Source organism: Chelon labrosus, assembly GCF_963514085.1.
Source record: "Chelon labrosus genome assembly, chromosome: 2".
Classification (NCBI taxonomy): domain Eukaryota; kingdom Metazoa; phylum Chordata; class Actinopteri; order Mugiliformes; family Mugilidae; genus Chelon; species Chelon labrosus.
The window spans coordinates 33,046,180-33,190,358 of NC_140338.1; the positions used below are offsets into that span (position 1 = coordinate 33,046,180).

Here is a 144,179-nt window from a genome sequence, read left to right on the forward strand (position 1 = left end):
ATAGCCAACTCTAGCTAGCCAGCTGAATTGACTGGCAAACGTTAGCTAAGGTAATCTAACGTTATGCTTTCTTCTTTACAATATGTACGACTACATCTAACAAATGTTAGTGGTAACTAATAAATAAGTCCTGATATAACGTTAGCTTGATCTAACAGTAGCTAACTGGCTAGCTACAACGTTAACGTTATTTCGCTGGCGTCAGCATTCCGATGCACCAACTTTAATCAAGTGTCACATTCAAATGTTCGTCAGCTAATAACCGTATTACTCACCTCTAAATTTCTGCTCTTCATCACTGGTCATACATAGTCCTGCTTCTGACAATTTAAGTATGAGCTCATCTGTTGATAACTTGTCCATGTTTCAACTGGCAAGCGCCGTTCTCCTCCTTCAACGGCAACCGGCTCCAGCTACTACGTGAATGAAAAAGTGATAATGTACACCTAGGAAAGACGTTCCGTCAAGTTGCCTGATGACAGTTCTAAATTATTGCGCTGGCTCAAACGCTAGATGGTAACCATGGCAACGGAGACTCAACGTTATTTCACAGTTTATTCATCGCAACAGCAAGACAGACAAAACATGAGTGATTTTATCATTTCTTTTAACTTATTTGGTGAGTTTGACAACTTTGAAGACTGGGATGCAGCAGAAGAAAAAGAGAGAATATGAAAAGAAAAAGGAGAAGCGACACAAGGAGGTGACACCGGAGGAATGGAACGAATTAGAGGACGACAAGGACAAGATGAACACAAAGAAAACCACGAAATGGGCAGTTAAAACATTAAGAGATTTCCTGGCTGACAAAAACATGGACATCAACTTCACGTAACGTAAGGCCAAGCCATCTCACTTCCCATCACTGATCAACTGCTGCGGTCCGGTCGCTATGGCCACGTTGCTGCGCAACGCCTGCATACGGGAGATATTAAATAGTGCGCTCGACTTGTAAAAATAATAATAATAAAAAAAATTCACGATTTTAACTCTAAAACACATTAAAGTATTATTAATTGATTAAATATTTCTTTCTTTCGTAAGTGACCATGGTATAAGCGGGTTAATGAATGGACTTCGCGTCGGACGATTCACGCCTCCGCGTCGTCCATTAATTTCTGTTAATGGACACCTCGTCGGGCATAGAGAGTCGAAGTCCCGCCCCTCTACTTCCGGGTTATGGGACCTATCTTTCGAAAAAATATGAACGGCAGTCTATGGTGAGATCATAATTATTTTTTGGTCCCGATCGAATTGTGGCATGAATTTCACATATGATGTGTGTGAATTTAAAAGATAATTTTTCACGTCAAGAGATAAATTATTTGACGTAAATAAGCTGAACAACATTAGGTTTTGTATGAGATCGCTTAGTGAACTACATCTCTCTAGAGATCCCTAGAGAACTATGGCTGTCTCCTTGTTGAGCTTTACCGTCTTCTTCCAGGACGAAGGCAGAAGCATCAAACGAGGTGAAAATCATTATAAATCGGGTCATGTCGAGAGCTGTAGTTACATGAAGGGAGTTTTGGTCGGTTCTGTACGCGCCAGCATGCGGGACTTGTAGTTCGTTTAATTACGTATTTGCCATAGCGTTTTACTTAACTATCTTGCGACAAACTGTGACATTCTTGACATGTAAAAACATTTTTTATTCTGAAAAACAACATACGTATAATCCAAGGCACAAGTCGATCGGGACCAGAAAATAATTTATCTTTCGCCATAGACTGCCGTTCATATTTTTTCGAAAGATAGGTCCCATAACCCGGAAGTAGAGGGGGCGGGACTTCGGCTCTCTATTATCCCTTACTTAACCCACACCCTCCAGCCAATCAGAATCGAGTATTCACCCAGACCATGGTATAAAGAGGTGTGGCCACTTACCTAGAACGTGTGACATACGAAGATGTCCAACGTGGCGCTAAACGTTCAACTTCTCACACAATAGAAGTTCGGGGTTTCTGTCATATGCTGCAAATCGAGTCGAGTCGAAAAATGTACACTATAAACTGTAAATAAATGGAAATAAACCGTTGTAACTCGGATATGTGTCTGAGGTAATAGTACACACCCCTCTGATTCCAAGCCCTCGATTTCATGGAAAAGGCATATCCCAGAGGATTGTGTACCCTTGAAAAAGGTACTTAAAAGCACCCCAGGTTATGTACCCTGTCACGAAAGGTACTTCTTAGTACCGCACAGGAAGTGTACCCTTTCACCGGAATAAAGTACTTATTTTGTACCCTACAGGCTGTGTACCCAAAAGGTACTTCTTAGTACCCCTTAGGAACACAATAGGACTTTTAATGGTACATCTCTGAATGTTGTACCTTAAAGAACTAGATTGTACCTTCACTATTACTTTATGTGTGAGAATGTACCTTTTCAAAGGGTACCTATATGTACTTTTAAGCATTCATAATTCATTGTGTACCCTTTTCTTTGGAAAGGTACTTATTTGTACTCAGCTAGAGACATGTTAGTAACTTTGATGGTAAAGTTGTGAAATTTGTACCTTGAAGTACTTGATTGTACCCTCACTGTACCTTTATTTCTGAGAGTGTAGGCTGTCCAGGCCAGCAGGGATGGCGTCCTTGATGTGCTTTAGGAGGATCCTCTCGAAGCACCATGCACTTTCTCCCAGCTGCCACTTGCCATTCTTTTTGTAGGTCAATTGATGTCATCCTACGATTGCTGAGTGACATTCGAATGAGTTGACGGTCATCCTGGTCAGTGGAGAGATTTTCAACCTCTACCCGTCTGTAGCATTGTTGTCCCAAATGTCTGCTGCTTGGCTTTGTTCTTATGAACCGCTGTCTTATAACTTTTAAGGATGGAAGCAACCTGATGTTCACTGTATCCCTCTACCAGTAAAGCCAGAATTGAACACTTCTTTTACTCACTCAGAACTTTTCTTTTCAACTCTTTTGGCATGGTTAAAAGTTATTTTTTGATTCCAGTTACTTTTGGGGTACTACCGTTTTTGCCATCAAGCTGGACAGGTTGCAAGAGGATAATTATGGCCACAGCAGTGATTTTTATACTTTACCATGTTAAATAATATTTGGTACCGGTGATCACCTAATCAGTACCTCATTAAATAGAATGCAGTGTGCTTGTGTTGGAATTCAACAGACACTGGAATTAAATGGCTGTCACACATGTAGACACGCTGATTTCAGAATAATTTGCAGTAGTCTCTTAATTGTTTCCAGAGCTGTATATCATAAAATATAATCAACAAATAATTTATGATGTATTGTAGCACTGGTGAAAATCAATTCGTATTATTTAAAATCCCCAGCAGCTGCAATGTTAAAGTGATATTAACAGTAGATCACTTTCTATATCACTCTTACTGTTGGTGGTCCAGATGAATTAGGTAAATTACATTAAAACATTAAAACAAGGCCAAATTGTACACCCCTCCACGGGCTGCAAAAGATCAGACACTAAAATGCAATCAGACAGATTTCTTAGTGTCTCTCGTCTCCGCTTTCCCAACAAGGTGAATGACCTTTGAAATCGGAGATTTATGAAGGGGAAACACGACTGAGTGACTTTCCTGGGTGGCATAATAAATTCATCATTGCACACCTTCAAGAACGCTACTTTCCATATGGCTGTACTGGCTAGACAGAAGAGACGTTCACTGACAGCTTAAGGGGCTCCCTTCTCTGAATAAATTATGGCTGATTCTAGTATGCTCACACATTTCATTGATCACTTTGACGTCCGCTTTTTCCCCCACAAATCCTCTCACCAAGGCTCTCTACTCTGGGGCCAGGAGTTCTCTGTAACAACTGGGTGCGAATTTTAAACCTAATCTGCTTTCAGGGCTGCTTAGTTTGAGCATTATTATTTGCACAATGGAGGATAACCTCCCTCCTCCTCCCTGAATATTAAATACAAGTATGAGTGGATCCTTGCTTGACATGACGTAAGGTCACAATGACGTATTTTGGAGGACATTTGGGTTTAAATGCTTGAAAGTCTTCACTCAAGTTGAACCACAGCAACTGAGCCCGACGTGCATGTCCATGGTCATCCAAAATAAGCATGCCTGTCGATTCACATCGTGTCCAAAGAATTCAAAGAAATCACTTTTTTCTTTCTGTATAAAAATGTTTAATGTAACCCAGTATGTACATATCAAATCTACAAAATATGCACAATGTTAAAATATTATCAGTGATTTACCCCTCGCTCAGTTTTAGCCCTTATTATATACAATCCCAGGCCATCATTAACCATTTTTTTTTAAATAGGATACACACAGGATATAGCTAACATACCACAATGCGGACCGACCAAACAATTTACACAGCATACCAATATCACCATCTAAAAAATAATCACAGCAAATGCATGTTAAAATATTAATCTGTATTTAATTACATCATAATAATATCTTTGCGAAGCAGTTACCAATGTAACATGAGGTTAAAATACAGTACAGTTTGAGACTTACAGCTTGGGGCTGGGGTCGCTTTCTGTTCCGGTTGTGACAGGAACTATTAACAGAGCATTGATTTACATCTTTGCCCAGTTGCCTCGTGAACTGAAACAACCCCAGCCCGGATGCAGTCGAGGTCAGCCATGTGTGCTCTTCTATGTTTGGTAATGAGAAAGAGGCTAAATTCAGAATGGCCCAGGAGTTAGTGTCGGCGAATGTTTTCATTAGCTTATCTGACACACCTTTAATAAATAAACTACTTTTTACTCTGCAGTTTTTTTTTTTCCTTTGCAGAGGCCCAGCAGGAGCAAAATGACAAGAATTTGACAAAGAAAATTTTCTGTTACATTCAACTCCTCATTTTGCTAACACAAAAGCAACAGTTGTTGGGGCCCGTGTTCTTTTCCAAGTGCTTGTAGCAACGTTTTGGCATCATTTTTAAAAGCTTAAAGTCTGAATGGCACTTCTGCTTCTTTTTCATCTGCACTTATTAATTTGTGTCACTCCTTGCACACATACAAAAGACAGTTCAAATAGTGCTGAACACAAATGAATCTTCCTCCGAGGAAGTGACAAATGCTGAAGGCAACACTGAAAAATAACCCATCATTCCTTCAAAAAGGTAAGTTCATAATAACTTCTGAAGGTGGTCCATAGCCTCTATACTCCCAGTTCTCTTTGTACAGTGAAATGTGGAGAATGTTTGATATCCTGTTGTTTATCTAAACTTTGTAGGGTCACAATCTTCTTGCAATGATGACAAAACATCAACTAAGCCTAAATTCCCATATGACCTCCTTCTTCATTCACACATACCAGGATATTGTGAACTTAAGCAGTTTACGTTGTAGGGTTTTACTGCTATCACCCTACAGAGGCAGCTGTGCAGAAATACTTTCACCAGGCTGATGTCTCCATGACTAGGCACCGTTGGATTGAGGAGGAAGAGGCAGAGAAGGTAAAGCCATGTGGACAAGGCTGAGGCTGTTTGTTCGTGTTGCGTTGGATCCAAGACTTCTCGTTTGTCGATGCAGTGATTTCAATAACAGTCCCACTGACTGACACTCGAGACAAACGCCCAGTAAAGATGGAGACAAAAAAACAGCAGGACGTTAGCTTGTATTTGTAAGCAGGGACAATGGTAAGGCTTAATACAGAAATGTAGCAGGTAGGTTGAAAATGGAGACAGAGAGGGCTGCTGCATGCCAGATATCCATGCTTGATAGCGCTGGATATAGGAATAAGTGTGTCTGTCAGAGGATTTTGATCAACCCAAGATGAGGCTCAGAATGTGAGGGCTGAGGTGACTCACCCAGCCAGGCGGCCAGGCATCTGTCAGTGGAGGAATAAAGGGGATAAAGTGTCTTGTCTGCCTCTAATAGGCAACTCAGGGTGGCGGGGGAAGTCGCACATCAAGCAGACTGTAGGCAAAAATGTTCCAGAAGACAGCACAGAGCACAAACAAAGTGTAGACACAGAAAAAGATCCAGAACAGGGACTGCTCCTGGAGTCGCTGCTCATAGTTCTGCAGGACCACCACACCCAGCGTCAGGCCGACTACCACACCTCCCAGATGTGCTACAAAGCTGGGATTGGGGCATGGAGGAAAGGCTGGAGGGTAGAACCTTAGCCACACCGCACGACCAAACTCTACACTCACTGTAAGCAGTAAGAAAGAGAGAGAAATATGGGATGTTAGCACCAGCATGTACTGTACATAGATCATTTATTCACCACATGAATAAATGCAATAAATAATAAGTAAGAAATGAACAAACATAATTAAAATAAGATTTCTTCCTAACATGTCCACAGCGCTTGATCTGTGCAAAAATGCATGCGTTGTCACTGTGTATTTAAGCAACCCACTACACAAAACTGGAGGCTGGGCCAAGCAGTACTTCCTCATTGTTTGTATCTGTAATCTAAGAGGTAAAGGGCATACAAGATCCATGGCGAGTTGAGATTCAACTGCAATCTCTCCCCACTTTTGTTACAAATCATCAGTTTAAAATTAAACCGAGGACGAGTGTAAGTGTATAGAACATTCACTGAGACTTACTGCAAACCAGTGCCATAGCCATCCGGAATAACTTGAACTGACACTTCATTCCTGACCAATTCTACAAAAAAAAGACAAAGAGAAGAGAAATGATGAGGAAAAACGTAACAAACTGTGCTTGAATGTCAAGTCATCCTCAGACACACACATCTGCTGACATGAAATGACAAGAGACTCTGCCCTTTGTCTCCATCCACGACAATTTTAAAAAGCCCCAGAGACACTCTGATCCCCAATCTGCTCTTGCTGTTTTAGATAATAAGATTTCAGCACAGAGAAAGACAACTCCTCCACCCCGACCTCAAGAATGTTGTGGAGGATCTAGAAGGGTACACGATGAGCCCCCCATTACACGTAACAAAAGTTCACCTTGAGTGACGTTATTCCAATGTGTGTTTGATGACCCACTGAGGAAGGAATGGAGTTAGACTAAACAGAGTAGGCATAGATATCAAAGGACGTGCATTCAGATGTAATGTATGCTGTCATATAAACATCTTCACATGGTGGTGAGGAATGTATGGCATCTGTAGATGGAGAAGCATCTGCTGGGGCCCAGAGCAGGCTGTTGTGATGTTGTGGCAATGCTCTGGATTGATGTGATAAATATCTACACATGCACATATGCAAACATAAAAACTTACCATCACTACATTAGCTAAATGTGCTGAGACCAGGGCATACACTCCACCAGAGGAACCGACCACTGGAGCTGTCATATCAGTGACGGACACTGCCAGAGAACCTGTAGGGATGATAAAGTCCACGAGTCAGTGAACAGTTTTCAGGTAAATTTATAAATGCATGAGGACATCCTTTTATTGTCGGAATTTCTATAAAAGCCACAAGAAACCGAGGGACGAAAGCATTTTGCTTTTAGCAATGACAGCAGCAGCAGTCGCCTAATTTCTTTTAGGATTAATCAAATATCAATCTAATAATCTAATCTAGCTATCATTCAGTGGAGAAAACATTTGACTTTGAATCTCCTAAGCTGATATATACACTGATCAGGCATAACATTATAACCACTTTCCGAATATTGTGTAGGTCTCCCTTGTGCCTCCAAAACAGTTGTGACTCATTAGAGAATGGACATGGGCCTTCTGAGGGTGTCCTGTGGTGTGTGGCAACAGAATGTTGTTAGTGGGGGCCTTTGGGTCCTAGGGTTGAGGGGAGGGGCCTCTGTGGATTTAGAGGCCAGGTCAACACCTTGTGCTGTTCTTTATGTTTTTTTAGTTGTTCCTAAACTGTTTTTGTGTGTCTGTGTCAGGCTGCATCCTGCTGGGGATGGCTGCTGCCATCAAGGGGTGTCATTGCTATGGGGTGGGGTGTCTGGTCTGTTCTAGGTGGGTGCTACATGTCTAAGTAAAATCCACATGAATGTCAGGTCCAAATGTTTCCCAGCAGAACATTGCATTGTCACAAGATGGTCAATGGTTACTTCTCCTGTCAGTGGTTTTAACGTTGTGGATGATTGGGGTAGCATGGTATATTCGCCATTCCTTTTTTCCATTTGGTGCTGAACAGACTACATACCCTGGGAATTATCAACGTTTTTTTGTTGCCTGCTTTTGAAAACTCTTGTCTTTAAGAGTGGTAACATGTCTGTGAAGATTCCCAGTCATCCAGGTCATGGTATATCCACTTGTTAAGTGGATATTTAAGATTGCAGATGAAACTAAAACCTGAAAGAGACTAAAATGCTCTGAAAGAAAGTCAGGTGATTTTTGTCTTTGCTGTGCACATTAGTAGTTGTATGATTTCAAAATACTCAATTTGAGTATGTTTAAATTGGAACATTGTCGCTGACGGATGAAGATCAAGTGATATTATCAGAAGCTCAAGATCTGCTATATAGCTCCAACTCCTCAAGAGGAAATTTGAACATTTTTCCCTCACAGGGTCATACAGTCCAGACACTGTGACTAACTGGCTCATTTGAGCTGTTTTTGTACAGACTGTGCACTGAATACATTTATTTTGAATGGCAGAAAGGCAGCTTTGTGACTCGTTATTTAATATGGATGCATTATAAATAGACCTTCATGAAGGGAGGATTGCTCATATTGTACCAGCACACACTGTGATTTTGTGCTCAACAATGCATTCACACAAACTGGGCTGCCACAAATGGGGAACTGTGCTCTTACCACCTTAGTACTAATTCAGTGTTGCATAAAAGATTCAGTACGGCATTGAAACGCTTAAATATTCACACACTTTTCTTTCCTCACTGCAGTCTCTGTGCAAGAGACAGAATTAAAAAAAGAGCGAAATGCAGAGACATGGCTAGTTGGACTATTAAATTACACAAATCCCCACCTTCTCTCGTTTGCAAATTTTCCTATCTTTCACTCACTAACTCTCTCTTCATGTTTCAATCTATATTTCACAGGACATCACAAAAGAGAGCACAAAGACTGTCTTTCTCTCACAATACAAATACTGGACTTATACAGCACATGTAGAATTTTAATACATATACAAAATATTATACTAAGCTGAACCATTACAAACCCTTCAAATTTAAATTCTCAAGCTCCATTTGACCAGCCTCGTAAATGTATACACTAGTGCAGTTGTGTGGTTTACATGTTACTTATGTTCACCTTTGTGTCTCCCTGACACACTACAGGGTCATTCTTTAGTATGTAACAGCAAAAGATAGAAATGGATCTGGAGTTCAAATTACCATAAGGAGGGGTGATAGGAAAAGCTGTGGCATCTCACTTATGATGCTATATATGGGAGGGGCACAGCATGAGGTAATTATATCATAAAAAAAGCATGAGAAGATATGTAGCCACACATATATGACCATCACTGCAAAAATGTATTAGAAAAGCAGAATTTCCAAAACATAGTGAGGCCAGTGCAAAGACACAGGCATCAAGAGAGTTCAGTGGCTTTTGGATCACATAAGAATATTTGATGTATGCATATGTTTTATACTGCATGTGTTGTGGTATGAATTACTTTCGATTCCAGGAAAAAAGGAATTTTGATCTTTTTTTTAGTGTTTATTTCTAAGCTGCCCTCATGTTAAAATTACATAATATTAAACAATAGGGTGACTAAAACATTGAATTACCTACATAACATGACAACACAGCAAATGCTAAAGAGAATCCCACTGTTTTAGATGAGGAATAGAGAGGCACAGAGGTGTAATATAGTTTTTATAGTTGGGGTCTGCAAGCTTTCAAAACTGCATTAAAACTAATTCCAAATTCAGGGTTAGCGCCAAGTGAGTTTAAAACCTTTAGCGTCAAGGCCTGTGACTGAACGGCTGGGACTAATATGTGACTGAAAGTGAAATGAAAGTAATTTTCAAAAGCTGCAGCTGACATTTAGCACCAGACAGAACTTTCTGCTTTTCCTAATGTCTGCCCTTCTCAGGTGTGTGAACTAAAATGACAGTAGAATGTAATGACAGTCTCGGAATCATCAGATCATTAAATACTGCACAGTAATTCAAAAATTCAAACACACACACGCACACATTCACACACACAAACACACTCCTCGGTTTCTGGCACACATACAGATGCAAAAATGACTTCTACAATTGCCAACTGACCCTCAAATTAGAAATAACACCTCGTACATTAGTGATATGAAGTGGCATTAAAATAAAATGATTCAGCATGAATTTTATAACAAACTGAATGGTAATTTAAATTCCGAACCTCTTTACATTTACAGTCTTTCCCTTCTCTCTATCTTTACGCACATATAGCGCCGTGGCTGTGTATGCACACTAAAACACAACCAGACAAGGACACGGTCTCTCATAGTGCGTCAGCAGGCCCCAGGAGGCCTGCAGATTTTCAAGTTGAAAATGGCACCTCATTTGTCTTGGCCCTTCTTCCAAACTGCAGGGAAGGAACCAGGGACACACATCAGAGCTAATAATGAGAAAAGGCAAGAGTTTGGCTCAAGCCGGCTGAATCTATCAAGTACTTACAGTGGTGATTTTATATGTGTGTGACCCTGTGTGCTCATGATATTCTGTCTCTCGTTTATTTACTTTGCTACCTGTCTGTTTTTCTTACTTAAGCATGTGTTCGTATACACTTACTCTTGGCCACACTTGTCTTACCTTTGCACAGTCTGCTGTCCTTATGTGGCAGTTAAAGAGTCCGAGTGTGCTGGCCCTAGAGGGTCACAGACCTTTCTCTGAGTCATTACTTGACCTCTGAACTATGCCTTGATCCCTGCATGTGCCAGCTGAGCCCCTTTGTGTTGCTTGCTATGTTTCTCCACACAATCAGCGTAATTTGTGTCATGACTGACAGTTTAAATCGTCCGGCACTTACTGAAAATTGTTTAAATGTCCTTAAATTAAATTTGGAAGAATTGCATAGTTATCTGAAGTTACATATATCCGCTAGAGACCATTTCGTTTGTATACATTTCAGTTTTAAATGCTCAAAACACACTTTTTATCATATGTCTGTGCCAAAGGTAAAACTGTGTCTTCACAACAATGCTGCCCACCCACTCAAAAGACACACTAAAGCCTGATTAAGAAATACACTGTATATTCAAGATGGAAACAAATATATATAAATATATATATTTTTTTTACCAAATCTCAAAATTACTTCTACTGTAGGAAAATCATCGTCATTTCAGAAATTTATCTACAGAAAAGTCCATTCTCACATGTATATATTTCTACTTCGCACTAACTGGTATGTCATCAAATCCATGTGTTAATGATAGCAGATGAGACAGACCTTTAGTGTCTGCACAAGCATTGTTCTGCAGTGGAGGGCAAACATTCAAGTGAAGTTATATATCAAATTTGATAATTTTGTAGATTAATATTTTACAGCTGGACACTAAATGCTGCTACAGACAATAGAGATAATATGACACAAAGAAGTAAACTTCACAGGAAAGACAATCTTTCTTAAACACCACAAAAAATAATCATGTATAAAACAGCACATATACCGCATGTGCAACGGCTGACTTGTTGCAAAATGGTGCAAAAAAACTGACTTTGCCTTGAGTCTTTCTACTGCCTGGAAAAAAAGAGAGGAATAAAAATAACAACAAAGACTCGTCAGACATAACAAATGAAAATATTGCAGCCAACCTAACCAGAGTGTGCCTACCCTCTTCCGTTGGTGGTCGATATCTAATTAAAACAGCAGACGTGTGTGTGTGTGTGTGTGTGTGTGTGCGTGTGCGTGTGCGTGTGCGTGCGTACATTTCCTCCTCATTTCATGCTACAGACCACCACAGCTGGTATCCCCAGGGTGTTTGTCAGTGACCCTTGCACAGACACACACAGATGGAGACTCAGAGATGTAGAGAGAGACATATTTCATGAATATTAAACAAAAAGAAATATTGACTACAAGCTGTAACACACGATATTCTCTGGTTTTTCTCCCTTCCTGCCACAAGGCATCATGACATCTAAGAAAACTCTCATCTTAAAAAGTAGTCCAATATCTTCATTTTAGTTTTCTTAGAAACATCATCCCGGTCACCATAAAACTAACACTGAGGTCTATCACAACAGCAGCGGACCTGATCACGCACACACTCACAAATGCACAGTGTGTCAGCTGGACAGGGTTGAGCACTGAAATTGCTCCAGTGCCTGAGGTTGATAGGTAGGCAGGAAGGGAGCGGTGACATTTTGTTCAAACCTGGGTCTGCTCTGGCTTTTTCATTTGTAGTTTCTCGCTAGGTTTCCTTTAATTCTCACACACCTCCTCTACTCATTTATCTCTGTGCGTCTCATATCCCAGTTCCCCTCTTCAGACCCTCTCAGTCTTATTAACACTTACGAATTCATCTCTCTTCTCTTTCTTCATATCCCCCCACCCCCATTTCATTATTACTGTGTGTGTTTTTTTCTGATTGAGCTCCATGTGAGGTAACTCTCTTTGCACTGTCCTATTGTAATAAATACAGAGAGGATGCGGGGGCTTTGATGGGACACTGACAACCCCCTACACCCCACCACGTCTGGTAGGAAGACAGAAACACAAGGCCATCTGTCTTGAACACACCACACACGACGACACACACACACACACACACAATTTGCTCATTGACCAGTATCCATCAACACAGTCAATGGAATCTGATCTGGTTGTTAAATGCATAAAAACAAACAACAAGCAGACGGGAAAACGGTTGTACAGCAAAACCCTGTGGTGTGTGTGTTGGTGAGGGGGGGGACATGCCTACCTGCCAGCACACCACACACATAGACCAGTCCGATCCTCAGGGCACCATGGACCATTTCTAGAGGGACTCCCACCAGCAGCTGCATGGCCATGTTCAGGCTCAAGTGTTCAATCCTGTAATACATACACACACATACATACAGTTAGAGACTGTTAGAGAAAGCCAGACTGTTGAAACTATATCAATATGTAAAGAAAGAGCTTAAAGCTGTGGTGTGGAACTTTTATATACTGTATAAATGAACAGCTTTTATATTCAAGTCTTGTCCACAATGGTTACTCAATGCTAATTAAGCTAATCCACGCCAGATGAATCTTCCTTCCTGCACTGTGGTTGTTCAAGGTTGTCAAAACTGTTGCTGGTTCATTCATTCAAATATATCAGCTAATGGAACTATGTACATGTCTGTAAGGTTTAAAAACATTTAGATGAAGAAACGAGTATGTACGTTCTCCACTGAGGTTGGTTTTTCCCAGTTTCTGATTATGAGAATTGGAAAGGCTCTGTGTTGCTAAGCTGTTACTGTTTGTTTAGTATGCAGCTATTGTACAGACCTGTTGCATCCATGCTGCAATAGGCCTACTGTCTTTTCTCTCACAATGAGCTCCTGTCCTCTTTTTTTTTTCTCTGACACAGAGCTCCCATCCTCTGATTTGTTTTCTCTCGCACTGAGCTCCAATCCTCTATTTTTTTTTTTTCCTCTGGCACCGAGCTCCTGTCCTCTAATTTCTTATATAATTTCTTCTCTATTAGCACTCATGAAATTCTGGGACTATTGTATAATATGTTAACTGCTATATGTTGTATTTGTATCACCATCAGATTCTACATGTACGCTTTAGTCAGATGTATGTATCTATGACAGATGTTTATCTTGTTCCTCCTGCTGTTCTCTTCTCTCTCTTTTCTGTCTCTACCCAGCTGGCCTTAGGCAGATGGGTCCCTTCATATGAGCTGGATTTGTCGCCTACATGCTTGCTCCGGTTGTTTTCCAGCCAGGTTTCAGACAGGATTTTGAGACAACTTGTACCATTATTGACTCTGTATAAATTAAACACACTATTATCCGTCATAACGTCTGCCCACAATTAATTTGCATTTCTCAGATCCTTTCTAAATCAATGATGTAGATATTGTGTTTTTTTTTTATGCAAACTTGCAACTTGAAAATAACCTGTTTCCCTTCCAGCAAAACACAGACATGGAGATGATAATAAACTCTGTAAAGGACACATGTTTCCATCTCCCCCTTTGGGTGTCAGATGATTGACAGGAAAGGCGCTCAATTCTGGCAGCAGACAATAATAAAACAGAAACTGTGACAAAAAATCAAACTGTTGGTTTATGTTTACTGGGATGGAAGACCTTGTTGAGCAGGAGCTTCTTTGGAGAAAGATGAGGATGAGGAAAAGGGGATAAGACAGACGATACATGAACAGATATCTTCCAAAATAAAGGAAAATGGTGGTCATCAACAGATAATCATCAGCATATGCCAGGGTAGTCAAACATTACATACTAACACAGACAGTGGCACATGGTATATGCATGAGTCCCACTATGCACATATCCAGCAGGCACAGATGGAAATGCACTCAAGTCACATGGAAACACAGCATGGGAAAATATGAACAAAAAGAACAATAAAAAGATAAAAGACTTTTTATAGCTGCTGCAAATGTACCCAAATCTGCTCACTGCTTGTGAGTGTGATGACTGTAAGAAAGGGTTAGCTTCACACACAAACACACATTTCCTGTCCTTAATGGCCAGAGAGTCCTTCTAGCCAAACCTCAGACAGCAGCTCATATACATTCAGGTGTCACAGCAGAATCTAGAAGGATAACAGATAGTATAATCCATCCTCTAAGCCTTTCCCTCTCCCTCTCTTTCCCTCTCAGTCATGACCACTGCCTTTCACTCTCTTAAATCCCCGTCTCTTTCTGTTTCCTGCGTCTTAATTATTTTGTGACCTCTGTTTAAAAATCAGGATGTGAAAGAAATGACAGAGGCAAAGAGAGAGGCAAAGTGAGCACTCTTTTGGGGGGATGGTCTCCTTTTTCGTATCCACCGTTTCACAGAATCAAATAAACATCCCCTACACAAACCAGCAGACCAGACGCACAACACAACACAAACCAGAAAATAACATGACAAGGTCAATAATCTATTTAGTTTGAAAAAAACAGCCACTTTAACAACAACGCTGACATAGAGGATCGTTCGAGTGATCAGAGAGACAATGGGGCATATTGATTAGCCGGGGGACGCTTGTCCAAATGCACAAGGGCAACTCTACTCCAGATAACGGCGGCTATCTATTTCTATACTGCTAATGAGGCTGTGAGGAATGGACTGCACTGTCAGGCAGATCTATGACAGACCATGAGAGGTCCTATTGTGTCAAGATGACCGTGGTCTTTGAGAGCACTCAACAAAAGCGCTGTTGAATGTTTTTCTGACTCACCAAACAACAGCCGAACTTTACTGTTAGTTGAGGTTCACTGGCACAATTCAAGAACTCAGCCATCTTTCTCAACAAGAAATATCAAGTATTACATTATAACCAAAAGTTCTTCAGGTGCTCGGGTTGTTTTGTAACTTTTGTTTCGTGACTGTTTCTATCCATCCTGATCACACCCAGAGAAAACCTCAACATCTTCAACTCTGGTACCTCCAGCTCTTCCTCTGGTCTATTCCTCAAAGCCACTGTCTCTAAACCATACAACATCACTGGTCTCACCACTGTCCTGTAAACCTTTCCTTTCAATCTTGCTGCTACTCTTTTATCACACCTTTCTCCACCCATTCCATCCTACCTGTCCACACCTGTTCACCTCTTTTCCACACTCCCCATTGCTCCGTACTGTTGACCCAAAGTACTTAAAGTCCTGCAACTTCTGTACCTCTGCTCCCTGTAACCTTACCGTTCCACTTGGGTCCCTCTCCTTCACACACAGGTTATATTGAAATAATCTTCCTTATTGTTGCAGAAGAAAGCCTGATTATGCCAACTGGACACATGAAGGACAAACTGAGTGGTTTATACTTGTAACACACTAATCTTCCCGAAGTTCCAAAGCTGCTACATTCATTCATTCATTCGTCTTCTGTAACCCCTTGTTCCTGTGAAGGGTGCTGGAGCGTATCCCAGCTGTCATCGGGCGAGAGGCGGGGTACACCCTGGACAGTTCGCCAGTCTATCACAGGGCTAACACAGAGAGACAGACAACCATTCACACTCACATTCACACCTACGGCCAATTTAGAATCACCAGTGAACCTAACCAGCATGTCTTTGGACAGTGGGAGGAAGCTGGAGTACCTGGAGAGAACCCACGCAGACACAAGGAGAACATGCAAACTCCACACAAAAAGGTCCAGTCGACCCATGGATTTGAACCCAGGACTTTCTCGCTGTGAGGCATCAGTGCTAACCACCCCGACACCCCCAAAGCTGCTACAGTGGTATTAGTCAGTGTCACTTTTAATGTGAGCAGTGAGTATTATGGAGCAATACACAACAAAGCACTGTCTGCACTAGTGGATACATGGATCCACTGGGTGGATGCACAGTGACATGAATGCAGTGAATATACCTCCAAGATGGTTCAAATTTGAATTTATATACTGTATGCAATATGTAAAAATAATTTTGGATAATATAATGTTCTTCAGATTCAATGTGAGCAAGCTATCAAAACTATCCTCTGTGGACAAATAGCTAATCATGACTGAGTTTAGAATCTGAAGGAATTGTAGTGATATAAATGTTTGTGATGTGCAGAACAAAAAGACCACCAGATCCTCTCCAAAAGCATGCTTTCAGGGTTGTGCTATACCTAATTGTTTGTATTTTGAACAATTTAATTTGCCGCACTGTCATCAAAAGCATTTCAACCACCTCTGCTGGGCACACATACCAAATGCTGAATGGCAAGCTGCCCAGTTGGCAGCAATGACCTCAGATCTACAGTGAATTAGATTAAATTTGAGACTGTTTCAACAAAAGCAAGCAGTCAGTCCCAGATCACGAGGTATACTACAACACAATGTAGGAGCATTCGCAGGGCTATACAGACACATGATAGATATTGCTACAAATAGCCAAACATATGCTCCTTTTCTTGATTAAATGAAGCTTAACTTAATGTTAATCTTCCAATCTTAACATTTTTTTTACTGAATTTCACAGGGAATACTTGTTATTTTGTGTGCCTGTGTTTGCATATACTTCCAGCCACTTCTCCTCAGGATTTAAATCTTTTCAGTTTGTTCCTGCGTGACCAGTTAACATCCTGCCTCGCTCCTTTTATCCCTCCATACTTTTCACCGTCAGTTATGTTACCAGAATCTCCAGGTACTCCTAAGTAAATTACCATTTTATTAGTTCTCTTTATAACCTGAGATTACATTTTCTCAGAGGGGTAATTAAACCGGTCATGAACCGATAATAACGGAGTCTCTCATGAGAGAGGAGAGGAGAGGAGAGGAGACAAGAGGAGACAAGAGGAGAGGAGAGCAGAGCAGATGAGAACTAGCCTGAAGAGGGTTTTATTGAATCATCTGAGACTGTGTAGCACCATTCAAGTTTATGTATATTTCATCAACAGCCCATTTATTATCACTAGTCTGTAAAATGAAACTTTAGGTATACACCTTTATACACCTTAGTTCCTTGCATCCGTATGTGAAACCCACTGTTAAACATGCTCGTCTTTTAACAGAAACACACAAACAAGAACATATTTCCCCCAAATTTGCCTTACTTCGCTGTCTCCCAGTATGTTTTAAGGCTGATTTGAAAACCTCTGTGTTTCACTCAGCATGGACTGGCCCTGAGATATTTTTTTAATTTCCTACATCCACACAGGCACAGACATTGCCTGCTTTTCAATCCTGTCTTAACATTAATTTTAATTCTTTGGAATTTAATTATGTTTGAGAGTTTATTTTATTGTGAGCTTTTAAATTAGTATTTTCAAATTCTTCTTTCTGTATGATACTTCTGAGGGCACGCTGTACAGCACTTCAGTTTCAGTTATTTTTAAATCTGCATCACAGATACGAGGCACCTTTAATTTGAGTTCATTGATATGCAGTTTCCCCCCAGTGGTGGTACACAGAGAATCCCTTGATTAAAAGATTAGAGCAAACAAATTGCAGCAGATAATTTTGTGTCATGTAAAATCTGCTTGTTGAAAGGTAATAAAAGCACTCAGGTTTTGTCCATAGGAACTGCAGCATAGCACAACACTTTACTAGAAATTTAAGAGCAGGTTGAACTCACCCAGTGTGCATGAAGATGTAGCTGAGGTACCTCCAGGCCTGCGCTCGTAGCTGGGGGTGGTAAGGGAGTGGGCTCTTTAAGAAGGACGGGCTGGATACCTGCAGGACCAGTCGCTCCAGCTGGAAGCCATAGTACATGAACACAGCTACCTGGCAGAGCACAGAAAAATCAGCTGATCATTTTAAGGCGAGATGGTTGAGTCTACACACCAACACCAATAACTAGAACAAAATGTTAATCAATCTTTAAATTTGATTCAACTTAGATGCATTTTCTTTATTTATCTTTGACAACTATTGTCAAACTGGGAAACAGCAATGCTGGCATTGACATGCTATCAACAGTTTTGTAGAGCAGGTAATGTTTCAAGTAATTTGTTTAAAGACTGATTTTAGTTATTCTTCCAGACCTAAAATGTAACTGGACATGGTGACTGCCAAGAACTGACATTTCAGTTTTGTACTGTGAATTATCTGCAGTAATGTTGTTAAAAGGAAATATGTTTGTTGTGTAAAAAAAAAAAAAAAAAGTATTTAAATAATTTCCATTGTCACAGAATGTTTGAAAAAAAATTTTTTTTTCCGAATATGCACAGTATTTTACATCCATCCATATTTAAATTTACAATGCAACATTTCTTGATGGGTTACTGTACCAGCTATTAGTGCAATAGAGTGAAACAGAAGGATTTTATAAGAACTGGCATCTCAGTGTCACCAATGATCATAATTAATAGTCAAGTCAGAATAAAGATGAATAAAGACCACCACAATTGGATTTTGCAGTCAAAAGCCAAATATTAGCAACTTATTAACACATAAATACATTCTGCATGTGTTTGCCCCTTGTGGTCACAGCAAAACAACGTGTTACAACAGGTGGGAGAAGATTAACAAAGTCAGCATTGATGCATCAGGCAGCACCTTTAAAATATGTGTCTGTCTTGGTCATCTTCTTCTATTGAATACATTTAGTACTGTCAAAAACGTTGGGGAGAAAACAACTTCTCTTCTGTTATATTTCCAGTAGACCCGATGCTTTCTGTATGTCAAGAGAGGCACATTCTGACTGATATTTTTGGGCACATATATGCATATGTTTTGCAAATCAAAACAGTGAAGTTGGAATTCAGAATGACTTGGGTTGAAGAAATTGGAAAATTAAATGTAGCCAGTGTCACACAGGAAAAATCACACCAGACAGTTATTATTATTACGTCACCTGCATGTAGACACGTGCATCTTTGTGTATCGACCTGCTCATGAAAACATATAACTCCTTAGCACCACTAATGGTCAAATCTCTATTAAAATGTACTTTTAATAAAAAGTTAGATTTACCTCAGCAATGGTTATAGCCAGGATGAACCAGGGAGGGGGACAGTAGGTGTAGCTGTCAAAGTACCACTTGCGGTCGACCTCTCGGGGGAGTGTTTCGTAGGCGACGTGGCGGACCAAACGTTGGGGGAGTCCTAAGCCTACTTCATCTCTGAGACTGCAGCCTTTCAGCTGCCTGCTCCCCTGCAGAATAGCTCTCCGGAAACTGTTGGAGCGTTTGTTGCTCATCTGGAGAAAGGAGGAAAGAAAAGAGAAAAGTGGAGGAGGGAGGAAGCAGTTAAGGAGACCAAGAAGGAAGAGAAAAGGACAAATCAGAGATTTTTACTGTGATACAACATTTAAAGTACAATATAACCATCATACCTGAAAATGAGTTGTTTACTATCCCATGCTACTTCAAGAGACTTTATTTTGTAGAGCATATTCATGAAGAAGTCAACACACTGTCTGGATAGAGGCCACACACACACATCCACACACACACACCACTCCCACCTCGCTGAGTGCCAGTATCATCACCTAGCAACCACGTTCTCTTCATTCCTCTTTGTCTGTGAAATCAAGCTCACTTCCTGCATACAGTATTTACTCCATGTCCGTCTTTGGACATTCAGAACCAATCAGTTAGAGTAAGAAGTTAGTAAGAAAGGTAAAAATCTGACAAAGTGACTTTTTTATTTCAAAGGTGTTATTATGATTTAATGTGATAATTTTCCTGGTAAATGTGTTGCACTTTTCAACACTTTACACACTCAGACACGACCCAACAGCTGGACTGATTAGTTCATTAATCGATTGGGGGAGCATTGATAGTTCCACCCACTCAAACGGGAGAAACTCCTTCTGGCATATTGAAATATTTAATTGAGTTTCAAGAAATACAATATTTGAGTTGTAGGATGTTGAGCAGACAAAACAAAAGATCTTTACTTGTATTTGCAACTTGTACTTGTATTATTTTAGCAGTTCCCTGGGCTTTTACATTTATTCATTATCCATAACCCCTTATCCTTACAGGGTCATTGACGGGTTGCAGCCTATCCCGGCTGTCATTGGGTGAGAGACGTACACCCTGGAAACGATGTCATTCTATCACAGGGCTAGCACAGAAAGACAAACAACCATTCACACTTACATCCACACCTATGGTAAATTTAGAATCACCCAATCCAGTCCTAACGAGCATGTGTTTGGAGAGTGGGAGGAAGTTTGAGTCCCCTGAGAAAACCAGTGCAGGTACAGGGAGAACATGCAAACTCCACACAGAAAGGCCTCAGCCGGATATTCCCCTGACCATTCTTTCTGTGAGGCAACAGTTCTACTCACTATATATTGATCAGCCACAACATTATAACCACTGACAGGAGAAGTAAATAACACTGACAATACAATGTTCTGCTGGGAAACCTTTGGACCTGGCATTTATATGGATGTTACATAGACATGTAGCACCCACCTAGACCAGACCAGGCACCCCCACCCCATAGCAATGACACTCCTTGATGGCAGCAGCCATCCCCAGCAGGATGCAGCCTGACACAGACACACACACAAAAAAGCAGTTTAGGAACAACTAAAAACATGAAGAACAGCACAAGGTGTTGACCTGGCCTCCAAATTCACTAGATCCCAAACTGATCAAATATCTGTGGGATGATCCACAGAGGCCCCTCCCCTCAACCCATAGGACTCAAAGGCCCCCACTAACAACATTCTGTTGGTCTTCTGTTCATTCATTCTGTCATTCTGTTCTCCGATGAGTCACAACTGCTTTGACAATTAGGAAGGTGGTCATAATATTATGCCTGATCGGTGTATACCTAATAGAGAATCTGACTGAATGCCAGAAACACGACCTTGACATTTAGACGCTGAAATGCATGTGTCTATTTCTGATCCTGAAGCTGAGAATGGCTCATCACAAGCTTTATCACATTCACATGCATCTCATTTTTTCCCCACAGTTTCTCTTCAGGGCACAACAACTCGGTACCAGTGAGGTGAGTGGAGTGAGAATAATAAGTAGGTGCTTCAGCTGCTAGCGTGTGAAGTGGTTCTGTACATTTTATACACACTTTGTGAATAAATAAACACATATGTGTACTGAAAGTAAATAAATGTGTCCAACTTCCACAAAATAAAAATGAAGGAAAGACGTAGGAGGAAAATAATAAAACTTACAGTATCTTCTTATCATTTTGTCTTAAGAGCAGTTGATACAGTCATTGCCATTTCTTTTCAACGAGGAAAAAAAGATTCTGGTTTATGGCAACTGAAAAGCCCTTTCTGCACTTTATTAGACTCACTGTGTGTTTTATAAGATCCTTCATGACAATGCAATGACTCCCGTGTCACTCCTCTCCCACAGTCCCTCATTCTATCTGTCTCCCTCTTTCTTCTGTCCTCCCCAGTCTCTTTCTAGCTCTGCGCTGTTTACGTGACACTCCATAACTCAATTCTATTAGTGTGTTTGTACCTGAACTGGAATAAGAAGCTCAGATGTGACACTTAGCAGATGTTATTTCAAGGCAAAAAGGACGAATGATACTGTATTCAGCAACAACGGAAATTGGCAACAAAAAAAAGCAACATAAATGTAATGTGCCTGGGCAGCAACTGGCAACGAAAAGGTGGATGGATATAAATAGACAGATGAAAAGCTACAATTGTAAAGTTCCTCAAAATGTTGGATGTGTAATAAGGAAGATTTGGTTTTAAGATAGCAGGCTGATCATCATGTAAATATCTCAAATATATCAATATTAATTTCTGTTTGATTGATTTGGAAAGATGTGTTGAAGAAAGAACAGCAAAAAGACATACATAAAATCAGAAGATAAAAAAAAAAAAATCACATACACTGTTGGCTGACAGTTCTGACACTGTTTAACAGGACTTTTATTGTCTCTGTGGGGAACACTGTTTGGACATAAACTTTAGAAAAAAAGGCCAATTATTTCGGGCTTTATATGAGGCAAACAGAACTGTGGGAAAATGATTACAGGTTACCATGGACACTTCTAGACCGCACACCACAGTGAGCGCGGGCACAGTCCTCCCCCAAGCAGCCATAAAGACAGTCAATTCTTTCTGTGAAGTGACTGCGATTCCTCTATTTTGTAAGACACAAAAGAAAGAATGACATTCTGTCTATTTACCCGCTGCCAGGAGAAGGGAGAAGGGAAAAGAAGAAGGGAGAAGAGAAGAGATGAGGGGGAAAAATGGGTGTTTGGGCAGCAAGAGACAAATTCAGTGTTTGGACAATAGAACAGAATTAGAGAGACACAAACAGACAGAGAGAGAAACAGAAAAAGAGGGCCACATAAGGACACACAGAAGTAGAGAAGGGCTGAAAAAAGGAAGTGAAAGGAAAGGTAGAAAAAGAGTGCCGTTTCATCACAGAAATACCATAGAAGTTAATATCTTAAATGCTACCCTATCAGCCAAGTTTATTTGTTTTGCCAGATTACTGTTTTCTGGGTTGGATTGTTTTTGGCAATACCCTTTGTGCTGGCATCCATGTGATGGTCTCCAAAAAAACTGATTCTTCAGGCAACAAAGGCTTAACGCCTGCTGCAGCACCATCCTGCAAGACACTGTGGTGCCCAGTCAAATATGTCAAACTTTCCTGAGACAGTAGTTTACTTTATAATTCCATATTTCAGCAAATGAAACAACTGAGCCAAAGATCTTAAATGGCTCGGATGTTAAAGCTCTGCGCACAAGAGCCTCTGAAAACTATTCCTTGTACAATAGTTGTCAAATTGAGAAAGAAACTGCAACCATCAAAGAGGGAAACTTTGGTTTTAAATATGCTGCAGCAGCTATCATTACACAGTGTGTCATTCATACTGCGGTGGAAAAATGTGTCTGTAGATATTTCTCAAACTATACCAGAGCCAGTTTCTGCCCAAGACAAATGTAAGAAAAGCAATGCTTCGGAGTGATTTATGAGACAGTAAAACAGAAGGAGACAAACAGAAGGAACAGAGAATATGGCACAGGCACAGGCAGAAACTGTGGGTGAAGCTGAGAGGTTGTGCAATAAGAAAGACAGAGCTAAAGGTAAAAAGTGAGAGAAGACAGAGGAGAAGATGAAGTAAAGAGAAGGGTGAGAAGTGATTTGAATGCTGACTATGACGAAGCAGTGAGCCGGCAATTACTGACAATCATATTGATGGAAGAGCTGAGATGCAAAGGAGAGATGGTGCGACAAATAAATCCCTCACAGTTTGTCTCTGTCTGTCCTGACCTCTGCCTCACCTTCGATTATTCGCCATCTTTCCTGCTAGAGACATAAGTAATTTACCAACAGTAACCAGGCGCTGCACAGTTAACTTGAAGGAATTACAACCTTCTCAACCTCTTGTTTCCATTTTGGCTTGACTTTGATCTTTATCGAAGCGACCACTGATGCCTTCCCATAGTAAGTCCTTTATGTCAAGTTTACATACCATACATTCCTTTAGAGACTTGTAGATTAGTTACCAGGAGTGGGCAGAATAACACTGAACATTTGACTATGAATACCTGATGTACACTCTGCTCATTGCTGCTCTCTGTGTGTGAATAGCTTTGTAAGATATTTAAAAAAACTGAGAAGAGCAGCAATCAATCAACTGACTGATTGGTTTATCAACAAGTCTCTCCTCTAGCTATTTTTGTGCACCTGTCTAAAATTGGGTCATGGTGGCAACAGCCTAAGCATGATATTTCAGATGTCCCTTTCCCTAACAAGATGATCTAGTTTGTCATGAGGGATGCCAAGGTGTTACAAGGCTAGACGAGATGTGTTATCCCCCCAGTGAATTCTGTGTCTGTCCCAGGTTCTCCTACCAGTTGACCATGCCCAGTAAACCCCCACCATGAACCCTAACCAGATGCCTGAACCACCGATACTGAACCCTTGACTCATGAAGATACTTAAATTGCTTTGCTAGGGGCAGCAACTCACCCCCAACTTAGAGTATGATATACTATTTTCTGGCAGACACCATGGTTTCAAACTTGCAGTTGCTAAGTATCATAGAAGCTGCTTCCCACTTGGTGTTTTCAGCACACATTTATTCATCCTAATATTACTGAAATCTGGTCAACATATTTCACAACAATTAATGGTGTACAAGAAAGCTTAATGTTTTGTCTTGCCAATATTTAAAGTCAGAATAATTCTGAGAGTTAAAACTGAGAAAACAAGTAAATATTCTTTTGCTCAGTAAATCATTTACTAATCACTTAATTTTATCAGAACTAATTGTTTAAGCAGCTACTCGTTTATACCAGATCAAATTACCACACTCATTAATAGTCAGTTCTTTTTTTTCTCTGTTGTTGCTGTGTTTGCAAATGAAAAATCCCCTGGGGGGGCAGACATAATAGGGACCAAGAAAAAAAGTGAATGTACATACAGATGCACCCCATTCCTCTCTGTCCCACTTCCAGTAGCAGCCTCTGACCCACAGCATTTCACGTGACATCAATGCACCAACCGCAAAAAGTCCTTTTGACATTTTTCCAAGCCTCCTACAGGCCTCATTCTTCACCCACTGTATCATACAATAAACAGCCCAAAAGAACAAGAGAGATGGGGAGAGATGGACGTACTTAGACTCACAGACAACAATGAATTCCCTACAGTCTCTACAGACATGCACGCCCCCACCCCATCCCTCAGCCGCCCTGTAGTTATTATTTAGCACAGAACTACTCCTACTCCAAGACCACTCTACACTGTCCCGGGTCAGCGGTTCAGCCTCCCAGGAGGAACAGCAGCGAGACAGTGGAAAACAGAAAATGAGAAAGTTTTGAGGCAGCGAACACAGACAGAGATGCTTGAGTGAGGCCTTGGACAATCAGAAGCAGCCTGCAGCTTGGAGGTGAAAGTGGAAGTGGGACAAGGTGAGCGCTAAGAGGAGAATTTATCACCAGACTGAGAGTCATTGCCTATTAGGGAGAATCTTCACCTCGTTGCAGAGGTGATCTTGGAATATGGCTTTTGGGGCTGAATGTAAAAAGGGAAAAAAATGTTTGGTGTGCAACAAAAAGAAGCTAAGATGATGAGGTGTCTAACAGGAGGGACACAGTTTTGCAAGCCACAAATACGCACGTATAGAAATCACAATCTAAATCTAAACAGGCTTCCCAGTAGACTATTGATTTGTGCCGAAAACAGACGTCAACAAGTATGCAAAGGTTCAAACATCTCACCAGGTTGACAAAATCTTGGTAGCAGATCTTTCCGTCAGCGTTGCCATTGGCGAGGGCCAATAGTACTTCCAGTTTGTGGGGGTCAAGCTCAGAGCCGTGTGTCGCCAGCAGGTCCCTGAACCGCTCCGTACTGATAAAGCCTGAATTATCTGGGTCATACTGCAAATTAACACACACAGAGACAATGCATAAACAGTATGTATATGAAACAACAAAATGAAATATAACAGAACAGACGCAGATATATCTCTTTATACAGGCAAAGCAAACGTGTAGTTTCTAATAGGAACATGATACAAATAAGCATTCATTCGTGAGAGCTTTGTATTACCCATTGCAGATCTTTCTATAAAGCCAAGTCAAAAGCACACTAAAACCATCAGCAGCAGTTTAGCCATAGTTTGAGTATCTTGTAAAGGAGCTTTAAATGCACCAAAAAGCATTGCTGGCACATAGCAGTAACTTTTAACAGCTCTGAATTTAACTTTGAAATGACACTGAGCACCACAATTAACCACCAGGCTGTTATTTTACTTTTTCTCCATCTGGGAAACAACAAAAGCCAGATATTCTGAAAAAAAAAACTAAGTACTGGAAATTGTAAATACCCTGATCACACTCATCTTTACTTGTGTTATATTAGCACATGGCTTCAAATCTGTAATGTAGAGTGAAATTGCTACATTCTGTGTTTGAGGTCAACTATATCCCAGAGAAAGGATATAAAAGAGGCTTGCTGATTGCTGAGTACTGAACACTGCTTCAAGTGGAAAAGACTCTTCTGCCTAGACTGCTAATAATCAAGCTGCTCTAGAGGCCCTGAAAACGGCAACATCTGTGACAATGTCTGTCTGTTCATTCAAGAACCCTGGAATATATCACAAATGAATGTTTCATTTGAATGTCAGGTTGCTTGTGAGTGCAGACAAAAGACAGCTGCTGCCTCTGTCTCAATGTGCCTCCATGTATGTATGTCAGTGTGTTTACATGTGACTGTGTCTCTTTGTTTCTCTAGATTTGCAAATGTGCGTGTGCACGTTCATGCATAAAGATGTGACAATATTAGCCGCCTGCCAAATTCCAACAACCCTGATCCAGAAATAGTTAAAGCCTCCTTGCAGGCGTGTGTTTATGTGAGTGTGTGTTTGCCATATGCCAGAGCTACCAGAAGCTGAGTACAGCCAGGCTGGCAGCAGGTGCTATATGCTTGACCACATAACAACAAGGAGAGGAGGTTTTGGCTCTCGCTCATGTTGTTTTTCTCGTCATCATGTCATTTGATAGCGATGAGGCAGGTTTTATTCCTACTTGTCAGTGCATTTTTCCATTAAAGTCATCTTTGAAATCTGACTTTAATGTATACTCACACCTGGCCTGACATTTGATTTTAGAAAGTTCATGTGGGAGCAGTTATTAAATGTATTTGGAGCAATATAAAATGCTCCCAAAGCATGGCAAGCAGAACTCTTTCCATCACCCTTCTGTCTTTGGTAGGGGAATCTAAGTATATTAAGACTTTAGGCTAATTCGGCTAATCCAAAAATGTGAGTGGAGCTGGGGTGGGCTGCTGAGATCTAGACATTAGTTCACAACTGAAAATGGCACACCTGCCACCTGGCCACTCTCGACATTATGAGTAACTTCAAGCCTCGATAGGTGTTTTATTGAAATTCCTCCCTCTACAGTCCTAAATAGTGGAGTTATAGTAGCTATGGAGACCAAAACGTCTTCATAGTGCCATGCTGTTAACATGTTTATTTCTGCTGTAAAATTGTGGATTGACTTTTTTAAACATGCCTGAGGCGACAGAGTGGTGTGGTGGTTAGCACTAATGCCTCACAGCAAGAAGGTTGTGATTATTGATTATAACTCATATGAAGTCCATAAAAGGAGTTAGTCTGTACTATTGCACAAGGACACTGGTTCCCATCAACACCTCTGTCGGCAGACAGAAAACCTCAGAGTGACTCAAAACCTCAGAGTGCAAGACATTATCAGAGGAAGGAAAGAAAGAATGTCTCTTTCCCCAAATGTGAATCAAAAAATCCTGTCACCTACCTTGATGACATTTGTAGCTGTATGCTTGAACATGTATTGGGTTTATTTTAAAAAGGAGGAAGTTCTCAGAAATTTGAGATAGGAGTTTGTTTTCAATGTTTTTGTTTAAGCCAAGTAGGTCCTAGAATACCCATCAAGCTGATGTTACATGATTTCATGTCATATAACAAATGAAAATCTGTCTGTACCCGGCTGGCAGATGGGTCCCTCCATATGAGCTAGGTTCTGCTCAAGGTTTTTTTCCTGTTAAAAGGGAGTTTTTCCTTGCCACCGTCGCCTTCAGGCTTGTTCTGGGGGTTTCAGGCCGGGTTTTTGTAAAGCGTCTTGAGACGATTTGTATTGTTATTGACGCTATATAAATAAAATTGAAAATTGAAATTGAAATTGAAAATGTTGCTAGATTTTTAATTTATCATTAGTGGTGAGGGAAAGGAAAGTAGCAAAGTGAAGTCATTCCATTAAATAATGACTTAAAAACTTTGTCAAGAGCATTTTTCCCCCAGTTTCTGTTGACTTATTGGTAGCCCATTTAGATTAGATTGCCTCTGGACTATGTACTAGGTAAGTTCTTATGTAGTCATCTACATAAGAACTTACCTAACATGCCAGGATTAGAGAAGAACAAGATCCAGGATTTTATGTATTCTGGTGAGTTTGTAATTAAAAGGGTAAAGCGGGATCATAAGAGCATCCTTACCAGAGTGAGCTATTCATTTATGACAACTGGTCTGAATGTATGCGACCTGCCACAAGGCAGCCAACAGAGGAAAGAGAAGAAAGTAAATATTGCAAGAGTATATCTTTAAAGTGACAGTATTTACATATTTACAGCGAGAGTACGCATCTTCCCAAAACTTCCAGTGCTGAGTCCAGCATACACACTGTTGCTTTCACTTGCACACACAAACTCAAAAAAAATCTCTCTCCATCTCACATACACTGTAATTTCTAAATTACCAATAAAAGAACCCACCTTCTCTAGCAGCAGATCAGCCAGTTTCTTTTGAGGACATCTTTTCATGATGAAGTGATGTCGGCCATAGCCAGTCTCACCACTCAGTGTGTGACAGTAGGCTCACTGTGTGCTCCTGTCATACTGTTTGTCCCAGACTGTGCAGGGTTATTTCCAACCAGGACTAAAGGATTACGATCCAATCCAAGACCCTCGCCGCACACCTCCCCCACCTTCCTCTCTCATTCCCCCTCCAAAACCCCAATCAGCCTCCCGTCACCCTCCTTACTCCTCCCCACACACCCGCTTACCCTACATTCATGCTCCTCTCCTTCACTTGCTCCTTTCACTTTCTCTCTGTAAAGCAAACATGCACACTCCCCCGGTAGAACAAATAAGTAGTGCAATAAATTTGCCTGTTATCTCTTTGTGTGTCAGTCACAGTCGCAGGCAGCCATACCTTATTTTCTTCAAACACACACACATAAACATTCCCCTTGCTCTGATTTTCAACACCACAGGCTTCATAGCTGAGTGAGCACTCTCTGAAGTCAACAGGCACACTCAACAATGGGCCCCTGACAACAATTTCATGCAAGGTTTACCAGTTCCTTAACTCCAATTAGTGACCATTTCCTTTTGGTGCACGTCCACGCAGAGAAGGACATTATATGACACAAGAAGAATTCACTCTCCACTAAACACTAAAAACTAAAGATGGCATGAGAAATGTGTGTTAGTACTGCAGCTTAATTTTTACCAGTTAAACATTTTGGTCAGAAAGTTGTAGAAAAATGTCTGTCATTATTTCTTTTACAAAAGATATATACTTAAGATCTACTCATATGTATTTGTATAGCTTCATTGGGTCATAACATAGAGTGAGCTGAACATAAAGATATAGTAAACAAGAAATGCGTTCTCTTTTTTGAGATTACATGTGCGTCAGAATGAGGAGAGGATTTCGTGTAATGCAATTCAAACAATGGTAAGTATTTAGCTTGTGCATAGTGAATGAGCTAGTTCTATTGCCATCATTTTCATGAGTATGTTATTGTCTGTGCTCCATAGGATGTGTCTTGCGAACACAAAAGGGAGTGCGATGTAAATCTCTGAGATTAAAATAAGCACACACACATGCATACAAATCCTAGTGCAGACATAATACCACCAACAACCAATGAGCTTTCATTAAAGGGCTTCTCAGCAGATCTTTTAGAGCAGAGGAGGAAAAACAGCAGAGGGAGGGAGAAGAGCGCGGGGGGGGGGGGGGGGGGGGGGCGTGAGCACTGGACACAATCCAAAGCCCTTTGTCTTTGGCCTCATTTTCATAAAACTGAATATTAAAGAAGTAGAGAGCAGCAGGCAATTTGTGAGGGTTTTTACAAAAATTCTAGACAAAAGAGAAAGGAGAAATGATGAAATAGAGCCCATGTTCATATCAGGTGACTGAAAAGAATAAACAACAGAAGACGCCTATGCTGTACTTTGGGGTGTGATTACAAGATATTGATCACAAGCCATTAACTTGTTTTCCAGATTCATATCCCTTCAATCTTAGGGCAAAGAAAAAGCCTTTACTGGCGGTCATTTGATCAGCTGCACTACTCATTGTCAGACCTGTCTGACCTCGTGGACTCTCAGTGACCTTTAACATTTGACCCAGACTGATACGGGTCATTGTCCAGGACCTGTGAGCTGCTGATGAGCTGTAAGTATAGGGTAAGAGGAAGAAGGAAGTGTGAAGGGTGAGACATCTGAGAAAATCAAAAGAGGCAGTAAGTGGGTCCTATCCTGGTGTGGTGGCCAAGCTCAAATCCTCTTACACCTACATTTATTATCAAACTGCTACGCAGTGAAGAAGTGATGTAGTGAATGGCGAAATGTAATAATTATGTGCAGTACTACTTACATTCATGTTCATTAGTTCTTATTTTTTTGTAAAACAGAGCTGACAAAATGTTTGTTTTGTCACTGTGCAGATTAGTAGATCAGTAGATACGCTGATAACAGTAACCTTGTGTCTAATTTGTGCTGCAACAGCAGAAACTACACCTCAAAAACATAGGCAATGACATCAGCAAGGTTTCAGACAGAATACCCCCTAAGTAACAGATCATACTGCACCACGTAATCTCAAAATGCTGGCTTGAATTGGCAAAAAAGACCTTTGCTGTGAGTCAACCTGCAACTCTCCAGTCCTTATTCCACTTCTCAGTGTAACAAAGCTCTAAGACATTTCACAGGGAAATAGTTCAGTCATGCAGTAACAGGCATGAAGCATTCATTCAGCAGCATGACATGTGTGACCTGTCTCATGGGGACACCATGACACGCAGGAGTCAGTGCTGCTGATATAGTCAGAGAAAAACAACTTAAGTTGTGCAGAATTGTAGGATACCAGAAAACAGAGAAAGATGTGTTAGTGGACAAGGACATGAAGCAATAAACATGCTGCTGCTGCTGCTTCTTCTGCTGCAGGGTCAATTAAGGTTTGTAATGTCACACTTTTTAATGAAAACATCCTCTAGACTGAGGAATCACCAAGGGTAATCAGCAAGCAACACAATAAGACGTGTAATAGTGTGTGAGTGCAATCATTTACTAGAGTGATTGTGAGGAAAAGATTCCAGAAATGATGACATAAGAAACACTTTGGCAGCATTGTTGTATATTTTGATATATGTACAACATCTGTATGATTGTTCTTTATACATTTACAATCTGTACATGCATCACTACAAAGGAATATGCCCATAAACTTATAGTATTACATAACTAAATTGCATGTCTGCAAAGCTGGTTCAACAGAAAACTATGGTTCTGCAACAATGTGCTGTATTTTCCACTATATAATGTTATTGTGGGTATTAAGTATAAAAACTTAATTACAATCTGTCTGTGTCATTATTGGTTTCTGCCAGTTAAATAACTGGTATGGCAATATCCACCCAGCCTGTGCAGCAGTATAATTACAATCTTATCTCAGAGTCAGACAGTGTGCAATGGTTAGTTGTTGCTATTTTAAGGATTATGCGGTAAAAAATAAATAAAACTAAAAACAGTCTCTATGTGCTCGATCTGCTGACCCATAGACAAAACAAGCCATTAGATTATCCAGTGGCTGATAAATATTGCAGGGCATCAAACATCTTATTAAAATTCCCAGTAATACAGCTACACTGTACGTCTGTGCCCTTACACTTGCTTTACATTAAAAGAGATGTCAAGACACTCCTGCCTCCTTTCCACATTTTCCCGCACATACAATTTATTCCCGTACAATCACAAGCATCTACTTTAAGGGTTTGCACTGTGGTATGAAGGCAGACCAGCCAAGATAGAATTAACTATAGCTGACACTATATCGGCTCATTTTAGTGAGCCGGCTCTCCTAATGGCTTTCCTTCTTCTCAAAACCCATAGGGTTTCCGTGTCTGTACGAGACTACATTTGGTAGGATCAAAAGTGGAAAGTGGGAAAAATTAGATAAAAAGTGGACTTGCTTCTAAAGGCATCATAGCGCATGAAGATTTCCAATCACCCTATCCACAAGATTTGTTTGTTTAGCGCACCGAAGGAAAACACTGGCAGGTAATTAGGACCATGCTGGTTAACCAATGATTCAGTCAACACTGATTATGGAGGAGCTGTGAGATCGAGGCATACACTTAGGAGGAGGGGGCGTCACGCACATACAGTGATCAATGGCTGTGTCTTATTTAAGTATCTCATAGCTATCACAGGCTGATGGTGAGTTGCATGCAAGCGATCAAGATCCTAAAGCCGAAGAAACTAAATGGACTTATTAATCATTCAATTATTCACATCAGTATCGTTGAAAGTGAAAATGCTGGAAGACCAACATCTCCATCCACTAATCAGCAGGGTCAACTCTCACTCTTCATGAGAGCACATATTGCTGGGGAATGAACAGCACATAATAGGGATTCAAATCACTAATTAGCACATAAAAAAAATCTGATTGGCCAACTTCTCAGATAGAAAGACAGTCTAGTGCATCGAAGGAAAACACTGGCAGGCAATTAGGAGCACGCTGGTTAACTTATTAATCAGTCAACACGGATTACTGAGGAGGTCAAGGCATATAGTTACAAGGAGGTGGGAGTCACACACGTCCGCATCTCAACGACTCTCGACTGTTATACCATTCCTTTGTAGCATAAACATGTCTTCTTATGAGCCTGTAGAAGGCTGCGGTAAATTATGCTAAATAATAAAATGGCATTTTTAGAACTTATATTATGACATGTCATAGAATAACAAGCCTGGCCATTACTAATAACAGTCATTATAATGTGACATTTTATTATTTACGTATTTGTTTTTCTTATTATAACATGTCAAAATGTCAACATTTCATTACTAATTAACAGGATCTCATTTTAAATAACACTATTACACAGTCATGGACCACAGGAATGATTTATTTGGTTGGGCATAATCTGTCAGTTTTTCTCACATATTGCGGCCACAGTCAGGTGAGGAAAAGGAATAGTGTAGGGTTGTAAACATACACTGCAGGGGTAAGTATGGCTAGTGGACTTGAATTATTCACATTCTCATCCAGACATTTACTGTCATTAATCTTTGTCGTGGCGCCTGCTCTCATGGTAGACAAGCAGCACCACTCCTTCCCTGTAATGTTTCTGCAGTTATGAAACAAGATTAAAAAAAATAAATAAAAAAATTCTGAATGAGTAGTTGGCTTCAATCATTTCTCACATTAGCTGGAAATTGGAGAGCCTCGCATTTTCAAGTATTAAAGTTCAGTCAGATGAACTGTTGGAGACAGGAATGAATGGACAGCAAATTTCAGTGTGCACCTTTAGTTTAGGAGACAACAGAAACCCAAACACACTCGCATGTAAAGTATGTACAAGCAATTCACGTACAGATAGACTCAAACACACCTATTTGTATATATTTCTGTCAAAAATACAATCTTTGAAAGTCATGACATTTTCTGTCTTCATGGGTTTGTTAAAACAAAAAATCCCCACAGACTGAACATTTCTACGAACATACTATATCAAACATTCACGCACAGCAACACACTGCGCAATTAGCAGTTCTAATACAAAAGCTAGCCTCGTTAAAGCTTATTAGCCTCCCTGATAATTACACTGAAGCACCAAGGAGGACAGGCGAAACCAGGGGCGTCTCATTCACTGGTTATCACTCACACACGTCACAACGGAAGAACACTCACACATACTCACTTTCTCATGTTAATCAGGCTTCTCAGGATGTGGCCAGGGGGATTCCTGTGTGATATCTTTCTTATCTCCATTGCTATCTATTGTCTGCTCTCTTTCTTCCTCGCATAAACATACTCTTTTGTCATATAATCTGACACAGCTGAAGGAGCACATTATCAGTGTTCTTGGGTACTGTGCGCTCCAAGATCCCCTGTGGTTTTGGGACTTACCACCAGTCCCACTGGCGTGGCCCAGACTTGGTCTCATATGGTTACTAGTTCAGGTTGAGTGGAGCCGACAGCTTGTCAGCGGGCGGCAGCTCTGAATGGGAAGGGTGGGGCATTGATGGAACGGTGAAAAGTCAAACACGCAGCCTGGTAGCTGACATTACCCAAAAGACCTGTCATTAAGGTGTGTCTGTGGTAGAAAGGGAGTGAGGCCATGTTCATGCAAAGTTGGATGAATGTCAAAATGCATCTTGCTGTCGGTCCAAATTAGACGGACTGCATTGACAGATTCACGGCTCCCAGAAGATGACAAACAAATACTTTTGATAATCCTCTTTTGGCAATCCTAGGAGATTGACAAAAGATTACTATTCATTCTCACGTGCACATTTGGGATTCCCAAATGCAATTATCAGAGTATGTATTGACACAGTTCGGTTTTGTCATTCACACCCCCTCAGGGTATATCAAGAAAACTTTGGTGATCCACTGATTGTTTTTATCCATTTGTGATTTATGGCCACAGAGTGCAGACTTAAAGTCTAATGACATTTCCGCCAGTCACATCAGTACTTCTTTAGTTTCGTGCTACCTAAATAGATATCTAGCATGCCCAAACACTAGGATAGAGAAAATTATAAAGAGCATGTTAGCATGGTGATGTTAAAACATTTCGCATCCCTGCTGCTAGGTTTATGGCTGCAGTTAGTTTTGTTTACACACACAATTTGCTTTTAGCAGGGATTTCCAGTGAAAACATCTTCCATACATGTTAAGGTTGCATTTATCTGAAATGAAACTATATTATACTTATTTAAGGGAAATAGAGAAAAAAATATGTTGAATTTAAAACGGAAGGAGATCTTTTGATAATAACATATAAGTGCTTTTTAGGATGCAAGTTATTTTCAAATGTATGCAGCATTTTCCTGTTTATCTACCTTTGTGTGTACATGATTTAAACTCTTTTAATATGCTGTAATTCTCTTTCTTACAAGAAAACTTGCATACCGAAAGAGATCTGAAGCCTTGCACACATACACAACTCTCACACAGAGTTTGTAAGAAAGTTCATGGAGGTCCTTCTGACATGAGCAGGTCTAATCTGTACCATGGTCTAGGGCTGAACTGACAGCCCCCGGCTCAGGCAGGCACTATGCTGACAGCGTACCAGTCAGTAGCTAGTTGGTTGTTTCATTGTTCTCCGACAGAGAAGAAAATTCTGTTATCCAGACAAAAGCAGTACTGTTGAGAGCAGAGGAGAGAGAGAAATGCAGCAGGAACTTAAACAAACTCAGGATTGATATTGTTATTCTCTGTGTATGTGGATGTATGTGACTTCAAATCCCAAAGGGAAATACTTTTGTCTACACAAGTTTCATTTTCACCAAAATGGACTTTGAATGCAAATAGCAAGGACCTGGGATAAATTCAGTTTCTGTTCCTCCCAGTTAGATCACCCTTTGGTGTCACTTGACAGCTGAGTGACACAGGTTGCATGTGATGAGTCACCACGGTTTCACACCATTAATTACTCAGACGTTGTCTCTCCTGTCGTGGAGGATTCTGCAGGAAAAGGTCAGCCGTCTGGCTCGCATAAAGACCAGCTCGCCATGCATGTCACAGCCCCCGTTGGCCCATCCAGAGCTCTGCCCACGTCACACTTCTGAGACATGACTAATGCCTCAACAAGACTTCTAATAGCCCCCAAAATGCCACAGCAGTGCATGTTAATGTGGCCATAAACAACACCTAAACTCAAAGGCTAAGGCCAAGGCCACAGATGAGTAAGGGAGAAGAGGAGTGATAGAGTTATAAACAAGGAAGAACAAGCTAGTGAGAAGACGAAAATACTGTAAGGATGACCAGTGGCTTAGCTGTAACACTATGTCTGCTTATAACAACATGACACAATACATAAAAAGCACAAGCTTTTGTCAGTAATAGAAATAATTTAGCTGGCTGGACAGAGATCCCTACTGCTGGCAAGTGGCAGGTAAAATTACTGCCTCTGATAGGATAACCCTCAGCTGGCCACAAACCAAGTCAATTAAGCAACAATCTGACAAAGCATACATCAGCAAGCTCAACAAGCTGAGAGAGGGCCTTGCTTGTCCCAGCACAGCTCTCTATTATAACACACTTTCATTAAACAGCAGCTCCTCCAACGCTTTTTCACCCACTCTGCTTTCTTCCCCTTGTTACTCATGTTTGAAAACGAGCAGTGTTTTCCCCTGGGAAACTCTGGTGAAACAAGGAGGGGGCAAGTGTTGTACAACCTGCACACTTGAACTTGTTATTTCCGTGACTTATTGTGCGAAAAGATGATTATTGTAGGACACATCCACTTTGCTTTGTAGTGTAAGAGACACAGGAACATAGAGAACAACAAGAGAGAAGGACTAATCACTGAGAGGTACATGTGGGTGGTTCAGGGTGTGCAGAATACTACATAATCTTAAAGCAATACTTCAAATTATTATTGATAATAATATTGTATTTGATTATATTTTCATTATCATTATTATCAGATGTAAATCCTCTCCTCTCAGACATCTTCGCATCACACACGTCTGTATCATATTTCCTGTTGTACATTCATCCACTATATTGGCGCTTTGTGTAATGTTGCCTCAACAAAACAGCAAAAGCACAATTACCACCTTGTGGTTGTATGCTTCTGCCTGCATTAAAAATGGATCGAATCATCAGAATATAAAGCTTTAAAAAGTACAGAATATCTTGATTAAGGTCAGGATGTGGTTTTAAATTTAAATATTTGTTTTTTTTGTAGTCATACTCCATTTTTGTCTGAACCACCACTGAGTTTAGAACATTGTCCTAATAATAACAGGATCATTTTATTATGAATTCCACATTTTTATTGATGTTTATTGATGATATTTTAACTTTAGCATAGAGGTCATGGTGGGTTTGCCCTGAAGTAAAGTTTTCATTAGATCAGACTCTCATCTCATTGTGTTCTAAAGGACTGCTCGATATCTATAGGTCATTTAGAGCCATCTATTCACCTTATTTTCATGTATTTTAAAAGTGAAAGTAAGTGAAAAGGAAAACAACTTCACAAGTGACAAAAGGAATCGCCTCCTTGCACTGAGGCTTGAGTTTTCTCAGCAGAGGAGCTGTTCCTACTCAGACACATCATCCCTTCGTGCAAGTCATACCAAGACGGCCTCAATATCAGTGACCTCAAAAATTGAAATTTCAAGTGCATGGCGTTACTTGTGGAGCTATATTCACACAGATTAAGCTTATCAGCTCATGCAGAAAGAGCTGGCTAGCAGTCCCCGTTGGCCACAGTATCTGCTCTGTCTTTTTGCTCATTTTCTTCATCCAGCTTTTCTTTCCTCTTGTCTTCCGTCCTCTTTCATTTCCCCCTCTCTCCTCTCTCCACTGAGCTCCTGTCCTCTGTGATGGGAAATGCACAGTCTCCCACAGGTAATTGCTTTTTCTTGCATGCAATCAAATGCACTCTCTCTGCTGCCCTTTCTGTTCTCTAGCTTCTTCACCATAAAACTCTGACTCTGCCTACACACAGCGCATATTCAAGGAACAAAATGAATCTATACAACAGAGAATTTGATTTATTTTAAAGTTTCTGCACACAACCTACCAATACAGCAGTGGTGGCAGAAATGATCTTATTCTCAAATCTTTCATGATAAAAACACTTACACAAAAATGTGTGTGTCAAAAGAAATGTCCATGAGTCGCCTAAATTGCTCATGCAGTCAATAAAACTGATTTGGACTTCCAACAGCCCTGAAATGGTTTTCTGTCACAGAGAGGGGTGTTGCATGGTGGCTGCAGGAATGACTGACGTTGCGTCTGTCTGGTCTAATCAAAGCAGCAGTGGGTCACCTGTCTCACTTGACCGATTAGAAGCCCTCATTCATCTTATATACGCATGCAGGCCCACACAAACACAGACGTCTGAGGCTGTCACAAATTAGCACAGGCCGTCGCTGTTCCCTTGCCAACTGGCTTGTAACCAGGCAACGCTGGTCAGTGTAAAGATGTCTTCACTGAGTATGTATATGTGCACATATGTGCATGCACTGATGGGGCTTCACATGTGGTGTGAGACACTAAGGCATTACTTTAAATCCATAGACATGTGATTCTCTGTAATGGACTGAAATGCAGAGATAGCACATGAGCATGCAGATACACAAGAATGCGCATACTTAGCCTGTGTATCAAGTTTGAAGTAGCTTGACAGTTCTTTAATCTACAGGAGCCATTTCACACTGAGTTTCTGTCTCTGTAAGTAATGCTCCAAGTTATCATCATGCTCTTGAGGCAGAATGGGGAAATCCTGTCTGAACATGTTGCCTTTAGCAAATTTGTCCCTCGAGGTATAATTACTGCACTGCTGCAAAAACCCACTTCAAGTAAACCCAAAATGACAATATTTAAGCCACACAAATGTAACCTTGGATCAGCTACTTATCATAAAAATTGGTGTCAGGATTATTTCAGTGCATCTCAGCATGGCAGGAAATCTGACCAAGATAACGATTGGTGCCTCATTGTCTCATAGGTAATATTAAAGCAGCACTGTCTACTTTAGTTCAAGTGTACTCTTATTGTTTCTTTGTGATCGACATATTTGGTTTGAATGGAGCTGATATGCCGTGCAACAGTGGGTCTGAGCAAACCTGATGAGATATTAGGTTCTGCTGAAGGTGTGAAATGTGCGACCTCACAGTTCTTTGAAACCAGCCTCCCCACTGCTGTAAGTAATACTGCCATCCTCTTTATTGTGTGAAAAAAAAAAAAAAAAAAAACCCTCACAGGCACCCTGCTTTAAGCAAATAACCTTATTAAGAAAACTCACTTGCATGCACTCGTAAGGCAGCTTGGAGGCCTTGGCATGTTTCTAGGCAACGCAGTATCAATACAGTTGATCAACCAGCAGCATGTTCTGTCTGTGTCCCATCAACATCTCTACTAATTCCCACCACATTACCGCAGCTCGCTTCGCAGACAGTTGAGATCTATCACCCAGCACCACACAAGAGGACTGCACTCAGTGTCCCTGAACATTCATTAACACGCACTCACACACACTTCATTACACAGAGCCTATTTCCTTCTCTACATACTCGGCCCCTGAAGTTTAAAACCACATTCCCCTCCAGGTTTTATGCTATTCCAGTCAGAGGGGCACTCAGGCCTCTGGGAGACAGGATGCAGTCGTAATATCATCAGGGCTTTTCTTTGACAGATGCTGTAGAATAAAGCATAGGAAGACTTACAATACAAGCTCTTGATGTTATGACATCTAAGCCCACCAGTACTAGTTGTCCTCACTCTGAATGGGCAAACACGTGTTCTTCTGTCTGCTCAGATTTGATTACAAAAGGTGACGTTACAAGATTCTGTTACTATTAATATAGGAGTAACCCTCACTACTGGAATTTGAAATTTGAAATATGTACAGCAATTTTGTTCGGCGCCATAACTCTTGTTACTCATCACCAGTGTATTAAATGCATAAATATTGCAGTCAGTATCAGCACATAATTACATATCACATTCTGAATTACTGCAGTGAGTAAAATATACTAGAAGATAATGCAGATTTTCACAACATAAATGTAGGGTGGCACATAAATTAAGACTCCGTGCATGATCATGCTCAATGTCCAATTTTCCTTGAGGTTATACAAACTATATAGACTATTTAAAGAGGCTTTTGTGTGTGGTGCAGTGAAGGCATCATGCCTGCAATAGAGAATTTTATGAAGAAACTAGTCAGCATAGGGTAATGCTAGCAAGAAAAAAAACAGCGAGCATCTCACACAACCTCCCCGGGTAATGTAGTTACAGTTGTCATTATGAATCGACTACTCTTAAGAACTATGATGGGAAAAGTCTGGGTGCTGCGTACCAGAGCGTACCAGCACACTTAAAGCACTGCTCCCCACAAGAAAACAAAAAGCTCTGTAGTGCAAGGTTTGTCAATGACAATAACTTGCATGTAGTCTTAATTTACAGTACTGCGGCACTCAACGTACATAGCTACGGCGTAGGACATTCCGCTATTGAAAGCCTTTATATTTATGCTCTGGTATGTTCGTATTGTTATATAATTACGCCACAGAAACACTAGATGATCACTGCAGAACAGACGTCTGAGGAGATGGATTGTATGAGCCTGATCATGTGAACAGCAGTTGCGGTTGAGGCAGCATATGTTCTCAAAACAAGGATTTGGGAGCAAAAAGAACACTGAAAACACCTTAAACAAAGCATCTCAAGAACGCTAGCTTCTTAGAAAGTCTTTTTTGGAGCTCAGCATCGAAGAGTGGACGGAAGGATGTCCTGTGAAAATTATCTGCAGTAGTGTAGGCATGGTTTCATTTAGTCTAACAGAGGGAAATATGGTGGAGGACTGACTGGTTGATAGTTGAATGAGAGGCAAGAGACAGACTAAATTAAAGGGAAAGCCATGCTGCCCTCAGGGTGTCACCAGAAAGGGATTGCAGCAGACAGCTGAATGGACCTCAGCAGGCTCTCTAGCGTGTGTTCAAATAAACACTTTACCCCCTGTCGCCGCTTTTAAAAGCATTCACACTTGAGGAAAGCATGTATGGAAACACAATAAAACACACAACAAGACTCAGGTACAAGACACGCACAAACACACACCAGAAAGGAAAAGGTTACACCACAGAAGCTATAAATGTCACTCACTGCAACACACAAACAGAAGAAGAGTTCATTTGCCAGGAGACATACAGAAGTCAAAATCCTTGTCAGACGCACACATACACAGACAAAACAATGATGGAGTATCTGTGTCACTTAGCCAGGGCATGGGCAGGTCAGCACAGAGACAAAGAAGGAGATGGGTGACCCCTTATCCCCAAACCTCCCCTTTACAACGAGGTGACAACCCCTCATTACAGCTGGGCCAAACCCTCTATCAAACATCCCGTCAGTGCTCCACGCATTCAGCGACTCTTCACGGAATAAGAAGGGGAACAATAAGAAGGGAGAAACATTTGTTTAATGAGCCATCCCCCAGTCTTTCTCTCCCATTCAGTCCCTTCTTATGCCCTCGGGTCAATTCCCCCAACAACACCATCAAATCCCTGCACCACTGATGGCAGCAGTTTCATTCACCACAGATTTATGATCTTTAATAGCTGGCAAATGGATCCGAGGCTGGGCTGCCCCAAGGGGCGGGCCCCAGACTTATTTTCTTCAAATCTTAAAAAGAAAAGGGAAGAAAAAAAGGGAGAGCCGTGCAAAGCTGGGGGAGAGGATGGGGGCGCTAAGCAGGCTCTCAGAAACATTTTCAAGGTTGCCATCTGGACCGGGTGAGACCTTTCAATATGTCTGTCAATCTTCATCCCCACCCCAACCAGAAGGATACTATAGAGGCAACAGACATATTATACTAGTGTGAGGGACTAAAGGTTCATTTAAAGTGCTGCGGGACACAGACGTACGTACGTAGCCTACGGTGCAAGACAATTATACTTGTGCCTCGTCAATTTGGCTCGCTGTAAAAACACCACCCAAACACTAGTCGGAGCTGTGTCTTGTTTTGCCAGTCGGGTTCACTTTTGTTTCTATTTCCTGCTTCACATTCAATAATGGCGACTGAAACTTTTGCCAAAATTTCACCGAAGACGAGTCACACAACTGCTTGTACCTTCGACGCTCCTCAGTCAATCTTTCTTCTGTGTGTTCCCTTTTAATTGAACCAAAACAATCAATTTGAAAATTGCGGAGATGGAGAAGCAGCTGGAAATAAATATGCAACTACCGAGCAGATCAATCAGAGCGAGGTCTGCGTTGCTGTGTATTGTTACATTTCTGGGGAAGTGCACATCAGGCTACTAGGTGGTTAGACGTCTGCGTTGAGTTGATGCAGAAGCTACGCGACTGATGTGCACCTCACCAGAAATGTAACTATGAGCGTCGGCTACGCAGACCACAAGAGCTGTGAATGGTCTGGTGGGTTGTAGTGTGTTTTCACTTTAGTATTTCCAGCTGCTTCTCCATCTCCGCAGTTTTCGAATTGATTGTTTTGGATCAATTAAGATGGAACACATCACATCAAGGAAAGGTTAAGTAAGGAGGTACGGAGATACAAACATTTGTATGACTTTCTGTGAAAGTTTCAGTTGTCATTGTCGAAAGTGAAGCAGGAAGTGGAAAGTGAAGCAGGAAGTAGAAACAAAGATTAACCCGACTGGCAAAAAAGACACAGCGCCAACTGGGTGGCGTTGTTACAGAGCGAGCCAGACCAACGGCGCACAACTATAAATGGCTCACAGGCTGCATGGGTACGTTGTGGCTCTAGGTCCTTACAGTTAGCGTCTGTGTAGGGTCTGGGCTGTTGCCGAGGCTACGGCATCAAATTGACGCAGAAGCACAAACCGCCTATAATGCAGTCTGTCACGACTGACATTTCACTTTCTGTGTTGTTTTGGGGCAATTTTGCAAGCAGGAGCAGTGTCTCCCATACATTAATAACACTACGGCAGCCCACCAGGGTCAAATTTTCTCCACCATGCTCTCATAATGAATCAGAAATATTTTTGCCCCTCCCCAAAGCCGCCTCCTCCCAGACACTCCACACACCGGTCGCTCACCTGCTCTGTTCTGAATTTAACAGACAACTTATTTAGCATGTGAAGCTATTTGTGCAAAAATTTGCATTACCGGCACTTTTTAAACCCGATGTTTGCACTGTTGATTTTTTAGACCACAGAAATTTAAAATTATCTAAAGAGTAGATCAAAACCCGGAGGAAACGACTCCAGACGTAACATGAAATAGCTTTACTTTATAAGCGCTAGCTAGCAAAGTTAAACTGAAAGTCAACTGTTTACAATAAATTATATTTATTACTTAATTTAATCTTACATACATTTGTCCATAGAATTCCATGTCTCAACAGCTTATGTTTAGTTTTCCTGTATATAAACTGCTGCTATTTATTGTCACTAAATCTAGTATTGTTATATATTATTAATATTCGTTATTACGGTAATTTAAAGACGAACTGATACAAAACACATGCTTTTATTTTATCTGCCATATACTGTATAGTTTATAATTGTATCATATAAAATAATAATAATAAAAAAAAAAAAAAAACGTCAGGGTCTCAATTTTGGGGGGAAATACTGAGGAGCTCTTATTAATCTACCACAATCAGGTGGTCAGCCAGTTAGCTGTCTCCTGATCATTGGCCGTGGTGGAAAGTCCCACTAGGACACCCCCTACTTCATAATCCTGTTCCCATAATCCTCAGAGGTCAGCCAGCAAGAAACAATCCCCAACTCCACTTTCCTTTTAAGATCAGGGAGGAGGGAAGTTCTTTCAAACTGCATTAGTTGGGGAGGAAAAACTTCCTGAAAAGGAAGTTCAGGGGGTAAAAGACTTGAGGCAGGCATACAGCAGCCAAAGGACTCAAAACTGTTGTCTTTGAAGGAATCGTTTCACATGTTGAGAAACATATTTGCTAAGCGCAAAGTCATAAGAGTGATCACCTCTTTCATGTAGATTTTGCATTGTTTGACAATTCTGGTTGACTCAGTAATAAAATTCAGTTCAGAGTTGGACCAATTTGTTCTTAATTTCCATATTACCATACCATTATTTAAAATATTAGCTAACAATAGTTGACTATAATGTAGTCTGAATGGAACTGATTTATTAGGTTTTCCTGTTCAGATTAATGCTTGGCTCAAAGGAGCATGCAGAATCACGAAAGCCATTATAGCTTGTTCACTCTGCCCATGGATTGTTCAGTTCAGTTTTATTTATATAGCGTCAATATCAATTCAAATTGTCTGCTTTACAGAACCCAGAGCATGAATATTACTTGATTTTTCTGGTATTGTTTATTTGTTAAGTCTGTAATTTTTTTCACATATGAAACTTTTTTATTTATTTATTTAAATTGAAATGCATCACATATGACAGCTAGCTAGAACAGAGACAGTGAATAAATAGTAGGCACCAATTACACTGGGAGCCAAGCTAGCAGGCACTGTGCTCACTACATCAATACATTCGTTTTGAGTTATTGGAGAAATTACCATATCCCTACCCTATTTCATTTACCATATATCTTTTTGCAGCTGATGGAGTTACGCCAGTTTATCAGGCTATATCTTGTATTATTTAAAGTATTCCATGAAAAACCACAGCCCAACATAGCTTTTTAAACACATTTAACAGTCAGGATTCAGTGTTTCCTGGCCATATGATTATATTTAACATATACTGTATGTAAAATTTTATATAGTAAAATATATATATTATATTTTATATAAGTTTATATAGAAATATGCTGAAGAAGTAAGACAGTTAGGCTCTTTTTCCATCCCTCTGTGTGTCATCCATCTAAGCAGAGCAATCATCACAACTCAGTCCTTGTTGAAGTGTGCTACTGACCTTGATTAAATAGGCTGAATTTTCATGCCAAACATGAGCATACACCAATTTCTCAAATATTAGAAACAGTAGTGAAATTTTTTTAAATAATTCTAATATGACAGTCCGGCACAACATCTTAGCTTCATAACTGTAATAATGTTCAGTTTACGTTGAAACAGTGTAAAAAAAGGTGGCAGTTTAAATCTATCATTTGGAGGATATAGTCTGTGGTGCAATCAAACTGGATTGGACTACACACTTAAGCGTTTCTGTTATTTAGCCTAGTCCACTAACTTGTCAATACAAATTATGACATGTTTTTTTCAACACAATACAATTCAATACTACAAACCACAGCTTTCAAAAACAGCTCTCTCAGTTGTATTAATGCTGAATACCATAACGTTCATGAAGCTACCATTGAGTGCAGGGCAGTTATATTAGAATGCATTCATTTTCACTAGCGTACCTGGCAAGTACGTGTATATATGTGATGGTGCCTACACATACCGTTTCACCAATATCCCATTAAAAAGTTCAAAGTATTTTGGAAAGTCTCTGCTCCAAAAGTGATGATTTAACAGGTATCCTTATTCCACCTGAAATGGAGCTCTAAGTTATCACAAGCTTGGCAGCTGTTCCCCAGAAGAAGATAAGTCTTATCATAATCACACCCTCAGTGCCAGGCCCAGGCATGCACCCTGATGAGACGCTGTATCTGCAAATGTGGCAGCCAAAAAGCAAGTGATAAAAATAACAATACCCCATCTGCCCCTGGAACTCAGAGAAGATTTCTATTAGACACAGCGACACCATCGGGGTGATAATGCTGTCACGGGACAGGACCATCTAAAGGCTTGCCATGGCTGTGATTTCACACTTAGCACTAACATGCAGTCTGGTTGATCTGATGCTAAGTGAGCAGCCAGAAATAATGGTGTGACTACACCCATAAGCATTACGGACACACAGCGATTTGATCACTAAAGCCGCATCTGGAGGTGACACATGAAAACATGAATTCCTTCCAGAGCTCACAAAGGATTTAGAAAGACTTACAGTCTGACAATATTCCACATTGGAAGATATAAAATGGAGATAGCTTAAGCTGGGCTAAGGCTACAGGAGTTTTTAAATCCTACCTGATTATGAAATCCAGCTGCATCACACACTCTAGAAGAAGTGTTACAGGCATTCTACTCTTTTATCTCATACTGCAAGATCTAATCAGTTACAATCGTGATATATTTTAGATTATTTTGCCAGATCTTGAAAACAAGGGCAACAGGACTTATAGAGTTTCTTGAAGACATTTCACCGCTCATCAAGTTAGCTTCTTCAGTTCTCGGAGAGAATTAGGGTAGAACTGTAGAAGCTACTTGGGTGAGTGGTAAAACTGAAAAATGCCCCCACTGAGAGAGACACCTTCAGAATTGTGTGCTGTGTCATCTTGAGTTGCCTATATTGAGATGTTCAATAAATGTTTCCATGTAAGACTTCAGAGCCTCTTGAGATTCATTCAGCAGTTCACCTGGTCACAAGACCTCCATGGCACACTATGCCAGTAATTATTTGATAGGGTAGCTCTGGATCAACCAAGACATTGACCACCAGATGTTACATACAGTAACCATACAGTTACACCATGAGAATGTCATTTACAAACTGAATTTCACCTAACCATTACATTAGGCATTGTTCAGCTATAGCAGCTACAACCAGTGGCTGGTTGTAGTTGTGTTACATAAACATGATTAAATGGAGTTTACTACACAGTGTTCAACAGATTTTAAAACTGGTGAATAAGAACACTGGTAGACATGGTATTAGCAGGCAATCTGAGCTGAGGTACTGAAATCTGTAATGGCAGAATAAAGTGTTAGATCAATACATCCCTATAACAAAGGGGAGGTTTCTGGCCTTTCGTATTTACTTCCAAGAGCTAACCATCAAATCCACACGTAACTCTAACTGTGGTACCATGGAATGAGCAGATGTCACACAATATTTTGGCTGAATATCAAAGAAATATGACAGCTCACTGCACAGTGACTTAGTATCTCTTCACTGCACAGCATCTGCACCAAAGACAGTGACATGTCCGTACTGCGTAAATATGACAGCTCAAGACAACTGTATGATGTTTTTGCGTTACACGTGAGTTAAATCATTACAAAATAATCATTTGTCTTTAAACAGTCAGTTAATCCATGAGAGAAGGTTGATTATCTTCTCCAACACTCAATCTTGTAGATAACACAATTTTATTATCACTGGGACCAGTGCCATTTGTGACTTGATGTTATTTCCTTACTTTGGTTTGGGCCTTCATCACAAAATCATCCACAAGACATCTGGCTGGGTTTTTTAAAAAAAATTTTTATACATTGAATGATTCCACGTTTCAAATGAGCAGTATGTGCTCTGCAGTGCATTTCATTTACCCGTTTATGAAAACACACCCGGACTCAGCGAAAACACACACACACAAAAATTAGTTAGGTAAACATCACAGCAGGGAGTTTAAGGGTCAAAAACGGCTCTAATTTCTATTGCACTACTTTTAGTGTTGTGTATTGTGGTTTTGTCCTTGTCACAGTTCGCAGCTTCAGCACTTTGGCCTGGCTGGCAGGCTGTGGGAGCAATGCCCTATGTAAGACGACACAGAGGGGACAGGACAGCAACAGGGATCTGTGCGAAAGCTGAGCACTGTCACTCACCTTGAGTATCTGCTGAGCCTGCTGGGCTGACCAGCAGAGGGTTGCCATGGCAATAACTAAACAGTCAGGGTAGCATATGTTATATAAAAAATTGCAAGACTGGAACTAAGTATTTAAATGATTTCATAATATTATTTTATATTAAGAGTTTTTGCATTTCACAACCCTGTTTCTTTCAGATTTCTCACTGGTCTCTTGGAATAATTGTTTGTTCATCAGGTTTGAAACCTTGTAAATGCTTATTTACAGTATCTTTAAGTCATTCACTGGCGGAGCAGTGGCCACAAAGCCCTATCCCTACTAACCCAGTTCATACGACATGTGACTGGACTGTACTTCAGCAAAGCGCAACCAGTGGGTTGAGAACATTCCGGCCTCCATGGTCCTCCCTTTTTTTTCCCTACATCCCTCTGTTTCAGGGTTTCAAACCAGAGTTGCAAGAGCGAGGACATTGCCAAAACTCAACTGACTTGAAAGCTAATAACTGTGTGGTCGAAGTAAGTGTTGTAAAGTCAGCTTTGAAAGAACAGTACGACACAAGTGCAAATATTAAATATAAATTATAGTATAATAATAATCTCATATGTTTGTGACTGCAGCATGTAGATTTCTGGGTACTAAATAAATGTATGCAAACATGGAATATTAAGAAACTGAATAAGCCCCCACTTTCTGCTAATTATGTTAAACTGTATCATTCGCACTGCCTTTTTTCAAGCACTCAGATATTTAAAGTGGGACAAACACAGCATTGGAGGGAAGCCACTTGTGTGCTTAATTTATTTGAGTAATCTTGAAGCACTTTTTGAAAAAAGAGGATGCAGGCTGAGTAGGGAGAACAACCACTATGAGGGATGTTACTGAGATTATTATATGCTATCACAGACCTAAAGCTGACTGCCCTGCTTTGTCCTTGTGGAAATTGTTTATGCTTGCAGGTAGTTATAGTAAATATTTGCGAATAAGAGAAAAGGCAAAGTGTTGTAAGTGCTCTCTTTAAAGCAACACTAAAGAGTTTTTAGTACCTTAAAATAATGTTTCAAAAATAGTTTCAGTGATTTATCACCTCAAAACCGGGTGAAAGCCAATTCTGTAATCGCTTTGCGGCCCTCTATTGGCTGTAACCGCACTATGTAACTTTGCTTCGTCGGGTAGCGTTTTTGTAGTTCTAAAAAGACTACAAATTTGACCTGCTTTACGGCAACGCGGCTACAAAATCCGGTAGGTTGAGGCTCAAATCAGTGAGAGAGTGAATCAGATCAGTGAGAGAACACTCAGCAGGTGTGTGGAAGATACCAGCTAGATAGTTTTTAAATTGTCGTCATGACAGAGCCTGCAAAGAAAAGGAGGAGTGTACTGTCCGATGAGGCGAAGAAAAGAAAACGAGAGCATGATAAAGAAAGAGCTAAAACGAGAGTGAATATCGGACCGGCTCATACTCGATGGTGACTTGGCTTTGCTGCTGCTGGACTTGTAAGTAATACCGGTAATATTTTTTTCAAACAGTGTGCATCGGTGTACAATACATTGTCAATTATTTTTTCGGCTCATCTTAGCTAAGGCGTTAGCTATTGTGCTAATATGTAACTATCGCTATGGCTCATGTTAGCTAAGGTGTTCGCTATTGTATGTAACTATCGCTAAGCTAAATATCGCTGTAACTATCACTGCAAGCTAAGACAATAACTGCCAAAATAACCCCAAATGTTTGATCGTTCCCAAAGTTGTTGATTCTTAGTTCACAACGGTCTCTGAAACTTTTTTCAACAACATTCACAAGATTTTCACAGACAATGCAAATGGCTATTACATGCTAAACTGTTAGGCAATACGTTTCTTTATTTTTCATCCTTATGTAAACCTATCTGGCTATTGCTAATCTGCCGTTTCAAATTTACAGTTTCACACAGAAATAAAAATAGCAAGCAATGTCATTATTTTGTTTTACTTCATTCTAATGTTGCAATACATCATACTTTCGTAAAATCATGCAACCTACTCTACCTTGTCACTGGACATCCTTCGATATCGTTGATTGTTTCCAAAGCCGGTTCTGCATAAACAAATAACGTGCCTGCGACAGTAGGATGCAGTCGGCTTACTTATTTACGACGGAAGTAATGGACAATTACACTTCCAACCAGTAGGGGGACGGAAGAGGAAAACTTCTTTAGTGCTGCTTTAAATGGGAAAAGAAAAAGAAAAACTAAGAATGATTTTTAGAAACTGAGAGAGGTGAATCCAGATAAAGCAGTAGTTGTGAACTGCAATATCTACAGGTTTAGTGTGGGTCTATTTAAAGCAGTAAAGATAATGAATAAAAGATGCCATTACATTTGAATTATGCGTGTCTAGCATTGTTTTGTCTACACCACAGTCTGCAATGACAGCAAACCCCTTGGGGAAATGAAGAGAGAGGGTGGAATAAACAAGAAGGAGCTGGTGAAGCAGTTTGTTAGAACAGCACTTCACGGACAGCTGAGCACATAGTCAGAAAAAGTGATCTGAAAGCCAGCAAACAATTTAATGTTCAAATCCAGAAAGCGTGGCTAGCGTTAAATATGTAGCACACAGGCACAAACATTTGTGCTGGTGGTTGTCAGCTTTTGACTTTTGACAGCTTGTGTTTGTGGTGGTCGTTGATGCGCCATCTGTCTCACTGAGGACTAAACTGTTCTCCTCGAGGAGGAACAGAGGGGAATGAAAGCATTCACATTCACACTCACACTCATACCTACGTCTAATTTAGAATCACCAGTGAACCTAACCAGCATGTCTTTAGACAGTGGGAGGAAGCTGGAGAACCTGGAGAGAACCCACACAGACCCAGGGAGAACATGGAAACTCCACACAGAAAGGCCCAGTTGTAGTTACAGAGCTGCCCCAGTCGGCCTGGATTCGAACCCGGAAAATTCCGTAATAGGAAGTGCTTGACTGGAGAGGCAGAAATCAGTTAACAAGCACACACGCACGCAGACAGGTGCACGCAGAAAACACAGGGTTTTTGTACCAGTGTCAACACTGCACCTGCAAGGCTTCCCTCTCGACCTGTACAGCCTATGACATAGGAATGCGTCCTAAAATATACGGTAAGCGCTTCCTGGGATCTAAGTCTTAACATTGACATTTTCATGGTTTCAGGTCCCTAAAAGCCTTCACTAGAAAACAGAAGAACAGGCTTACAAGTCTGTCATACATTTATACGCACATGATCACGGACACAGGCTCTAGTTGTTGATGTGATGGGTCATGAGTAGCTCTGTCAGCAGCTCTGTAACTACAACCTGTGGGAACACTACAGTTTCAACGAAAAGGAATGAATGGATCCCTAGAGGATCAGAGTGACAACTCTGAAACAGGAAGCTTGAGTCTGTTAAACAGTGTTGCTTCACCGGGACAGCTCCCTAACATTTCGACTGCGGTTTAAGACCCAGCCAGATGAAGTGGCAATTTTGTGACAACTTCACTACTTTTGCTGTGTTAACGTGTTAGTCCAGATCAGCATTAACATGTTAAAAAAACAAAGTTACACAATGGCAGACCAGACCAGCAACTTCCATATTGTACGAGGTGAAATGACTGCTTTTGTTAATGGAGCCTGGTGGCTTTGAAGAGAGATATACAGTATAATGGCTTCAGTTCTCCAACATGGTTGTCTGACTGCAAGGTAAAGCGGTGAGAGTATTCTAAATATAGCACACATTTAAACTGATTTCAACTTCCATGACGTTACTCCAATCTGCTTCTCCAAATTGGGGGACATGCCAACCACCATCTGCTGTAGGTAATACACTGATAATGTATAAATACCTCATACAACCTTACTTCAAAGAAGCCAAGCTATTCCTTCAACAATTTTAAAGCATTTCCCATGCTTTTTTCATACTGTATGTAATCAGTATTTGCAGATTTGGCTAGCTTAGTAAGGACATAGCTTAAGAAATACTGCTCGTGGACCCTTCAGCTGTAGCTTGACAAGGACAAAAACAGTCAGACATCAGTCAGTTTGTATAGCTGGAGTAACTGAAACAGGATTTTCTGGACAAAAGTAAATTATTATACACATACTGAGCTTCTAATGACAGTTAGCTGCAGCAAAAACATCACTGTATCAAAACCTAATTAGATGTATTTATATTAGAGCCCTTCAGTTTTTGTTGCGTTACTATAAAATTGATGAGCTAGTGCAGTAGCGGCAGTGGTGGCAGCTGAGAACTGTGAACAGGGCTAATGAAAAGGGATTAGATGAAAGCACTGATGTGCAAACTGAGACAGAAGCCTCGTCACATCTGCAGAGTCATCCCCTTAAATCTGATGGCGAATCAGACCTCGGAACAAAGTGATGAGAGACAGAGACGAAGGGAGACAGCTGCAATAAGAGAGACGAAAGAGAAGACAGAAAGCTGACAAATCAGTGATCATTTGAGAAGGGGCCCAAACAAAGTTCACACTGACTCTGGTCCTAAAAGACACCATGCATAACCCAGCCTCCACCACTGCTCTCCCTTGATGTCTAGTAATGGGTTTACATTTTTAGATGTGCTGTGTGCAAACACACCTCATGTTCACACATATCAGAAGGTGGTTGCCACACTACTGAACCATTCAACTATCACATTAGAATTTCATGCTGCTAATGCACACTACAGCCAGGTATGGATGAAGTGGCACATCTTCTTTCTCACATTTACAGATCAACACACACAGCAGTTATTTTTAGCTCTGCATAAAAGCAGCGACTGTTTTCACACTCTGCCAACTGGAACTGTGCCGTTCATTAAGGAAATCTATTTAGAGCTGAACAGCGGAGAGGGAGGGGAGTGGGGAAAGATGAGCTATGATTAAATCTTTCAATGAAAATGTTTGAGGAGCTGCCTGTTACTTTATCACCACGCTGCCAGAGCGCTTTCCAATAAAATAAGGCGGAGCAGATTTTGCTGCCTGTAACTACTTTTATGACACTAAATCATATCAAATCAACAACGCAGATCAGTATTACCGCAAAGTGTTTGTTCTTGAGTTATCTCCAAGACTCAGCTGGTGTCAGTCACTGGTGGAGTGTTGATGAGGGGGTCAGCAAACTGTGACCCCTCCATCTGTGTACATGTCAGAGGCAATTAGACTGATAAGCACATCAGTTTACTATAGATAATGTGGTTAAAAGAGGAAAAAGAATATATACGAGAAAGAAACCAAAGCAACCAGGGCCAGCTGAAAAAAAATAACATACCTTCTTTAATAGTAGAAAAATAGAAACTGATCACAAGATTGTTATTGTGAAATTCTGTCCTTTATGCAGGTTCCCTTTTTTGAAGCGACACACCTGAAATTAAGCCTAATAAACAAGACATCTTCTTGTAATCAAACACACTACCTCCCTACCACAAGCTGCGCTGCATGCCCGCTGTTCATGATGTCATTGTTTAAACCCCCTTCTGTTTTCAGTGTAGGTAAAACTGACAGGGTGTAGCAAGATATCCTATCCCTGCATGCATCACTAAACGCAGCTGACGCTTCCGAGTTGGCTTATCCATTAAGTACCAGTTACCAGAGTGGTGGACCATTCATTTCAAGTGCGCTTTGAACAAAGGAGTGACACTGAGGCAATGCCAGCTGCACTGTATGATGAAGCAAGACGATACCCCCAAAGAAAAACAACTTAAATAATAAATATTGGGGTGATGCTCATTAATCGTGTATCGCAATACAATGCTTTTCCTACAATGTTATAAACTAAGTAAGTTCCCCTGGGTAAATTTTCCTAAAAAACCTACAGGACATTTATTTGAGTGGCATAGCAGTTAGAGCAGTTATAGAACCATAATTTTGTTTAATGCCACGAACCAAGAAATGAAAAGGGAAACACTTTCATGGAAAGTATGCAGTCATGTGAAAGTGTTTAATCACTAAGCTCCTGCAGGCGTGTGCCTGGGGGATTTCAACTTGGCATTTAGAGCAGGCTGTCAACACAAAGACAACTGTGGACACACTTACGGATTATAAACACACACGCATACAGAAGCAGAAAGCCCAGAATCTAAACTATGTTACTGCTCACTGACAGTTTACAAAAGTGACAAAAAGTCCTGTTGCAAGGCTGCAAGAAAAAATTATTTCTATTTGACAAAAACACAATATATGGGATGTGTATATCTCTATGTCTCTGGTGCTTGGTCTACTGTAAGTTGAGCCAAGTTTCCAATCTGTAGTGGGACGGGACATTTCCAGTCCCCTGAAATGAACATAAACGTCTTCATAAATGTCTTGGTCATAAACCAACTTATACAAAAATCACTCTCTGGGTCTTGTTGTAAAGCAAGATAATAAGAGGCAAAGAAATCTTCAGTAACATTTCTAATTTGGTTCTCTCATTTAAAGCTCTACAAAATGACGTGCCTTCCCTAGGAGTGAAAAACAATTGTGTTTGCTCCATTTTGCTGTGTGATCTAATCATGCTTTAATATGGTTTATGTGGTAAATCCTGGATGAAACTGTGGTCCATCTTTAAATCCCCAAAATCCTCGCAAAACAACATGAAGGGGCACTTTGGTGAGTGTGCAAATCAGCCTGCACATAATCCAAAAAAACTGTTTTCTTCTTTTGGGTGAACAAATATTGTGTGCAATCAGGCTACAGTGAAGTAGCAGTCTTTCCAGATTTGTGTGTCTAGAGGACAAATAGAGGCTGGGACACTTTGATTATGAGGGAGAGAGAGGGCAGTGCAGCTGCTGTCCCACCCCCACAGCATCTCCTCTGCTTCATTAGAAGTTGCCACTGTCTGCGCTCAGTCCTCGTGTTTGTTTCGGGCAATGGGCCACATGAATCAAAGCACTCGGAGGTTTGCTCTCTTACTTCCTGCATGCAGAGGAGGAAAGCACGTATACAGCAACAAAATCCTCTCCAGGGACAAAGGAGAGGAGTGAAGGGGAAAGCGAACAGAGCGACACAGCACTTTGATTCCGGTCCCTGATGGTGTGAAACCCAGAAATGATAGCTGTATGTACAGTCGCATGGCGGCCAGTAAAAATTATGTGATGACAAATGTTTTGTACACAGTGCAAGAAGAAGGAAAGTCCCAAAGAAGGAAAGAAAAAAGATATTGTCTCTGCTATGAAAGCAGGATGGTATAAGATGTCCTTAGCATTTGACCAGGCAGGCATCTTTGACTTTATCTCTATATTGTATTCAGCCGAATATTATGCTCAAATTGATAAGTTATATACACTAGCTAGAAAGCCAGATTGTGGTTTATGGGAAGATTGAAAGGGTATTGACTGAGGTGTGCTTGAAAAGCATTAGTCAGACCAAATAACATCCTCAGACCAAATAGAAAACGCGAACTGTATTTGTTCAGAATCACAACACTCAGTAGCATGAACCTGCCATTATAGAGAGGGGTGAAATGCGATGAACTGCACAAAATCCTCAACTGACCTGAAAGACAACAAGCGATTGCAGTGGTTGACTTTTTCAACTGTTCACACCTGGCCAACTGCTGCACCAAGTGGATGTGTTTGTTATATTTGTGATTTCCAGACATTTAGAGAAGACTGCCAGGGGATCTTGGCTGCATGATATACTGCTTTCTGCCCTTGTGTCACATCTCTTTCTGGACTTTCAACTATCAAATAAAGGCAAAATGTCCCAAAATCTGTTATTATAGAATTATATGCGGCGTTTTTTATGACTCTCCTCTCATATGTTGATTAAAAAAAATATTTGGGACTTACATGTAGTCTGCATCTTTAACTAGATCTTGCTCTTTGTTTTCTGGCAGCGTTTATCTTTTGTCTCTCAAGCAGCACTAACACAAGTTGCCAGGGTGGATTAAAAGAAAACTTCTTTTCCTGGTCTTCAGTGGCCCATCATTTCTCTTGTGGCTGCACAGAAGCCGGGGGTCTGCGAGGTCAGACCCTTGACAAATGGAGCAAGTCATTGTGAGGGATGAAGGAGGAAAGCAGAGTAAAAGAGTGAAAGGATATTTGTTGCGTGCAGAGAGGGCAGCGACCTTGCCATTTGGACAAACCCACGTTTTTTTCTGGCCGACGCCCACTTGAAGGAACTCAAAGCTTTTCCACACGCATAAAGACGATGGATTGAGAGGCCCACTTAATGCCCCGTCCATAGACTACGCTTCATCACTAATACACACACACACACCATAGTCCTATGGGACCTCTGTCTCCCCCTGAAAGCGTGAGCCTGACACGAGCCTCAGACTGAACCCTAAAAATCCCAGCTAACCCTACCACACACAATTCCCCATAGGAGAAAGTAGGGGGCCCCAGGCCAGGCAGGTGCTGCAGCAGACCCACAGTGCGAGCAGTGTGTGCATAAGTGTGTGTGTGATAGGAGGAGGCCCGTTTGCCGTCTGTCAGTCCAACCTGCTGCTTCTATGATCAGCCGGTCTCTGTTTCTCTTCTGGGGTTTTTTGGCTGTGTGTGTGTCTTTAGGGACACTTGCATGTGTTTCTTATAACACTAGTCTGACTCACAGATCAATGCACCCAGGGTTATGTATCATCCTAACAGCATTATTGGGGTCAGTGTCAGTGAACGACACACCCACAGCCCCCAGGGTCGTCCCACTGCTGCTCTCAGCACCACAGGAGTTTGGTATGACAGAGACGTAGCCTGGTTACATGTTATGCCATGGTTGTTACTCGGCACGCAAAGGATTTAAAACTGCACTTCGCAAGATTTTGGTCTAAAAATACATTTGTCCAATCAGCCAAAAGCTGGGGCTGCAGGAAAGAAGAATTTGCCATCTCCACTCCATCAGATGGTGAATTTACTCCATTTAGCCCATTGAGATCTTGGTGCCACATGTTAGCCTTAGAAAAATAATTTGCCAAAAAGTAAAAGACAATTTTGGATGTTTTAAGCAGATCACAAACCTGAGCCACATGTATGAAGTCAATTAACATTACGATATATTATGACTGGTACCAGAAATTATTTTATTTTTATCTCCTGGTACCAGTGTGGAAAATGTACTTGTGCAGATTTAAGTCACTTCTATTAGTGATTAAAGCCACTGTTACAGCATAATTATAACAGTCAATGTCATGATCCATGGGTTAAGGTGAACAAAATGAAGCAACTTTAAATATTCAGTTATTTTTTACATTAACTAGTAATTTTATCCTGTCTTCCTGTTCCCACTGATGATTATGTTGAAACACAGCAGCTGAAATACAAAATCTCTCCAATGTGTCATGACCTTAAGATATCTGTGTTGCTTCCAGTTGATAATACCGATTAAGTCGGGGCCTTCACACACAGATGAGCACCTTGGAGGACAACACGGCGCCACAATGAGTGAAACATGCATTTGGAAAAAAAGATTCAAGCCACAGCGGCTTGGGATACATACCTTGTCAAACAGAGACTTCCATTGCTGAGACAGAGAAAGACAGAAAAAAGAGTATGTGAAGGAGAGTGACAGGAAGGGATGAGAGGAAAATTAAAACTCAGAAATAGGTGCCAGAGTGGAGCACCTGTTTGGAAATGATGAATCTTTACTAATGGGGCATTCCTCTCTGTGCACATCTGCATTAATTATAGACTTGCAATTGCATGCTGTTATTATCTGATCATTATGGTCAGGGAGCTGAAGCTACATAATAATAAGGCACTAAAGAGTGGATCATTAAGCGTGTGTGAGCAGGGGAGGGCCTCTTTGAAAAACAATGTGCTGTGTGTTGTTGGTGATCATCCTCTCCTCTCATTGTTCTCCAGTGTTTTAAATTCCATCTGGTGTCCCTGAGTTTTGCTTTGACATTTAGATAAATGACCTTCTATGATTAAATTTAGAGTCCTGCTATACTGCTTCATTAAATAAGGAATAAGAGAAACTGGAGGCTGATTCATGACTGTTAACATGCTGAAAGGTAACAGAGGTCATGTGTTCACTTGGGGTGGCCCTGTGTTGACTTACATCTTCTGGAGCAACGGGAAGGACGTCGGTACTTTCCAAAACCTCGATCTCTTCACCCTCAGCGTTGGCAGCCACCGCCGGGGAAATGTTTACCGGCGCCTCCCGGGTTCCACCCGTCATTCTTGGGCTACTCTTCTCCATGCACCCGCGGAGAGCAGCGACTAGATCCTTAGGAGTGACTCCACATAGTTTGCAATCCCATCTCCCTCCCCGTGTGACAAATTAAAGGCGTGCGTACTCCAGTGTTGTCCAGCGCGCTTCCACATGGGTTGGGACGGGCGAACAAATCTTCATCCGCAGAGGAAAAGTTGATGTCTAATAGTTTAGTAATAGCTGCGGGTTAAAGGGTCTCCCTGCGGCGTCATACCACAGCCCGTTTCACCACATCCTTAGTCAGCGATGACAGAGGGGTCTGGATTTGGCTCACCACGAAAGGAGGCAGCGACCCAACTTTGTAAAGCTGGAAACGCGTAATTGCAGAGCGGGTCTTTTCACTTTGAGATGCGACGCAGCACCATCACCAGCAGCAGCAGCAGGAGTACGCAGCAGGGCGCAGATACACCTGAAAGAAAGAAACACATAATCAGCAGCGACAACAGCATGAAATCAAGCCCCAGTCTCATGTGGCCGTAGAGAGACGATAAAACTTAAACAACGCGCGCACATGGCAGACTCAGAAAGAGAAGTTATGCCCATTTTTTTGGTGCGTCATGATACCTGGCACGCTGTGTGCTGCGCGATCGACGGCGCAGAGCGGGGACGGCCGTCTGGTTTCACCGCCGCTAGCGGGCAGGGAGCCTCGACATGAGGGGGGGAGGAACACACGCCTCTGCTGGGATGGTTGGTTCAGCTCCAGGAGACGCCACCACTCCGCTCCATCCGCATACGTCCTCCCAGGCAAGGAGAGAGATGGAGAGAGAGAGAGGGAGAGAGAGAGAGAGCAAGGTGGGGGCGGAGAGATGAGGGAATTGGCAGGGAGGGAGAGATTTGGCCGTCGGTGAGGAGGGATCACCAGCCACTGCTGCCCAGGGGTTTCGAGGAACTCCGGCTCATGGTCTGAGCAGCTGGCTGCCACTGGTTCACATGGTTTACGTAGATCTGTGTCTGTGAAACATGTTTATTCATTCTGTCGACTTTGAGAAAACATGTTCAACTATTCTTTAGTGCCATAGATGCTGTTTTGTTCAAGATTTGGTGCGTTTAGTTGAATATTTCTTTATTAAATTGTTAATATTTGCTGCAAGAACCTAAATCTCAGCTGGCCTCGTACAAATCTGCTCTCATGTCATCTTAAAATCAGTCTCCTCCACATAAACAGCATGCGTGGGCTCCTCATCTGTAAAGCAGACAGGAGGGAGTGTCCGTCCGACCGAGGATGTAAATTCCTAGAAGCTTTAGAGGATATAAACTGCCTCCTCCAGGTCTGCTGCTTCAATCACCCAATTGATGGTGGCCCCATTTGAGCGAAACACCCACCAATTACCAGAGGAGACATCAAACACATCTAATAGTTGGGTGGAATCCGTGTGAGAGGAGAAATTATGGGATGACAGTGTGGTCTGCTATGTGTAGGCTGATCAGTTTCCATCCAGTTAAACCCCCTCCGTTTATGATGCATTGTCATGGAAACGTAATGGCCAGTTGATATATGCTGAACCCTTGGGGCTTTTTCCTGACTCCTACACTGCAGTGTTGGATTAAAGGTAGAGCTGTTATCTTAATTTAAATAAATAAATTTTTAAAAAAGAAAGAAAAGAATAACCAACATATCAGCGACCAGAGGTCAACAAAGCAAATTCAGATATTTGCTGTGAAGTTTTGTGTTCTTATTGTGGAATCACCCATAAAGCACCTTTCCTTCTCACTGAACCATTAAAGAAAAGCACATTTAACTCACTCTGCAGAACTGAATTGCTGATTTGTTTAACTTTCCTCTAGAGAATACATGGATTTGAAGGCAGAAAATTGTTGGGATTTGCACAAGTTATTTGCATAAATCTCAGCTAGACTCTACTTCCTGTTAATCAGAAATTCAACAAAATCCTCTTAACTGCAATAATCAACTGTGTAAGGAAGAAAGGAAGAATACATAAATGCAAATGTTTTACCCAAGGCAACAGCAGCAAGAATCTCTGATGAAGTATAATATATGAAGTAAAGAAATTAAATGTGTCTTCTTCCTCCTTTCACCAAGGAGTGAGCGAAATCGTCTCATCATCACTGCCATTTCCATGGCGTCTAATTGGTCGACCCAAGCTTTGACGTGGTTTGCTTTCACAGGTCATGTGCAAACGACAGCTGAAGAACAGGGATATGAGAGCTCACAGAGGTGACGAGGGACGGTGGTGTGAACAAAAATGAGAGACTCACGACGTGCAGCAAGAAAAACACATGCTGCGTGGGAGAACTTGGCTCATGTATAAATTAACAGCTGGGAAGTATTGCTTCCTTTTCACAGGGGTGTAGCTCGGGGGTGTTTGAAGACACAGCTCTTACAGATCATTTGGATCACAGATGCAGAATTTGCTAAATGGTAGCAAGACTCCAATCAGACGAAGTCACGTCAATACCGGGCTATCTAGTAGCATATGTATAGCACTTCTCAGAAGGGGAAACAAGGCCAAATGTTTGGGGTGGGCTGAAAGTGGGGAAATGTCTTATTTACTGATGAATCCAAGTTTGAGATTGTATGTAAGGAGACCAGCAGGAGAGAGAATGATAACCACGGTCTATCAAACCCACTGTGAAACATGATGGTGGGAATATTTAAGTCTTCAGAGTAGGACACCTCCACCTAAATGTCGTGACCAGGTATTCATACATTAGAGACACCATCTGGTTTGTATCTTTGCAAAGGAGGCTTCATTCTGAAGCAGGAAAATAGGCCAAACATCCGTGCTAGACGTATCTGAAGACCAAAGGATTGCAGTCATAAATTCTCTTCCACAGTCACCAAACTTAAACCACACTAAAGATTTATAGCGGCACTTGAAGACAAGCATTCCTGACTCTTAGGAACATTATCACATCATGCTGGGTTCACATGTGTTAGCAGGTGTCACATAAACGTGATGCGGTGAGAGAGGACGACAAAATCCGGGGCACTGCAGATATGTATATATCCTCAGCTCATTGGGATTCAACTTTTTACTGAAATTACAGAGGTGATTTTCTCATGTGTAATTTCTTAAAAGGTATTAAATGCTAAGCAATTGTAAAAGTATCTTCAGTGGCTGTCTCAGACAATTCAGTCTGTCAGTCAACAGTTTGGCTTCAGAAGTCCAAATGTGCAGTTTTGAAGTCACTGTAAATTCTAACATGGTATTTAATCACATAAATGTAGTGGCTGTAACTTAATTTTGTCAACTTGTTGCTTTCTAAAAATAACTTTGCAGAGATTTGGGACAGAAAAATTGGACCAGCTCATTGTTTTTAAGTTCAGTCCCCTTAAAAACAGTAAATTTTTGGATAAAGTGCAACATTTTTTCAACATTCGGACATGCGCAGATAATTCCATTTCTACTTGACACATTTTAGCACATTAAAGCTTTGAGGAGAAATGACAAATGTGTTGAGACAGTGGCGATTATCTGAGCTTGTCAGATTATTAATGTACTTCGTGCAGTTTAAGTGATTATAGCACGTTTACTCAAGTAAAAATATGTATAAATGCAGCTGATTTATGGTAAACTATGGTTTTGATAGTTCAGAAAGTATCTTTACAAGGAAAACAACCCCATGATGTGTGACTCCATCAACAGACACTGAATAACATCAAAGAAACCTCAAGTGTTTCCACTAAAGACAGTCAACAGTATGTCTTCAGATGAATCAACCTTTTCTTTTCAGTCTTGCCAACAGCACTGGCAGTCGAGACACTCTGTTCCTTGAGATGGCAGGACGGATGAAAACTCAACAGTGCTTTCCAAAAGGCAGTTGCCCTTCAGCTCAGTGGGTGTGTGGGACTCCACAGAGTTGAGGCTGCATAGGTCTCATATCTGTCACCTGCCATTAGCCGTCCTGTGAGCAAGGGCAGCCACCTGACTAACAAGAAAGACTTGGACCCAGAAGTCTTCTCTGTTGGCATGGACAGACCAATAGGTGATGGGCTGGAAGAGAGGTCCTCATCTTTGTCTGTTGAAAGGATTTTGAAATAGTTCATCACTTTTGTGTACTTTCAATACCTGTTTACTTAGGTGCAATGTAAATGTAGCTGATGTCTCTGTAGTAAAGGTTTTAAACGCGTGTTTTATCTTCTAAAGTCTAAATTTACAAGGAAGCATTTCCATGATGAATAAGTGTATAGACCAAGGTCAATACTGCTGTCCTTGTCTATGTGTTCTCCACTGAGGAGAGATCCTCCCGTTTCTTTCTTTTGTGAGGGACTGGTGGTTGAGGTGAAGACAGTGTAGTAAGCTGAACGGAGTCTCACTAGAACAGCATCTCTTCAGGCTTTCTGCAAAGCTCACAACCCCTCTGCATGTCGTATTAATGCATCCCTCTAAGCTTTGTCAGCCATTTGTACATACAGTATCCTAGACTCTCCAGTCACACCACAAGGGGTTTTCCTGTCTACAGTGGCTTCCAATGTGCTGTAGAGCGTAGTATTATAAAAGCTTATACTGACTTATTACTGTGCAAAAGTTTTTCTGTGATTCAAGTTTTTTTGAGCATTTAAGCGCCTTGAATCAAAACCTTCAGTAGGTTATACAGTGTAGTTACTTACGTCACCATTGTTGTACTCCCTGTGGGTCCACTTTGAAAAGTGATGGAAGATGGTTGATGATTTGTTTTTTCCATCTTTTGCAGAAAAATCTCTATGAAATAGTTCACAAGCAAAAACTTCTTTGAGGACTCTCCCTCAGTAAGATCAGTATGTGACTGTTAGGTTCAGGTCCACTGGTTATTAAAGCAGGACATGGAATCCAGGAGCATTCTGTTTTTGTTTGATTCAACCATAAACATTTTCAAAACAAAATACTGAATTTTTGAACATAAACACTTGTATACTACAGATTGAAGTGACTGAATGAAATGACATTAACCACGGTTTAATAGTTTGAATCACACATGTATTGCCGTGTAAGCTCTCTGACAAACAATCCTGCAATGGTTGCCATGTTGTACAGTATCTGTCCAACAATAGGAGCTACTGGACAACCATTTTAGTGGCTAAGAGAACTGAGTGAGTAGCGACTGTGTTTTTAATTCCTCAGTTTATATGTTAAATGACCGAGTAAGCAAATGCTGGTCTTCAGTGATTTTCTATTGTCGGGGGAATTCTCTGATTAACATAGTGTTTAAGTGTTGATGTTCGAGAAAATGATGAGTAAAATGTTCAACAACAATTACTAAGTGATTGTTTATGTTCAAAAAAAGATGTTAGATGCTCTGAGTCTGATGGTTGGAGCGTTCATTGGCGTCCAGGCCATACTGATGATGTTGCTTTGTGAAAGAAAGAGAGAAATCTTTTAATTAAACCGTCTGATCTGGGTCATGTGTCGTTAGTGGCACTATAAAACTCTCCTCTGACATAGTTGATGTTCTGACTGTACTCACAAAACATGATCCTCATATTCATTCACTACACTTCCAGCCCATCACCACTGCTACAATATTGGAATTATGTCTAAAAATAAAACTGATTTAATTGATTGAATATGTGAGTGAGTAAAACTAAATCTGAGTTTGTGTTTAAAGGGTTATTTAAATGCAGTCTTTGTCAAGTAGAGGACACTAAATGGAATGAAGTTTCACACACTTAATAAATTAAAGTTAGTTTTACTATTCAAGTAGTAGTAGTAATTAAGAAGTACTTTTTTTTTTAAAGTACAGTCAACTTATTAACTTTTACAGTGTACAAGGCACTGATGCGTACATATTAGATATGGTTCAGCTTTTAAAACACTTAAGTGATTCATCTGAATTGGAGTGTTTAAAACCAGATTATCTTCTCTTCCACATTCATTTGGTGCCATGATGACCCAAATGAATATGCATGTAAAAAAGGAAAGAATTTTATAGTCAAACATCATGGCAGTTTCAAGTTCTACTTGTTGATTTTCTGTGTAAAGAAAACATTAATAGTGTCAAGATGTATAATTCATTCACTCATAATGTTTGACTTGGTGAAATATTTTCATTTGTTGACGTGTGTGATAAACCTAGTATTTGCTGTACTACAATGTGGACATTTTTGCCATAAATGTGTGATGTTCCTTAAAGTAATTCCTTATGCTTCCTTTATGCTAAACACCATTTGAATATAATGTCACCCTGGTCCTCCTCTCCTCACACACTGGTTCATTTTGGACACTGGATTACTATCTAAACACATCAACAGGCTTGAGTTAGTATCATATTTCACACACACACACATTGCATGTAGAGCAGTGGATCAAGCCAGGTGAGGATTTTTTAAGCAATGCTGCCCTCTTGTGTCATAACAAATCCAAATCATCCTCCTACCTTTAGTAATAAATGATTAACTAAGTACATGTATGTCTTGTCTAACAAGTGTTGGGACTGAAGGGTCACTTGTTCAAATCCCTCCTGCACGCATGACTGAAGTACCCTTAAGCAAACAAACCAACCCCTAAATCCCTGAGCCACACACTGCTCCAAGTGTGCTCACTACTCTGTGTTCAAGTCAATGGATGGTGTATACTTGGAAGAAAATAGATTTAATTAGACTTTTTTTTTTTTTTTTTTTTTAAATGCCATTTGTCCACTTATAATATTCACAAATACAACAATCAAAAATTAATTTGTTAGTAATAGAAACATCTGTTGGCAAACTGAAAAGAACAAATTCCATTAGACCACATGTTACAGACATATTTATTTATTGTAAACTTTTGGAAAGGCAGGGCTGAGTAAATACATGAACTAAACCTTGTGGCAAATAGTTGCAAAATAACAATTATCATTTGGGGCCACATTATTATTGCATCTTTTGTAACTCACTGGGGATCACAACATTGATCAAATGACCCCAACTACCCTCAGTTTAGCACTCGTGAAGAAACTTGGAGACTACAATTCAGGATCATTGGGACATAGCAAGTGGAGAAGTTGGCGTTGCAATTCGTTTTTTTACAGTTAGTCTTAAAACACAGAAATGTGATTAGAAATTCAAAAGCATGCAAACACAAAATGTGCGCAATGACTGTGTGGTGTGAGTTTATGGTATTTTAGCACAAACACGCATGAAAGTGACCAATGTGGGGAGACAGGAGAGAGCAGAAGACCCTTAGCGCCACGCATTCACTGATATAACAATCACCCGCTCAGATGTACAAACTTTAAAAAAAAAAAAAAAAAAAAAAAACATAAAATATGTGTCCAGGCATTTGAGTATGGAAAGAAAATGATATTTCGGACATGATCAAAGTCAACATTTGTGCAAGTTCATAACCAGGCTATTAAAGTAATACCTCTGTCATCAGTGTTTTTAAAGTGGATTAGACACGGCCCGTTGGACAAGAACAAACTAATGCACATTCTAAGTTATATACAGTATATACATACTGTTCAAAAGAGTTACTTCTATAGCATACCTTATACATCACAAACCCTAATATACTATATGTGACAACAGGTTGTTCCTCATATCAATCAGCAAGCAACCAAAAATAAGCTTTATACTGTATGTAACTTACTACAACTCAGCAGCAGCTTATCCTTAGTTCCCATATAAATATAAATATACTATCTTTGCTTGAAGCAGATGACAGATTAAGCAAATAAGCAATTTGGTACAAAATTAAATACTTCTATCCCCAACAAGAGAAACACTGTTGAATGAAAATGCAAAAACAGAAGCTTTGTTTGTGACCTTGCTCACATTTTCACCCCAAAATAAAATGCACTTTTTTTTTTTTTTTTGTACAGGGGCCCTCAAACTACAGAACCATGACTGAGTTTTTCAAAAGGAAAATAATTTACTAAATGCAAATGGGAAAAACCTTTTTGTTTTGACGGGTCAAAATAGCTCTATGATGTACCACGCGTAACGAAGGTTGGGCTGGGTGCTCGAGGATCACCGTGTCTTGAGGAGCACTCTGTACATGGCGAAGCCCAGCACAGCAAACACTGTGGCTCCTACACTCGCCCTCAGCCAGAAGGTTGAAGTCTTCAGGTCTGCTTGACTTATATGTCTGTTAAACAGAGAGAAGGAGGCCCAAGAAACATCAGTACTGAGACACAGTCAATGGAAAGCTGTTTAAGATTTAAGAGATGAAGTTAAAGATAACAAATACAGGCTTACTAAGTCAGAATTGACCGATTAGAGATCTCAGCCTCTTTCAAAAACTTGCACAATCTAAGTAAACATTTTCAACAAAATTATTTAATTTCTCTCTCTCTTACTATCTCTCAAGTTTGAAATTAAAGTGACAAATAGAAGTCTCACACATGACATTATTGTAAAGAAGGATGGGAACATGAAGAAAATTCAGATGAATGGATGGCAGAACAAAAAGGGAGCACTCTAACATGAAGACTGCAAAGCAGAAGCCAGTCAAACAGCTGAGGGACTTGCAGGACTGTAGTCATGGCAGGAGACGGTAGGACCAGAAATGAGTTATGACGAGACAGCTGAGGCACACCGGCATACGCTAGGGAGACAACACCAGGGAAGCTGATACCGACCAAATGAAAAGAAAACTGAGCTGAAACACGGAGAAAGCTTCTCACAGTCTTTCTACAGGACACAGGCAACATCAACATCATGAGAGGTGAAGAGAAATAAAGCCGGAAGAAAATGGTGATAACCAAAAGGACTGTTAAGTGAAACAATGTCAAATCAAGTGACAGACAAAATGAAAGGAGAAAGGTGCTAAGAGCAAGAAAGTAAGACAAAGATATGCTTCAACAAAAAACAAAAAAGGAAAAACAAGGAAAAGCTTTGGAAAGATGGCACCTCAGCGGAGAGAGGTCAAGACAATGCACTGGGATAAAGTTACTGATTGCAATATGAACTGCCATTATAAACTGCAGCAATACTAAAACACTGCTGTGCCAAATTAAAGCTGTTATCACCGAACTGAGAAATTATTTAAAAATTCTTTCCTCATCGGTTTGCAACAAATTTAATAGCGCCACAATTAGTCTAATCTTTTAGGTTTTTGTTGTGAACAGTCACTCCCACATTGCGGAATTTGCAGCAGCCTGCCAGTGCCGAGTCATTACAAGGACCAGTGCCAGACAACACAGCAGCAATGTCAGATGAAGATGAAGAGGAAACGAAGGAGAAAAGACCAGACGCTGTGATGACTGTAAGGTGTCACACATGTAAAGAGAAGTTTGTGAGAGACCTTCTGAGTACGACAGCGGCGAGTTTGGCCCTGACCGTCTGCAGCAGCTCAGAGTTGAGGAAGTTCTGACACAAGCAGAATGTGCACCGGTTACAAGTGCACATGCAGCGCAGCCGGGCGTGGCTGAGGAGAGACACAGGGAGGACACACCCACACACACACAATAAAACACACACCAACACACAGCGGGATTTGCATACATACAAATGGGAGACACACAAGATACGGGGAAGGGGGAAGAAAAAAAGTTAGAGGTGAAAAAGGCTGCCACTATAAACAGTGGTCCAATGCAGCTCATTGCAGGAGAGCCAGATCAATAAAGGAAAGTAGAAATCTTAAATTAACTTATACCCCAACAGAGAGAACAAAAGGTTAAAGCAAATGAGAAAGAATGTTTTTGTAATGTGGATTAAGAACTATATATAAACAATGTGGACTGTATAAAATGACTGAATAATATGTGGATTATTAAAACTAAAACACGTCCAGATGAAACGCTTCATTCTCTGAGTATATAGCCGATTGCCTGTAGATTTATGTCTCTGTGCCATTACATAACTGTAACTCTGTGCAGGGAGGAGCTTTGTGGCGACAGTGAAAGGCAGCCTCTGGGAGAGATGAGCATTACAGATCAGCAGGGAACCCGTGTATCCGCAGTGCAAAACACAGTGGCGTCAGACTAAAAGCAGCATGTTCAGAAACCAACAGAGTGCATTAATGCATGAAGAATGAAGTGCATGATGACATGCAGAGAGTAGGGGCATCCCCATGTGAGTACATTTGTCTTGAGAGACAGCTTTGTCTTTGAGATGAATCCCAGCTATGTAAAAAAACAAACAAACAAAAAAACCCCCACCAGATTACAGAGCAGGTAAAGAAACTGGCTTGCCTAACCTCAGCTTGACTTCTTTATGAAACAGCTAATAATATGTCGCTGATGTTAGCTTGGCTTTGTCACATAACCTTTTTGGATAAAAGGTGAGTAAAAGCTTCTTAATAGGGGGTGGGTGACAGTTTGTATGAACTATCACATCCTCACATCATTCCTTAGTTTGTAGCTTTAATAACAATAAAATGTTAAAAAAAGCAGATGGGATGGGAATATTTTTGGGAGATAGATTTTTCTTTCATTAAGAAAGTATAATACCCTAAATTGAGACACAAGAGAGCTTAGTGGGAATAACCTCAAGTTCAACTCTGAATACACTTGAATTAATTATAATTAGGGGTGGGACTCCATAAAAAAAAAATAAAAAATCTAATTATTTAGAGGCTTTGTAATTAATTAATTTTGATTAATCACATATAATCGCATAACAATATCTGCCCCAAAAAGCAACAGTTTTTAATTTAAATGGATTTTAGTTTGGGCTGCCTACACATCTTGTCCATACTCAGACCAGGACTGCTAGTGCTAACAGCTCCGCTGGTTTCCGTTTCTGTGCTCACTGCAACAAGCTTTGCATTTAGACGGCACGGTAGGTTTGAAGTGCTTCGGAGGTATGCAAACTTTTTTTTTTTTTTTTTTTTTTGCACATTTTGCACAAAGCCCTGCTTTCATCAAGGCTTCCATCAGGTAGTTGTTTTTCTTTTTTAAATAAAATTTGCCTTCCATCAGTCCTAGCAACGTGCTTTCAGCCGATTCCTCTATTTTGGTAGCCGTTAGCCAAGCTCTGACGTGTGCATCAGTGTAATCGGTGTACCAGGAAATCGTGCACTGACAAAAGTTACGCATTGTTTGGAATGCAAACTGCGATTAAATGCGTTAATTTCTTTTATAATTAATTATAATTAACACGTTTAAGTCCCACCCCTAATTATAATTAATAAAGTTTTTCAAATTATTATCTTCTACACTGATTCACCAAATGTGAAAATATTCACTGTACAGTTGTATTATAAATAGGTCAAGGTGGTTTATTAAATGTATTGTACATACGGGTACATGGCCATAGTGGTAAGTCTGGTGTAGATTTCTCTGCTGGGCGCTGCGGCCGTGTTACAGGTGTAGTACTGAGGAGGTGGCATCCTGTGCCTCCTGCAGAACTCCAGAGGGCTGCAGCCATACATCTGTTTGATCTCAGGCAGGTCTGACTTTGCTGCTATCATCATGCACGGGGTCTTGCTGTCCATGAAGTATTGCTGAGGGAGGAAAAAGTGAATGGTCAGGGTTCAGGCATTTATTTCTATGTAACGGGTAAACGTGTGAGTGAATAGTTTTACCTTGAAGACTTTAGCACAATATTCAAAGGAGTAAGGGTTGCTGATGTCGTAGACCAGGCAGACAATGTCACAGGCCAGATCAGCGTCAGACAGGAAGTCAAAGTCAGAGAATACTTCATGAAGCTGGAGAAGAGGCAAGGTTCAGTCATTTATAAATGCAGAAAGCCACAGCTCTAAATGTCTTCATTGTAATGCATTAAGACAGAGGAACACACTTGAGTTTCAACCTTGAGGCAATTATTCTCTTAAAAAGTGTCGAAACAAAGAGTGTAGTTGATGTCAGGGTTAAATAACACTGGGTTTAAACATAGCTAAAACACTGTTGTGGTTTATTTGCTAAATGCAGCAATACAGCAGAGCTAATATGGGGATAGTCAGCGTTCGCTTCACACCACACAAAATGCTTCAACTGTTGCATAAAATACATGCTAAGCCGACTGTGTTTGCACTTTTTCCAAATTAATTAGTGCAAGGCTTTTGTTAAGTAAGAAGAAATGCTTGCTTTACAAAAGCATTAGATAAACTATTCGATAAGAAGCTTATATAAACACCCAAGCAAGCACAGCCAACCTCAAGACAGACTGGCATCAATGGCTCACAGTTGGCAACCCCACATACAATGCGACGTGGTAAAAATACTAGGCGGATACCAAACATGTGGACGCTAGCACTTTTGTGTTTTTCAAACTCTGTACTTCAGCACATTCAATTTCCATTAAACTAATGCATACTACACCAAAAGTGCCAAATCTAGACTTACATTTCTGTTAGTTTGTGCCAATACTGAAAGAACTGTGGGGTCCTTTAAGCGCACAGTGCCCAAATTGCCAGTTCATATTATGAAAGTCCCCATAAATTCAAATTTGGTGCTCAAGTCTTTTACAGTGTACGATATGCCTTACACTATAGGCCACGTATCTGGCCAAACAATGACAAAAGTAATTTTGTTGGTATTCTTAGATGTATTTTGGAGTTTGTAATATTCTAGAAAACTATTTAAAAAGTGTTGATGACTTATTCTCCCAATGAATATTAATTTTGAGTCCAACTGACCCTTTATTGACGCATGCAGACCTTCAGATTGGTCTGCTATTGACAAACCACTTTGTTCCCATGTTACTGTTGCTAGGTTAGAGAAACAATAGCAATGCGGGGGCCATTCCATTGTTGGTACAGCAAAGGAAATATCCATACATAAAATAAGACTTTAACTGTTGTTATTATATTTAGCAATGGGAAAGTGTTATTTGCTAAATGTCCTAGAGATGTATGATACTCACAAGAAGGTATTTCTCCTGGCCATAAACGTAGGTTGTACTGATGGCATAGTATGATCTGTGCTCCTCTTTAATCATTTGTTGGCGCTGAGAAGACAGAAGTGAAAATGAAGTTGATGAAATTTTGATATGGTAAACTGTAACAGCATGCAGCAATGGGAAATAAATGTATACTTTTTATACAATTCATTTATTCGATGTACATGTGACAGAATCCCTCGCGAGTTGACCTGGAATCTTTTACTGGATCACCTCAAACATGTAATGTTATGTTTACTTTTTATGTCTGTGGGGGAGAACGTTTGGAAAATTTTCATCTGCATATGGGATAAAGGGAAATATGTATGTGAAGTAAGTATGAATTAATTAAATCACTGTATTTAAATCACCACTGCTTATTTTACTCTCCCGCTATGCTGTTGTGTGCTGTCACTGCTTCAAAAAAAGACCACACACACCGTAACATCTGTCTGCAGGCTCTGAGTCTAGTTTCTCCCCCAAAACGGATGTTCAGTATTGTCACACCCTACTCCCTACTGAATTAAGCCTGGTGTTTCCCTGGAAGAAACTATAACGTCAGAGCCTACACATGTTGGCTGACTGTACTGGTGTTTATTTCTTTCTTTCTTACCATGAGGTTTCTACCCAGGAAGGCTTGGAGGAAGCCAGTCTTGCCACTGCCAACATCTCCAAAGACGTTACAGCGGAAGACGCTGCGCTGGGTCTGCTTCTTCTGCAGGTCAATCTTCTTATCTCTGGTCACTGCAGGGGGAAACCACACATACACAGGTATCAGAGGATCAGTTTAGACTGCTGCATGTACACAGCACATGCCTGAAACCAACTGCTGCTCAAACTGTCCAACAGCTGATGTTCAAGTCAACAATGATCTTATCAAACTACTCGATATACTCAAGGCTCCAACCATTACCATACATCACAACATTACATATTCTATTCATTTTTCTCTACATATAACTGTAATAACTGTGATAATACAATCAACCTTATCGACTTTGTAAAAAGGAAGATGTGATGTTATAACTCACCTGTAATTCCTGCTGCTTGGGACTCCTGCTCAGCGATTATTGAGTAACCGAGATAGCCTAAATACTCCAGACATCGCTGGACATCCAGATATGTTGTCAACCTGAACAAAGATCAAGTTGAACTATTTATGTAACACAGTATAAGTTATGCTTCCTTCACTCTGGCCAAACACGAAATGAATACTATTAATAATAATAGAAAACAATAATGATAATATGACAAGTAAATCTAAAAATAATGACCTTGGTGGAATTCATATATGTGCACTTGGCCTCTCTTTATACCAGCACACCTGAGTTACTAAAGTGTTTCTGATGAAGTTGGCAGTGGCTGACAGGAGCGCTCTTAAGTTTCCAAATACGCTCCAAATATGACTGAGATTACAAATTGTTTTCTATCCAACCAGAAAGAGATCTCCATTAATTCAATTCATCCATGAATTGGATAGTTCTCAAATTAATCAAACTATACTCAAAATGTGGTCAAGAGGGTTTGGAGACTTTGTTCCACATACCTGTACCCAACATACAGTGCTGCTTATTATTTTTTTATTTTTTTCAGTATCTGCACCGCTAAGAATTTTCTACATTTCTGCATAAAAATGACTCAAAACATCAGTGGATTTTCTTCAAAGTAGACTAGGAGAAAGCAATCAAACACATGAAGCATAAATACTGTACTTCTGTGTTTGTTTATTCAGGAAAATTAATTATATGTACAGATTTGCAAAAGTAAGCAAACCCTTGTTTTCAGTATCTGGTGTGACCTCTTTGTGCAGCAATAACAGCAACTAAACGTCTCTAATAACTTCTGATCAGTCGTCTACAGCAGCCAGGAGGAATTTTAGCCCATTCCTCAGAACAGAACCACTTCAGTTCTAAGATGTTGGTTGGTTTCCTCACATGAACTGCTTGCTTCAGATCCTTCCACAACATTTCTATTGGATTAAGGTCAGGACTTTGACTTGACCATTCCAAAATGTTCATTTAATTCTTGAAGCATTCATTTGTAGAACGACTTGTGTGCTTGGACTTGTTGTCTTGTTGTATGACCCAGTTTCTTTAAAGATTCATGTCATGGACAGATGTCCTGACATTTTCTTTTAGAATTCATTGGCCCATCAATGATGACAAGTTGTCCAGGCCCAAAAAAGGACATTATCACCCCCATGTTGCTGGATGAGGATGGATAAGGTTCTGATGCTTTTCATCTCCAAACATGAGCCTCTCATCTAAACCAAATAATTCTACTTTATTCTCATCTGTCCACAAAACACTTTCCCAGTAGTCTTCTGGCTTGTTCACATGATATTGATCAAACTGCAGACGGGCAGAAATGTTCTTTTTGGAGAGCAGTGGCCTTGTCCTTGCCACTCTTCCATCACAACATGGTTGTTCACTGTTCTCCTGATGATGGATTCATGAACATTAACATTAGCCAATGTGAGAGAGGCCTTAAGTTGCTTAGAAGTTACCCAAGGTTCCTTCTTGAACTCTCAGATCAAATGAACTTGTAATCCTAGAGGTGCACTAACTTTTGCACTTCACATACGTAATATTGGCTCATTTTCCTAAATAAACAAATACCAAAGCATAGCATTTCTGTTTTACTTGTTTGACTGGGTTCTCTTTGTCTACTTTCAGGATTGAGAAAATCCATGTTTTGATAAATTTTTATGTGGAAATGTAGAAAATTCTAAGGTGTGCAAATACTTTGGTTTCAGGCTGATATACAGTCCTCCTTTAAAAAACAGAAGACCGCTGATTCAGTGCGGACCCAAACTACAAACTCTATACTACCACTAGAGCGCTCCAAAGGAAATAATTAGATATCGGCTTAATTTTAATGGCTACTTACGTCCACTGCGAGAGATACCCCTGGTAGGTGATCCAGCCCTGGTCATTAGTGCTGACTGTGTTATTGACATCTGGGCCCCATGGCATATAAGGGAAAACCTCAAACAAGTCCTTCAGCTCCTCTGGCGACAAGGCACAATCACGGTCCTGATAGACACAAAGGTTGATAGGGGTGTACAGAAAGAGCTACACAGTGATCCAGGAAGGAATTACTTCAAGTGGGATTTAAGGTGTAAATGTAAACTGAAAGAGCTGTTCTTGTTCATTAGATTTCAAAACAGGAACTCACAGTTTGCCATCTTGCAATATTATTTGAGAAATCAAACATGGTGGACATGGTTAACAGTCGGAGGCTAATGTCTATGACAGAAAGCAGATCTTGGCACAAGCTGTCACTTTCACTCTTTGAGGAGGGATTGACAGGAGAATTAGCTCCAAAGTCAGAGGCAAGAAGTTAAATTACGCCTCAGCAGGAGGTCAGCGTTGGCTGGTTATTTTGGTTTGTATAGTGCTGTGTACTGAGCTGCTTCGCTGTAAGAGTCTCTACAGGGCAGAGGCTAGAGCAAATAAAGAACCACAAGTGCAGGACTGTACCTTGTCATGTTTGTCAAAGACACTCTGCAGGAAGAGGTAGGCATTGTGGTTGAGCTCTGTAGTGCAGTTTGGAGGAATTTTCAACCTACAGAGAGCGAAATATTACAGACATGTTTACACATATAAGACAAGCGTGACTACAAAGACTCAACCTTCTTCACTACACTTCTATCTAGATAAGTTAAGTTAAGTGGTTAGTTGTTTGAATAGCAAATGAGACTCACGGAGGGAAGAGATAGTCCTGATTTAACTCCAGGTCATCATCATATCCGAACCTCCTTAGCACTGTCCAGGTTGTTTCGTGGCGACCTCGCTGAATGAACAGCGTGTGAAGGAACAAGAAGCCTGGAGAGCAGCATGACGGAAACACCGGACAGGGCACAGTCAAGAATAACGTGATAGAGGTTTTTTGCATACACAAACATGAAAAGGAGGTCGGTCCATTCGTTCCTACCTTTCAAAGTGAGGCCATTGTGACACACTCCATCAATCAAATTCTTCCTCACAACATTTTTTACGTCCTCTAATGCCTGAGGCTCTAGTGGTGTGTTAAAGCACGTACGCTATGGGCAGACAAAAACATAACTGTGAAAACTAGCACACTGTGCTAGTGAAAGAAAAGTGATTCACATCAAAAGTAATATCACAGAGAACAACAAAATTATTCTCAAATGTCAGCTAAAAGGGGAAGCTGATTCACCTGGAAGAAGTTCAGCTCATTATCATTGAGAATACCATCATTGTCAAGGTCCGACACTTTGAAGATTCGAGTTAGAGCTTTTATACAAAGTGGCTTCATCTGGATATAAGCAGAAAAAAAAACAAGTTAATTACACAAAATGAATTTTTAAAATGACTTAAACTGGAGTGATATATTCTGTTTTCATGCAAAATTGTGGTCTAACAACAGTTACAACATTCAAATTACATAATTATCTTTTATGCAAATTCAAACTAAAAAGAAACAAGCTAAGAGATGGGAGTTTTTTTTCTTACATCTTTTTTCTCTGGACAGTAGAGAGGACCTGTGGGGTGGAGAACAGCCTTTTGGGCATAGTAGAACAGCTCTGAGATGTTCTTCAGGTTCTTCGCTGAGCACTATAAAGAAAAGGAAAAATTAAACTTAAATACACAAACATAGGCCTTTAATACTTCAGTGTAGTTCTTCGACATATTGCATACATCATATTATATGCACCTCTGAAAATACAGTATAGTGCTGCTTGAAAGGTACAAGTATGAAAAAAACAAGTGCTGTGAGACTGATACCAACAGTGACCGGGCAATGAAGGGACATCTCTGTTTACCTACCAGTCTGTGTGTGTGTGTGTGTGTGCGTATGTGTGTGTCTGTGTCTGTATATACAGTAAACATGTGAGCAAGAGAGAGCTGCTTTAAGTACTTTCCAGACAGGGTATTAACACATAGGATCTGTCTTAGCAGTGTGTCTGGTCTAATTAACCAGTCAGAAAAAAAAAGCACAGGTGGTGTTAAACCGCAGCGCATGAGGACATGAACAGACCATCAACTCAGCACAAACAGAAGCAAGGCAGTGAAGGAGTAAATGTGGGAATAAATGGTGAGTTAGCTTGACGTGTACAGGAAAAGACCACGATCAATGCAAATGACAAAATTATCTAACGCCTGTAGACTTTCAGAGTTTAGGTCAAAGTTCAAAATTGCACTGTAAATGGCTTTGGGCCATCTCTAATCTGTAGTGAAAACAATGTAGCTCTATTTAATAAATGTCTATTAAGTGTCTTCTATTAATGAGGAAACTGTTAAAACCAGTGACTAAAAATGTCGGGATGTTGATAAGAAAATAAATAAGATAATTCCTCTTTGCTTATGCAAAACTGACAGTTATTGTTGAACTTGATGTGTTCCTTCCTCTCTTTACGTTTTGTTGAAGTACAAGTTTGAAGAATATATTGATTTCCTTTTGTGTTTACGTCCCTTTTGTCCTCTTGTTTCCTGGACATGACAGGAGTGGCTGTGAGTGAATAGCACTGCTACTACATTAAACTTAAATAAATAAGTATTTAAAATGAGGGAATCAATAGCTGGTAACAATACTGAAAATATACTTAAAAACAGTAGTGGTCACTCTCTCACCTCAACACAAGTCTCTATGTCACTGTACTGGTTCATAATGGGCAGTATGGTCTCCATGCTGCTGTGTTCCACCAGGTCAGACTTGTTCCCCACCAGGATCAGAGGAACCCTAGACAAACCAACAACAACATGCGCACATTAAATAAAATGACAGACAATGCCAAAGTACTTCTCTTTGTACGTTGTTTTGTATTTCCATTCCCAGAAAAACAGACAAATTCACTGTAGCTGAATCTATTCATATGTTCACAAAATATCTGATCAGACCTTGCATTAACATCTGACCTGGCCAATCCGATCGCAAGTACCAGCTTTTAATACCCGTTTTTACCTTTTACTACCTACTTGTCATTAACATGCGTATCCAGTCAGCTCTCCTGATCCCATCCTGATTTTTTCTAAGTGAATGAATTACAACTCAGGAGCACCCCTTTTGCACATAAGCATCTCTAATGTGACTCAGGGCTTGTTGTGTGTTCAAGCTACCAAAAGAATACAGACAAATGCAACACGGACCTATCTCCATATGTGGTCAGAGATCTCAAATACAATCTCAATGTGTCCTGGGTGTGTTCAAACCTGTCTTTTGCGCTGGCTGCTTGCAAGCACATTCCCCAGGACTGCTGTAAATACAAGGTCTGAATTGGACCGCAGAAGCTTGGTTTATAGTCCCACAAGGGATCTACACAGAGACTACACTGTAGTGGCCTACGCTGTTGGAAGCCTTATACTTGTGCATTGGTCTGTCCGCATTGTTTTATCATAGTGGCTAGTCAGCTGTGTTGAGTTTCTCCGTGTGCTTCAAACATAGCGACTGGAACTGAGTGGCTCATGTTTGAGTTGGAGCTAATGGCCAGTAGTGGGAACCAGTTGTGCTACGAATTATGTCCCCTTTACTTTCTTGGTAGAAAACTGAGCTGGAAAAGAGCATTTTTTTGATACACACCTGCTGTCCTTGTCTGTGTTCTCAGTGATGAGGGGGATCCAGTGACTGGTCACCTATGAAAACAATGGTAGATATACAAATGGAAAAGGTATTGAGAAACAATGTCTGATTTTTGGGTACTATTTAGTCATATGTTGTCACATGTTTAACTGATATACAAAAAAGTCATGTGATGACAGCAGTAGAGGCAACTCACCTTCTCTATTGACTTCTTGTTGTTGACAGAGTACACAATGCAAATCACATTTGCCTATGGAAAAGATCAATTTATTAGGCTTTTACCTGGACTCAAACACTTCTCACTGTGCAATAAATAATGCACTGACTGACCTTGGAAATCTCCTGAAACAACTGCTCATCTGTCTGCTCTGCCTCTGTTGAGGGACGATAAATGTACTGAAGTAAATACAAGGGCACTACTATTATTTTTTGATTTGCTAAGCAATGAAACCACAAAGACAATAATTAGTCTTTAAGTACCTGAGTAGTCCACAATATGAGTGGGAACTCTCTCTGGCGTGACATCTGCAGGTATGGTGATCTCCTCAGCTCGGTAGGGAACCTGGGGCAGAAACAAATAATGCATGTGCTTAAATGTTTGCAACCAGAATTGAGGCTTCAATAAAGACAAATAAACGGTATTACTTCACAAGACAAAAAAAGGCGAATAATAGTGTGCACATAGAACAACAGCACACTAAAATGGGCATAGGAATGTGGGAACATTTCCAAACAAAACAAAGGTAGATGTTTCTTAAGTTTATGAAATGATAATAATTTATTCATACCACATCTGGGAACTCCTCACTGACCAGCGACATGATGAGAGAGGTCTTCCCCACCTTGGCTGTGGAAGGAGGAAGAGACAGTTGTTGTTTTTTTTGCATAGCCTTATTGAGATCTTCATTACAAGTCGGCTTGACTTTAATTATCAATGAACTAATCAAGCTATTACAGCCACATGACTGAGACACGGATTTCTGATTATGGACATCACAAAATCACAATGTCAGTATGCGATCTATAAATTTAGACCTTTATTGTATGACATCAGACACCTTCCATACATTACTAACTTTGTGACTGACATTTCTGATAATCAGCGAGCTAAGAAAATCCTGTATTTGGGAACAACCCAGTAGATTTAAGAAAATGTAAAATAATGCCAGAATACAATAACCAGGCTGGTGTCATCTTACAAAGATTACATTACAAAAAGCTTTTAGCACAGCTTAAATAGTAATTTATTTGCATAAATGCGTTTGGAGTAGCCAAACGGTTTCAGTGCAGACAAAAGCGACATTAATGTAATACTTAGGTAAAGTTGGATCAGCCTGCTTGCATTATCTTAATCAGTCATACAAAGGCAATGTGCAACATACACAAGGTTAACTAAGGGTTAGCTGTTAGCTAGGCAATGGTCTAATGGTTTCCTGGTCAAGATATGAAGCAATTGCAGCCATAGATTATTCAAATCAAATAATGAAATAATGAAAAAACAAATCCAGGGGTTAAAGAAAAACGAGTGACCTATAATGAACACAGACACCACCATCATGAAGACACTGCTCAGCATCACATGTCCTGCTGGTAGCATCAATGCTATTCAAAGTGAACAGTAAAGGCAACCGACTGTAAACACAGCTTTAGCTGATGGTAGCTTTACTTACGCTCTCCCACTAATAATATCCTCACGTCCTTGCGCATCTTCTTCAGCGTCGTCAACCGAGTATGTAAAGCGGTCTGTGTGCAACATTTATGCTCCTGCCTGGGTGAAGGTTACAGCCAGACAGCTCTCCGCGGCCTGGGACACTAGCTAACGGCTACGTTCGCATTTCGGCTCCGGTTTGCTCTGGTTCAGAACCGACAGTTCGCCGTTAAACACGTATACAGATCGTTAAATATCAAGGGTACACACTCGGTGTTCCGTTGACTTATACTACACCTCCCACACAAAGGAAGTCAGGGCACACTGGTGCTAAAGTGGCGCGCCTGCTAATCACACTAACTTGACTGTTACAACACAGCAGTATTAGCGGGCAGCCGGTAGCTAGCATGCTGGCTTTCGGCCACGCCCCTTCGATTCAGCTGACAAGGTAAGGGTGAGCCAAGATTATATAATGTTAAATTAATCATGTAGAAAGTAGTCCGTCTACACATCCGTAACATGACAAGTTAAACTGGACTATAAGTACAGAGATTTAGACCTGGGTCAACTTCAGGACATTATCTTGTACCAAGAAAATGGCACGGAGTGAGATGTCTTACTTTTGTACCTATCTTGGTAGTTCAAGATATGCGCCGCCTAAAGGCAAGATGGCGAACAGCAGCAAATACAAGCTAAGAGACATTCAGATCTACTGTGGACAAACAGCTATAAAAGTAGTTGAAAGCATTTAAACTACAATCATAACATTAAATTGTTACAACAAAAATCTGTAAAGCCTGTAAAATATTTTCTGTATTTTTCTGTAGGAAAATGCATGCAAAATAAACAATAAAGCTGTTAAAAACCCTAACTCTAACCCCCCCTCCCCCATAATAGTACAGAATAGAAACAGTTACAGTTACTGTAACAGTTGTCCATCTGTGGTCTGGTCGGTAATCCAACATGGCCATGACAATAGAGACATCCAGAAAGAGGAACATCTGTAATGCCTGATATAATCCCATGACATTGTTACAGTGCTCTGCAGTTTGTTACTGAAGAGGAGAGCACATACAGGCCTATTCCATTAATATTCATAAATATTAAAAGCCGGCATCAACAGTGTATTACGTTTATTTAAATTCACAATTCCATATACAGCTGAAATTAATACGTTTGTAATAAAGACAGAATTAACTTACAAAAATGTGCCAGTCCAGTTAAACAGAAAACAGAAAGTAACTCATTCATTCATCTTCTCTAACCGCTTGTCCTGTGAAGGGTCGTCTGGAGCCTATCCCAGCTGTCACTGGATGAGAGGCAGGGTACACCCTGGACAGGTCTCCAGTCTATCACAAGGCTAACACATAGAGACAGACAACCATTCACACTCACACCTACAGCCAATTTAGAACCACCAGTGAACCCGGTGAGAGCCCACGCAGACACAGGGAGAACATGCAAACTCCACACAGAAAGGCTCCAGTCGGCTGGTGGATTCAAACCCGGAACCTTCTTGCTGTGAGGCATCATTGCTAACCACCACACCACTGTGCAGCCCCACAAAGTAACTACAAAAATTCAAATATATATATAATATTTAAGGTAATAAATATGATATTTTGTATTAAAGTCTCGTGCTGCAGAGCAGTGCAACTTGAACAGTGTGTTAGAGTGTTAGAGTGTTCCCGTAGTGCCAGGTATAGTCCTTTGGCAGAGACAGATTTCTTAAGCCAAACTGACATGTTCAGGAGCATCTTTATGGAGGAGAGCTTTCCGTCTGCAGTGTCCTAAGAAGATACTCTTTGCAAACCAGCAGGGGAAATCATTCCTGTCATTTCCCTCTTCTCAAGTTGGCTTCATCTACATCAAAGAGAGACCATGTTAGGAGGGTACATTCACATATGAACTCAGAAAGACATGGCTGTACAGTATCAGGCTTAACAACAATATCCTACGCGAGTAGTCTTCTGGTGTCATGGGGTGAGAGATGATCTTTCTCAAGGCCTCCATCCACTCCCTCTGCTCCTGCTCATGTTCACACATGAACACAAACTGCCTGCTAGGAGTCTCCAGTGTAATCCCACAGTGCCACCGACCACCCCTCATGCTCCGGCCGTTACTCTCTGAAACATGGTAGCCATGGCTCTCTGTGCCAATGAAAACTGCACCCAGCTCTGAGGCATCCTGCCAAAGCAAACAGCACAACTATAATTAAATACATTATGTTTTATCTCATATCAGATTAACGGATGCATTTGGTTTAATGTCAGCTTCCAAAATACAAATTCTTTGAATGATTAATTGTCTTATTGTTTGAGTTTTAGACTTATTTCTCAATTCCTCACTGAATTGAGTTTCATTTTTTAAGAGTTGTTTGTTTAATTGCACCCCTACTTTTCACAGACACTTTAGATGTCACAGCCAATTTTCTATTCATTACCAGTGGAGATTTAAAATATAGAAGCATTCTGTTCCTTGAGCACAGTGTGAACCACCTCTTCTTGAAAGGCTCCCGTTGCTGAAAACACACAAACACACACTAGTCCATTAGTTTGGCAGGTAAACTAAAGATAAATGTATGTGGTCACTTAAATGAATAAATTCAGATAACTAACACACCGTTGGGCCAGTTTTCTCCATGTACCCCTCCTTCAGGCAACCTGTTGTTATCTGTGGTATTAACTGTGCAAAGGAACACAGGTAACACAGGATGTTAATCAAACAACAGTAGCCATTTTTAAAAATTAACAGTTGCAATCAAAACTCTTCAACTCTGTCTATGTTTCCTAATTGTCAAGAACTAAAAATTGTGATATACTTGCACAAGTATACGATTGGATTAATTATTTGTTAATGCAATACAGATGTGTCATGATCATTCAGTATGCCGTTATTTTGAACATTCCTTCAGCTCAACGTAAGAAACATGACAAAGAAAAAAGCAGCAGTCTCCATAGCTAAGAGAAAAATCTATTTTGTAACAACAAAAAGGCACTTATTTTAAAATAAGAAACACTTGGGTGTGATAGAAGGAGCAGTTAATGCCTCACCCACTCCATTCTTGATCAAAATGCATATCAAAATAAAGTTGAAAATGCAAGAAAAACAGGAAGATGCCTTGAAGGGTCAATGACAGAAAACTGGAACTATCCAGATTCATGGATCAGGGTTTCTTTATTTTGAAGACTATCAGTGCGTAAATAGAAGCTTGGTAATCAGCAATCTTTTTTAGCAAAAATGCAATGCTACAAACGACCAAGTCAGCCTGGTTCAGGAATAGTTCTTGAAACATCGGCCACCTTAGTCTTCAGATTCGAATCCCAATGAAAATCTTTGTGAGATTTAAAGAAAGCAGAAAGAAAACCAAAAAAATCTTACAAGCTGAGCATTTTCTCCAAATAAATTATATTGACATTATTAAACTTTCTATTCCCCAATAATCATGTGGGCATGTTCTGATTAAATGTACATCTTGCAGGTTGAGCAGGTTGAATAATTTTAATTGCAACTTTGAGCGTTTATTCTTAATGAAAAGGTGTCTTACATCATTGTCCCGAAGAGAGGGATGTTTCTTCTGGAGGTATGCAAAGCGTGTCGCCCGAATGGCATTGAAAAAGGACACAATTATCTGCAAGCAGTCAGATATAGAATGGTTTACCATAGCTGGATGATCAATACATACAGTAAGCTGCCTGTCAAATCATATGTTGAGTGTGAAGAGAATTTATTTATTTGGTTTCCATGTTACATAGTTTGCATGCTGTTAAAGGTAGATACAGCGCTATAGCACTTGGCCTCACCTCCCCATTCTCATGGTAAACAAATAAGTTCCTCATACGTTCTTCCTCCAGATAGGAGATCTGCAGACCGTGAGCATGGCCAATCTTTTCTGGCTGGAAAACTGCATTCAGGTCCTTCATGCTGATGACTGCTTTGGGAACCTTGGACTTAATTTTTAAAAAGAGGATTTCAAAAGGTATTTGACTGTAACCCAAGCTCTTAAATCATTGCAAACTAAATGGTCATATGACAAAATAAAATTCTCACATCCTCTTTAATGAAGTATCTCAGGGTGAAGTCTTTCTGCAACAGCAGGAAGTTCCTCTTAAGAAACTGCTTGTTGTCTTTGCCCTTCTTCCATAGTGTTGACTCATACTGATCTGGGGGGAGATACATCAAATGGTTGAGAGGAATGGAAAGGAATTAAACTACAGCATATGATCTGTATAGAAAACAAATGCAAGACAATTACCTGAATTATAAGCTTGCAAATAGTTGTTCTTTTCTCCTGTGAATTCCCTTCTCTCATACTTAGCACGGATCCACTGATCCCTAAGGACACTAAATGCAAGCAGAAAAAAAAATCAACATGTTTAAACACAACCAGCCGATGAAAACATGTGGACCTGTCACTGATGAGTTTCTTAAGCTTGTGCTAGTTCCACCTCTGTACCTAACCCTTACAGTTCAGAACTCTTCCTTTATGTATATGTGTAACATGAGCACTCCACTCCCATTTACAGAGTGTCTATAAAGTCTTCACTTTCCACTTTCACTAAGCTGATCAGGTGAATGAGTGGTAGACGCAGCGACAGTCACTCACACGCAATCTTTTTGTTGTGGCCGGTAGTAAAAGGCGGGTACACACTTCTCAAAAATGGCTTTGGCTGCAGAATTTCCCCTCTCTTGCATGAACTGAAAGCACAATGGCAAGACAATAAATAATTATTCACTCTTTTATGTCTGTAGACTCCTGCAACTCAATGTAAATTACATAAATTATAAACACACAGTCATCCATATGAAATGAAACAAACCACAAATCAATACCTCTACTAGTGAATCTTCCCAGAGATCCAACCGTATGGATTTCATTCTGCTCACAGCCGGCAAGTTACGATGCATCCCTGAGCAGTTCAGGCACACAAAGATACCAAGAGTGTAGGAGGCCCAGTCAGGCTCTGTGATAAACAATTATTACGGAGTTATTTCCTAAGAAGGAACTGAACACAATACACACTCTATGAGCCACAACAACGGTTACAATTAAGTAAAGTAAAAAATTGCAAATAAATGTCTCTTTTCTAGACAAATGTAAAGTATGGTGGCTAAATTTGAAGAAAAGTACAATTCGACGTTTGTCTTTAAATGTACTTTTTGTCTTGTGTTCACAGAGGCTGTATTAACTGTCGGCAACCGTCACAAAGTGTTGGGAGTTATAGGAGAAACAATGAGTTCATTCAACAGTTATACAGAAGCCACCTCTTCCCCTTATGAAAGTTGATAATAAAACGTGACTTGGCTATAAAGTATTGTAGTGGACATCGTTCTGTTAACAAACAACATTGCATAGCATTACATTGCATTATACAGGCTATTGTTTATCACTCTTTACACTCTGATAAGGAAAAAAAATAAATCTGAGTGAAATCAGGTAAAATATAATAATAAGCGCTGCAAAAAATAAAAAAGTTAAACAGTGCTTTTATATGTATTCTAATGAATATATTTTGGTCATGAATGTCTTTCAGTGTACTCACCAGGAGCTCCACAGTCAGCACATAAGTTGTTACCCGGCCGTCGCACTAACTCGAGCAGGATTTTGTTATTTCTATCCAGAGAGGCCATAAGTGAAGGTAGTTTGCTTCTGTCAGATTGACAGTCAAATCCCCAAAAAACAGCTAGTATGTGTTAAGTCCATGTTGATTCTACGCGTTGTACGGTATGGAGCTCTTCTGTACTGTTACTGATGAAAACATAATTTTTTTCTCTCTGGCCAGTGGCTCAGTATTTCCTCTTACTAGGGCAGCATCATGAAGTTGATTGTTCTGCATACAAGCGCAGAGGTCCAGAAATAACAGAGAAAGGAAGTGAAACAGACGTCACTCTTCTGCAGGGTGACTGAATTACAGCATCAGATTTGTACCTCATAGAAAACTATATATACACTGCCACTTAAAAGTATTTGTGCCCCTAAGAAGTGTCTACATTTCGGCATAGAAATGTCTCAGAACATAAGCGGATTTTCACACAAGTACACAGAAAGAACCCAATGAAACAAATGAAATACTTGTGTATTTGTGTATTCAGGAAAATAAGCTGATATTCCATATCAATGTAAGTGGACCTCAAGGATTACAAGTTAACTTCAGGTCCTAATTAGAATCCATCTGTTCAGAAGTGTTTCCAATCAATGTAATGAGGCTGTTCAGTCTCCCATTTTGTCTTTTTAGGGATTTGTCACAGCCTGATTTTCACAACACTTATTTAGTTACAGAAACATCTTCTGATGCACAACCTTGGACACATCATCAGTGTTGTTTCCTGGACTCACAGGGTGTTTCGGGTCTCGCAACAGACACCCTCCTCCAGGCGATCCGACCGAGGCTGATCAGACCCCAGCTTGTCTCCAAGTGGCATACTACTGCCCCCACTGCTCTCCCCTCTTCAACCAGACCCATCTGGATGCTTTCTCTGCTGCTTCCACGTTGTTGCTTATGGCTCTTCTTCGGTTGGCACCTGTTACGCCCAGTGTACCGTAGGCCTTGCTCAGGGTGTGGCTGGCAAATCCCAGACTGCCCACTGCCACTGGCATATATCTGGTCCACTACCCATTCGTCCGACACTGCTCCACCATCTCCTGGTATTTCTCCCTCTTTCTCTCTTGAGCCTCCTCCATCCTCTCCTCCCAGGGCACTGTTAGCTCCATCATGATTAGTTGTCTTGCGGCCTCAGAGACCAAGATGATGTCAGGTCTCAGTGTGGACTGGGTGATGTGTGATGGAATCTTCAGTTGCCTCTCTAGGTCAGTTGTCATCGCCCAGTCTCGGCCCGTGGAGAGCAAACCAACAGAGCAGCTTTTTGGTGTTCTTTCTGGCCTTTGTCATTCCTTGACAAACTGAATCGCCTTGGCTGTGGCTTGGCGGTATCGGCTGTCCTTGATCCCCTTGCTGATTGCCTCTGCAATGGATCTGAGGACCTGATCGTGCCTCCATCAATACCGGCCCTCACTTAGTGCCTTGGAGCAGCTGCTCAAGATGTGCTCTGGTGTCCCTGGCTTGAAACACAGGGGGTATGCTGGTGTCTCTGTTTTGCTGCATGTGCACAGGTTAGATGGCTAGCTTTCAGTGGACTTCAGAATAAGAGTTACTGTTGATCACCAGGCTGGAAAAGCTTAAAACAATCTCTAGAGAGTTTGGGATCCACAAGTCTCTCAGCCATAGATTGCTCAACTTAATCTGACTGGCACAACCAGTCTGCTATGGTAAGGACAACCCTGTGGTTATGATGCCCTCCTGTGTCTGCTTTGGGTGCCTACAACTATATGCTTGGATATGTGTGGAAGGTTTACCAGGTTCTTCAGCCAGGATGGTGTTATACTTACAGATATGCTCTTACCAGATTGCTGACCTTTTTCACTATGTTTCCAGTCACACCAGTTATGCTCATTGCTGGGTGCCACACATGGAAAACACTCCTCATTGACCTGGATCTGAGGGATTGACATGAGACAATACAAAGTCCAAACGAAGAATGGACACAAAGCAAAACACACAAAATATTCCAGAAAACACATCTTAAAAGCAGGCGTATCTTCTCATTTTTGATTTCCACAGAGAAACGCTGCTAGATCTCTCCAAAACCAAAACATGTGATATTGTTTTAACAGAAGGGTTTGTTTTTATCTTGCTTCTTTAAGCCTCTTCTTCACTTACACCTCACAGTGACATACAACTCCACCTCAGTCTGAACAGAAACTTCCAATCAACCACAAACGGACAACACACAGCTGCTTGAGTAAAAAAAAAATAATAATTAAAAATTGCAATTTAGGCACTATGTGTTAAAAGCTGTGTATTTCCCACATTGATTGCATTAAATCTGAGATTTGTAATTTTAAGGTAGAATCACTTTTAAAACAATATCCTGGGACACAGAACAACATCTGTATATAGCGTACAACATTTACTATACTACTATATAATAGGGGACAGCCTGCAGGATGCATCATGTGACTTATCCCTTGGATTGTAATCAAACCGTTGACTATGATTAAGACATTAAACGCAATAATAATCATGAATCAGTGTCGTGTGGTTTTGTGCAGTATCTCTACGCCTCACATACAGTTAAAATAGACACACACACATTTAATTGGTACAATAAAGTGGGAAGAAATTTTATTCCGGAACCAATTAAAGTGGTGATGTTGTTGCACACCGGTCAGGTGAGACCGACGGACAAGGACAAAGTTATCCAACTTGTATGATGTTGTATCTTTAACGCTTGAATATTTATTTAAAGAAACGACGATGTGGGTCGCCAGGCGGTTACTGTCGGTGGCTGTCCAGAGAGGCAAGCGTTTGTAGTGACATTATCTGTCTTTGTTCAAATGTCCATCGACAGAAACTATGTAGCTTGCTAAATGGAAATGCGAGCGTGTCCTGAGTGTGTGCTTTATCTTTTCAGACCCTTCTTTGCTCTTATTTTGTTTTATTTGTGTGTTTATGCTTAACATATCTATTTCAAGTGAGTTCTAAGTCTTTTTTTTTATATATATCTTCCACAGCTCAGTATGCGGGGCAGTCGGGTTTGTTCCGCCGCCTTCAGTATGGCTCCCTGGAGCTGCGCTACCTCCAGTGCACATGTTGCTGGAGAAGCCGGGTACCCATGGCATGCTTTGAGACCTTCAACGCCACCCTCTCCTCTTCCTCCTCCCCCGAGCGCTGCAAGGAGGACATCAGCAGAGCCCTGGACGACTGCTACACCCCCGTGCAGCGGGACACCATCCTGCAGCTCCTCAACACTGCCTCGCAGACAGAGCTGGCCCGCGTAAAGCTCCTGAGAGGCCGCAAGTCGGTGAACATTGTGGAGTACAGGACGAAAAATGGACCCTTTAAAACTCTGGAAAGTGTGGTGAATGTGCCGCTGCTGAAGCACAAAAGCGCTGTCATAGTCTTCAACTCCATTCTCAACCCTGTTAAGAAGGAGAAGAAAGTGAAGATACAGCTGGCCAAGTTTATCCGGCCGGAGGTTGACAGGTCCTGGTTGGAGGTCAGAATACTCACTGGTTTATATGTGTTGACATGTGTAAGAATTTGAGCGAATATGAGTATAAAAAGGGCCAAATTGTGAAGGAACAGTGGTGAACCGGTGACAGGGTCAAGGGTGGCCAAAGCTCATTGGTGCACGTGGGGGGTGAAGGCTGGCCCTGTGATCCAATCCAACAGACTAGCTACTGTAGCTGAAATTGCCAAAGAAGATAATCCAGGTTGATAAAAAGGTGTCAGAATACACAGTGCATCACAGTTGGTTGCGTATTGGGCTGCATAGCTGCCGAAAGCACCAACATGTAAGCATCAGAACTAGTCCATGAGGCAATGGTACAAGGTGTCCTGGTATGACGAATCACTTTTTCTTTTACATCACATGGATGGCTGGATGTGTGTGCCTGGGGAAGAGAAGGCACCAGGCTGCACTGTGGCAAGAAGACAAACTGGTGGAGCCAGTGTGATGCTTTGGACAATGTTTTTAACCTTGGGTCATAATGTTATGCCTGATTTATATATGAAGTCATGTGACCAAGTACGGAATGAGTACCATCAGTGGTGCAAAAGATGGTCGTGGTAATGTGTTCATACATAACATGTCGTACAAATGGGTGGACTGGGTTTTCGGTTGCCAGCTAGCTTACACATTGTCCAGGTCGAGGTGGAGGGACCAGAAAGAGAGGGGTACGAAGGAGGAGAGCAGCAGATACATTTCCTTCAGATACAGTATAGTATATAAAAATAATGCAAACAGTGCATATTAATAGGTGATACATGGGCGGCCATTAATAATGATTTAAAGTATTAACAGTAGAAAATCTTAGTGGGTTTAGTGTGTAGGACCTGTGTTAAATATTTTATCTCTAGTAAAGTCTCTTGAGCTTTTTCTGACAGTGTGGACCATGAATCCCTTGCTGTATATTTCTGTTTGATATATAAAAGCAGTGTTTTGTACTGCAGGACAGTCTCTTTCTAGTCCTGACTTCTGACTTCATTGTGATTGTGTGTTCATCGCATTACATTCCACTGTCGTTTAAAATGTTAAATATGTAAAGAGAAAACAGCATAATGCATTCTGAAAACCTGTTTTGAATCTGCTTTTGTTCACTCAGGATGCCAGTTCCATAGTGTCAATAGTGAGCGGCACTAACAAAATAGCCTGGGCGCATGTGGACCGTGCCATGACTGTATTGGATTGGCAACAGAGGGAATGTCCCAGCTTCTTGAATGGAAACTACATGGCTTCTGCTTATTTGAATGATGTGAGTGCATTGATCAAACTCTGAAAAATTAGTATTTGTACAGAAACTATCCAACAGTCTTTTGTTATAACTGTGGGATTTAAACCGATATCCAGCAGCACAATTTGTAACTCCTTTGTTCCACCAACAGGTCTCTTCAGTCGTGGCACAGTTGCCGTCAGCAGATTTCTATATAATTGAGAAAGCCATCTCAGCCCAGAATACAGCTCTGTTCCCCATCATGGCCCATATGAGGACTGTGGAGGCTATGCTGTTTGCTCTGCTGGAGCCCAAAACCCCCATACCAGAGCCCAATATCCCTCCCAAGTGGGTTTCAACAAATATCAGCCACAAGGTGCACTAAAATATACAACAACTTACTTATAGTAACATTTCAAATGAAATATGTTTCATTTCCGCAGGGTTCTCAATATGATGCGGACTGCAGTGGGGCGCCATTTTGGACTGATGATGGGCGAGTCTCGCACCAGCGGGGCGCCGACAGTGCAACGGCTTATGTCTGACTCTGTGACTCAGAAGCTTCCCAGGATAAACTTTCCCCATGAGCTGCTGATGAAGTACAGGAATTACTTCCAAATGGACAGCAGAAGAGAAGGAGAAGAACTGTGCGATGCCCTACTTCAGGCTTTGACTTTTTACGAGCTGCTCAGTGAGTCTTCCTCTTAGTCGCCACCTGAACTCATCACCTCATCTACATCTACAAAGACAAACCTCAAAGAAGGCATTCTGAGCCCTTTTGAACTTTTCTGAACAATATGGTGGAGTTACATTTAAAGAATTAAATATTCTTATTAAAAACATACAGTTTTCAGGATCCCTGAGCATGTGAGCTGCTGCAGTGTTTTATTATTATTACTGCCAAAAACCTCGATAGTTCCAGAAAGTTAAAGACTTCCATCTTCCTACTGTCTGAGAATTTTCTCTCCTGTTGATTTGTGTCTTCTGGATTTTGTACATGGATCTTACCAGCAACCCCGGACAGTACCTGAACAATCAGTGTACTTTACGTTCTTTAAAATAAGTTGGATTCATTTACAAATATAGATATTTTATTTAGCTTTCATGGTTGCACTTACATGTAAATAAAACCTTACTTCCCATCATGAAATTCTTTTGCTTCACAGTACTATGGTGAAATAAAACCAGTCAGGAGCAGTAGTGAGGATGTCGGGTTCAGGTGAAATCTTCTGCCAAGAGTTGCATTGTTGACTTTGAGAGGTCCATGTTTGTGCTGTTCAGGTAGTTCAGACGCCTTAAGTAAGGTGAGAGAGAGTCATTTTGAATATTGGATACAAATGATTATGATTATGAACTTAAAGAACCACATTCAACTGTAAAATATAACACATTGAATTACACTTATTTAATACAGTATTACATCATTTACTATATTAATTGGAGATACCACACATCTTGAAGTGACAGTGAATTTAAACATAAGGTGGGTATCTCACCTTGCTGGCCTCCTTTTTTGTTGCTGCGCTGTATCAGAGCGACAGATGGAGCGGAGGAACGGCATGTAGTCGACACTGACTGCCTGTCTGTTACCCAGCAGGCTGAAGGATTTGCTGCTGAGCACCGTCTTGCTCAGCTCATACCTCTGCTGGGCAGCACTGGAGGGACAGGCACAAGTAGAACATGGTGAAAATCTAGACATTTATGTGCTCTGTTTTACAATGATGTGCACAATGTCAGGAGCACAATGTCAGTTATTTTTCAAAACACGAAATACTTAGAGCATACAAATGAATCCACGTTTTAAAATACTCAGCAGGCAGAATGTTATTTCAAATGAGAACACATCTCAGTTCTTACCTCTGACTAACATCTATCAGTGTCGTTGCACTGAACATGCCTTTAGTTATATGTTGGAAATTATGTCTTGCTCCTATGTGATTTGATACACTGCTTGTCAAATGCAATTCAATGTGATAGCCCTCTGACTTGAATCTGATAGAGCTGAGACATCCACACGACTCTTATGAAGCTTATGACTTGATCAAGTATCTGTGGGATGATCCACAGAGGCCCCTCCCCTCAACCCATAGGACCCAAAGGCCCCCACTAACAACATTCTGTTACCAGACACCACAGGACACCCTCAGAAGGCCCATGTCCATTCTCTGATGAGAACTGTTTGAGGTACAAGGAAAACCTTGTATTTGTATCATGTAGATTCTACATGTACGCTGTAGTCAGATGTGTGTTCCAGGCTGGGTTTTTTAAAACATCTTGAGACAATTTGTATTGTTATTGATGCTATACAAATTAAATTGAATTAAAAGCAGACAGTAAACAATCTGAATCAGTATTAAAAAGCTGTAAGGGAGAATAGTCTCACCTTGGTGTGCACAGATGTTCAAAGCTGAAGCTGAGGCTCTGTCTTTTTGAGGAAGCAGATAAAGCCAGCCCCCCCCACCTTTTGTCCTTTGGCCCTTGTTTTTGTACTTCAGTCCATGCCTCGGACACTCTCCTCCAGCATTTCTGACACCCCAAACCTTCAACAGCAGCCTGAATATCCATCAGCATCTCCTGGCCCCTACTCCTGTATTCCTCCTCACTCATCTCATCCATAAAACTGTCCTTTAACTCCGCTCCTGTCCAGACAAACGCTTCAGCTGTGCACAAGCCTGAAACAAGCGGGTCTGCAACTGGTAGTGTGGAATCATGGTACGACATGAGGTCAAAGAAGTCAGCCAGGGCATCTAACCGGGCAGATTCCACGTTGACTGCATTTTGCTCAAACTTGTCACTTGAACTCATAGCTCTTAAAGGAGTCTCATCTAATGATGTTGTTTGGTGTTTAGGGGTCAAACTGGAAGCTGATGCAGTGATACGTTTCCTTCGGCTAAGCTTCGAGATATTCCTGACAGACTTGCTGTTGGTCACTGATACATTTGGACCGCCAATTTGGTTCTGCTGCTGGATGGGATGATCACTTTTAGATGTTGCCGGCTCAGTCTGCAGGCTGTGGACTGAAGTTTCATTGACCTCCATGGAGAGAAGAAGCTCCAGGTTGGAATAGAGTAGAGGAACACCTCTTCTCCAGCTCTGAGTTAGAAGTGTGTTCATGTCAGTTTCAGGCCAGGGTTGATGCTGAAGAATAAATACAGAAACTATTAGCTAGTGAGGTGCATTTTTTTCACATGAGGATAATGTAAAGATATCAATACTTGCCTTTAAAAGGGTGACCAGATGTTTTGGGGTTCCAGGGTTGAGACCCAGCATGTGGGCAGAGCAGCCAGTTTGAACCTGTGAGTCTAAACCTTCATCCCCTTCATTGGCATTTGAGCCTTGATAAGGAAATCAAGAAAACAGCTGACCATCTGTACTGGCGTTACAATAATATTAATCATAGTTCATTTAGATCAACTTACTCTTCACACATATAGATTCTTCAGGCGGGGTCCTTCTCTGAGATGCCCGTCTCCCAACGCTGTGCACCCAGAGTTGCAGCTGCAGCAGGCAGCGTCTAATATCACCACAGGTGAGTCTGAAGAGGCTGCCAACGTCATCCAAATCCATTCTCACTTGCTCAGCCAAACACACCAGCTGCAGGTAACTACAGACACTCCCCTTTGGAAAGAAGGCGTAAATAAACTGGATTATTTTTATTCAAATTTGCTAGATGCTGCATATGCCACACCAAGTTTTTTCTGTAGCTGTACAAAGATGTCAGGGTTAATTTTGACTTACTGAGCATGGGGTTTTAAAAATGATTTCCTCCAAGCTGTTGCCAAATCTCTCTTTGAATGAAGGATCTGAGGAAGACATTTGTTTTGAGTCACAGATCATATTCAAATGGATTCTATTCAAAATTTCACCATGATTTTAAGTTTACCATTTGTAGTCAGAATAATTGGTCTTTTAGTGGTTTTCATGAAAGCTCTGATGGCTGCAAGGAAACCAACGTCATCATCAAATATGACATCAACCTGTGAGAGCAGACAAAACAAACACGGCTGTTATGTTAAATCCATTTCTTTACAGGTCTTACTGTGTGGTGTTGCTTTACCTCTTCAAACAGGATGAGGGATGTGGCAGTCTTTTTTTCCTGTGGCACAATTTGCACAGCGGCTGGTGGTGAGGTGATGTTTGGTTTTTGAGCTGGTGAAGGGCCACCAGCTTGTAAGTGATCTGCCTTGTCCTTCATCTTAAAGAAGTGCGCCAAAGTGAGTGTAGCTGGTTTAGCTTTTATCTTGCGATTAGAGCAGTTCTTCGCTGCTCTCTTTTTTGAGGTAGACGTGACATTTTTAGGAAGTACAGTTTTTCCTGTTAAAGAAAAGGAGCATGTCAAATATGATCAAATCAGGCCTCTATTGACATCTACAGATATACATTTTAACACCACTCAAATCTGACATCATAAGGTTTTCAACCTTATCACAGAACAAGTAAAAGACCATCAATGATTATCTGGGTCGCTGAAGATCATCATTTCCTGTGTCCTACCAGGTAAAGGCTCAGATTTAGAAGTGCAGCTGTTGGTGATGTAGTTGGTGAAGTACGCTGGTTTCAGTGGGTCTTTCCCCGTCATCTCCACTAGGTGGGACTGCGTAGCCTCCATCAGCTGGGACTGAACGTGGCGACCACTGCGCTGTGAGGAGCAGTTCACCTCAAATACCTTTTATTGAAAAATCGGAAAATTTAATGTCCAAATAATGTTTTGATCCTTGTGGTAAAAGCCAAATTATATCAACAGTAGCTTAGTAATGCATTTTTGACTAGTTGTCATTAAAACTGAGCAGTTTTATTACTGCCTCATACAGTCTAGGACCCAAACTGCTCTCAGTTACCAAACAGTAGGTCTGTGAGTGACATATTTCTGTGTAGTAAGACATAACAGTAATAGAGGACTGAAGACTATCGTGCATCTTACAAAAACATTGAACATGGTTATGCAGGATGACCAAATATCTTGAAATGTTGCACTGTGTTTGAACAAAGCTTTAAAATGACCAAATAAATGTGGGTTTAATTGAAAATGGCAATTTAACTGTATTAAGCCAGTTGTGCAGACACTGTTGAGTGAATAATTTTACACTTTGTGGAGGGTCTTTGAAAAGCTTTTAGATTATCTATTTTCATAACTGAAAACATTTTGGCTTATGTGATAATTCCCGAGAACGTTTTTAGTTACTACATGTTGATTGTTGCACTGACTTTCTAGTGAAATTTTGTGATTCAAACATGACAGTCAGTCATGTTAGTATAGCTGCGGTTCTCAGTGGTGAGCTAATACTAATATTAATCCCACCAATAATCAATATTTGTTTGAACGAATGAATATGTCATGTTTTAGGTGGTCAACTTTAAATATATTCACACGGATGTAAACAACCAGCTTTGAGAGCATGGATCGACAAATCCAAATTCCCACCTTGAAGCCGAGCTCCTGAGCACAGGCATACACTGAGGCAGTTTTCCCCACACCTGGCGGTCCTGTGATCAGCATTGTGTTACACAGCTGCTCCTCTTCATCATCATCTGACCCAGACTCACCACGGAAGTCTCCCCAGTCCCACGAGTCTGCATAGTGGGGCAGTCAGAATTACTTTCTCTCCAAAACATTAAAATAAAATCATGTGAATTCCTCAAAACGAGCAGGCTTGTGACAAATTTTCATTAAACAACGAGATGCCGGTTCATACCATTAGTGTTTTCTTCTTGTTCCACTTGCTCCATTTTTCTGCTCTCGTCACAGTCGGCTCTCAGTTTCCACATCTTCAACCAACTAAAGTCCAGAGAAGAAAATAAATCAATGCTCCACATGCTTAATTCAAGTTTAATATATTGCTAAGACATAGCCTTGTATGTAAGACTCACCTGTGCAACTTATTCACCGAGTCAGAATTACCAATAACTTCACTTGAATGCCGCGGTCTGTACTTCTCTGTCCAGAGAACATCCTCAAACCAGGAAACTAGACAAAGAAAGGAAACAGTTGATTTAAATGACATAAAACATGTGACAAGTATAAAAATAAAACTGATGAGCATGGGGCAAGCTTTACCTCTTTGGAGATTGTCAGACGTTTGTAGTAACTGAGCATCTGATGTAGCAGTAGTAGTATCTGTCCACACAGATTTGGGACTGTGGGTGTTCAGCAGGCCTGCTGGGTTTCCACTTTGCTGCTCCAGTTTGTGACTGCAGCTCAGCTTGCTGTTTCTGTGATGCTTCTTTACAGGAAGGACTATAATTTCCTGGACATCCTGTCCTGACAGGTGACCAGCAGCACCTTCTGCATTAGGACTAGACCTCAGACGCTTGGGTACCCTGTCAGAGATTTCAATTACCCGCTTCCTCTTCTCGTTTTGTAAGGAGCTTGGATGTGAGGGGTGCTCTGCTTTGGAAAGAAAAAAGAAATCCGGTTATAGGCACTTTAGAAAATGATTTGCTTGATTTAATAAATTACATGTAATGATGAATGCTCACAGACTGATAAAGGCTCAGTCTCACCGGTGGAGGAACACTCCTGCAGCCTTTCACTTGCTTTTGTCTGCAAAGTCTTGAACACTGTCCTGACTGGAAATGCTGGATTAGATGTTTGGATTTCTTCCAGAGACCTATGCAGAGATGACTGTGAAAGCTGTCCTCTCCGGGTGGACAGGACGGACCCATGATTCACCGGCAGGTTACACTCTGCAGGTGGACTTATCACGTCTTGCACATCCTCACTCTGCGTCCTCTCTATTGTCTGACCTCCATCCCTGCTTTGCCTACTCTTGCTGTGTTTTATTGTGCTTAAGAAAATTGGCGCAATTGTACTGCCCTTTGCGCATAATTTCCTCTTCACCTGCAAATGTTTAACTTGTCTTTTGGAAAATCCCACAGAAGCTGCCGCAGCAGCATTTGAGCTGTCTTTGTCTTTAGCAGCCGCCTGTGTTAAATCAATTTCTGGTAAGCTTTCATCACCAGAGCGGCTTGAGTCTAGAACTATCACCTCCGTGGGCTGCGCTTGGCCTTTTCTTTGATATACTGTAATCTTTGTTCCCCTTTTTAGTTTGTTTCGCATCGTAAAAGACTTCAAATACTATCCGAATGTGAAATTCCCGCTTCCTTGTGCCGCATTGGTCGGCGTCAACGTCAATTCGTGCGACGTAAGGTTCAGTTAAAAGTGTAAAATTCTTTTCCACGGAGCTTACTAGATAGCTATACTTTTAGATAAAAGTGTGCAAAAACAAAGGCCACTAAAAAACGACATATACTCCGGAATGTTTTGTTTTATCGATCTGCATTTCCGGTATAACGTTTTAAAAGAACGCGAGATTTTGGTGCAGCCAAAGATCGTTTATACACAAAGAAATCCTACTCGTGCAGATGCAGCAACACAAACCGGAACGTTGTTTTTTTAAAAGGATTTGCTCTTGTGTTGTTCAGAGCTTTCATTGCTCTATATGTTTGTGGATGCTTTATGTTGTAGCTAGATTGTTCAAGCAACTTTAAAAGTATACGGTTAGTATGGTATACACATGGGCATCCAGCCCATCAAGGAGAGGTCTCCAATGAAGGGAAGTCCCACCCAAGCTTCCTCACCTTCCAAGTTTCATACGGTTAGAGATGAACCTGACAGAAAGGAGCTCATGAGAATTTACTATACTATATAATATCAGAATTACCTGTGCAGGTGATCTTTCTCAGTTTATTCATATTAGCCCAGATGTGGAGCCCCCATTGTGCATATATCAACTGATCTGAAACTGAAGGTAACAAAGGGGCAAAAATGATAATACAAACATCCTAAGAGATGTAGCAGAAAATCTGGATATCAGATAGAAGTAGAAGATTAAGGGGTTCAAGTATGTTAACTAAAGAGGCTTCAATGCGGTTTCGCATTGAGATTCAGTAAAGCAGAAACATATCAGGGTTTTGAAATGAGTTGTAGGAGAATGACAGATTCCTAAGAGACAGAATGCTTTACAGTAAGAAGACTTTCACCCTACAGACACTTTTTTGGAAGTCTGCAAGATCTGCACTTTACATGCAACCCTCCCTACCTGGCAAATGCACCGATCAGCCATAACTTTATGATCACTGGATGGGATAGATTACACAGGAAGTGAACAATGTGTCCTCTAAGTTGATGAGTTAGAAGCAGAAATAAATGGGCAACTGAAAGAACTGCAAGTCGACAGCAAAACTGTTGAAACATTACAACATTAATAAGGTCAAATGTTTTTTTTTTTTTTATTTCTTTAAATATAAAAATCCCCTTAGCCAGAGTGTATAGTTCACAATTTTTAACAGGGTGTTTTGACAATAATGGTGATCCCTCCCTTTTCAAGACGAATAAAGAAACGCTCCATCAACAGTAGCGGGAGGGGGGAAAAAAAATGTTAAATTTGGTTGTCCACAAGGGAAGTCTGATGAAATAATGAAAGGTGGTGATCACCCATTTATGTGCACACTACAAAACTACTGCTTTAAAAAAAATGTTATGGAATGAACAAAAGGAAATACACACAAAAAAATATTGAACTAAGAGACTGATGAAAATATTCCCCTTTGGCATAAACTGCACCTAAAAAGAACAGACAACTGATTTGGACCTGAAAACCAACCAGCCAATTAACAGCATATTGCTTTGAGAGTAGAACTGTAGAACTAGATTCAGAAAGGGGCACAGCTAAACATTTGATGTGATTACATGTACACACATTTCATCAGCTACGGATACTCATAATAACCCATGTCTCAAAAAACAACATGTTATCATTGGGTGTTTCCAACATGTTCAAACATTGCTGTTAAAAAAAAACAACAAAAAAAAACAAAAAAAACAGCATCAGTTTTTTTTTTTTTTGTATAGCTTTTGATGCTGTGCACTCTTCACAAGACAGGGAGCTGCTGGTTGTTAAAAAACATAAAAATATTCAAAAAAGTTGATTTTCCTGGCGTTCCTTGAGTTCTTATCAATGCAGGCCAAAAGGCTTAGGGGGTGATGACACAGGAGTTTTAGCCTGGACGTAAATCCGAATCCGCTCTCTTGTCCAGTATCCAGGCATACAGTATAACACTACCGTCATGAGAACCTACCAATGAAAACCCACTACCTGTTCTGGGGTCCTAACACACACCTTCATCTAGACATTAATGCCAAATATAGATTCATAACTGTATGGCCCTTCAAAATAAATGTCATTCACAACAGTGAAATCCAAACAGCTTCTCCACCGAGTGGAAAACTGTACTTAATATTTGGCGCTGCATTTATTTATTTATTTTTTAATGACAATTTCAAGGCAAACTTTCTAAATACAAACACCAAAGTGCTAAAATAATCATCTAAAAGGATACGTTTTAACAAGGTTATTGTATATGTGTACAAATAATCAAGAGTGACCAGTAATTTTAACTGTAGTCATGATACAGTTATCTGTATACCAGGACATCGTGCCACATCATAGAAGACCCAGTTTCTTCACTAATTCAACAACAGATATGTCAGTGGCTCCTACAAAATGCATATTAAGTAGGTTCAACTTACATCATAGAGTCCTCAGATCCCCGGTTTGTGTGGATGTGGGTGATTCACTTATGTATTGTTCATATTTGGTTCAGTTCTCAAGTTCTAACAACTTGTTTACCTTGTATACTGGTCAGTGTCAGGTCAGATCCTCTGCTGACCAGTTCTCAGACGTATCGAAGCACCAAAGGGTCGGTAATGTTCATCGAAGAAGAAAATAAAACTAAATAAAAACAACCATCATTGTTCTCTCCATCCAGCCTTACATCAGTCTGTTAGACCACTTTTTGTCCTCTTGCCCTGCTTTCCTCCACTGGACGTGACAGCATTGCCGTTGCAAGCTCCCGCTGATACCAGAGTCTGGTCCTGGTCCTCCTCGTCAATGTCCGGCAGCTCTTCCTGGATCTGTCGCAGACAGGCCATCGTGCGGTCGATGGTGACTGTGCTCACCAGATTGAAGTCGTGCATGCTGACTAGATGCAAAAGGAAATTGCGGCAGAGATTGCGACGGATGATGTGAGCACCACGGTTCTCCACGAAAAGCATGATGGCCTGATTCATCTGGTTGTCTGCTATGAAACTATGTGGGGGAAAAAAAGATGAAAAGAAGAGCTTAGATTATATCTTAGAGCTTAAGAGTTTACAATTGTTAAAAACAGTTACATTGAGAAGTTGTTTCTAGGTGACCTAGATTTGTTTTTAATCCGTAATGGCCACCAGTTTGAGAATACTGCTTAATATTTGATAATACGGTTTCCCATAGCAGCAGGAGTCAAGATGTTTTCTTCAGATTTTAAGAACATTCACACATCAAAATAGTTGACAGATCATTATATTGCTTGCAAAGCGATCTCTTACGCGCGTTTGAATCCCAGTATCTTTATTCTGTGACTCCGCTGGCAGTACCTTAGCATGGTTTACAGCTAAAAACAACATTCATATTTGTCTCATGCTGCCCAAGAACCCTTTAAATATGGACTTCAGGACATCCTAGGATAGTTGCTACTTCCCCGAACTGATAAATTCAACATACCCATGCTTCATGACATGCAGGTTCCACAGCTTCATCACCTCCTTCTCTCCCTCATTGACATCTGTGAACTCATCCAGTTGCTGCAAAAAAACAACAACAACACACATCAAATAATGATATCCATCATGACTGACAATTTCAACATAACAGAGTATAATCTATACTGGGTTTTACTTCTTTGTCATTATGGTGGAAAATACTTCTGCAACTGTAACTAAGAGCAAGTCAAACAAGTGTACAGCACTGGCAACAGTTTCTGCTCCGAGCACCTTTAAGTTATTTATGGGCCGACCCAAATGATTTCACTCTTTGTTGCCATGGAAATGGGACAAGGAAATCTTAATTTTGAAGCTTCTCTCCCCATCCAGACTAACTGGATTCGAAGACTTTCTGGACAATTTAAAGGGCATTTCCAGAAGTGACATTAATCAATTAAACTGTTAATCCTGTCACAAAATGACTCCACATAACGGGCTCTCACCGTGGCAGTCTTCTCTCTGAGCCACTCTGGATCTCTTTCATCCTCACTGTCTACATCCATCTCCTGAGGCCGCAGGGGCATGCAGCTATCACTGTGGAAGTAGAGGCGGTTGTGTCCACTGACGTAGGTCCTCTGCTGCTCCAACTCTCCATCCTCTGACTCCAGGAACTCTGACAGACTTGGTTTGGTCCTCTTGGGCCTACAGAAAGCCAGAGAGCAGCTCATAAAACCAGAAACTATAAACACTGGCATTTTCAATATTCATATTCATATTCTGTAGATATACTTCAGTTCTAGCCTTGTACAAAAAAAAAAACTTTAAACAACAAAATTACACCCTCAGGATTAATATTTACAGCCATTATTAATACACATCTTTCCATGCATTTATTTACCACAAATCATTTTATTTACCACACCAGTAGAATAAACTGTTGTAGGTCACAATCTGTAATAAAACTGTCTCACTACTTGAACTATTCCTTAAAGTTAATTCAGCTGATCACCATTTCATTACTAGACCAGAATTAATGCAATGCCAAGTAAAGTTTTTATGACTTTGTTTGACTTAGAACTTGAGCGCTGTTCTCAAACAGAGGTCACGTTTCACCTGCAAACCAGTATATGAGTGACAGCAGTCCTCTTGACTGGGCCATTGCGGCTGAAAGCAAAGCCCGGCTGGCTGTGGATGTCCTGAGGGTTGCCGACGTATGAGCCATCATAACACTCATTGATGGACACGTCTATCCTTGCTCCTTTGGTGTGAGGCTGCAGACACATATACACATACAATATATAAAAATGACTTCTTTAGTGCAAGAGAAACCTGCAATGTCCCCACTGTGGGACAATTATTCTTATTCTTAAAAGAAAGCAGAAAAGAAAGGTGCTCTAATGCCCCTTGTTAAACATAGCTTCTGGTTAACCAGTGAATTGTGCACCATCTCCTCAAAAGTTGACATATTTACATTTTCTTACAGTGTCTGCAATCTACAAACCGTGTCTCCATATCAACACATCAGTGCAGAAGGGACCTCACAGTGAGTGGTTACTCATTCATAGATTTGATGAAAAAATAATTTAGAAATCTAATGCAGTTTATTGAGACTAACTCAGAAGGAAAAGGAGTGTTTAAAAATACTGAGCTACTGCATCTAGTTTTAGTTGTTGACAGGGTTGGTGAGAAGTCCAGATTTTAATAACTTCCTCTTCCCCACATCTTCCTCCAACTTTCCCCACATCACCAGATCTGAAAACCTCTGGTTAACTACTTCAAGCTGTATCTAAACTTGCCAAGAACATCTCTAATTTACAATTACCCACATTTCACTACTGCTGACATTTATAGCTCATGTGCCACAGTGCCATTAACTTGCAAGGATTCTACATTCTTGCATCAACTGGCATTATCGAACTGCTTCACTTTTCTTGCATATTCACTTTACCTCGGAGTAAAAAGTTAGCAGGTGCACACTCAGCACGAGACATCACAGTAAATAATACTCTGGAGGTGGTCTCTACACTTTGCAGATGTGAATAAATGTCCTTGGCTCTGCTCATTACACTTCTACAAAGTGCAGTCACACTCTACCATACAATCCACAGAAAACAGCGCACAAGTATCAGCCACAATGCAGCCTGCAGTCTGCCTCAAACTTCTCTTCCAGTGGTACAAATCACTTGTTAAATCCTGATTATCTTGTGCTTTGACATCCTATTGCTCAGACCTCATTATGAGTGCATCAAACTTTTTGACTTGACTTTTTCAATTCATTAGTTCTTCCAATAAAATAGAATGTACGGGTGTATCTGCTTTTTGGGAAGAGATGCACTTTAATGCCACGTGTGTACAGGGCCTTAGCATCTTACACATACAGAGTCCGGATAAGATTACATTTCTTTTCCAACACTGCTGCACAGTGTGAAGTGCAGTTTTGCTTTTTTCATGTACAGACAACCAATCTATGATTGTTAGTGAGTTGATGATCAGAATACAGCCTTACATGCTCACATCCAGAGCAGACCACAAGGTATCTTTGGCTATATTACATCTGTAGACTTCAAACGTGCATGAAATCTGGCCATGTCTTATGAAGGCTTGTGACTAGCGAAACCACACATGGTCCCTTACCACATAGTTGAAGATGAAGCGTGAGTGGGACAGTTTGAGGTGTTTGAGCAGGCTGTAGAGTTTGCTGCAGTTCAGAGTACACCAGGGACAGTGAAGATCATCTCTTGCCTCCGTCTGCTGCCGCGTGTTATTGTTGTAAAGGAACTAAACAAGAACAGAGCAGAGAGTCACTACAAGGTAAGCCAGAGAAGGTCAACCTATAGCAGAATTAAATGGGCAATTAACAGTGAGTTACTATCATCTTTTGGTACCCAACAGTTCATAAACCGCTTAGAATTAAAGCTATGATTAATCTTAGTGAAGACAAATACAAATCAATTTTTTTAACGTTTCAAAACATGAAAGTAACTCACAGAATGGTGCTAAAAAACATACCACAAAGGCATTTTGCTTTTCAGCAACCTCACCAAATGATTCTTGTAAATCAGTGTCCCAGGCCCAGTTGTATGTCTTACTGTTGTGTGGTGTACCTGATAAAAAATACGTAGCTTCTGTCGCGGCTCACATGGAACCTGCTCTTTCCTCGTCTGAATGTCTGTGCTGACTGACTCTTTCACTGCTGACAGGAACAGATGCAAAGGTTAATGCTTGGAGAATCATTCGAAACATGCAGCGTGTAGTGGAGACAAAACAACAAATTGCACCGTTTTCCCAAAACAAAGATATGAAATGTCAGAACACATATGACTGTTGATAAAGCCCCTTTCAGACATGGTACATGCTACATCATTTTTGCTTTGGCTGCCTGTTACTGTAATGGCATTTTGGCATGAAAGCATACCACTGATCTCTTTTTCACCTCACCTTATTGGAATGCAGACACCACTAAAATATTTGTGTTTTCCCTGCTGCTACAAATTTAAAGTGTATGCAATGACAAATATCATATGCTCATACAATATTTGGCATTTAGTACTTAACAGATAGCAGAAGAAGGAAGACGAGCGCTTACACTTCTACTAAAAGGAAGCATTAGCGATAGATTTTTTTTCGGTAAGATCTTTTGTGTTAGGTAATGTCTCACATAATTCCCTCGTGCTGGATATAATGCTCATATCCAGCATGCAAACATTATGCTTTATACCCATACATACTAAAATGTACCAAGACTCCCACTGCGACATCTGGAGGAAAAATAAGTTTTGTTCAAACATGATATAGTTACCTGCACATTTATAGGATGAAATGCATGTCTGAAAGGGACTCAACAGTTATGACTCACAAAGTGCCTTTTGCTAGATTCAGTTACAAATAGATCATCCCACACCAATATCACAGTGGGCAGAAAAAAACAAAACCATGACCCACTCAGCTCTGCTCAAGGAATCTGTTCATGAAATACAGTATACATATTAGCTTCGTTCTGAACACTTACTCTAGTACTTTCAGTCAACCAGAAGGTGCGTCTCTTACCATTCTTCATCGTCTGTGGGATTTTTTGAGCCTCCTGCTCTTAAATGTAATATAAGATTAACTATAACCATAATGATGGTTCTACACAAGAACACTGACAGAAATCTTTCACATAATAGCATGGATATTTTCTTGAAACAAAGCTTAAGGTACCTGGTTTTCTTTTTGTACTTACTCATGACGGCAGTTCGGTGGTGGCTGGTCCTGGTCTCCATAGGGCTGGAGCTATCCGAGTTGCGAGTAGCAAGGGGTTTTGCCACAGGGGCAGTAGACTTTCCGCTGGCATCGCCTGTCCAACGCAGTGTGAACTGCAGTGTGGGTCCCTGAGAAAATGTCTCAAATGGTGGCAGTCTCTGTGTGACGAGAACAACAAGCTCAAGTTAAAGTAAGAAAAACTGGGTCATTCACCGGTTCTCCCAAGTGAAATCAGGCAACAAGTTTGATTTGTTTACACCAAGGATATTTCTTCAACCTGATAAGTTTGAATCAAAATTATTCCTAACTGTTCACATGGATGCCAGATAAAATTATTTGATAAGATGTTTCCTACTGTGGAACAATCTACCATAAATACAACAGTAGATGCTGTTTTCTCCAACTACTGAATTAGTTCAATAGAAAATTATGACCAAGATGGACTCGTGTTTAATGAGTGGTCCACATGATTTTTGGCTTCATTCGTCTTTTCAAACACTTCTTTAAACAACTTGTTGTTTTGCAACCACCCTGTTTCTGTCTCTCCTGGAAACTTTGCATGTCACCTGATGCTTTCCCCGTGGTGAGCAAACATGCTCAGAAAGAATGTATTCATTCCACCAGAGAGAAACAGATCAAGTGTTTACACTGTTCTTGGGGAAAATATGTTCCTATTGAACGACTATAAAAGGCTTATGCCACCCCTTTCCTCTGATTTAAAAAAACAAACAAAAAAACTTTCAACCAGACCAATCTTTTCTGATGGAGACAGTTACATGAGGCACATTTATTATGGTTAGTGGACTAGTAGTGTCCATGTTTTGCAGACATGTTTATACAGCCAGCCTACCTTTCCATCGAGAATGGTTTCCCACGTGGCTCGCTTCTTGCTCACAGGGCTGTCCTCCATACCTTGCATTGACACCTCATACTCTCCATCCAGCAGCTGTAATCTCCTGTAGAAGACAAATCAAAGCCCTTGTTTGAGGAGTAGAGCCAAAAGGGAGAGAAAAGGGGAAAGTAAATCACAAAAACGTACCTATTCTTATCAAAGACTGTCATCTGTGCAACATAGGTCTCTGTGGTCTCTCCTTCCTCCCTGTGGGATGAACTCCTCTTCTTTCTCGTGGGAGTATCCGTTACATCTTTGCGCAAACATAAAAATACAAAAAACTACTAAGAAATCTCATATGTAGCCAGCCACAATTTCTATTAAACCTTGTTTGTTTTTAGACAATGTGCCCACAGAAATAGTGGTGAACCCTATGCGATAATCTCATAATAAACTGTGAACGATTGATGCAAATACAAACTGTACTTAGTCAAACAGAGAGCATGGGAAGATTATAATGTGGACTCTTCTTACCAATGTTCTCGTTGGCTTCTCCATTGACCAGGCCATTGGTATCCCTTTTTCCTGTGCGCGACACCCTGAACAGAAGCGAGTAGGACTTCACCATGTGGCTGTTGCTGGGCTCAAACTCATTGCTGGAGACCAGTAAGGAAGGGTAGGAGCCAGGCTTAGTTTGGTTACTGTCAGGATTCAAAGGCACCTGCTTTTTACCTGTAGGCACTTGCTTTATTGGACAACTGACATCCTGAAATCACACAAAACAGAATTTAACAAAGAATACATGCAATGACTTTTTTCTAAAGTGAGCGAGTGGCTTAATCATATTTTCACTTCACCTTGCGTTTCTTATGGCAGACTTTAACGAGTAGCACCTCTAAGGACACAGAATTTTGTTCATTTTCTGAATTCTGAGATGGCTTTTCTGAAATACAGTGAGAGATGGTTAGTTTTTAGACAGAGCACTTGCTCCATCATAGATGCTTAGCATGCTAGTAGTAGCTGACTGTAGTTGGGTAGTCAGAGCATGACTATGGGCCAAACAAATTCATTTCTCAACCAATTTCTTATGCATCTGTGATTGTTTCACTTTAAATATACAAAGCACATGTATTAGGAGGAGACTAAAGACTGCTTACCATCCTTATGGAAGAACCCAGTGAAGGTTAACTGTAGATGTGAAGACAAGCTAAAAAGCCAAAAGTAAAGTACTCAATTAAAATTGAAGGATAATAGTACTCCATGTGTCAGTGTAAAACAAAGTTGCATTAAATTTATTAACAGATCTACAAGTAAGAGTTACAAATAGTCTCAATATGGCCTATTTAGTTTATTATCCTTAAAACTATCAAGCAATAAAAGATGAAATGGCTGTAGAGCCGAGTTACCTGGGAGAATCCTGCTCTACCTTCATCTTCTCCACTGTCTGCAACATATCGTCCACTTTGAAAGTTTTCCTGAAAGGAAGGAGTCAAAGTGACAGGATTCAAATAAATATATGAATACTATTAGCTATAAATAATATCTTAAAACTCAGCTGATGCTGTTTTATGAGCAGAAAAAGTCCTGTAGAACTAAGAACATATTAGATAGCATACCTTCTGGCATTTGTTCGACCATTTCTGTGAGACATGAAGGTGAGCGTCCTGTGCAAAAAGATGGGCTAAACGTGGAGGGAAAGAATACAGCAGTCACTAATTTATGTAAACAGTTAAGTAGATGAATGATTGGAAAAAAAATATGTAGATTAATTAACTTACTGCAATCAAATTCCTTGTGCGAAGAAATCTATATATCTGAGTTGGTTCTAGAAATTAAAGAAGTCTTATTTTATACACCACACAGTGACATCCCAAACACTTTGACAACTTAAACTGCTGTTCACAATATTGGCTGGTTTGTTGTTGAACTTAAAAAAGGTCTGTTTTGGGTTTTATTGGAGGCATATGTCCCGCTGTGTGACACTGGCCTGTGTGTAAGCATTTGAGAGACTTATAATTGTTTATAAATACATGCAAAAAGAAGGGGTGTTTACACATGGTGACTGTGGTTTGTAGTACTATTGAATTGTTTAACTGTACCACAAACTACATCCTCCAAAATGAACATCCAGTTGAATTACCACCTTTCTTTCATTGTTTCAACACAAACTGAACATTATAACAGACAAGAAGCTAAAATTGTGTTAGCATGCCTTTGTTTTCACTAGTATACCCAATGTTCCGTCATGTTAGTGTGTATTTAGTTATAACAATCTGTGGATCTCTTTGGAGTCCCAGTTAAAATAAAGGCCTTTCAGCCAAAATCAGATACTGAAAACAAAATAAGTGAACAACAATGGTGTGCGAGTTAACACTTTTTGAAAGCACTGAAGAGTCGTTACCAAAACATAACATAAAGTCGTATTACAAAGTAACCAGAAGTAAAATCTCACTTTCAAAGGCCTGTAGGAACAGCTCATGGTCGGCCTGAATCTGCTCCATCTTCGGCTTCTTTACCGAGTTCATCATTGCTGATGAGGCGGGGTACACAGCGCCGTTAGCTTTGCAACTCGCCCCACTCATAATATGACCTGAGTTCTACAAAAGAAACAACATGTGTTAAAACATCAATTTATCACATGTATAGCCAGCACAACAAGTTAGCTTAGCAAATACTCGCGTTAGCAGTCGAGCTAGGTAGCTCGGCTAAAAGCACAGTTGCTAGCTTGATTTTTCAGCATACTTTCCATTCGTTTACTCAAAACAGTGTTAACAAAATCCCACGAAAAATGTGTATGACAAGTAATACTCATAAATAAAAGAAACCCACCCTGGCTGATGGCATTAATTTGTTAGCCTCGCTGCCTATAGCACAAGCCTGGCAGACTCAACAGCAGAAACCCATGAAGAGGGGGCGACGAGACGCTGGCTAGTTAGCTAGCAGAGCTAGCATGGTTTACTAGAAAACGAACCTCCGTACACCTGAAGTTCCCCCGCATTCACCTGTCACAAATATCGTTTGGTATCAGAGACGGTTTGAGTATTTTGGATGAAATTGTTGAATATCTATCTGTAATTCACTATCGATGTGGTTACCTTCAATTTGTACTGAACAACAGAGCACTAGTCAGTTGTCAGCCAATGGGAGATGGGCTCAGATAATCCAGCGTTGTGATTGGCTGCTAACCTCCGGAGATGACATACTACCCGCTCTTGCTTTCTACGATTTTGCGGGAAATCGAGTTTATCAGCATTCACATCGAGACCATCCTCCTCCACACTGAAATTTCCCATTTACATGAGACTTTACAGTTTAGACTACAAACCCATACACATGTTGTAAATATTTTCCATATTACAGCTCGTTGTTTAACGGAATTCATCAAATAAAAAAGCTAAATGCAATGAACTATTTATGTTCTGCAATAAATTAGGCTTCATTTGACTTCATTACGCTGTTAAAAGCTCATATTGTGATTGTTGTGGCTCTTATCTCAGATATGTAGTTGTGAGTAATATTTTTATGGTACTGATGGTACATTACATTCTAAAATACACTACTCACTAAGTTATGCATAAGTGCCAAGACATGCTAAAACAACAAATAATAAAGTAAGGTAATATGGTTCTTCGACAGTGTTTTAAAACAACTATATATTTTCATTCAATTCCTCGAATAATCAATAATAAATCAATAAAAACCTCTAGAGATTATATTCTATTGTACGGAAGTCTGCCAATTGATATTAAACCAAAATAACTCCACACTGATAAAATCCTAGAACTAATACTAACTAGCATTATAGACAATTTAGTAAAATAATAAAATAATTAATTTGACCGTATATTATATTATATTATATTATATTATATTATATTATATTATATTATATTATATTATAAACTGGTGGATTGAATCACACTTGTTCGTGTTTTCGGAGGGACCTATTTTCAGACGGAACCGGAAGAAGAATCAGAGAATCACAACTTCCACACATGTGTGGCCTAAAGGATTCTGTCCATCCCTTACAGCATCGAGGTATTTCAGTGGAAAGTTATTAATATTATTGAATTTTAATATTACCAAATAGCGATCGACGTTGACTCCGTAACGGCTGCGTCGACAAGATGGCAGAAATCGTTCAGCAGCGGGTTGAGGACAGAATCCCTGAGCTTGAGCAGCTGGAGAGAGTGGGACTGTTCACCAAGAAAGAAGTAAAGTAAGAACATTTCCACACAATATCGGAATAATGAATCCCGGTTTGACAAAATGTTTCAGAGAAGGCAGCCCGCCACCCGAAAAAAGTTTTGTTGTTGACAGAGAAGTGGAAATCAATATGGAGAAAGGGCTGGAAAGAAATCTTCCAAAATATATTGTGCCATCTTGTCATTCACCACCACTGGTAAAACATTATTGAATTTAAATTCAAATAAATCTCACATATTATGTATTGTTTCCATAAAGCTCAGTTTTCATTTGTTCTATCCATTGCCCCATCTTTAAGTTTAAGGCAATCATGAAGATACTCCTATGGGACACTCATGAGTATTTGTGCTTGTAGGATCATAAAAGCCCATATGGTTTTCAAAAAGCCTATCCATTCATTACAGGAAGAACATTTAAGACTTGATTTGTAAATGTCCATCTTGGAGAGATTTTAATACATGAGGAATTTAGTGCTTTGCTTAAAATAAAATTAAAAAAAATATAAAATATATAGCCACTTATTCATTCTCTTTCTCTCAAATCATTATTGAGAACTGCGGACCAAGATTGTATTGTTTTAGTTCCAGTGATGTGGAGCAAAATTGATTTAACATGATTATTTTCACAATTTTAGGTCCATAATCAAGAGAGTAACCGCCCTTGAGTACAAGCTCCATAGGTTGATGGTAAACAAGGAGGACTTCATTGCATACATTCAGGTAGATGGCCGTTATCATGCAATATGTTCATCCTTGATTTATCAAAATAAATCAAGACCATGAATGATGTTTACGATACCTATTCAAACTCTTGTTCATTTACAGTATGAAATCAACGTTTTAGAGCTGGTCAAGAAGAGACGTGCAGTAAGTAAAATCATAAAGATTACCAGCATGTAACAGTGGCTATTATTAATATAATTTGATTGTTTTTCACTTTTCATTTTCAGCACATACACTACCAGTTCAAAAGAGAAGAGATCGAGTTCCCCATCATCCACAGAATAAACAGTATCTTCAGAAGAGCAACAAATAAGTGGAAGGTACTGAAAACATAGTGTTTATAAAGCGATGGCTAGTTAGTTGCACCAAGGTGTGTAAGGCTCACACTTTTTTAAAAGCATGTTAGAACAATTCCTTTGATGTTTGCTAACACGCATGACCAGTAAACAATACAATGACATAATATTCATTTTTCACTAAGGCAGAATGAATAAAACTTGTATAAATATAAACAGAAGGAAATGGAAATAGCTGAACAGTTAGATGTTATCTTTTCCCACAGGATGATGTGCAGTTGTGGCTTTCACATGTTGCTTTCTGTAAGAAATGGGTAAGTAACTATCTTAACATTTGCCTTCAGATCAGCTTAGCCAGATTGTGTCTTCTTGTTCTAATACTGATCTCTGTTGGGTTTTATTCAACAGGCCACCAAAGGTCAGATCAGCAAGGTCTTTTCATCCATGCTTGCTATCCACCCTGACAAACCAGGTACTGAGGAAAGATTCCTATTTATGTCTTCAACTGCAGTTTAGTGTATTGATATGTGCATTCAGATTAATGCAAACCTGTATTTAAATCTTGTAGAGGAACAAAAAATTACAAGTAATAGTATCTTTAACAGTAGCTGTACCTCTGTCTCCCTAGCTCTATGGATAATGGCTGCCAAGAGCGAGCTGGAGGATAGAAATTCTTCTGAGAGTGCCAGACACTTGTTCCTGAGGGCGCTACGTTTCCACCCAAACAACAAGAAGGTCTACCAGGAGGTAAAAGATGTTTTCTATTAAATAAGACTTTAACCCAGGCTATATCCCTCACAGCAGTGATGTAGGTCTGCTTGCAGCCTGTGCCCTTTGGTGCATGTTGTCTAGTCGCTTTCTTGCCCCTTTACTTCCTGTTTCTCTTCAGTTTCTACTATCCAAAAAAAGGCACAATAACACAAAGTGACACTCATCAGCCACAACATTAAAACCTCCCGCCATATATTGTTTAGTTCACCCTTTGGTCTCCCACAAAGCTCAGGTGCATCAGGATATGGACACAGGCCTTCTGATGGTGTCTTGTGGTCACCAGGACATTAGTAGGGGAGTCTTTGGGGCCTGTGGGTTTAAGGGGAAAGCTTCTATGGGTCACACATGTTCCATCCTGTACGACCCACAGATTATTGATCAGTTTAGGCTATGGGGAGTTTTTGTGGTGTGGAATGTCACATTGTCCTGCTGGGTATGGCGGGTGCCATTAGGGAGTGCTATTGGGTAAGGTTGCCTGGTCAGTAACAATGCTTGTGTGGGCGGTACATGTCTCAATAACATCTACATGAATACCAGGACCAGATTTCTCAGTAGAAAATTGCATTGCAACAAGATATTATTAAAGAGTATTCCTTCACCTGTCATTGGTTTTAATGTTGTGACTGATCGGCGTATATCGAGCTGAAATTCAGTAGAATAGTAGCAGTTGTTGAAAGTGTCGTGAGTGTGACTGTATTTCTCAAATACAACACTCCAAATTCTATAAACTCTGTATTAGTATTTCCGCATGGAGCTGCTGCACTGTGAGAAACTGAGGAAGCAGAAGGAGGAGCTGGAGAAGGCTGAAATTGATCTGGTAAGTGTGAAGCAAAGCACCGATAAGTTGCTAATACACAAATATGCGCAGAGTGGCTGTCACGTTGCCTTCAGGCTCCAGTACTTTAATACCTGCTTTGCACACGTTCCAGGGTGAATATGAGTTTTCTCCAGAAATACTGAGCGGTAAACTGGCAGAGGTCGTTTACAGAGATGCTACAGGAAAAATCAAAGGTAAGCTTTTTGAAATTTATTTGAAAAAAATAAAAATAAATAACTTGTGCAAATGTGTAATATACATAACGTATATTCACTGTTACATTTTCACACTGTCAGAGGAAGATTAAGGCAGAGTATCATTATTGTAGCTGTAGCTTTAGAAAACCCCCAAGTACCACACCTTTCTCTTCAACACAAGCTTATGCTTTGATGATTTGTTTTTATTAAAAAACATTTTGCTAGCAGCAGATGTTGATTTCATGTTGGTACCAGCCAGTTAATGACAGTAATTCCTCCAATGCATCTCTTAATCTTTTTTTGTCCCCCAGAAGCAGAATTTGTCATCTCACTTCTGTCCATAGCAGCCATCTTTGACTTCACCAAAGAACTCCAGGACTCCATCCTGCATGAGTAAGAAAGGAGTTTACCCACAAAGTATTTTCTCTGTAACAGTTTTAAACACACAATTTGTGGACTCTGACAGAGCTTCAAGCAGTGTCTGCTTTCCACCTGTTGTTTCCAGTTTACAAACTAACTACACAGAGGACAGCTTAACCTGGGATTTCATGGCTAAGAGGGAGCTGGATGCTCCAGGGGCAGGAGAGGAGCTCCAGTCTGCCAAAGGCCGGGCATCAGACATCAACCGCAGAGAGGAGCGCTGCTGCCAGGTCTATGAGGAGGGAGTCAAGAACCTCAACACTGGTAGGAGCACAGAGAACACATATGCATTTTAATTTAATTTATTCATCTAGGCTCTAAAACTTTAAAGCATTGTGGGTGTCCCCCTGTACTAATGCACTACTTGCACAGCTCGTGCCAGCCTGACATGTCAATACTTGCAAGAAACACTTTTTTTGCCTTCTAGAACCCATGTGGACTTGTTATGTGGCCTTCTGCTTGGAAAGGCTGAAGAGGAAGACCAGCATTAAAGAGCTGAAGGAAAAGGTGCATAAATGTTCCTTAAGTGAACCTACTTCCTCAACATGACGGCTTGTTTGGTCCCGAAGATAGATTAAAAAAAAAAAAAAAAAATCCACAAACTTTTGTGTTGAGTAAACTTTGACATGTGTTTATGTAACAGAGGCAGGAGAGGCTGCTGGGAGTGTTGCAACGCGCCCATGACTCATCACTGCTAAAGGAGAATTATTACAAGAACTGGGTAAGATAAAAGTGCCCACTTAGTAAGTGGAATCAAAAAGGCCTTTTAGCCTGTCTTTGAAAAGCTTGTGTTGTTCTGACTGCATGAAAACAGACCCAGTGAAAGTCAGAACAAAACAAGAAACTTCTTTAAAACCTCCTCACATTTGAGTTTACATTTGAAGCTGACAGCTGAGATACCTTTACTTAGAAGTCCACACATAAGATGAAGAGATGAGACTGAAAAAAGTGCTTCTTGGTTGGCCCTGTGGTTTTGTATCTAGCCAAGGACTGTTTCTGTATTTCCTGTTGCTTTCTGTTGTTTACCATCTAATTAAGACAAAAGAAGTCCATAAAAGAAAGAAAACACCCTCTAAAATTACCAAAACTCTGAGAAATGTATGAGTCTGTGTGGCTGTTTACAAGCCACAAATGTTTTCTTAAACTATAGTTTAAAACAAAGTTAACAAAGTGAGTGTCTTAACACTCCTAAGATATAGTACATTGTGGCACTATGTATATCTTAGACCTTGTAGTTCCTTACTGTAGAGGGCTTGAAATAATAAAAGATCAAACAAAACTTCCTTTAATAAATGTTCTCTTTGTTTTTTAAGTTAAAAAAAAGTTTAAAGATATATTAAAAAGATGTATGGAAATCACCAACGCGATGTTCTCCACGTGACCAGCTTCAGATCCTGCTGTCATCTGAAGATGCTGAGGGGGCAGCCAGTGTTGCCATGGCGGCCACTCAACGCTACAGCCAGTCGGTGTCAGTGTGGAGTCTGAGTCTGCAGACGCTAATGCAGCTGGGGAGTGGAGATGTAGGCAGGCTTTTCCAAGACGCTCTTACACACATTAATCCCAAGGTATGTGCACACACTCACACAGACTTGTGTTAATTTCTTTGTGATAACCTTCCATTGATATAATGTATTCCCTAGTGGCTAGGGATGTATTTAGGTGAAGGGGCTAGGGCCTAGCCCCTTCACCTAAACCTCTCAACTAAGTGCCTAAACCTAACCTAACTTTACCTCTGACACCAAGTCTTAATAAGTCTTAACCTTCAAAACGTTGTGAGGATCAGACAGAATGTCTTCAGAATGACAAAATGATGTCACAGTGTTAGTATTCTATGAAAACTGGCCCTACCGCCTAATAAAAACAAGGCCACTCTTCCAACAAATGATTAGTTCTCATATGAAGTGTGGCCAACAAATTGAGCACACTTGTGCTGTTACAGTACCTGTATAATGGTTGTTCTTGGAGAATGGAGACACTTGGACACACACACACACACACACACACACACACACACACACACACACACACACACACACACACACACACACACAAACCAGCCACCAGCACTGCTGTATAAGTGGGCCATCTCCTTGTCCCAATTAGACTCTGTTCCATCATAGTTATTTCCTCTTGGCTTCCTCTGCCTATACAGTTGAAACCAGATGTTTACATACACTGTGCTAAAGCTAAAGACCTTGTCAAGATGATGGCTGAAGTTGGTAAGAGAGTGTCATTATCCACAGTGAAACGAGTCCTGTACCGACATGGACTGAAAGGCCACTCAGCGAGGAAGAAGCCGTTACTCCAAAAGCAACATAAAAAAGCCAGATTACAGTTTGCAAATATACACATGGAGACATGTCCTGTGATCTGATGAAACTAAAGTGGAACTGTTCAGCCATAATGACCAATGTTACATTTGGAGGAAAAAGGGGGGAGCTTGTAAGCCTGAGAACACCATCCCAACTGTGAAGTATGGGGGTGGTAGCATCATGTTGTGGGGCTGTTTTGCCGCAGGAGGAACTGGTGCACTTCATAAAATAGACGGCATCATGAGGAAAGAGCATTATGTGGAAATATTGAAGCAACATCTCAAGACATCAGCCAGGAAGTTAAAGCATGGGCGCACATGGGTCTACCAAATGGACAATGACCCTAAGCATTCTGCCAAAGTAGTCACAAAGTGGCTTAAGGACAACAAAATCAATGTTTTGGAGTGGCCATCACAAAGCCCCGATCTCAATCCCATAGAAAATATGTGGGCAGATCTGAAAAGGTGTGTGCGAGCAATGTGGCCTACAACCCTGACTCAGCTGCACAAGTTCTGTCAGGAGGAATGGACCAGAATTCCAGCAGACTATTGTGAGAAGCTTGTGGAAGGATGCTCAAAACGTTTGATCCAAGTCATACAGTTTAAAGGCAATGCTACCAAATACTAAGGAAATGTATGTAAACTTCTGACTTTGAAGAAAGTAATGAAAAATTCTCTAAGAAATTCTCTCACTCATTAGTGTGGCATTTAGCAAATAGAAATAATTTTGGTAATCCTAACTGACCTAAAACAGGAGAGGTTTAGTCTGATTTAACTTCAGACAGTGAGGAAAAAAGGTTCATGTGTCTTTTAACACAGTGTATGTAAACATCTGGTTTCAACTGCATGTGGGGAAATCTGAAGAGAGGTTAAAAACATAATTTAATCATACAGTTATAAGCGTGACATGAAGACTTGAAATGAATAATTTGTGCGTTTGTTAGCTGATTAAAATTCGATTCACATGTTACCTTAATTTGATGAGGATTGTTGTGTACTCTCAACAGATTCCCAGGCTTTGGGTTGAAAGTGAACTAATCCGTCAAAGTCTCTTATAGCCCCTCAGATATTTGGTCATTGTCATGAGGTTTTTCTTGCTTAATTTTTTCTGAAATGAGCACAAAGTAGCTCTCTTGGACACGACTCCTGTTTAACAACTTTTCTTAGTTTTGTGGTGCCCTAATGTTTTAGCTTTCTCATTGTTGCACGGTAGAATGCCGCATAACTATGAATACACATGCCTTGACTGTGAACAGAATAGCTGGTTAGTGTTGTGGGGGTTTCACAAGATTGTGGCCTTGAGAAGTAGCTGTATGAGGAGGATTACTACACTCTGCTCGTTATCCAAGTGTTGGGAAATGGTGTAAACCCTAAGAGTTTGTTTTGGTATGTTGAACAATAGAATGCCTACATATTAGAAGTGCAGATAAATGAATGGATACAATGTGGACATATACTCGCAATACTGGTAAATGGTGTGTAATTTAGCACCTTCTAAATGACATATGCAAAGGGAAACTGTAGCTGAAAGCAAAGGAAAGTGATTTGTTCCAAAGTTGCTGGCTGAATGATTAGTCGAGTTTAAAGCCTCTGCATATAACAGTAATACAGGGTAACTTTGTGTCTGCAATCTTGTTATTTAAACTTTCCATATTCCGACACATTCACCTTAGGACTTAATGTGGATGGAGATGCTTAAAGACGTTGAAAATACTTGAAAGATGCCACACACACTCTCTTGGTCCAGCTTCTCAAATGTCAATAATATAATGTTCATCATGAACGGATTTTTTTTCTGGATTTTAAGATAATACCTCGACATATAGTGATACCCTTTCACTTAAAACATTCTGCTGCCTCTTATTAAAAATATGTTGAAACTAGAAAAAGTGCCAGAATCAAACTCCCAGATTAAACTTGAGGCCCATGTTTTGGCTTGTTCTGAAGCTATACTACTTACCTGATCAATATTAATACTTGTCCGTCACATTTTCATACCAATGCATAATAATCCACCAGGTTTAGAGGGTTAGGGAAATGGAGGCAGTATTGTTATTTACAAATATATATCCACAGTATATGAATTTCTTAGTCTATTTTTATGGAAAGTCTTCGCATTTAATATTATAACTAGAATTATAACTGAAAACGTTTTAAAGATGACCAAAAATTATGAATTGGGCTGTAAGGACTCCCATTGGCTACTCATTAGCTGTGGAAAACATGGAAACATGTATGTCCTCATGTGATGATGATTTTGATGCTTCCATTAAAGAGGGAACCTAAAAAGAAATGTGTAGTAACTCTCATCATTTCCTGGTGTGTAATTCAACCTAGGATCTGCAACACAAAATACTGCATCTGCTATATACTATACATTATATCAGAAAGTAGCAAAAAAATGGCTGTGCAGCAAATGCAAATATTCAGATGGGATCCTAGTACACTGGATTTGGTAAGGCAGGATTTTTTTGGGGGGTGGGTTAACATTTTCTGTGTTTCTCTACATTTAATATACTATGATAATGCATGCATCTTGCATTTAAAGAAGGACTTCCAATTTCTTTTGCATAATGCATTTTTACTTGTACTAGTCGCAATCTCTCAAGGAATCCAACTGCCACACATTGTACATATATTGAGCAATGGATATGTCAGATCTGTTTAAGCCCTCTGTACAGCAGTGACATTATACATTTTTTATTTTTTTTATCTTGAACTGTAATTCAAGTCAGTAATTAAGGACCTCTTGATGATTACCTTAAGAGCTATGACGGGTTTGGCTCACCTAATGCCTGTTTGTCTTCACAGGAGAGTCTACCACTGTGGCGGCTGCAGGTCCAGTGGAGCATGGCCAATCAAAGTGCTGAGGAGACAGAGGCCATCTTCAAGGTAGCCCGCCTCAATCCAACACAAGTTTGTGCTCTCAGTTTACAGACTAGTATGCATCATGCTCAGTAATCACATTTGGCTCAAGCAGACATACACAATATTGCCAAAAGTATTCACTCACCCATCCAAATAATTGAATTCAGTGTTCCAATCACTTCCATGGCCACATGTGTATAAAATCAAGCACCTAGCCATGCAGACTGCCTCTACAAACATTTGTGAAAGAATGGGTCACTCTCAGGAGCTCAGTGAATCCCAGCGTGGTACTGTGATAGGATGCCACCTGTGCAACAAGTCCAGTCGTGAAATTTCCTCGCTACTAAATATTCCAGTCAGCTGTCAGTGGGATTCTAACAAAGTGGAAGTGATTGGGAACGACAGCAACTCGCAAAGGCCGCATAAAATGACAGAGCGTGGTCAGTGGTGCTGAGTCGCATAGTGCCAACTTTCTGCAGAGTCAGTTGCTACAGACCTCCAAACTTCATGTGACCTTCAGATTAGCTCAAGAACAGTGTGTAGAGAGTTTCATGGAATGGGTTTCCATGGCCAAGCAGCTGGATCCAAGCCATACATCACCAAGTGCAATGCAAAGCATCGGATGCAGTGGTGTAAAGCACACCGCCACTGGACTCTAGAGCAGTGGAGACGCATTTTGTGGAGTGATGAATCACGCTTCTCCATCTGGCAATCTGATGGACGAATCTGGGTTTGGTGGTTGCCAGGAGAACGGTACTTGTCTGACTGCATTGTGCCAAGTGTGAAGTTTGGTGGAGGGGGGATTATGGTGTGGGGTTGTTTTTCAGAAGCTGGGCTTGGCCCCTCAGTTCCAGTGAAAGGTACTCTGAATGCTTCAGCATACCAGGAGATTTTGTGGGAACAGTTTGGGGATGGCCCCTTCCTGTTCCAACATGACTGTGCACCAGTGCACAAAGCAAGGTCCATAAAGACATGGATGAGCGAGTTTGGAGTGGGAGAACTTCACTGACCTGCACAGAGTCCCGACCTCAACCCAATAGAACACCTATGGGATGAATTAGAGCGAAGACTGTGAGCCAGGCCTTCTCATCCATTATTACTGACTGACCTCACAAATGCTCTTCTGGAAGAATGGTCCAAAATTCCCATAAACACACTCCTAAACCTTGTGGAAAGAGCTGAAGCTGTTCTAGCTGCAAAGGATGGGCTGACGTCATATTAAACCCTATGGATCAAGAATGGGATGTCACTTAAGTTCATATGCGTGTAAAGGCAGACAAGCGAATACTTTTGGCAATATAGTGTACCTTTGTGTGTTACTTTACAATAAACAATACAACAAAAGAACTGAAGAGTTTGGCTGGACAGTAAGTGTTCATTTCTACTCATACTCATAGCTTTAAAAATTCTTGATAACTTTCACCTAAACACCTAAACAGCCCTTTAAAGTGTACATCATGTTTTGGCTCCTGAAATCAGAATGCCTTGCAGACAGTTTGTTCTCTCGTTTGTTCCCAGAGAGGTGTGCTGTCTGCAGTGGCGGCTGTTGCCATGGAGATGAAAGAGAGCTACGTCGATTGGTCCTACTCCATTGGAGGCTACAAGAAAGCTAGGAAGACCTTTACAAGGTAACAATAAACAACTTTGTCTGCTCGCCTTAAACAAGGAAGTTTAACGGGTCCCCAAAAAATAAAAAAAAATAAATAAACTAAGACTCTTTTCTCTCCCGTAGCTTACAAGAAAACCGTCCCTTGTCCAAGGCCTTTTTCACCAGAATGATTGAAATCGAGAAGGAACAAGTATGTATATCGACTACTGTAGATCATGTATCACACATGAGCTCTTAAATCCTATCTTTTTCAAAATGAATGCACAGAAAAAAATTACAGTGACAACAACTCTTCCCAACAAATCTCACTGACTTTTGCTTTTGGTGAGGTTCAGTTTGTACTGATTTCACTGAGTTGATTGTTTCTCCCAAAAACAAGGAAATTGGCTGGCCTGACCATGACCCTTGGTATTATTTGTTTCACTGACGAGCTGGGACAGTCCTCAGTGAGATAACAGTGTTACTTGTCCTTCTAGGAGACTCCAAAGATGAACAATCTGAGAGATTACTATGAGAGGGCGCTCCAGGAGTTTGCCACCTCAGATGATGGTGAGTGGAGTATGAATGCATCAACAGCAGAAGTAATTTTAGCTAAAACATTTTATTTACCATGTTACACAGATAAGTATGACAAAATTCAAAATTGGTTTTCACTTAAACAAAACAACTGCACCAAAATAGCACGTCTAAACAATCAGATCAGACATAACTTGGAGACTCAAGATTGAAGCTTGACTCCACACAAATCACCAGTTTTTAGGCAAAAGACAAATGACAAAAACTTCCTTGTGGGTGTCGCTGTTTAATCTCTGCATTGTTCAATTGTAACCTAAACATTTTCTGTTGTTTCTCCTGAAGATCTGTGGTTGCAGTACATCCAGGAGGAGCTGGGTCCGCTCGGCCAACCAGAGAACTGTGGCAAGATCCACTGGAGAGCCATGAAGTTTCTTGAGGGGGACAGTGTGGAGAGATTCACTTCCAAATACACTCTGCTTCAGACTGGACACTTATGAGTGACCCTTTAAGGTTCAAGGAGTTCAGAGCGGGGCCTGCAGGTTGGGTAGTTCACCAGATGAAGAAGCATCACAAGTTTTGGAGTGCGTGTTCCTCTTGGTCCAGAAGAAGACTGGTCTCTTCCCTGTTCATGAATTGTTTCATTGTCGAAAGCCAGTTTCTGATGTTCATTAGGAATGAGCCTCTTGACACTTCTGAAGTCGTTCTAGCCAGTTTTAAGAAATATTTGATGGAGTCGTTTTCTTGACGATTTAACCTTTAATGTACAACTTTCCGTTTTCATGTTATAAAGTCTGTGTAGCGTTTCACAACCAGGGAGATGTTCCGGATATTTAGTACTGTAAAGAGGTCCAGCTGATTTAAAATCCACATTTATTTGGCAAAAAACATTGATGCTGTTATAATGCTAATTAAAACAGTATTTTCATTATCATAAGTTCTCTTGTTGTGGTCCCTCTGACACAGTGTACAGATATACACAAACAATAATAGTTATCACTGCGTATTTGTGGTTCTCTTGGTAGATTAGTTAAGTTATTGTGACAAAAGCATCCTTTATCCTCTGAAACAAACCAGACACCAAACAGTCAGTACCAAGTATCATAAATTCCCACCCTTCATGGTGCAAAACATTGCCTTAAAGGAACAAACTTAAGCAGCAGTAGTTGATGTGCTAGTTCATCTAAGAAATGTTTCAACATTGGTCATGGCCATCAACATCAAAATATATTTATAATTTTTAAGGACACTTTTATACAGCAGCGGCACCTACGTTAATGTAAGCTATGAGGTATAACAAAATGTTAATGGAAAAAAAGCATTTAAATGGACCATGACGTTACAGTTTAATAATATAGATAATACACGTCAGTCACTACAGGATGTGTTTTCTCTCATCAAGACTGAATGGAAAATGTCATAGACAGGGAAATGGTCATGAATTATTGATGGAGATGTCCATGAGACTTCCACAGAATGTCGCCAGCATGGACTAATGAGATAAATGAATGGAAATTACACTTTTTAAAAGACATTACACTGGTCTACACACAAATATCTTTTTCACACACTGGTTTTGAAAAGGATTAATGTGTCCTGATATTTCAGTCAGGCTCATAAAATCATGAGGTGGATTAAGGCATAAGTTATGGTGAATTATGTTTTCAATACTGATCCCTTTAGAAAATGAGCCAGGCTGATTTGACCTCTTTATACTGAGATACTGCTGCTACAGGGTGTGTTGTGGTTTCTGACTATACCTGAAGTACTTGGGCTGTATAAAATAATTGGACAGCTGATGTTTCCTGTTTCCGTGTGACATGGGTAACCTGAGAAAATATTAAGTATATATACCAATCAGGCATAACATTATGACCATCTTCCTAATATTGTGTAGGTCTCCCTTGTGTCTCCAAAACAGTTGTGACTCATCAGAGAATGGACATGGGCCTTCTGAGGGTGTCCTGTGGTGTCTGGCAACAGAATGTTGTTAGTGGGGGCCTTCGGGTTGAGGGGAGGGGCCTCTGTGGATCATCCCACAGATACTTGATCAGTTTGGATCTAGTGAATTTGGAGGCCAGGTCAACACCTTGTGCTGTTCTTCATGTTTTTTTAGTTGTTCCTAAACTGTTTTTGTGTGTGTGTCTGTGTCAGGCTGCATCCTGCTGGGGATGCCTGCTGCCATCAAGGGGTGTCATTGCAATGGGGTGGGGGTGTCTGGTCTGGTCTAGGTGGGTCGTACAGGTCTAAGTAACATCCACATGAATGCCAGGTCCAAAAGTTTCTCAGCAGAACATTGGATTGTCCAAGATGGTCAATGTTATTTACTTTTCTTGCCAGTGGTTTTAATGTTCTGGCTCAACTTCAGCTTGCATAACCCACAATGAGCTGCTGAGTCACAAAATCTCATCACGGTCTAAAGACTTTTTAACACTTTGGGGGAGCAATACATCTTTTTTGTACTTAAGCAATTAAAGATGAATTTCAAATAAAATTTTATAGTTTATTAAAAAAGACTATTAACATGTTGATGAAAATGGCTTTTAAAAACAGTTGGACACATTAACCACACATTACCTGTAAACGACGAAAACCTCAAACACATCTAGAAGAAAAAGTGTCAATGCGCTGATGCTAAAATAGTATAAAATCAATTTAGTGTTTTTTTCCCACTCTTCTACCACCTTGAAATAAAGAGAGTATGCCCGTGTATGTGTTTAGTCCTACACCATGTCCTTCATGAGGACGTACCCTTTCTACTCCAGCCCACCACTTCACACATCCTCCTCAAAGCTTCTTGAAGAGGATGTAGGTGAAAAGTACCAGCACTCCAGCAGACAGCAGCCCAATCACACACTGATGGATGGTAATGACATTCTCCAGGGCATGGATGCGCTCCTCCATGGCAGTAGTGTGGATATAGTCATAGATGGAGGCTCCAATGCTCCACACTGCCCATATGGCATCCACCACTGCCTTCATGGTGGGAGAGACCATTGAAAGGCCTGTAGCCTGCAACCAGGCACCTGCCGCATCCGCTGCTTATTAGCCCCACAGCACTGCAGACAGAGAGAGAGAGAGAGAGAGAGAGAGAGAGGGGTGACACATGGTGACATGAGAAGAGTGTGTGGGCACTGTTAGCTGACGAGTAAGCTGTGGCTCAAGCTATAGTTTGATTTGAAGTTGACTGATTACTGTGGTTTTCTTACTCATTTATGTATAGTAGTAAGAGGTGAACAGTAAAGAACATCTAATCAACTACTGTACTGTTAGGCTTGCAACTCCCAAACATTTTCCTTATTGATTAATATGCCATTTACTTCCAAAATGGATCAGTTAAGCTCTTAGAATATAATAGTAAAGAATAGTCTTGTTCAGTCCATCCAATCGTCAAAAAACACAAAGATATTCAATTTAATGTTACAAATGTTAAAAATGTTAATGTTAAAAAAAGCATTAAATTCTCACATTTAAACAGGAATCGTCAAATGTTATGACATTTTAGCGTGAAATCAGTCATGCAGTGTAGTTGGTGATTCATTTTCTGCCAACGGACAAAACTATTATTACATTATACAGTCACTCAGGTGCAGATTCTGAGTATGATTCCAGTATGATTTTTTTTCTTGACATGCTACTGTATTCTTCCACTCAGCTGAATTTAAGAGGGAAATATTGAGCTCTTTGCTGCACTTCATGTATCTGGCAGCTGCTGTTATTCTGCAGCGTAAGGGTTTACTTAAGCACTGCCTTTGTCAGCCTATTGTCCAAAGAACCACTTGGTGAATGTAATTCATTTATTGTAAAGCACTTTGTGCTGCATTTCTAGTATTTATACAAAACACACCACAATAAAGTTCTTTAATGATAATATTACTTACAAGCCATCTTTAATTGAGCGCTGTCAGAAACTACCCTAGACAAAAAAAATGTAGCAGCATAGTAACTCCACATGGCCCAGCTTACATTAAAACAATGCTCACACATACAAATTATTTATTTTTTACTCTAGCTCTATAAGCTACCATTCTGAGTACAAGATCTATTTTATTTTCTACAATCATTATTCACTTAATGATGTGTTAATTAACTTGCTTTGGCTACACCTGCATCACTATTACTAATGTAGAATGTCATTTCTAAAAACGAAGTTAGTTTAAAAAATATATATTTTATTTTTTTTACTTGTATTTTTTTTAGGGCATTAGCATTCCTTTTTATTACTGGAATCTTTTCGTTATTAACGGTATTTACATTCCCCTACTTCTCTCCCTCAACACTGATACCAACGTCATCTTGAATTTCCCTTGGGATTAATAAAGTATCTATCTATCTATCTATCTCTATCTATCTCAGTATTAATAACCTGTGATGTGTGGGTGATGTGAGGTATTTGGTCTTAAAACAACAGAAACCTTCAAGACTGAATTTAAAGTCCTGCAGTTTGAGGGAAATGGGGAACAAGACGGGAGTCTCGTTGAAGACACAGTCCAACCCCCTCAGGCTTTTAACAGGTATGACGAAGACGTTACTGAATTTAGACACAACTCACCGACACGTGTCAGATGTTAACGCGATGATGAAGATGATGAAGAGCATCCGTCCTGCTGTCTCTGGAGTAATAAATGATCTTGTTTATGAGGAGCCGGGCTTTTCTTGTCAGGAACCAAGTCGGACATTGCTATTCAGTAAGTGGGTGTCAATCAAACACATCGCTTCCGGTGAAAACCTTCAAAATTAAATCATTCTCCACGTACATCCAATTATAGCAAATTTCATAAACAGAAAGCGTCGGTGCAAATAGACACGTGAATAGGAGGACGATAATAACGGCATTTAAGACTTGCTACGATAATGAATAATGTTTTTATCAGAATTAGGCATCGAGACAAACCTTTATTCAGACAAGACAATAGTCGTACTTCCGGCATTATTGTGAGCTTTGGTCAACGTCGGAACAGCTGACTTGTACCATATGAGACCTGCACTAAAAGTGGAGCATGACCCCGAGAATAGAATAGAATAGAATAGAATAGAATAGAATAGAATGCGCATGGCTGAACATGATAAAACTAATCATTAAAAGTGCACGATATATGAACATAGCAAATTAAATTCAAAAAGAGAAATCCATTAGAAAAAAAAAAACACGAAAAATACAAGAATGAAAAAGAATACATTATTATCATAACATAACATAACATAATGCAAACATCAAATAAAATATTATTTTTATTAACAATAAAATGTCATGATCTAATGAATGCAGCTGTCACGTCGTAATCACCACCTGATGCGCAGCGACACGTGACCACGGCCAGCACTCCGAATAAAACAATAAAGGTAGTATTTGACACACGCATGTAACGAAGTGTCACGGCGCGTCGCTGCCGCCAGGGGTCGCGGCACACTAACATGTTGCTGGTCGGGGAGGTGTGAGGAACCTGGGATGTGTGGAGCCTCCCCGCACAGCATCGATAAAAAAGGGGAACACCTAGAGAGAGCCGCAGACGAGCCGCCCTGGAGCCAGCGGACGAGCAGCCGAGCGCCGCGCGGGCCTGTGCGGCGCATGTGGACGGGCGAGCCAACACACCGCTGGAATGTGTGCAGTTTGGGAGCAAACACACATGCTCGGACAGTCGCTACTCTATGTAGAGATCTTGATCAAGTTCTCTTTTTTATATATAGAATAACTGAAAATACAGGGCCACTACTGCGCCTCTCCCGACGAAAACCTATAACTGGAGACGAGCCAGTGACGCGCTGAAAATAACCAGGTTAGCACTTGTACCGGTCCATTTTGGGGAGGGCCCAACACGAGGGCGCAGCACCATATATCAGCTCCTTCCAGCTGTTTGGGAATATCCTGCTCATAAAACCGAGGCTGCAGTATGGCAGTAGCAACAGCAGCAGGCTGCCTTTCCACTCCGTCTCCCTCTTCCCAGAATGGATATTGGGTGACTGACTGGGTGCGCACGAGGGATCTCTCGGTGGGAAACGCTGTTCTTTGAGAGGAGGGAGGGCGGGAGGTGGGAGACTGGCACAAGACGCGACACTGTTGCGTCTGCATGTTTTTTTTTTTCCTCCTTGGACAGACGGGAAAATATGGGCCGCGGGGGACTGCCCGATTTATTCCAAAAGACAATTCGTTCCCCCCACCCCCGAATGGATAATCTTGCTCAATTTGGGATGCGTGCAACACCAAGGGATCACACATTACTTGGGCGGCGGTGGAGCTGGATGGACGGCGAAGTTCAACTCGCAGACGCGTTCTCCTCTGGGCGGCCAGACAACCGTGCAGACAGTGGGCGCTTTTTACGTTTAGTCTCCATATGGCAACGGGATGCTGCTGACACCTGCCCGGTGCGCAGGTAACCACAATCCGGCTCCTACTCCAAACACTAACAGGCTGTATCAGCTGGTATGTATGAACCGCCGTGCTCATATTAAACCTTTCATTGCTCTTAAAGTGAAATAAAACAGTCTGAAGATATTTCCAGAATCATTACGTTAAGCCTCTGGAGTTTCCTCCTCATGCAGTCCCCGGCGATGAGACTGGTGATGATGATGATGATGATGATGATGATGATGATGGTGTGTGCGTGTGTGTCAGAGGCTGGGTCTTTGCGGGCAAGGTGAGTCCTCATTTCATTCAACTGGCCTACAAAGTCCCAGTTTCTGGCTCATGTGACCCCCCCTCCCCAAGTCATAGACAATACGCTTCACCTATTTATCATCTAGAGACAAGAAATAAGTAGAAAATGGGAAGTATTTGAAGTAACAGAGATAAAAAGGATATTGATATCCAAATGGTTAAGTACAGACAGTAATGTGAGGCAACACATGATTTAATAGAGCGGATACAGAATGTAATGTTATCTGAGCATTATATCAAAACTATGGAGTTTAAAAATAAATTGCTGTGTTATAGGTGACCACAAAGTCAAAAATAAATGCACACAACATATTATAATCTGCAGGTAATATCATTTATTTTTGATTGTTTATTTACAAGCTAAACCTCTGACAGTAAACTACACGATTAAATTAACTGGCGGCCCTCAAGCAAAAAGAAATCAGGTTAAAATAAAATTAACTATTTAATAAGTCAAAGGGCACAAACTGTGAATGCCACTGCTAAGTAACTGCCTAAATATATTTGATTAGTCAAACTTGAACTTTTCACACACAGTCTTGACGGAGAGGAGTGCTTCTCAGTTGTCACAGAAAACCAGAGCAGAGGTTGTTTCTGAGAGAGGAACAATGAATGAACAACTTTTGCCATGTCTCTTGGCTCAGCCGGCCTCATTCTGTTGTCCTGTTCTTGATTAATTGTTTTCAAAACACGATTTTTTTCTTTTGTTTCTTTCTTCTTCTTTTTTTTTTAGATGGGTTAAAAATAGAATTAGAAAAGAAAAGAGAGACTTTCAGGGAGAATCAGTTATTCTTGTTGGATTCACCTCTCCCCAAAGACCACACATGAGGAGAATTCAAATTTGCAGCATTATAGCATTTCTCATACTGCTCCTAAATGAAGATGCAGCATTTAAAAATGTAATTACTGTGGAACTTACAGTCAAGCTCTAATTAATTAAAAAAGAGGCAGAGTTGTCAAAAATCACAAAATGCCACCCTCGATTATGTCGAACAAGTGTGTCAAGCGGGGAAGAGGTTGTTTTAGAGGCGTGTTTCTATATCTGTCCTGACCCTAGCATGCCGTACATACCTCACTAATGAATTTAGCATCCTGACACTAGATGCTTTATGTAATTAATAGAGCGGACGGGGCTGTGGTGGCATCTCTGTGCTGCAAGTGACACATAGGTAAGACATTCGCTGAAGCATGGGATATTTATTAAAAAAAAAAAAAAAAAACACAAGCCTCACATGATTATTGGAACACTTAAAACAATCCTGCAAATGAACCAGGACGACGTCGCTCTTGGTGGGAAGACGTATTTGTCAGTTTTATTTATTAAGCTGCTAACACTTGGTCATATGTTATTTCCAGGCTGCTGTAAAGCATATCGGTGGCAGCTCATTTGTTTTAACGGGACTGCTGTTACTTGTTGCGTCTATAATAAGTTTTGGGAAAGTTGATGCTTCATTAAACCTGTTAAATTAAATTTCTTGTGATATCCTCATGCTAATTATCAGCGTTACATGCTGAAAATATTTCCAACCACCGAAGCCCCGGTATTACGTGTAGTTAAAATCAAATATAGAGAATACATTAAATATCTTTCGTCCTCGAAGCACTCAACTATCATCACTGATTCCCTCCAACGTAGCCCACTAAAGTGCAATGACACATCACAGAAAGCAGATAAAACCACTCCAGGCAAGAGCTATCCATATATGCTGCAGGAGAGTACAAGCCAGTGCGAGCATGAGTGCTGAGGGCCTAGTAAGGGAGGCTTGGTGGAATGAGCCTGGTTTGAATAAGCAGCATGGCTACGGGGAGCTCTGGGATAGTCACCAAGTGTGCTGATTAAAATTGTGATATTAAACAGTGCTGGCTGCTACTGCCTGCCAAGCCTCACTCTCAGTGGCATTTCACATTGTTTAAAAGGCCCAATCGGACTCATCTCACCACTTGCTGCACAGTGTTGCTTACATCTTTTTTTTCCCCCACCGTGGCTGTCTCATATTCTCTCCTCACACCATTTGTTAGCACGGTTGCAGACCAACTTTAAATAGACTTTTCCTACAATTCCCCGGTTGTTTTCTGCTCTTGGTCACTGGGTTCAGCCTGTTCTCAAAGTGAACATAACAATTACTGCACATACATGTTATTGTGAGCATCATAAAGAAAACTCTGCTAAGGTAAAATCCTCGGATTGTGTTTACCTCTTCGGTGAAAGCTGAACTCCTAATAAACACATGGAGCGCTCCTCTCCTTCTCGGAAAGTCTGCTCTGAACTCATTCAACCCCCTTTTAAAATGTCACTGCAAATCCCAATAAAACTCTGCCATTATAAATATACAATTCATAAATACTGGAAAGCGTGCTCACTGTTTGTGAAATAATTACCCAGCCCCCCCCCATCAAATGCTCTACACTTCAAGACACCACGGTCACTCCAGGTTGTTGTTTCTCTAGCCACGACTTAGCAGATACCAAAGTTATGCTTCGAATCACATTTAAGGAGCCAGCAAATGTTGTAGTTTGATCTCAAAAGTTTGGAATGAGACAGAGAGATTAGGGAGAGAGAGAGAGGGAGAGAGAAAGAAAAGGCAGCAAGAAAAGTGAGGGACTTTTAGGGGCAGCTGTGTTTTATTAACCCAGTCATAATGCCCCTAAAAATCCTTATTGCTCTTGCAATGGTCAACAAATCTCTCGTTACAACATGCAGAGGATCTCTGAACAGCATGCAGGGACTCTACAGCTTGTTGCACTACAGGGACATGGTATAGCTCAGTGTATCTATGTGGGTTACAGTAGTTAGTCGGAGATTTTAACCTCAGTTAAACCAACCGTAGTCATGGTGCTTATTGAACTGCAGAAAACATGAAAGGAAGGATTCAGTCTCAGGGGAACTGCTGAAATCGACCTTCGTCACAGGTTTCACAACACATGCATGGATGCAGACAAGCACAAAGTTGGAAATGTTAACATCTTTATATGTGTAACTGCACTGGCAGGGGTAAAAGCGGCTCTTTACTAACAATACCCATGTTTCCCTTTGGCAGATTTGAACTGTGTTGTCATTAAATTTCTGGTTCAGTCTTTATAGTTTAATATGCAGACAGGGGAGTCAACACTCTGCGTCCTTGGGTAATTTGACATTGCCATGGAGTACCAGGCGAGTGAAAGACAGAGACATGGAGGCAAACAGACAGGTAATCTAACAAATAAGACAAGCTGGCAAGCAGTGAAGCCATCCCATAACAATTTCAGTGTACTGAAAGTATACAGTACAGTCTGGTAGAAATACCAGCACACAGATGGGAGTAGAAAGACAGGTAAACAATGAAGCATCTTGACAAGAGAACAGCTACGCAGAGACACATAGACAGAGACATACAGGCAGGACGGCAGATAGAAAAGGAGACACAGAGGCAAGCAGGACATGGAGGACTGGGATCCAGGCCTGGGTGTGGTGTAGTGGGCTGTCATGGCTGGAGAGCGGGTGGTGTGGAGCTCTCGATGTTGGTGAATGAGTCATCGGAGGGAGGCTATTCTATTGAGTTTCCCAGTGGGACGGCTGCTGCTGAACGAAGGAAGAATCCTCTTCATATCGAGGGCAAAGAGAGAGACAGACACGGGGAGAGGGAGTGAGGGAAAGTGTGGACGATGACTCAGGGCCACGAACCACATGGTGATGGAGAAGGGAGGGAGGAATTACTCATCAGAGCATGTGGAATCTCATACGGCTATCACAGGACTGACAGTGTGCTTCCCCCATGGCTGCCGCTCAGCCGCCACCGATCCCAAAGGTCCCTGCTCAACACCAGCCAGCCGCGCTTTTACCAGCCCAGAACAGAGCGAAGGAGGCGATCGGCGTGAGCCCATGGTCAAATTGGTCGGAGATGGGATTTTAAGTTCTTTTGTCAACGCCGGGCTCCCCACTGGGCAACACGGGCAACATGAGGCATGCAAAATGATAAATGAATTCTTTGTCAAAGCTGTTGTGTTGAGTCACTCAAATTATTCCCAAATGTCCTCACTCTGTCATTTTACTGACGAGTGTATGGTGGAAACACTACGTCATTATCTGACAAAGCCATTTTAATCTCAACCATGGCTATAATGGCTCTCCTGATAAGCATGGTTCATTGTCATTCTGGGCATGAGAGCATTTGTCCACTCACGAAGCTTGCAGTTGGCCTGACAAGGTAGCATAGTTACGAGGTACTAGAAAGAGTGTGGGAGGCCCCACTTCCATCAAGAATGCGAAGTATTATCTTGGGTAAATATTGAGGAATTTTGAAACGGGAGTTTTACTGTCTGCTTGTGTTTGGGTTTTAAATTACAGAGAGTCAGTGCAGGCCTCTTTGCTCTTGCTCCAAATTAGGCAATGCAGTCAAAATATTTAATTGAAGCTACATTTCAAAAGTGGGAATAACAGAAAATGTTTTAATGAATATGCATTTAGACTACACAGTGAACAGGGGGTGACGTTTTAGGTCTAGAAGCTTCAGTTCTTCTTTGTGGCTCAGATTACAAAACAGCTCTTTGATGGCTGCGTAAATCCATCTTTACAGTGATAAATGTGCCACGACAGTGCACCAGTGGACGACAAAGTTGTACAAAGTGATGACAAGGCAGAGAATAAATGTCGGTTAAAGGGCTACAGGCGTGACATGCACCTCACTTTATCTGCTTGAGATTCAGCAGCTGAGTCTGTAGGAGTCCTTGGATATGAGTGGTGGTGAATTAGGCGTTAACAGATAGCCCCATGATGGAGGGGGAAGGAATCAGCAGAATGCCAGTGCAACTGTGAACAAATGCACCCTGGGTCTATTTTATATTTCATGTGAATATGTGACCTCTGCACCTGTCTCACCAAAACTTTTACACATGCAGCAGCTTCTATGATCTATTTGTATTTGCATACGTGGCACAGTGGATGGTAATGAGTATACTATGGTGGCATGACTCAACAGGTGAAACGGGCACGCCCATAACACCAGCTCGGGTCCTCCTATTACCAGTGGCGGCACAGAACCAGATCTTTCTCTAACGTTGCCATTAGGGCGTGGGCTGACAGCACTCCAACACCAGAAGAACCACTCAAATCCAGAGCAAACACGGCAGACAAAAGAGAGAGGGCCAGAAAAACTGGTGCAGACCTTCCCTGTGTGCATCCCTCCAACAGTCGATTTAACAACGAGAATTCAGTTTACTATCACAAGACAAAGAGAAGAATCAGGCTATATAGATACAGTATATATAGATATTTTTACCAGCTGAGTAACTAAGAGCTTCTGCAATGGTCAAAATAACGCCCTGAAAACACAGATGCAAGGTGATGGCTGTGCCAAACTGTAACTAGTGACAAAGCTCCTATGACAAGAAGAAGATTCAAGATACAATGAACCATAAAAAAAAAAATAATAAAAATGAAAAATGAAATTCTCCCTGGTCTCCCTTACTCATTAATTCCTTCATCTTCTGTACCCGCTTATTCCTGTTAAGGGTCGCAGGGGTCTGCTGGAGCCTATCCCAGCTGGTCTCCCTTACTAACAACTCTAAATAAATCAAAGAAATATAAATATACAAAGAACATAATATAAAAAAAAGAAGGTGCAAGAGAAATCTGTTAAACACCAAAACGCTTAAAACCTAAGTTTAAAAAGAACCAGGTATGTCAATCAATTAAGTCCAGACTTTACATCTGTGAAACTGCACTAGAGCTCATTTGGAATTGGGCTAAGACACTATAAACAGTCTGCTGGTTTGATATGATTTGAATGGCAGCATACATACTTGTTTAAATGATGCGCATTAGCACCAGAGTTTATTTTAATGGAACCAAACCTGCCAAGTGTGAACACGTCCCAACACAATCCAGTAATACTCACACAGAGGAAAGACTGGCAGTTACACTTAATACACAGAGAACAGAAACTGTCACTTTTGGAGGTAATGCTACAGCTTGTGGTGCTCTATTGATTTTCTTGTTTACACAGTTTACACAATGATTGATTAGATGGTGCTTCAGATGTTTCCTAGAAACCAGAACACATTATTACAGTATCTACGAGCTAAGACGTTTCTCAAGTTTTAATGCTGGAAGTAAATCACTAGTTAAAACGTAGGAAGGACTTAACACGTGGACATATTGATGGATTTACGAATAGCTGGCTATGACTCAGTCTTAACCCTGTCAAAAACTATTTGATGAAACTATTGATCTACTTATGAATTCCAGCATCAATAAATAAACCCTACAAGAAATGAATTTCTATTGCACCATTTGGAAATATCAGGAAGCAGTATGCCGCAGCGATAAACAAATAAAACATCAGGGCTGTGCTGCATGCTGCAGGCAGGTCAGGCTGTAGGTGGACTGAAAGGTCAAAATGAACACTATACATTACTCCCAGGCTTCAGCTATAGGAGGAGGAGGTGCGTCTCTGTCTTTCACACACATATCAAAATGAGATCTTTAAACTCGCTGGGAAAGAACTGTGTAAACACACAGCCAGACACACTGCCTCTTCACCTCTCCTTTACTCGCTGTTTGCTTTTTAAAAGGGAATGACATGTCTGCTTTCAGTTAGCATTTCTGCACGAGACTGAGTTCAGTTGAGTCCGCAGCAGTGCCTCATCCTCTGCTGTTTATCTTTGCGATTACGTTTTAGTATAAGCAGAGTGTCGTTCAAAGCGGAGCGCTGTCTGATGTTTGCGTTGTGAGACACTGTTGGCTATAGTATAAGGAGGAATGCAGCCCTTATAGTTGAGAGATGCCTGAGCTGAGTTTAAGCTCTGCCTAAATATTTTGAGAAGTCATTCCTCCCCTCTTCTCCTCTCTCTGTCTCACCCATCATTGACAGGGTTTTTTATTTGGGGTCGTCAGTGCACGCTGGCAGACCTCATCTGCACTTTCTCTTTGCATTGCAAAATCTGCTGGAGTCTGAACTCATTTGTGTGCCCCAGTGTTGAGTAACAATGAGCTCTGCAGGGCGATTGGCAGATGTCTGTTCAGTGCTGCAGATACAGTCATGCCGTTGTGTGGAGTCAGCAAAGTAGAACGTGCATGTGTACGTGTGTGTACAAGGGTTGAGGAAAAGCGGGTGTTTGTTTTGGCTGACAGATAACTTGCCAAAGAGGTGGCTCCACAGCCAAAACTCACCAAACAAACCTATGGCAGAGAGCGTTTTAATCTGTCCAACCTCTTCAGAAGTCAAAACGGAAAGGTGGCCGCTTTACTTCTCACCTATTCGCTGCTCTTGTGTGCTGAGAGGGCTAATGGTGAGCTGCAGTAGTAACATTTGTTGTTAATCAGAATCAGAATCAGAATACTTTATTAATCCTTCAAGGAAATTGTTTTGTTGCTGTTGCTCCCATAAAGTGACAGTTGCTAGTTGAATAAAGGTAATACAAAAATATATAAAAAAATAAGTAAGATGCATTTAAAGTAAAGGAACAATATTGCACAATATACAGAGGTAGAGGTTGCAAATAAATTAACGGCGTCTAAAATGTTAAAGGTGTTAAGAGTGACCAAGAAACTGAAGTAAACATTTTCAGCTAATCAGGGCCTTGACAGTTGCTCTGATCTTTTCTTCTACTTTCTGTGGCTCACTTGAAGTCCCATCGTCCGGCTCAGGCCAAAATCTTCCAGTCCAGAGGTCCTCGTGCCAAGCTTGGCTCTGAGGATTTTACAAAAAGGGAAAACCCATCTTCCCCCAAACCTTCTTCCATTACAGAAAAGAGGTTTTCCGCTTCTATCGAGACTGTCAATGGAAGTCATTCAAGCCACTTAGAAAAACATCACTTGCTGCTTTTTCGGTCTTTATGTTGGCCAAATAATGAGTTACAGGGTAAGCGTGATCCTTCCATAGTAGGTTTTCAGAAGAAATCGAGAGTTTGTACTCTCTGGTGTTGTATGCATGCGTTGTTGATCTGCAGAAAACATGCACAGCTGACAGGTCTGTGAAATAGCTGCATTATATTCCTCACTGTAACCTTTACAAATGATGTGGACATGAATACACTGCCTGTGTGTGTGTGTATGAGTGTTTATGTGTGTAGTACATGGTTTAAAGTATTAAATGAAGAGCTGTTTCATGACAGGAGCCACAGTGCAATAGGCAGGCCTCAGACAACCCTGAAATGTGCCTTCTTGGAACTTCCTTCTCATTCCTCGGGCATAAAAACAGTGGTGCCTGACTCCAAAACCAACTGTTTTGGAAATTCGTTGCATTTGCATTCCAACTATTCAGATGTGCTTTCATGACACTCTTATTTGGGGGATTTGACAACAGTCTGTCTCTCTTTCTTATGTCTCTTGTGTTTCCTTGTCATTCTGGGCTGTTTTTGTGTTTGACTCATCTCCTCTCCTCTGGTAGGTTATTTCGGAAAGTGTGGATGTGTGACAGCAAACAATATGTACAACATACAGTATTACAAACAGAACAGGAACTGCGTAAACATAATATTTTTTATCACACTGAGCGTGATACACTTGGTCATAGTATTTTAACATGTTTGATGTTGATGTTTTCCTACTTAGTGTGCAGTCTTTTCTGTCAAATATTTGGTCCCTGCCACATTATTTTTTAGAATACAATCTTTTCTTTTTTACATGGAGCATCAGAAACCTTTCTTTGACGATCCTAGCTCCCTAGGTTCTATTTCTGATCACCAGAGAATTAATGAAACCTCGCTGCTCCCGTTGTTTCTCTCCTCATTTCTGGGAAACAGTCCTTGCTGGTTGTTGTAAAACATGTCACTACTGGTGCGCCAGGGCTGGAAATTCACCACAAACGACAACAACCTTTAAAATTCAGATAAACTGCAAAGTACAAAGAGATTTACCTTTCGCTGATTAGTCTAATTGTCATTGTGAACTGGTTGGGCAAGGGCTTGAAAGTTACGTTCATTTCTGTGTCCCACACTACAGCTTTAAGTGAACTTATAGGGTGTGGACTGACAGGGCTCCAATACCAGAACAACCACTCAAAGTTGAAGCAAACACCTCAGACAAAAGGGAAAGGCCAAGAAAAACTGGAGCAGACGTGTCTTGCGTGGATCCCTCCAGCTCCACTCTTTAAAGATGATGATAAACCCTTGTGACCTGCTTTTAGCCAGTCAGCCCGTGACAGCGAGCTCTGGTATGACTAGAGTAAATAGGAGTGTAATCAGCGCTCACATATCTGTAATGGTAATTACCCCCTCTTAGTTGTCTCTTACTTAGTAATAATTAATAAGATGCTACTTCTACTACGTCGTTCAAACTTCAATATGTGCATATTATACAGATATCTACTAAAACAATACACACAAAATAAAATCACCAAAGTCTAGTATTTTGGAAGCTTGAAGCAGCTGCATGAGTCACACTTACATTCATTTAAATATCAAAATAATTGCTCGATAATCTACGAAATGATCATTCAGCTAATCTGCTCTCTTTTATGTCTCTACCCGGCCTTAGGCAGATGGGTCCCTCCATATGAGCTGGGTTCTGATCAAGGTTTCTTCCTGTTAAAAGGGAGTTTTTTCTTGCCACCGTCGCCTACAGGCTCGCTCTGGGGGTTTCAGGCCGGGTTTCAGACCGGATGTTGTAAAGCGTCTTAAGACAGTTTGTATTGTTATTGACACTATATTAAAAAAATTGAATTGAACTGAATTGAATTAATCATTGCAGCTCCACACTGAATTAAAACAAGTTCCTGTCACAGCTGTTGGCTCCACCTGCATGTTTTCCGTAGTGGTATTGATCTTTTCATCAGACTCTTGGCAGTAAAATAAGTAAGGGCTTTTGCCAAAATGTTGATGTTCTTGTTTGAGACTTCAGTGTGCTCAAACCAAACTAGTTCATTCAAACATGTCTAATAGCAGAAGTGGTAATGCTTGTTCTTAAATTAGAGGTTTTGAAGAGGGACTCAACATAGCGGATCCTAGAAATGCACACATTTTTGATCTGCCTCTTCTCAGAGGATTTTCTGCTGGTGTAGTAGACACACACAGAAACATACAAACATACAGTGTAAAGAAGTTTCCTCAGATTCTGAAATATTGATACAGTGATGAATATCAATCTGCATCACTGTCTATTCACACAATTTCAGTTTACTCATGTCAGCTGACATTTCAAACTCTCTGCGCACTTAATTGTCAGATTGCCTCCGGCTGCATTAAGCAGGGAGGAGGATAGAGACGTCTCAAAGCAACATCAGCTGAGGAGATATAGAGGCTAAAATAAAAGCAGCAGTCTGTATCCTGCCAGCAGAGCCTTAGCAACAGTTTCAGTTGTTTCATAAATCAACTTGTTAAAAGGCACATGCACATAACAGAGTAAACACTCCCCTTTTCCCAAAGCTGTAAGGGAGGATGGGGGCTGGGAGGTGTGGGGGGGAGGGCAGAAGGTGATAGAGTTTGGAGGATAAACTTGGCTAAACTTTGTCAGTGCACCAAATTCCCCTCATCAGTCCTTCCCCCACTATCCTCCCCTCTCCACCTCCATATTAACCTGCTCCAAAACAGTGTGCAAAAATGTCTTATTTTATTTATTTATTTAAAAGGCTGTTAAAGAACCTAAAATGTCAAAAGCTCTTGTCTGTAGATTTTACTAATGACTCCATTTTCTCTAATAAAACAATCCAACTCAGAATCCTTCCAGTTTAAATAAAATAAAACCTCAAAATTAAACACAATTGCAGATATATTATGTTGTGTTATATCTAGAGTTGTGCATGCATTTCAACCATCTCCAGCAATAACCTTAACCTGTAATTGAATTTATAGAACTTGTTGGGAGTTGCACTTTGCGTGCAGGGTGTTGCTCAGTGTTTATATTTTAAGCTTGGATCTAACTTTGGTGAACGCCCTTTAAGTTTAGAACAATACAGCAATAGACACTACACTATATTTTACACGCTATATTTTGCCTACATAGGTGATCATTGTGTCATAAATACAGTCCATGCTAGATCATGAATAATTATAATCTGTTGTTTCACAACACGAACAGCATATTTAGAAATTCACACTCACACACACTCACTTTTATACCTGAAAAAACATTTCCAGCTGTGTGTAGAACAGCACTGTGCCTCACGGTAATGTAACACTCATCAAACTACTGGATGAACTGCATCAAAATTTGGGCTCATCTTTGTTCTTGTCGGGATGCTGTCTTGCATCAAAGATCCTGCGATGCTTGTTTTGCAGTATGCCACTCTACAAGGGATAAAACAAGTGACTATCACAGCTAATGCTCTTTATTTTCTCACGTCTGTCGGCAAACCATTTTTGAGCAGACATCCTGTTCATTTATACTTTGCTGTCTATTTTTGTATCATTTGTGAAACGATATTTCAGTTCACAGTAAAACAACTAAGAATGTCATAAAATGCATTAATGTCTTCTGGTGATCTTTGCAGGATCACGGTGGGGAGCAAATCAGCAATTTTTATGAGACTCGTCAGCTCATCTGTGTCCAACTTGGGGTAATTTTAGGCATGTAGGAAGATCTGATGTGAAGCTTTGGGCACATTCTCTGTTAGCGAAATATTCTCGGTGCTGATGCTGTTTTGCAAATCTGGAGCTGTGATTTCAGATCCCAGATGTCAGAATAAATAATAAGTTGTTGCACATGGATGTTTGGCTCAGTAGGACGGAGTGATACACTAGTCAACAGAGACAGACCTGCGACTGTCCTGGGACTGCATGTTAGAAATGTTGATATAGTTAAATTTGACAGGTAGAGCACTATTCCCCTAAAAATCTCTAAAGAAACATAACTTATTAAAACTTTGGAGATATGGGCCACATATATATGGCAGTTTTACCCTCTCAGTTGTGAGCAATTAGGATGATAAATGTTGGCTACAAACCTTAGAGCAAACAATATTTGATTCTGTTTTGCTTTAGGAGAACGTATTTGGGTAGACTTTGGCAAGGTACTGTGACACTGCTGGATTGTAATACATTTAGTGTCATTTTGTGTGTCGTTTCAATGTCAACCTGATCTGCTCTTGGTCAAAGCCAGAGCCAGTGGAGCTGCGTGTAACTCTCTGGCTTCCTCAACCTAATTTTATCCTCTTTAGCTGCTTACCACCACGTTAACTGTTCTTTGTGTGATCGGTCTGATCTCAAAGGTTGTGCTTCAGTCTTCAAGATAACTGACTGGTCACAGTCTAGTTTTCCTGGAAACTGACTGTATTAGCTAGAATCCATTCTCGCCACATCCGTTTTTATTTTTGTGGAAAGCTTTGAAGTGAATGAAAAGACATGCATGCTAAATTAGTAAAGATTTTTGTTTTATCGATGAAGCTCTGAGCTGAAAATCAAGGCAGCTGAATTTCTTAATTAAGCTGTCTGTTAACATAGAGAGGCCAACAGAGACATTTGCAGCCACAGCGTATCTGTTTAACTTCAGTCATACTATGAAAAAAGTCCAAAACATCTGCAACCAAACATTGATTTCACCTTCTGAACTCACTTGTCAAATAGATTAACATCTGACTGTGACGTGCCAAAGGGGTATAATGAGCCCTTTTCTGGTCCGTTGTATGTGCAGTGCCAGAAAGTAAAAAGGGAGAAGAAAATACAAGAAGTGACGAATGGACTTCTACTTTCAGATTTACAGCCGTGGGGTCACCAGTGGAAGTGGAGCTGGAGCAGAGTGGTGCAGAACTCTCCTCCTCCCTCCTGGCCTCTCCCACACCCACCCAATTTTGTTTTTGCGCTCTGTTACTGTATATGGGTCACACACTGATTGTACGTCCAGGCAGGTGAACGTGTTCCCCTTTCCAGTGAGCATATAGAAAGAAGTGTTCAAACTATTTAAGAAAGAAGTGTTCAAACCTTTAAGCTCAACCTAAAACATGGTGGAACAATGCTGCATTTAAAGCAAAGGTCATATCTTTAAACATCTGCTCGCATGAATGTAGCTAAGTGTTACTATAGAATGTAGGCTAAAAGAGCTCCACTTTGAAGACTGTTTTCTTCTATTCTCCAAACTATAAGCTTAAGATTATTTACATATCTCAAAAATCAGTGTGCATGTGTGTGTCAATGCATGAACTGGCATGATAAACTAATAAAATAATATAAATTTATACCACTGAGTATATACAGGGCAATTTGGGAAACGATGATGTAATGCAGTTCCGTTATATTTTGCAGGTGATATTTAAAGTCACCAATATGTGACTTATTTATTTATTTATTTTTTAAAAAGACAAAATAAGCATGACCACGAGACCTTTATTTTTTCTTGCAGAATCAGGAACAAAATTGAATCCTTGAGCACGTACATGAGTTCAATTTGCATTTATTCCCATGGATTTACCTGAGCTCCCCACGAAGAAGTCACCACATGCCACAATCTCAGGCCATGCAGGAAGGCAGGATGTTTTTGATGAAGCAGTGCTCTTAATTTAGGCCCAGGCATTCTCAGTATCTGTCACCTAACTCCCGGCGATCTCCACACACGGTACAGAAGGTGCGTGTGTGTTTGCTAGCTCATGTTTATCCAGGGACGGGGGTCATAAATTTAAGAAATGTACACCAACTTTTGGCGATCCAGAAAGATTAGAATACCTTCCAAATATGAAGACATGGACATGACCAAACCCCCATTGGTAAATAATATTAAAATATTAGAATATTAAATAATAATAATAATAATGATAATAGATTGCTCTAATTGCATCTGCACAGCAGAATTTGTGCTATAGTGTCTCTTTGATATAATTTTATTCTGAAATATTAAAACCCGTTAACCCTGCCAAACGCCCAAAATCTTGATTTCTTCTTCTGAAGTAACTGGCTAACTTATAGCTCCTGCTTGGCCATTAAATAACCAAACAAGGCGTAGGCATTGCCAACAAACAAGCAAAAGCAAAAGGGGAATGCCAACAACCTCTGCCAAAGCCTTCAGCTTGGACTCAGTGTTCTTCTCTTACTGGTACATAGAGAAATTCTCTGCCTCCTACTTTGAAACACAGATTCTTTCTGCCCTGCATTTCTTTTCTACTCATAATACATTCGAATGAGCAAGCTCTATTGTAAAGCTACAATGTTCTACATAATTATTATATAGAGTTATGTCTTTGAACACATGCATATGCTGATAGACGTGTGGATTTTGGAAACAGCGTGAGCTGATCTTGTGACCCCAAGTTTGTTGTCATTTTAAGGCTGCATTAAATGAACGTGCTGAGGGTCAAGCAACATCCATAACGAATGGAAAGAAAAGAAGACCACACAGAGGCATGGTCAGATCAGGTTGTCACAGACCATATTTAAAATCTGGGTCAGAGTGTGGGCCGCAACCTTGCTTCGACTGTTGCGCCTCACTCCCTCCTCTGCACCCCGTTTCACCTTCATCTCGTCCCACTGCCCTTCTTTGTCTTTTCTTTCTCTCTTTATCTACTCAGTTATTTTTTCCTTACACATTTTTATTTAATTCATCCACTCCCTCGACCTTCCTTCTGGTCTTCTCTCTCCGTGTGCTGCCCTGAGCCATCTGCCTGCATTGAGTTTCATGGGCAGCAGCTTAAGATTTAGATTATTTTAGTTTCAAAATTAATGCAAAAAATTAAGAGAAGCATTGAATTGGAAAAAGTAAGTGTCATGTTAAAATACGTGGCTAGTTCAGAATGTTACAGTATATAGTATAATATAATGAAATGTGGGCTTTTAACCATTGCTTTCCTCTCCCATGAGGAATTAAGAAAATTCAAGGCGAGTGCAAGAAACAGCCATATGATTCATATGTGGGTTCAGAGCAGACAGATGACTGAGAGTATTACAATAAGCCTTTTCAGTTCTTTGTAACTAGAGGGAAAAACAGCTGTTGCATGCTGGCTTCAAATTCAGGTACTAATACTGTATGGTAAACAAGTCAAAGTGAGGTCCACATTTTAAAGAAATATATTATCCTGACAAACTAGCTTGATGAGGCTCAGATCACATCGATGTGTTAGGACATGTTTAGCTTAGCACACAGATGTTGCATTTCACTAGCTAGCAAGCCACCACATCAACAAATCACATGGGTTTACTCTGGTTTTTGTTACCGTGCAAAGCCAATAAGTTTGCAATGAATTCAAACTTTTGACATGCTATAATCAGCTAGTGGCCACAGCTGCTGTTAGTCAGGGAAAGTTTCCATGCATAGGTCGACTGGTCGTTGCCTTATACTTTTCTCCAACTGTACATACAGTATATCAAATGTGCAGGATATAATCAATAAAGATGTACGATTGTAATTTACATTAATACATCTTTAATTGAATTAAATTAAATTAAATTAAATTTATTCAGCATCGGGTATGTTCAGACCTTGCATTAAGAGCTGAACGTAAAAGACAGGTGTGAACACCAGCAGGACACAGTGAGATTGCATTTGAGAGATCCGATCTCTGATCACATTTGAGGTCTGTTCAGACCTTGCATTAAAAACCAGTCTGGGACATTGGATCGCAAGTGACCAGCTTTAGGTACGTATGCACAGACCTGGCATTAACATGCATTTCCAAGCGCGTTGCATTCACACTACAACAGGAATGTGGACACAAGCGGACACAGACCACCACCAAATGCGGACAGAAATCTGTGATCTCTCAACTAAACTATATTGTTGATGGTTTAATCTACCTCTTGGTCTATTCTTATTATTCCTTTAAATATTCTGATCCGGCTGTTAGAAAATCCACTGAGAAAAGGAGAAGAGTTTTACTGAAGGTTCCACATTGCTTCCAGACCTGGCAGGCCGGCAGCAGCTAGAGCAGTGCCCTCGCTGCCATTCATAAGGGAAAATGTCAAACACTGTACAAATCAACTGGCATAAATGTCCATGCTTCTTTTCAGCTCAGTGGCTCTGAACCTATTGTGGAGCTAATATGGCTGCCAACAATAAGACACGATGACACGGTCCTGTTTTCGTGCTGGAGGCCTCCCAGTTAGGAGTTCTCCCTTCAGTGCGACATGGAGACGGGCCCATAACCATCAGCGGAGCCTAGCTGAGCTGCAGAGCTGCTTTAGAGCCCTGCTGAGACCTGCCAGGCCCACAGCTTTCCCTGCCAGGGGCCTCGGCTCGCAGACAGAGTGAGTTACTACCCATGCTCCTGACACACATACTGCATGCTAATACAGAAGCATGCATCAAGTGTGTAGACATGCAGGAGCACACACAGCTGGAGCACATAGTGGAGTATACTGTATGTGGGCAATCATAAACCAATACACTAGACAATATCTACACAGACAAATACACACATACTGCAGCGAGTGTAGCTCCACTTGACTAACTGATAGGACACTGCATACACAACTATTATGTCCCCATGTTCTTATTTTATAGCTGGAACAGTGACCTCTTGAATGCACACATGTGGGCGATGTGTGCTTTCATAGATATGCAAACAAAATATATGCTCTCCTTGCTTGCACACATGCAGTAAAGTCAGCTTGTCCTCCAACAGAAGCTCTATCTGTCAGGGGTAGTTTGAGATCAAGGTCCAGCAGCTGCTGGATCAGCTGGATTGATCTGTCTGGGTAAACATGAAGAGAGGAAATGAGCATGTTTGTGATTAAGGGCTTAACATAAGGTGTGCGTGCGTGTCAGTGAGAAAGAGAGGGAGGGAGAGATTCAGTTTGTGGCCGTTTATATCCTGTACAGAAAAAAAGTAATGTGTATGAGCTCCATATGTTCTCCCAAATTAATCTTTTTCATTGCTCCACAGACAGGGATCGCCTAAATAAAGTCAAAAAACGTAGAAATGAAGCATGTAGTCTTTGAGAGAGCTTGCAGAAGGGAATTAATCCAATGTGGCTTTGGTTGAGGGCAAATGCTCCATATATTTCTATTTAAGTCTAAACTTACATGTTTCCATGGTTTCCTATGAGTTCAAAGTTGATGTCACAACCTTACAAATTAATTTAGCATAACAAATGAATTAGTGACAGGGAACCAAGGGTTGTCTGACTTAGCTCACATAAAACATGAGGTAAAAGATTTTTTTTTTTTTTTCAACAAATTAGTTATTCCAAAATCTAGGAAATGGCTACTCTAATATTGTTAGATAAAACGGTTTGGGCCTATGGAGAACTGCAAGCAAAGGAAATAAAGCATATGGTTAACGTGTGGTTTGGGCACAATATTTCTCCTACCCAATCGAAATTATTCAGATCAGAGATTCCAAAAATACGCAGAGACTTTTGGATCAACTGTTATGATTTTACTGTAATTATTATATTATACTTCTTAGTTTAAATGAAACGTGCAGTCATACCTGAAACTCCCTGAACTGATAGGGGTCAAGTTGCATCGTGATGTCAGCAACAGGTTTTGAAATGGAAGAAGAATGTGTTGAATTAAAGGAACTCAAATCAGAGACTATGTACTGACTGTACACACTGAGGGCACGTTTGGCTGCATCGATGCACCAACTGTCCACCCTAGTGTCTAAGTCTGTGCCAGTTTGGTAATATAGCAGTGGCTTAAGACAACCAGACAGACGAACTAGACGATGTCTGAGTGACACATTGCTCTAACGTCTGTCCATGCGAACTACTAACAGACTGGCGGAGGAGGCAGAGGAAACATCCAAAGCCAACAAGCGTTGTTTTGGTAAACTGCAGAAGTCGCTTTCAAAATTGGTTGTATTTAGCGCTCGCATTAGAGAGTTTTTTTCTCACTATACAAATGCATCTCACAGTCACGGAGTGAGTGCACATGCAGCTATAGGGTTTGTGTCTACATTAAGTCCAGGAATGTTGATGTGGTCCAGAGTTTAATAGGATGAGGCGTGGGTGTGGAGTAAGAGTCCCCTGGAGCAGAGTGAAGGTCTTAAAGTACTAAAATGCCTTGACCCAGACAGGCCCTATACACCCACTCAAAGGGACACAGCACCTCTTCTCCAGTCCAGCACATGCTTTCTTACTTTCATACTATGCTGCAAAGAAATGCACACTAACCAACATGATCACAAGAAAGACATGGAAATAATATGGTCTTAAACACCACACATGCATGAAATAAAACCAGTGTTCGCTCTCTCCAGCTCAAACACACACACTCACAGCGGAACACATCCCCGTTGTTTTGTGTTGCTTGTCATGCAATAAGGAACACATGACTTAAATCGGGCACGGTGCATGACCTCTTATCAGACAAAAGCGTCCCACAGAGAGACTGTGCCTTCCTGGCTGTCCTGTCTGCCGGCAGTCATGAGGTCTCCATCCCGTTCTCCACGCTGTGTCTCGTGGTTCAAAGTCCATAAAATGTTTGAGCTGAAAAATCCCCTGCTTCTAAAACGTTCAGCCATGGCGGCGCGTTGTCAATAAATCAGCTGTTCAGCCTGAGGAGAGAGGAAGAAGTGCAAAAGACTTCATGTTCTTCAAGAATGGAGTCTTTGAATTCTTTTTCGTTGCTTCCCATAAATGTCTCACCTAGAGGGCCCGATGTCTCTCAGTAAGAATGGTTGGTTTGTGTTTCACACATTACACTAATGCTTCTACACGCCTACGCAGTCATGCAGAGCTAAATGCAAACATTTCATTGACAGAAGTTGTATCCTGCTTTATCGCATTAGCTGATCTCTTTTCAGTATTTCATAATTTATATCATTTTCCTGTTAAAATGGTGATATTATCTGTATGCTGGAGCATTAACTTGTGTGTTATATCTTACAGGGCTTACTTCTTGACACTAGACGTAGTGTCATCAATTAGAGTAACAACTCACTGCATATCTACAACTTACGATGTTTTCATTGAGACTGTTGATTGAGACAACGGTTTGG

The 144,179-nt window shown here is 40.6% G+C and overlaps 7 protein-coding genes across 14 annotated transcripts; 2 read left to right on the top strand and 5 right to left on the bottom strand.

The window, feature by feature from the left end:
• Nucleotides 1–5,490: 5,490 nt before the first annotated feature.
• On the bottom strand, nt 5,491–56,580 carry rhbdl3 (rhomboid, veinlet-like 3). The gene is made up of 8 exons (XM_084569621.1): nt 56,560–56,580; nt 25,575–25,733; nt 19,371–19,595; nt 18,031–18,179; nt 12,741–12,853; nt 7,166–7,266; nt 6,522–6,582; nt 5,491–6,118 (listed from the first exon to the last, which is right to left on the bottom strand). The coding sequence occupies exons 3-8, from the start codon at nt 19,593–19,595 to the stop codon at nt 5,847–5,849; spliced, it is 921 nt and encodes a 306-aa protein (XP_084425747.1). The 5' UTR covers nt 25,575–25,733; nt 56,560–56,580; the 3' UTR covers nt 5,491–5,846.
• Nucleotides 56,581–62,984: 6,404 nt separating this feature from the next.
• rhot1b (ras homolog family member T1) lies at nt 62,985–78,533 on the bottom strand. 2 transcript variants are annotated; one of them, XM_084560895.1, is made up of 20 exons: nt 78,172–78,533; nt 77,290–77,348; nt 76,982–77,063; nt 76,832–76,875; nt 76,698–76,751; nt 76,502–76,554; nt 75,556–75,664; nt 74,437–74,538; nt 74,141–74,239; nt 73,895–74,003; nt 73,665–73,785; nt 73,441–73,525; nt 72,848–72,993; nt 70,990–71,090; nt 70,572–70,702; nt 69,944–70,027; nt 68,664–68,786; nt 68,380–68,582; nt 66,441–66,563; nt 62,985–65,282 (listed from the first exon to the last, which is right to left on the bottom strand). In XM_084560895.1, exons 1-20 carry the CDS (start codon nt 78,206–78,208, stop codon nt 65,165–65,167), a joined length of 1,983 nt encoding a protein of 660 aa, XP_084417021.1. In that variant the 5' UTR covers nt 78,209–78,533; the 3' UTR covers nt 62,985–65,164. The 2 variants fall into 2 exon arrangements, with proteins under 2 accessions (XP_084417021.1, XP_084417020.1); XM_084560894.1 differs by lacking the exon at nt 66,441–66,563.
• A 693-nt stretch (nt 78,534–79,226) lies between these two features.
• On the bottom strand, nt 79,227–84,093 carry adap2 (ArfGAP with dual PH domains 2). 2 transcript variants are annotated; one of them, XM_084560914.1, is made up of 11 exons: nt 83,693–84,093; nt 82,983–83,113; nt 82,756–82,847; nt 82,405–82,493; nt 82,200–82,312; nt 81,953–82,099; nt 81,697–81,780; nt 80,772–80,834; nt 80,593–80,670; nt 80,108–80,336; nt 79,227–80,012 (listed from the first exon to the last, which is right to left on the bottom strand). In XM_084560914.1, exons 1-11 carry the CDS (start codon nt 83,778–83,780, stop codon nt 79,984–79,986), a joined length of 1,143 nt encoding a protein of 380 aa, XP_084417040.1. In that variant the 5' UTR covers nt 83,781–84,093; the 3' UTR covers nt 79,227–79,983. The 2 variants fall into 2 exon arrangements, with proteins under 2 accessions (XP_084417040.1, XP_084417039.1); XM_084560913.1 differs by having other exon boundaries at nt 79,227–80,336.
• A 2,026-nt stretch (nt 84,094–86,119) lies between these two features.
• Nucleotides 86,120–89,130, top strand: tefm (transcription elongation factor, mitochondrial; the record flags this gene model as incomplete). Its single annotated transcript, XM_084558988.1, has 5 exons — nt 86,120–86,507; nt 86,722–87,206; nt 88,315–88,464; nt 88,595–88,770; nt 88,866–89,130. Exons 1-5 carry the CDS (start codon nt 86,465–86,467, stop codon nt 89,128–89,130), a joined length of 1,119 nt encoding a protein of 372 aa, XP_084415114.1. The 5' UTR covers nt 86,120–86,464.
• A 449-nt stretch (nt 89,131–89,579) lies between these two features.
• atad5b (ATPase family AAA domain containing 5b) lies at nt 89,580–96,416 on the bottom strand. 2 transcript variants are annotated; one of them, XM_084558969.1, is made up of 14 exons: nt 94,924–96,416; nt 94,478–94,810; nt 94,291–94,387; nt 94,116–94,198; nt 93,845–93,993; nt 92,917–93,088; nt 92,480–92,736; nt 92,306–92,399; nt 92,161–92,225; nt 91,842–92,040; nt 91,642–91,757; nt 90,806–91,560; nt 89,919–90,077; nt 89,580–89,716 (listed from the first exon to the last, which is right to left on the bottom strand). In XM_084558969.1, exons 1-14 carry the CDS (start codon nt 95,477–95,479, stop codon nt 89,638–89,640), a joined length of 3,114 nt encoding a protein of 1,037 aa, XP_084415095.1. In that variant the 5' UTR covers nt 95,480–96,416; the 3' UTR covers nt 89,580–89,637. The 2 variants fall into 2 exon arrangements, with proteins under 2 accessions (XP_084415095.1, XP_084415096.1); XM_084558970.1 differs by having other exon boundaries at nt 94,478–94,807; nt 94,924–96,335.
• Nucleotides 96,417–96,636: 220 nt separating this feature from the next.
• Nucleotides 96,637–107,440, bottom strand: suz12b (SUZ12 polycomb repressive complex 2 subunit b). 5 transcript variants are annotated; one of them, XM_084569577.1, is made up of 18 exons: nt 107,111–107,440; nt 106,845–107,017; nt 106,468–106,612; nt 105,794–105,840; nt 105,632–105,696; nt 105,422–105,490; nt 105,173–105,222; nt 104,873–104,958; nt 104,550–104,781; nt 104,223–104,328; nt 104,034–104,139; nt 103,164–103,341; nt 102,046–102,134; nt 101,576–101,719; nt 100,055–100,212; nt 99,445–99,643; nt 98,964–99,043; nt 96,637–98,510 (listed from the first exon to the last, which is right to left on the bottom strand). In XM_084569577.1, the coding sequence occupies exons 2-18, from the start codon at nt 106,857–106,859 to the stop codon at nt 98,198–98,200; spliced, it is 2,082 nt and encodes a 693-aa protein (XP_084425703.1). In that variant the 5' UTR covers nt 106,860–107,017; nt 107,111–107,440; the 3' UTR covers nt 96,637–98,197. The 5 variants fall into 5 exon arrangements, with proteins under 5 accessions (XP_084425703.1, XP_084425701.1, XP_084425700.1 ...); XM_084569575.1 differs by having other exon boundaries at nt 102,046–102,131; nt 106,987–107,440; XM_084569574.1 differs by having other exon boundaries at nt 106,987–107,440.
• A 547-nt stretch (nt 107,441–107,987) lies between these two features.
• utp6 (UTP6 small subunit processome component) lies at nt 107,988–120,629 on the top strand. Its single transcript, XM_084561220.1, has 19 exons — nt 107,988–108,234; nt 108,856–108,940; nt 109,046–109,087; nt 109,171–109,263; nt 109,506–109,553; nt 109,648–109,711; nt 109,868–109,986; nt 110,750–110,827; nt 110,940–111,021; nt 111,336–111,417; nt 111,530–111,708; nt 111,872–111,951; nt 112,088–112,165; nt 112,830–113,009; nt 116,567–116,647; nt 118,142–118,251; nt 118,356–118,422; nt 118,709–118,781; nt 119,091–120,629. Exons 1-19 carry the CDS (start codon nt 108,143–108,145, stop codon nt 119,243–119,245), a joined length of 1,788 nt encoding a protein of 595 aa, XP_084417346.1. The 5' UTR covers nt 107,988–108,142; the 3' UTR covers nt 119,246–120,629.
• The last annotated feature ends 23,550 nt before the right edge of the window (nt 120,630–144,179 follow it).

Excerpts from the sequence above, each read along its gene's own strand:
- suz12b (XM_084569574.1), bottom strand. The coding sequence starts at position 107,013 with ATGCGGGGGAACTTCAGGTGTACGGAG. Across the intron at positions 104,329-104,549 it reads AGAAGCCAACGAGAACATTG|ATGTAACGGATACTCCCACG; the intron begins GTAAGAAGAGTC and ends GTTTGCGCAAAG. Across the intron at positions 99,644-100,054 it reads ACTCATATACTGGTTTGCAG|GCCCAAGAGGACCAAACCAA; the intron begins GTGAAACGTGAC and ends GGCTTTCTGTAG.
- atad5b (XM_084558969.1), bottom strand. The coding sequence starts at position 95,479 with ATGCGAAACAAACTAAAAAGGGGAACAAAGATTACAGTATATCAAAGA. Across the intron at positions 93,089-93,844 it reads CTCAGGAGCTCGGCTTCAAG|GTATTTGAGGTGAACTGCTC; the intron begins GTGGGAATTTGG and ends TTTCAATAAAAG. Across the intron at positions 90,078-90,805 it reads GAACATCTGTGCACACCAAG|TGCTGCCCAGCAGAGGTATG; the intron begins GTGAGACTATTC and ends CTGTCCCTCCAG.
- utp6 (XM_084561220.1), top strand. The coding sequence starts at position 108,143 with ATGGCAGAAATCGTTCAGCAGCGGGTTGAGGACAGAATCCCTGAGCTT. Across the intron at positions 111,418-111,529 it reads CAGGACTCCATCCTGCATGA|TTTACAAACTAACTACACAG; the intron begins GTAAGAAAGGAG and ends TGTTGTTTCCAG. Across the intron at positions 111,952-112,087 it reads TTAAAGAGCTGAAGGAAAAG|AGGCAGGAGAGGCTGCTGGG; the intron begins GTGCATAAATGT and ends TTTATGTAACAG.
- rhbdl3 (XM_084569621.1), bottom strand. The coding sequence starts at position 19,595 with ATGAGCAACAAACGCTCCAACAGTTTCCGGAGAGCTATTCTGCAGGGG. Across the intron at positions 12,854-18,030 it reads TACATCTTCATGCACACTGG|GATTGAACACTTGAGCCTGA; the intron begins GTGAGTTCAACC and ends TATGTATTACAG. Across the intron at positions 6,119-6,521 it reads GGCTATGGCACTGGTTTGCA|TGAGTGTAGAGTTTGGTCGT; the intron begins GTAAGTCTCAGT and ends TACTGCTTACAG.
- rhot1b (XM_084560895.1), bottom strand. The coding sequence starts at position 78,208 with ATGCGCAAGGACGTGAGGATATTATTAGTGGGAGAGC. Across the intron at positions 73,786-73,894 it reads CAATGGCCTCACTTTGAAAG|GCTTCTTGTTCCTTCACACG; the intron begins GTAGGAACGAAT and ends GCTGCTCTCCAG. Across the intron at positions 72,994-73,440 it reads TCTTTGACAAACATGACAAG|GACCGTGATTGTGCCTTGTC; the intron begins GTACAGTCCTGC and ends TGTGTCTATCAG.
- adap2 (XM_084560913.1), bottom strand. The coding sequence starts at position 83,780 with ATGGCCTCTCTGGATAGAAATAACAAAATCCTGCTCGAGTTAGTGCGA. Across the intron at positions 82,848-82,982 it reads GGGAAGATTCACTAGTAGAG|TTCATGCAAGAGAGGGGAAA; the intron begins GTATTGATTTGT and ends TTGTGCTTTCAG. Across the intron at positions 82,313-82,404 it reads TTTGCAAGCTTATAATTCAG|ATCAGTATGAGTCAACACTA; the intron begins GTAATTGTCTTG and ends ATCTCCCCCCAG.